General features: G+C 34.4%; 1 protein-coding gene across 1 annotated transcript; it reads left to right on the forward strand.

Annotated features, from left to right (window-relative positions):
* Positions 1-2,158: 2,158 nt before the first annotated feature.
* On the forward strand, positions 2,159-97,573 carry LOC143239445 (LIM/homeobox protein Lhx1-like). The gene is made up of 6 exons (XM_076480507.1): positions 2,159-2,815; positions 17,300-17,505; positions 34,846-35,300; positions 72,718-72,904; positions 91,137-91,307; positions 95,709-97,573. Exons 1-6 carry the CDS (start codon positions 2,640-2,642, stop codon positions 95,900-95,902), a joined length of 1,389 nt encoding a protein of 462 aa, XP_076336622.1. The 5' UTR covers positions 2,159-2,639; the 3' UTR covers positions 95,903-97,573.
* The last annotated feature ends 28,317 nt before the right edge of the window (positions 97,574-125,890 follow it).

Consider the following 125,890-nt stretch of genomic DNA (forward strand, 5'->3'; position numbering starts at 1 on the left):
AAGGACGGCTCAGGTTTCTCCTCCTTGTTGGGGGTTGTGCAGTAGGCTAACAATTTACTCACTTAAAAAATCAGCCTGTTAATGAATCCGCAAGCGATTCTATGCGGCCCTATGTTCCTTCATGGAATTGAGAGGCATAATAATATAAAAAAATAATTATTTTGATGTTCATTATTTTTTTTTCTGTTACCAGTAAACGTTTAATAAGGTAATTTTTGAAACAATCTCTTGGATTTTTATAGAATGAAAAAACAACAATGTGTGACTTGTCAGTATTCAGTTGAGTTCTAGTTTTATAATCAAAAACAAATTTGATAAAACTACATACGATTATGTCTTGAAAAATAATTAGGATTTTAGCGCTAAGTGCACGATGTCACAACTATTTATACATTAACATTTTAAACTTTTCCTACAGAATAAACATACCTTTGGTTTGAAAGTGGGTAATATAGAATGTATTTATACGCTCTGCATAAGCACGCGGCCCGACATGGCCTAGCGCGTAAGGCGTGCGACTCGCAATCCGAGGGTCGCGAGTTCGCGCCCGCGTCGTGCTAAACATGCTCGCCCTCCCAGCCGTGGGGATGTATAATGTGACGGTCAATCCCACTATTCGTTGGTAAAAGAGTAGCCCAAGAGTTGGCGGTGGGTGGTGATGACTAGCTGCCTTCCCTCTAGTCTTACACTGCTAAATTAGGGACGGCTAGCACAGATAGCCCTCGAGTAGCTTTGTGCGAAATTCCCAAACAAACAAACAAACAAAGCATAAGCACGCCTTATGACTAAATACTCTTATTATTGAAATGCAACGACAATCCACCTTAACGAAAAACCGAAGATATATATTCTACTATATTCCATTTGTATCATACACATTACATACACGAAGGACTTTCTAGTTCTTGTTCCTTAACTGTTATTGTCCGTGTAATACAGCGTGTTTCTCTTCAATAACTATCACCATAGAACGACGTGTTTCTCTTCTATAAGTATCAACAGAAAGCAGTGTATTCTCTCTAAATGAATAAAACCCAACCAAATGAGGGTATTATAACGTGACACTCAGACTCACTTTTCACTGGTAAAATAGTAGCCCAACAGTTGGCGATGGATACTATTAGTTAGTTGCCTTCCTTCTAGCTTGTTTATCATTACAAAAATGGGAATGACTAGCGCAGATGGCCGTTGCACATTGTAAGAAAGGAATAAATAATTTATCAATATAGCTTATGTTTATACGTTTTACTGAAAAAAGATTATGAGGCTGTCTAGCTTCCTAGTCGTATAATATAGAATACTTTACATAAGAGCAACCACTTAATAACATAATTCATACCACTTTAGTTAACACAGAAGATTGTATAACATGGAATATGGGGCAAAATAGCAGACATTGAATAATATAATCCACACCACTTTAAACACTGTGTGTTAGATATCTCTTTTACAGAATTAAAACATTATGTAATTATTATCATGGGCATTTTGCCCATTATCAAGTTTAATATGGTGATTTTAAAACTTGTTTTGAAGCTGAAAATGTTTCTTACATAACTCATCTGTAATGTTGGAAAAACCTATATTATAAATCCTGTGGTCCACCATTTTTTATTATTCATCAGTTACCTGATACTTCTCATTGTTGCCTAAAGTCAAGCATTTATCTGCACACCTGGTGGCAAAGCTCAAAAACTCTAATGGCAGGTGTACGCTACGATGGACCTTTCAGAATCTTGTTAAACCAGCTACTAGTGCCAATATCTACCTGTTTTTGTACTAATTTCAGAAAGTTATTCTCGTTTCCGCGTTCGCATTCAAACACACGTACATAAGATTAACGTAAACTGGCAATTTTAACCATGAAAGCTCGTACTGACTGGTTATCTAAACTGTATGAAAATAAAACCTGAAGCATATGAATAAATCAACATATTAATTTCGTACACGAGATAACTCTCTGTGGATTAAACAACCTTTTCTTTTAATATCCGCCTATTATTTCTCAGAATATGGTAAGTTTATTTAAGACCCCTCCCTTTAACGTTCGTGTGCATAAATGAATTGTCATAACAGCACGTGCTTGAAGGGCAGGTGGAAGCTCCGCCCTAGTGACACGAGTAACGTACTAATTTTGCAGAATGTTTCGCACCGCGTTCGAGTAAACAGACATTGTATAAGATTAGAAACAGTGGGAAATACGTTCATTCTATGACCTTTAAGCCTATTTGTAATATAGCTGACGTTCCGCTGTAACAGGCGATTTATTTTTCTTCAAGAGATTTTTACTAAAGCTGAATTAAGTTTCTCAGGCAATCAAAATATCGCCTTTCTGTGAAATGAATACCGTCCGCTAACATAATTATCGTCAGTAAAAATAAAAAATTACTGGGGACGCTCACAGGCAAGTAAATTAATCATAAAATAAAATGCCTAATTTTTGTGTTAATTCATTTGTTACGAAACAGGAGTGCGACCTGTCGTGATGTTAATTTTTTGCGGCCTACGACAATTATGGAACTACTATTTCAATGTAGTAGATTGCTTTGATAAAGATTTATTTTTAGATTACCTTAGGAAATAGGAGAATTGAACTGGTCACTACAGTCAACCAGGAGCCGGTATTTCAAGCACTCGCTATGAAAATAGTTAGCTGTGCGGGCTGTAGCCGTCCGATTCACGATCGCTTTCTCCTTAACGTGCTTGATCGTTCGTGGCACGCGAACTGCGTGCGTTGCTGTGAATGTGAATGTACTTTGAGTGAGAAGTGTTTTTCCAGGGAGAATAAATTATACTGTAGAAATGACTACTTCAGGTAAGTTAAAAGAGAAAAATCTAATAATTAGTTTTATAGATTTTAAAAATACATAATAGTAACTTCCATATTTTTATAAGAAAGACACCGTTTAGATGATTATAAATGGAAACTAAGTCACTGTAAAAAAGGATGAAAATATATGTAAATATATTCACTCGACATTTTTTAAAGTTTTTTTAAATCACTCACTGCATGAGCATGTAGTTCATATTTCTCTCGAAATGTGGTTTAGAATTATATTCCCGATTTATTTAGAGCTTAGATCTAAACATGGTATAAGGTTGAAAATTTTCAGGTTGTGGGTGTTTCTTAAATGGTACTTTAATATTAGACTAAAGATATGAATATATCTTGATGAACATTCATCATGTTGCTTTCTCTGTCACTTCTTTGTTCTTTTTTAAAGTTTTTATTGGTGGTTTGTGTTTTGTTATCTAGCAATATACAAGTCGCACACAATTATTAATCCAATTGAAACAGAACGAATGCATGCTTACCAACGCAAAAAAAAAAATTAAGATTAATTTTGGATAATTAACTTAATTAGTAACATAATGATGAATACTTTGACATGGTCATTTAGTTCAATAAAAAGACTTATGCTAATTTCCTGGATGAAAGTATGTTCTGATAAAGAAACATGTTTATTGTATGTTTCAACCAATAAGTAATTTAGAATATTTCTGCAACACGAAACTGTTTTATGTTGTGATGGGACAACAAATTCGAATGCCAATGAATTTTATGTAAAAAGGAATTAAGAAGCTAGCAAAATAAGTTAAGTATTAATTGAAACAGTAAACTTTTTTCTAATTTTCAAACACTTCTGATTTTCTTTTGCTGCCCATGTAAAAAATATTTCAATAAGAATGTAACAGTATAATATAAAATCACGTAATTTCATCCATCAGTTTTTAAATAATATTTAATCAACAGCTGAAGATACAAGTAACGACTTTCAATATAAATTTGCAACTGAGTGGCTCACCGGTAAGATTGCAGCCTGGCGACGCTAAAATTCGGGATTTGACATCCATGGTGGTCTGAGCAGAGATGGTCAATTGTGTACAGTTATGTTTAACAACAATAAAAAAACGTAATATTATTAAAGTATTAACACCTAAAGGTAAAAACAGTATCTTCCATTGCAACTATATGGAAGTATCAACTGCTGAAGATAAATATAGTGTCTTTTATTGTCACTTTATGGATGTATAAACAGCTAAAATTAAAAGTGGTGTCTTCCATTGTAACTACTAACTGAGTACATAACTCACCAAAAATATACTTAATACATCTTTTTATGAACTGAATGGACCTCTGTGAAAGAACTGATTATATCAAAATATTAATACGTTGTCTGAAGAACTGACTATATTTTTGTGCTAACAGTACCACTGTTTCAAATCCTTAATACCATTTCTTACGAACTTGCTCTGGTATTCTGTCAAAACCTTAATATCTTTTCTCAAAAACTGATTATACCTTTGTTCCCGAATTGGCTTAATACCTTTTCAGGCGAATTGACTCTAGCAGTTTGTCAAAACATTAATATATTTTCTCATAAACTAATTGTAGCACTCTATAAAACCTTCACTTTCTCACCGACTAACTGTAACTGACTAACACGAATTTCTTACTAATTGACTGTACCCCTGTGCACGAACTGACTATATTAGTGTGTCAAAACTTTAATATTTGTTCTCATGAACTGGCTGCAACACATTGAAAAACCTTGTTAAACTTTACATAAAAATACAACTACTGTACTACAAAATATCAACTACATATTCTTGAAAACTTAGGGCCAATTGAAAAGTAATATATTTGATTTCCACAGAAAGTCAGATCACAATAAATGACACTCTGCTTCTTGAATAAAAAAGATACAGTGAAGCTTAACCAAGTGTGAAAGGGCATGGTGGTCAGTTAGATCATATGTCCAACATAACTTTCAACAGTGCATTGAGAAAGAAAGACTGCGGAGTTGAGAATTTTACTTTCTAATTCTCTGTTCAAGCACACAAAATGTTTTATTAAACAAAATTAGCTGTAGATCTTGCTCGATTGTCACTTAGGATGTGTTACTAGTACTGAAAGGCTGTATGAAAAAGATTTGGTTAAATAGTAACTAGAACAACTAACTTAAAGATTCAATTCAATAATAACCCTAATATTTCTGTTATATCTGATTTTTTAGTGTCAATTAGTGCAAAAAAATGTTTAGATATGCTTAGAAATACATGCAAACATTGTACTGCACTGAAACGTTTTGGTCGAGTGGTACTAGTTTTTTTTTAGATTTATTTGCTCGCGTATAACTCTTTGGCCGACCGGATGTTCAAATCTAGCAAAATTGCTATATTAAAATATTCAGTTAAAAAAGAACTAGACATTTTATATTAAAAGATTCAGCTAAATCATAACTAGGACAGTTTTATTACAATGTTTTGTTTAATAATAACTAGAACATTTACAATAAAGTATTATGTTAAGTAATAAATAGACGATTGATGTTGAAATCTTTTGTTAAATAATAAATAGAATCCTGTATTAAAATACTCTTTTAAGTACAAAACAAAATGGTTATTTTAAAAGTTTAGTTAAATAATAAATATAACGTTTATATTAAGATATTATTTGAACTATTAAATAAAACATACTTTAAATTGTCCCCCTTCCCCCAGTGGCACAGCGGAATGTCTGCGGGACTTAAAACGCTAAAAACCGGGTTTCGTTGCTCGTGGCGGGCACAACACAAAGAGCCCATTGTGAGGCTTTGTGTTTAATTCAAAACGACAACAAATGCCTAATTAAATAATAACTAGAAAGTTTATGTTAAAATAGTCAGGTAATAACTAAAATGTTTATATTACAATATGTTGCAAAGTAATAAATAGAATAGTTATACTACAATATCCAGTTAAATAACAAATTGACCTGTTGTATTAAAGATTCAGTGAAATAATAATAGAACGTTTGTATAAAAATATTCAATTAAATAATAACTATAATGGTAGTATTAAAATATCCCATTACACAATAATTGGGATGTATTCTCAAGATGGATGTTATGGGTATTAAAACTTTAATTAAAATAAAATACAGAACAACTTTTGGACCTTCTCGGGTCTTCTTCAGATTAAATGTAAGGTTATTAATTAGTATAGGTATAAAGATATTCCTTTATATTGGTGTAATTTTTCATTTTAGTTGCTGTAAAAGTAGGGTTTCTTTGTCTTTGGATTTCTTTGTACTTATTTCCCTACTTAGTATGTCAGTGTTTTATGTTTATGTTGTACTTATTTGACTTGCAATATTAAAAAATGTACGAAAGTGTTTGCTTGTTTTCTTGAATCTGGTTTTCATTTTTCTACTCGTTTTTCCGATATAGAAGTCGTGGCAGTTGTTGCTTTGTATTTTATAAATAATGTTGGTGTGGTGTTTGTCAGTATAGTTTTCACACAGTATGGATTTTAGTTTTGTACCTGTTTTGTGAATAAATTTGACGTATATTGGGAGTGTCATGTTTTGTTGTAGGTTTTCACTACCACCAAAACTAACTTTATGTTCAATGTTCAAAACTACTTACAAATAAATAGCTCAAGTGTTGGCAATCTCGTGTCACCAGTTCTATCTAACATTTTCATGAAAAAAAATTGAATCTCAAGCGATCAGTTCAGCCTTACACCTAACACTATACTGGTACAGATATGCTGTATCGATACACAATTCAAAACAGAAACATGCAAAAAAATCACCCACACTGGACTATACATTCACTGTGACTCAAAACATGAAACAAAGCAAAAGCTCAACATATTAACAAACCGAATAAACACACCACAAAACTATGCTTACTTGATGAAATTAATGATGAAATCAACAAAATATATTTCATTAAGCATGGTAGCGTTCAGTATAAGCTAAACAAATCATAATTCTAATGTAAACAATGTTAATATTATAGCTTGAAATTAGTTTTTTTCTAGAAATCTGATGTTTGATTAGAAAGCTAAAGTACGGCGAAAACAGGAATTATTAGCCTATAGTAGATGAACATCAGAGGACTGTAACATGTAGGATAGTCAATGCTTGGTACACTATACAATCACTTTATTCAGGGAACTAACCCCGATATTATAAATGAAGTGAAGAAGTAAAACCAAAACATATAATATTAAAGTTTATCACACACATTCATAGAATACACTAACTTTCAGTTAAAGGGAAAACGCCACAAAACAAGTAATAGAAATATTTTGTAAAGTAATGCAGGAATGGCAACGCCTAAAAGAATACAAACATGAATATAGGGACGATAGATGGCTGTAAATATTTCTTATGTTCTTTCCTTACAATAGGTTCCTCAACATTAAATCCTAAGAAGTCAAGGTTATAAGCAGTGATGATTTATAATCTACTTGTGTAGAGCCTGTCAAAAATAACGACCCAAGTACAACACCTACCCCACCCCATAGTGTACCCTAACCTTACATTTCATAGCTAACTGAAATAAATACGTTTTCAGAAATCAAGCTTGACCAACAAAGAGGCAGAAATGTGCAGTTGAGACAGCCAAACGTCGGTAAATGTCTTTGTTAGCCAATCAAAATTAAGATCATTCGCGAAATTAATTTTTGGCGTATTCATAGAACAATTATTGGTAAACAGTAATTAAATGTAACAACTTCTAATATGTAGAAAAGCCATTGCGTTTTGGCAACTCTACATTCCAACAACAGTTTTATTTCATGTTGCTTAGCAACAAAAGTATTACCTAATAACTCTTGTGAATTACAATTATAATCTTCTGAAAGAGGTTCAGCAATCTTTTAAGACTTAATTAAGTTGGTTTAAATAAAACGTTAGTCTGCATTATAGTTAAAACCTCTAATGGTCTAATTTAGAAGATAATATTAATTATATTAAAATATTAAAGTGGTGTTTACCCTATGTTTTATTCAAAACACGTGAGTACATAAGTCGTTAGTGTGTTAGTTATATCCCTACAAAATGAAGATAACCTCATTTTCTAGCTATTTCATAGAGCCAAGTTATTTAATTTTTGTTGTTCCAAAAATTGAAAGTTAAAAATATCATTTAATCGCAAATCTTAGTTGTTATTTATCAAATTGTATCTGAAATAAGAGGAACACTGTTTTAACCCTCATTATTGGTCATTCAATATGTGACATATGTACGTGTGTGTCTCTCATTTGTTACTTTGACCTCAATCACATAGTTTCATACTGTTTATAAACGATTTCCATATCTCAAGAAAAGATATTAAAGTTCCCTGCAAAGATCGCAGTAGAAGATCTTTAGATGTTTTACTCATGTTGAGAGCCGTTAACCGAATGCAGAACTGCTTGTAAACCACTAGTACATTAAACAAAACAAAATATCATCTCAAATAAAACAGGCAACCATTATATGACCATTCTGTCTCGTTACAATCGTAAGGAAACTTCTTCGAGATTAAGTCATATGTACGTAGCTACAACCAGATGTCATCTCAGTGCACAAACAGTTAGAAACAGACTCCTCAAGTCCAGCTTATCCAAGACATCCAGTGAGACGCATCTAACACACAGCAAGGCACAAAATAACATACCTGTAACGGTGCGTAGTGAAGTCTAATGAACCAACATGTGGAGCAGTATTGTTTTTATGGATGAGTCGCTTTTCACCCTGAAGCCAGATAAAATACACATACACATATTTGTTATAAAACTTGAAACTAGAACCAATCTTATTTTTACGAATGAATCTAAGATGTGACGCATATTTCGGTGGTGGAATTATAGTGTGAGTTGGAATAAGCAAAGGTAGTCGCTCCAGAATGGTGGCATTAATACAACCTTTGTACTGCCTTACGCTGAATCAATTGACTGTAACTTCAGCCTAATGAATGGCAACTACTTTGAAAAAGTGATTGGTACATTTCTTAACAAACAGTTGATTGACTTAATGCAACAAGAGGCATGCATAACGAACTTTAATACCATCGAATATGCGTAGAATACAATTGGGAGAGATGTTGTATTCCGTCAAATGACTCCAGATGTTAAAGTTGATCTGGAAATGCTCTTTCAGACGAGTTGCGAAGAATACACTTTTATTTTAAGCATACCCTATCACTACCAGACTGTTCATGCTAATCTGGGGCCATCATACTTTATTATGAACTGTAAAGATCTTAGGCCACATGTACGAGTGTAGGCTGAACAGCAAACCATTCGTATCTAATTTCATATGATAGACCATCGGATGCTTGGTTTGTATAAGAATGATCTAAAACGGTGGTTGACATTATTATATAACATTTTAATCGTAGCTGTAATGTTATAAATATTAAACATCCTCTATTTTTGTTCTTCAAGATTCACACTGTAGATGTCACCATCAATGAATAGTATTTAATGTTTTGTGTTTAAGAGTTCTTTAAAGATACTTGTTCTTACTTTTAATTATACTGTTGTAAAGTATCATAACTCTCACGTAAAACCAATGAACGAGTCAAGAATAAAGAAAGTTGACGGGGACGCAGTCCATAAGATTTCGGTGACTCAGTGTACCTGTGTGTCCAAGGTATTACTCCAGTCTTTTTACCCACCTCAACTGGGCGCAAGAACAGCAGTTCCTTCGTAGACTGAGCTGAGTTCATTTACTGTTAACAACCGGAAACATTCATTGGTTACGTTATAAATGCCAATCTTCTTGATAATAAAAAAGAAAGGTATTTTATTTCTTATAATATTTAGCGTTCAAATTGTGGGTGGAAGGTCGACGTTTGGAGCCACAAAAACCGCTGAACATGCCTCAAATTTTCAGCAGGGTTCGGATTCCCGTCCGAGCAAACATGCTCGTCCTTTCAACAAATCCCACTATTCGTTGGTAAAAGAGTAGCCCAAGAGTTGGCGGTGGTTGGTGATGATTAACTGCCTTCCCTCTAGTCTTACACTGCTAAATTAGGGACGGCTAGAGCAGATAGCCCACGTGTAGCTTCGCGCGAAATTCGAAAACAAACAATACTGTGACTGTTATTCCCGCTATTAAGTTAAGGATAGCCGAAAGTTGCTGATTAGCGGACTGCTATCTAGTTGTCCAATCTCTGGTTACTAGTTCTAAATAAGGAAACGGCTCTCTATGCTTGAATCTTAGTGGTCTGTGACCTGGGCGTTTAGCCCATGTATTACATAAAGTGGCGTTCGGGTTAAAAATACCAATATCTACCGTATGTTTTTCAAAACGTTTTACTGGTTACTAATCCTTCAAGGATAAAAAATTTAATTTATTAATTTGTCACTGATTTAACTCACTCGAGGATGTACGACAAAGAGAATCGTTTATAGCGACAATTTTATATGTAAAGTCCGAAGTATTAAGTTGATAAAATTTGTAGATGTATATTTGAATGTACATTAATATTATTTACACACAGATGCAGCAAAATGAGCGCTTAACCTATCTATCTATCTATCTATCTATCTATATATATATATATATATATATATATATATATGAAGTATAGAGGCACTAACTACACTAAATCATTATTGTGTATGGAGGAAGGGCCAACAGGCCTGACACACACACCAACAGGATGAAAGTGACCTACAGTGATTTTCGTCATGTTACAGATCACAATATCTAGGGTTCGAAATTTCACCTCACTGAATACGCTCTGCATTTTAAATTGTGTACACGTTATGAAAGTCAGCCCCATCATTCGATTCAAAGAGGCGAACAAAATCCTTGTTGCATTGGGTGCTGATAGCTGGGTGCCTTTCATCTATCAATAAGTTCAAAATTAGGAAGCTTAGTCCACGTGCCTCATAGTCTTAGCCAAATATTTGCCTGTTTTCTATATTGATGTCATATTCTACATGCATGAAGTAGTTATTAAATAAATACCCGAATAATATCAGAGAAGTTAGCACATGATCCGAGTTGTTACTCTAGTTTGTAGAAGTTGTTTTGAGCATTTGTTCATCACACATACACATGTTTTGTAAAAAGGGTGATTCTTGATATGATTCTTTTCGAAACAGATCAACGTTTTGTTGAGATAGTTTTTTTTTGTACATGATGTAGAGTCTTGTTTTGTTGCGTGCTAGATGTTCTATGGCGCCAAACTATTCGAATGTCAAGAAACTGTACGAAGCAAACAGACTTTGTCAGAACAATAGGATACCTCCGGTGTACTGTATCCAAAATATTGAAACTTTACCGGACTACAGGAAATGTTGTTTAAGGAAACCAACTACTGTTGCTGAGTTGTTTCGTCTACTAGTGACAACTTGAATGCAATCACCATGGATTACATCGATAACTTCATCAACAGCATGCAAAGTCGCCTTACGGAGACTATTAGAGTACGAGAAAGACCAGCCAAGTACTAAGTGTTTAATATCAACTGATATAAGGTTTGCAGACGATATGTACAATACTTTGATGTTGTATTTTGTCATTACACATGTTTTGGTAGCATTTTGTCATGATATGTGAAATGCTGATTGCACATCTTTCCATAGGTGTCTTGTAAACTTGTGTGCTATTGTAATAAATCACTCGTTGTGACCATAGGACAGATCTCATTATACAAATTACATATGTAATGTTTAACATAACATACATTTCTTAATTTGACAGCACTAAATGTTTTTGTATTTCTTGTCAGTAATGATTATTTTATTTCTTACAAAATATACAAAACTGTTTGTGACGATTTATAAGATTTCATTCAGGTTAAAAGTTTTAACTCCAGTTCTCTTATCCGACCAGTTTAACTAAATAGATAAAATGGGTAGATATTCTGTTCATAACCGGCTGAAACGCTGGAAAAACTAATTCAATGTCACAAGTAGATTTTTTGTCTTGTAGTCTTTTAATGTTAAGAAAGATTTTATATTTTAATTTCTGTTTTTTTTCTTTTTTGCTACTCAAATGTGTCTTGTGGCCAACCTTTTCTTTCTACTTGTTTTGTCTGTTCATTTGCCAGCTTGTCTGCCGTTTTATCTCTCCCTACTTACATTATTAACTATTTACCAGTTTACCTATTCTGAAAACCTGGTTTGGCATTTTAGTTACAGCACTTAACTCTCATTCTGCAGGTCGTAAACTCAAATCCAATCGTTGAACGTGCTCGTGTTTTCAGCTGTGAGGGCGCTATAATGTCACAATTAGTCAATTCCACTTTTCGTTCACAAAATAGTATTCCAAGAGCTGGCGGTGGGTGGTGTGATTAGTTGGTTTTTTTGTAATCTATCATTGCTAAATAATGGACACAGAGTGCAGATTGCCTCCGAGTATCTGTGCGCGAAATTAAAAACAAACAAACAAACTTTTCCATCTGTGTGATTGGTATGTGGTATGTGTGCGTAACCTGTATATTTTTAATTTATCGTTATGGGTCCGCCATGGCCAGGTGGGTTAAGGCCTGCGACTCGTCATCTACATGTTCGACCTTTCAGACGTAGGGGCGTTATAATATTACGATCAATCCCACTATTCGTTGGCAAAAGAGTAGCCCAAGAGTTGGCGGTGGGTGGTGATGACTAGCTGCCTTCCCTCTAATCTTACACTACAAAATTAGGGACGGCTAGCGCAGATAGCCCTCGAGTAGCTTTGCGCGAAATTCAAAAAAAACAAACAAACATTTGTCGTTATTTTCTGATTTTCACGTAAATGACAAGAATAGCTACTCATATAACATGGGAAATTAAGTTAATGGATATTTGTCAAAGCAACGTTGTCATAAGAGTTCTTTGACATTCTACATGGGGTTCAACACATTCAAGCATGTAGTTATCTTTCACATTTTGTCTTAGTCACTACAATTATTTTTACATCTATGAAATTACTAGCCAGCCAGTTTCATTTTAATAAAATATTCTGGTTGTGCTATCTTTCTTAGGCTCTGTATAATAATTTAGGCAACTAATTTCAATTTAATAACATATGCATTGTTTGCACCTTTCTCGTTTTCTGTTCTCTTGTAATTATTTTTCTAGAAATGATTATACGTGTTATAGACATTTTTATTATATTCACCTATCAATGTTCCGGATCAACATAGTCTGTATTTTTATTCGATTTTTGTTAAAATATAAATTTTTATATTTGTAAGTAAAATTTTTAAGTCCTTTAAAGATGCAAAATTAAGATAATTTCAATCGAACTCTTTCTTGAATTTTGAACATGACGATAATACAAGCCTTATTTGTAAGTGAATAATATCACACTGAATCTCGAAGGATGTAGTTTACCGAACATAACCTAAAGTTAAAAGACCCATAGTTTGATAAGATCTATGTGTATGTATGTGGCCTTTTATAACTGTCGAACCGCTAGACCGATTGCCACCAAAACTGGCAAGTGCCCTTTGAACTCCTCGGGGAACAACACAAAGAGTCAAAGTTTAGGTTTGACCTCCTTAGATCATCACTTGAAGACCAGGAATCGCTGTCTTGCATTGAACTAGTATGTCAGCTATAGTATCTAACTTAAAATAATTTAAATAAGCGCTTATGACGACGGGAACACAGGGTCAAATCTTGCTATGTCTCACTTATTAGATAAATTTTAGTAATACTCCAATTGATATCAACGGCCTGTACTGGAACTGGAATGCTTTGATACAGGATGTTCCAATTTCAACGTCCATGAGTTTCAGTTTCTTTTATTTTCCAGATTAGCTACTAATGATAATAAGGTATGACACACTTTTTTAGAACTAGCTGGAGTACTTATCCAATGAACGGAAGTTATGAAAATTCATGATTAATGAAAGGTTGATTATCTTAGGACATAGAAATTTTCTTTTATTACCTGTAATTGTAAAAAAAAACTTAAAACGCCCATAAAAACTGCAGAACAAAATATGAAATTGGAAATTCTCATATATCTACGCACGAACCCAATGAGTCCCCATACCAATTATGATTAAGATGCACGAATAAGGCCGAAGTAGGGGTAAATCGCGCAGAAACGGTCATAAAAACTGTTAAACAAAAAATGCAAAACTGAATTTTTTTATATATCTCCGCATGGACCTGTTGAACCTGTATATCAATTTCGGTGAAGATCCATCCACACCATTCAAAGTAGGTACATCGACATACAACAGACAGTCTGTTGTATTTATATAGACTAGCTGGAGTACCCGTACTTTGGATGGCAAAACGTCTATAAAGATCACAAAGTGTACAACTAGAATTTGTATAAATGTCCTTATGTATCAAATGAGCTTTCATACCGAATTTGTTTAAGATCTAATAACACCCTGCGAAGTAGTTACACAACAAGGCAAGAGATAGTTCCATTACATTTGTACAGATACTGCATGAGGTGGTGTTACTGTGTGTGATAACAATTACTGTTTCTTTTTATGGGGAAACACATCTTTATAATCATTTGAGAGAATGCAATAGATGCAAGTACGATAACTATACTTTCTCTTTTAGTACCGACGATGATTATTACATAACGTCAGTCTAGGACAAAAACGAAACAAATTAACAAACAAACAGTCCTCTAAATGTACAAAAAGCTCAGCGTAGTTAAAATATCCATGTTACAAATACCTAAAGTGTCGAAGTTCTAATTACATTCGATCGTTTGAAGTAAAAATATTTAAAATTTCCTGAAGTTACTGTTGTTTATTTGTTACTTTAGACAAACAGTTGCAATGCCTTTGTTGTTTTTTCCTGCATCGGATAACTTATTCTGTGAAACCACAGCTGACTGAAAGAGACATATTTCCAGTAAACCACTTTTGTTCTCAGAACATTAAGAACCCTGCCACGAACCTCACGCAGTCCACGTGATGTTGATTCACGTACATCACGATCTGCCTTTGTTAGTTGCAAATCATGGCCTGGAGATTTTCTTTTTTACTGTGACAAGGCAAGTTGAAATTTGGAGCAAGGAAACTGACGCCATGGAAAACCTCTAGCAGAATTTACTATTAGGGTTGTACGATGTTCTGATTAACTTTTGCATGAAAAAACGAAATTTGACAACCAATCAGTGGGAATGTGGGTCGTTTTGGATAATTGTTACACATTTTAAAGTCAGTATTGTTGTTGACTTTAGAAATAAACTACACTCTTTTTTTATCTGCAAAATACTTTACATACGTACATTCTTAGCACTTATAAAACAGTAATTTCCTATGTAGCATCAATTATAGAAGTGATATTATTGTGTACCTTTAAAAATTAACAAAATTAGTTTATATCTGATGTGTAATGAAAGTACCGAACAACACTTATGTTAATCGTTTTGTACAACGGAAATAACAAACAACATTATTGTAAACATATAATACGGTATATTGAATTTTCATCAGTTGCCTAAACGGCCGGTTGTGAAACTTTAAAGTTCGGATGTAACTCTCCCTATAGTTGAAAGGACGTCAATTTAGTAGCACCCATCACCCTATGAACTTTGTTCGGCTTTGAAACAAATAACGAGATAAGTTTTTCTCTTATAGCGCACTCGCGGCCGAAAGCGCGAGAATTATAAATGTTATCGTTACCACAAACCTTGGACTCTCGAAACGCAGCCCAGCATGAACAACCAATTGTCTAATGAAAGTTTCTGAACAAAACTTAGTGTCTTATAAAGTGTTAAGAAAACCTTATGCGAATCAAGTTTCTGTTCATTTCATTAAAAGATGAAACTTGTGCACGGTACCTTAAAACACTTGAATTCCTGATACTAGAATCGAGTCTATCTTTTGATCACATAAACAGAATTCCTTGGGTTATTTATCAAAGTGAGCTGAGCTATTTCACACCGAAGTGTGAAAGGGTAACTGGAATTGCACAAAAAACTTTTAGAGTTTCAGACAATATAATTTATGTAATCTATTCATTTTGATTTTCAAAAGGTCGTAGGTTGGGACTTTCGTACAGCTGTGAATCTCAGAACTTGTGAACCGCATTCGAATCCGTGCGTTACTACACAATACTTCTCACACTTTAAACTGTGGGTGTGAGAGATAATCCCTTATTATGGATGGTGAGCAGTAACTGTCTATCTTTCCTCTGCTCAGTAGTTCAAATTTCAGGACGGCAACAATTAGCCTCAGTAGCTTTGTCATAAGTACACAAATACTAAATGTTTTTTAGAAATACAAAGAAATATTATAGAGCTGCTCAAAGGAATATGTCTGATGAAAAGTTTTATTTCGCAGGTGATTGTAATTATGTGAAATGATACGACATCATACTGAAGAAATACGCGATTATTCAGATCTTTCCGATTGTGACGTGAGTCAGATCTAGAACTGTATGCCCACAGTTGTGAAGAAAAATATATGTATAATTACTGGCAATCATCTGGTATGGTAAAAGCATATCAGTAATATTTGTATCTACTTTTATTGTTGGGAAAGAAAGGTTTAGCTGGTTTACAAAGATGTGTCCAAACTAACGGAAGGATTTTATACATAAACGAGAGGCCTTTGTCGTCTGGATATTTGCTTTTAATTTCAATACATATCTGTATATGAACAGCGATATTTAACACTACATTTCAGCACTGTCACTCTTAGTGTACTGTGTACCTATCCTCGTGTTCTTGCATCAGAAATATATGTGTTTATTAATTTATGAATTTAAATAAAACACAAAAAAATCTTAAATTATGTTTGTTTGCTTTTAAATCGTTACAACACAGTTTTATTTGTGATGTCACTGAGTTTCAGTAAGATTATACTTGAGTAAATTGTAAGAATTGAAAACAGTAGTGTGTGCTAAATAATCAAATTATTTTCATTTTAGTCAGTTATTAATGAATTTCAAAAGAAATATTGCGTAATGTCCATAATAATTAATGGTTATCAAAGTTATGCAAGTAATAATAATGAACTTTGCTAATTTAAATGAAATCTGTAGAGGTTTTTTGACTGGTATAAAAAAATACAAATATCAACGTATATATTATCGGATATATGTTTCAAGAGGTGTAGTTCACTTTCTCTTATTCTCTTAGATCCCAGTACATTTACGATATACATATTGCTGTTTGTAAAAGCTCCCAATGTACCAGTAATAATCATTGGGATTTATAACACTAAAAACAGGTTTTGATACTCATAGTGAGAACAGTACAGATAGTCTGTTGTGTAGCTTCTTGCTTAATAATAAATAAACTTTTAAAGGCTCCCTCTGACGGATCTTAGCGTTATAAACACTTACGCTTGTGGCAAAACCGTTGGGGAACAAGTTAAAGGTTTGGAATAAGTTCACTTTGCTCAATATGGAGAACATACAAATTAAATTTATCGCAAAGAAAATTTCAACTTTATTTATGTTTTAATACGTTTTGTTGACCTGTTTTTAGAGCAAACAAGTAATTTATATAAGCAGAAATTCTATTAATAATTGCAAAATTGTTCATTAGTCCTTCCGCGCCCTGAATAATGTCAATCTGAAGTCTGAAAGCTCGAACTTTGTTTTATTATAGGTGCTTTGGAACCAAATGCTCAAGGTGTGGTCAAGGAATATCACCCACGGATTTGGTGCGACGAGCTCGAACCAAAGTGTTTCACCTGTCGTGCTTCACGTGCTTGGTTTGTGAAAAACAGCCGTCAACAGGAGAAGAACTGTACATACTGGAAAATAACCGTTTTCTGTGTAAAGATGATTATCTCCACAACCGCTATAGACAATGTAAGACAGTCTTATTCTAACGATTACCTAATCACGAATAATTTAAATTTAATCACACTCCGACAGTGATATTTATTTCCTATACATCTCACGAGCGTGTTTATATGATCCTCTTCTTAGCGAGTTATGTTGTACGTGTTTCACCTTGAATGTCCTTGACATGTTTCTCGATATATCTTGTTTTCTGTATTTTACTGGCCTGAGAATTTCTTCTAAATATAAGTTGGGAATAAGTGTAAGTAAAAGGCTGGATTGGTTGTAGTATACTGCGTGTGGTGACTGCTTGATTATTTATGTTTTTCTCCGCTAAGAATTCGACTTACTGTGAACGTTCATCTGATAGTTGCTGTTGGAACAAATTTCATCATTTATGTGAAAGCAAACCAGGCGTTATTGGTTTTTATCTAAGCCAGCTACTCGCGTATATGACTATTTAAATGTATCGAATTTTTAGTTAGTAGGACCAATACTTTGGTCAGTTTTGGTTTTTTGTACTTCCTACAATAATCTAAACCTAAAAAGAAATCGTTAGTACTGACGTTAAAAAAACCGACAAAATGTGATTACATCTTCTAAATACATGTCATAATAATTGCGAAAGATAAAAATACACAAATTGATACTTTGATCAGTTGCCGACGTGCGTGACTAATGTCCTTGCTGGTAGATAAGAAGAGTTATGTTCTGTTTTTGTTTACTAGATCAACTACTTAATATTTATTCGGTGTTTTGAAAACTGCAGCATGCACAAAATGGATAAGTCGAAAACTGCAAAATATTATTACAAGTGTTAATATTCAAAAACAAATTTTAAGCTATAGAAGTGTATGCATCCCAACATTCAAAAATATTTGGAACTAAAAATAAACAGAAAATTACAAATGGCTAAAGTATAATATTATATAGAATCCAGAACTATAGTGGGTTAATAATTAAAAGGGTGTAAACCAGGACATTGGAAAATGCTAAAATTTAACGATGCACAAACCCTAGAAAGATATATAATCAAAACAAATCCAAACATTACAAATGGTATACAACTAACATTTTACATATGCTAACACTACAGAAGACTGAAAACTAACAATATATAGATCTAATTACACATGTCATAAGGCATTAGTATTAGGTCTGTGACATTATTATTACTACATTTTTTGTCTAGTTCTTTAGGGATTTTCAATAATTAAAAGAGTACTAGAACCACAGTATGTTTGTCATGTCCAATGCTGACGATACCTTTCACTCGATACTAAAGTATTATGATAAGCATAATCGTAATCGTGCTTCATCAGTTCGTTAAAGGCATACAAACCATAACAACTGGATGAGACAAATACAGCGAAGTTGAAACACTCTTTTCAATTCTTGAAAATACCCAAAGGATTAGATGAAAAATAGTACTCAGAAATGTAATAGGTTTCATCCTAATGTCTTCGGCAGCATGTAGAAGACGTAAACACCATAACAATACACAGATCATCAATAGTACAGAAGTTCTACTACTGTAAATTATTTATTTGTTTCTCATATTGGAGTAAAGCTACGCAAGGGCTGTCTGCGTTAGCCATCCTTCATCTTCAGTTGGTGGTATCACGGCATTTTACTGCCGGCAAGTAATTATGTTTTCAAAACAAAGTATTTCCTTGCACAGTAAAGTACAAAATTTACAAAATTTGAAACAATGACAAATAGCACGTGCATACTCGTATGCTGTTATTTCGCGATTGTTAGTTTTGCAAAATTAGCTTGAAACCGTGTTTAACTTCTGTGTAATTTTTTCGCTTCATTGGTAGCTCTCTTCCTGCCAGGGCTTGTCCAATGATACCTGCACTTAAAATCTTTTCTGTTTTTTTAGTATTTCGATCAATTTAAATACGTTTGGGTGTCTTCTTTCTACAAGATGGTTCATTTCATTATTTGTTCTAGCGTCATCTAATGACACCGCGCATGCATGTTTCACAGTTCTATAGGAAACACTGGATGGCGTCTATCAACCCGTCGTTCCAGTCCTCGTATTCTTGAAACAGTCCACAATCTTGGATGCTCGTTGTTTCACTATTCTATCAACATCCTCGTTTTGTATTAAAGCCTCAAACGCGTTCATCCCTGGCCTGGTGGAACGAAAGCTAGTGCTGGAATGCAGAACACCCAAAATGCAAACTGTTCTTTTTCCTTCCGATATAGCAGTGAAAACCCGTGCGATTCTATTTGCCTCCATACACTTTGTGATAAATGAACGAAGTAGCCCGAGACTTGGACATTTTGAATTTCTTTCTGGAATGCGTTTATTATAGCAAGTTCAAAATCGCATATGCATAATGGGTTATTTGTACTGTAGCCTCTGCAAGGAACAAACCTGAATTTTATCGTTACACACCCTCAAGCATAGTATTAAACCTCCGTTAGGGAACGCGAAGGGAGATTAGGAAGGTATATAATACGACTTAACTAATTCACAAGAAGGCCCGGCATGGCCAGGTGGGTTAATCTGAGAGTCGCGGATTCGCATCCCCGTCGCACCAAACATGCTCGCCTTTTCAGCCGTGGGGGCGTTATAATGTGACGGTGAATTTCACTATTTGTTGGTAAAAGAGTAGCCCAAGAGTTGACGGTGGGTGGCGATAACTAGCTGCCTTCCCTCGAGTCTTACACTGCTAAGTTAGGGACGGCTAACGCAGATAGCCCTCGAGTAACTTTGTGCGAAATTCAAAGACAAACAAACACAAGAACTCTTTAGATCGAAATATGAGTGAGTTTTGATAAAAATGTATTAGGAAGATAGATATTCTAAAGTTAAGAAATAACAACATCATAAAAACAGCCTCGCTATGAAAGTAGTTTTCGTAGTTACGAGACTAAGTATCCTGAAATAAAGAAAATGTTTGTATATTAGTTTGGATATTGGTTTAAGGGTTAAGATTCTACTGATACCCAAATTTCAAGGGTAACTGACTCATTTCGGAATCCCAACTGAAGTACGGTTTCTTTTTTTTGAAGCCGGTATCGAGTTTCGTCATTTTGTATATTTCTTGGTAATTCAGTTTCAGTGTTTTATAAAAGAGTTACGTTAACTTGATAGTCTATGAGTTGTGAGATTATGACCTGACAAAGACGGGCGTCCGTACTTCTTTAAGGACATTTTCACTACTGGTCCCCCAGTAGCACAGCGGTATGTCTGTAGACTCACACTGCTGACAACCATGTTTCGATACTCGTGGTGGGCAGAACACAGATAGCTCATTGTGTAGCTTTGTGCTTAATTCTAAATAAACAAATAATTTCACAACTAATTGGTTCGAATTCTTAAATTATCATCAAATAAGATATCTTTATAGCATTTTATGACGTTTCTTGTCTCAGTTTTTGTCATTTCTAGTGACAAAAGCATTAACTTCTAAGGTAAATAAAACCATTGAAATCTAAATTCCTCAGTAAGTAAACTATCGTATGACCATTTCTAATCTTATCTTAAAAGAAACCTTACTGAGTTCACACATAGCGCTGAAATCAGAAAAAATGTTACTTTTAAAAAGTGATCCTCTTTGAGATAGTGGAAATAAGATTTATAGTGCACGAAAAGCTGTATTGCTAATCATAAATATTATGTTTTCTAAAAGACTAGAAAGAAATATTGGGGAATTTTACGTGGTTATGTTTTTAAGTATTTAGAAACATTAAGCCCATGAAAAATCAAACCAAACCTTTTAATATTTGATTAGCTTATACAGAAGAGAGTATTCAAACTAGTGTTTACCATTTCATTTTCTTATCTAAAAATCACAATAACATAGTTGAAAGTATTGGTTAACTAATTTAAACTATCTTCTTTTTCTTTCCCCTTTGATTCTTTCAAATGGGTATTCGGGACGTCTTACTAAATCTATCGTTCACGAAGATGCCTCAGATATCACACTACACGCTGTTTGGATCATTCTAGTCACCCAGCAGTCTCCTATTTCCTCAAGTACCCTTAACATGTCTGGTTCAGCATTCACAACAATTTTCTCAATAGATACTTCTGGCTCGACAGTGACATTTGGGGTATTGTTAGGTAATTACACTTGAAACGAAGTTTCCTCGTTAAACAGTACCTCAACGTATTTTTCACATCTCTTATTTACTTCCTCTGCAGTTACTTGCATTTGCTTACCCGTCCTTGCTATTTGTAAATTGTAAACAGATTTCACCCTCTTTGACTCACTTCTGCATTTACCAGTTTTAAACATTGTCTTCCTAGCTGTGAATACATCATTATCCAACTCTTCATACGACTCATCTGATGCTCCTTTTCATGCATTCCTTGTTTCCGTTTTTGAATATTCCTCTTTACTTCTCTGTGATGGTTCTAATTCATGCTGCATTATTGCCTCTTTTATGTATTTCATAATTTCCTGTCCTACATTGCTCCATTATTCCCTATTATTTATCTTCGCGAACTTTATCCTTCCACACACCTCTCTGGTTATCAAATCTTCTTCTTGTAGGTAGTTCCATTCTTCTTTTGTTGTTTTCAAGGATTCAACTGGTTGTTTCCCTTACAAAAATTCTACAAATAATTATTTATGTGGTAACAACAATTGTGCTTGAAAAGTAAAAAAAAAGAGACCTGTGTTCACATGAAATTCATATTAAATGGTGAAAGCTGAAGGAATAACATAAATAATTATTTGTAGAATTTTTGTAGAAAAGCCAGATAGCCAAAGGTATAGTTATAACAGCAGTAACGTGAGATCACAGATAGATATGCTGCTAATGTGGAAAGCACAGTGGAAATGAATGATAATTTATAAAGTTATTTCGAGTAAATTGGTTGCTTTGGCTATCTGGCTTTTTAAGCCATGTATTAACCACCATCTATCCAATGCATATTTAATAGGTCCTGTCCTTCCACAACTGAACTTCCCTTATTTCTTGCATCCTGTCCAATCTTGCCAAACATGTGCATGCATAGCTCCCAGGTTTAATAAAAGCTCTTGATATCTTGCGATATCTGTCAGCTTCTGAAGTTCCACTCTAAAGATTTTGGCCAGCAGTATGTATAAAATTAGCACGTATGAGAAATTTTTGTATTAGAATATAACACTATGTAACAGTAATTTTGTTCCTGGATAGTATGTGTTATTTCTTAATTACTTATGTTGTAAAAGTACAGAAAATGGCCATTATTCCCTTCAAACTTTGCTTTTGTGACCTGGATAATGAAATTGAGAAATTAACCTATTTTCTATGTAAAAACGGGCAAATTTGCACATTTTCATTTACATAAGGTCTGAAAAAACAACATATTTACATTTATTTATACTAAAGTTATACAAAAATGTTTAGAAGTGAGTAGTTTCTCGAGATTTGCGACTGTAATGTAAATCACTTTCATGTATCAGCCTCCAAGTATAGTCTCCCATCATGTTTTCGTTATACACTCCTTGGTAGCGACGTTCATAGTCTAATATATCTTGCTGGAAGCGCTCGCCTTGCTTCTCTGAGTATGCTCCCATGTTTTCTTTGAATTTATCAAGATGAACGTCAAAGATATGGACTTTTAGAGATACCCTGCAGCCCATTTTGCCGTAGTTATTCACCAGAGCCTCAACCGTAAGTTTCGGCCTTGTGATTGCCTAAGAAGCCCTGAACCGTTGCGACAAAGCTGCCCCAAGCTTTTTCTCCTTCATACTGAGCTTCTTGGGGAATTCTGTGCACTCCAGAATTTTCTTTATTTGTGGTCCAACGAAGACACCAGCTTTGACCTTTGCCTCAGATAGCTTAGGGAAGAAGTCTCGAAGGTACTTGAAGGCTGCAGACTCTTTATCAAGAGCTATGACAAATTGTTTCATAAGACTCAATTTTATGTACAATGGTGGGAACAACACCTTCTGGAGGTCCACTAGTGGCTCACACTTGACATTGTGCCTCCCCACAGAGAACTGGGTCCATTGTGGCCAGGGATTCCTGTTGTAGTGCGCTTCGACATCCCTGCTGTCCCAAAGGCAAACATAACAGGAAAACTTCGTAAAAAAGCTTCCCTGTAGACCCATCAGGAATGCTACCATTTTGAAGTCTCCAATAACCTCCCAGCCATACTCATCATACTTCAAGGCTTCTAGCAAGATCTTGACGCTGTTGTATTCCTCTCTGAGGTGCACCGAAAAATATTTAAAATTTAAAAGTTAAAAGGTGTAAAATTTGTATAATATAAAATCTTACTATTAAAGCAAGCAAAAATTGTCCGTCATACCTTCTGGAGTTTTCTTGCAGTGCTCACAGGTAAAATGAGGTGCCCAGGGTTTGTCTTGATCCCCATTCTTCTTCTTCATGTGTCAAATCTGAGGCAGACATCGACGACCATGGCATGCCAGACTTCTCTGTTGTCAATCCTCCTTATCAACTCGATGTTGCTCATTGAGTTCTTGGTGACATAGTTATTGAGGCTGTCGATATATTTAGTTCTTTGACACCCTCTGTTTTTCCTCCCTTCTATTTTTTTTACATAGCATCTGTTTCTCTATCCCATTCTTCCTACAGATGTGTCCTAGAAATTCCATTTGTCTCTTTCTTATAGTTTTCATGAGGGACCTTTTGTATCCTGCCAGTTTTATGACTTCCACATTTGTTTTTCTTTCAGTCCATGATATTTTTAGCATCCTTCTAAGGAACCACATTTCAGCAGCTTCTAATGTCTTCTCTGTATGCTTGATCCCCCATAGGGATGCCGAAATATGCTTTGTAGGATTTACACATTTTATCAGATGCTGTCACAGAACACTTTTTCGCTCTTGTCTTGGAAAATTGGCCATATAGATGGCAGAATGCGTCTGGAGAATGTTTGCAGCTTCTTGATGCCATCTCTGATAAAATAAGATAGGTTTATGGGTTCACTAAGGCAGCTAGAACTAAACTGAAGTGGTGAGTGGTGAGCCCCGTATATATATAATATTACTATGGAAAGTTCTAGAAAATTCTAAAAGGTTCTTGAAAATGCTTGTAAGTTCGAGAAAATTTCTACTCAGCACTGAATCTACCTGGAATGTTCTGGAAAATGGTTAAATTTGAAAACTTCATTACCCACATCACAAAAGAAAAGTTTGCAGAGAAAAATATGTCTTTTCCATTTAATTTAGGGATAAGCGTTTGGGAAATAACACTTTCTACCCAGGAACATGGAAAAGTAAAAGTTTTGTTGCATAGTGTAATCAAAGTTAGGCCTATTGTTAGTCACATAAAACAATAGTGAGCGGAACTTGTAGAACAAAACTAAACAAAATGTGGACTAGAGTTAGCATTATCGTATATACCAAATACTCTGAAAGAACTACCAAAGCAATAGAAACCGTTAAAACACTGGTTTGAGAAATGGATTGTTTCATTGTTATTAAACACATTGCTACACACCGATTTTTAGTGTCGTAAGGCTGCAGACTTACCATTGAGCCACTGGGGCTTTAGGAGTAGGATTATTTTATAAAAGAAAACATAATATTGAATGTTAGTTAAGATATAATGTGTGCTAGAAATGAGATCGATAATTTGTGGATAATAATTAAACAACTAAAAGACAATAAAAGAGAAATAAATGTGATACTAACAGGATAATAAAATATCCTTAAACAGAAATAGATGTGATAATAACAGGATAATAAAATCTCCTTAAAGAGAAATAGATGTGATACTAAAAGGATAATAAAATCTCCTTAAAGAAAAATAGATATGATAATAAAAGGATAATAAAATCTCCTTGACAAAAAAGCAAGATGAACGAAGCCACACACAATATACAGAAGCATAATAACAACAACATTACAGAAATACAATAGGTCGTGTACAAAGTTGAAAGGAAAATAAAAATTACACCAAGGAAGTACAAAAGGACATGAATGGTAGGATAGACATCTCATAATTGAATTGGCAAATGCAAGGATCAAACCAGTTACTATCTTCAAATATGCTCATGAATTTCAACCTCAAGTACCACTAAGTATATCATGTGGAATAGGAGAAACCATCTGTCGTCTGATTTATATCTGCTACTGCTACTTTTAAGTCATCTCTACTACAGAACCTTCCTATATTACTCCAGCTACATCGTTATCTGAATATAATTATGAAATTTGTCTGGTCAGTTCAGAAACATTGCTCAATGTAAAAACCAAGAGACTATGGTAGAAAGACATTATGGGAGTAATACCATAAACAGTTTGAAATATTTAAAATAATCCAGTGAGAGGATGGAATTGTGAACAGCAAGCTATTCTTGACATATTCCAACTAGTCAAATTTTAACAACATTAATCAGCCTTCCAAATGTGAGCTGTATTAACTATCATACATTCGTGATACTTATCAAACAGATTTGGAATGTTACGAAAAAAGAAATTTCAAAAGTAAAGCTTAGGGAATAAAGACTAGATATTAACTGGAAAGACTTTTCCAGATGCTACATATAAAATAGTGGATTCGTTTTCACCTGGAAATGTCATGGATAACATAGTGAGTGAAGATATGAGAATCAGAATAAAGCAAAGTAGGCTTATATCTTTGCAGGAAATTATTTTATTTACACTGATAAAAAACGATACCATCAAGGAATTGTGAAGTTACAAGATCAAGAAGTACAGAAAATAGTGCTAGAAGCTACAGTCAAAAGCCTTTAGAAAAACAGAAACTGTTCCCAAAAGATTACAGGAAAATGAAACTTTCGTAAGTGTGGAAAAAGTGGATATTTCAGCTAAGATTGTGATGAATAATCTGTCGTCGATAATAAATCAATGATACACTATCTTGAAACTCAAAATACTCCAACTGAGATAAAGAAGACGTTATTTTAAAGAAAGCAGCTCTCAAGTCAAAGGATTCAACGATGGGAAGTCTTGCACTACGTTGATTAATACCACTACAACTACCATTGTTCGATAGGAACTCGTAATGAAAGATGTGAAATTGCTTCCAAAAATGAAGTAAGAAAATTGATTTGTACATATAGCAAATGGTTATAAAACGTCTTCACACAACATGACCTACACGCAATTGACATAGGGGAAGAATGCATACTGAAAATAGACTTAGTGTGGGAACTAGGATGTGTCTTCAAACCAACTTTGAACAGCTTCACAGACAAGGAATTCCCTGTAACCCTGTAACTAAACGTCAACTCACCACTAGAGGTTGAATTTCCAGTGACAACAAAGATGGAATCTGTTTGTTTGTTTGTTTTGGAATTTCGCGCAAAGCTACTCGAGGGCTATCTGTGCTAGCCGTCCCTAATTTAGCAGTGTAAGACTAGAGGGAAGGCAGCTAGTCATCACCACCCACCGCCAACTCTTGGGCTACTCTTTTACCAACGAATAGTGGAATTGACCGTCACATTATACACCCCCACGGGTGGGAGGGCGAGCATGTTTAGCGCGACGCGGGCGCGAACCCGCGACCCTCGGATTACGAGTCGCACGCCTTACGCGCTCGGCCATAAGATGGAATCAAAAAGACAAAAACTTCCAACCACGCGCAACAGCAGAATACAAAAACATAACCTACACGTCAAAAGTGTCATTCACGTTGAATAGCTTTGGAAGTATATTGGTGGGAATATGACCAGCTGGTTATTTTCAAAAACGTCTTCACTAATGTTAAGTCAGTCTGCTGCACAAGATTCTTATTAGATCATCAGCAGAGTTTTAGTGGGATAGAATCCCCAGTTATTAGTTCAACCAACTACCTGAAAGGACGAAATGTAAACTAATGATAAAGGACTAGACATAATCCCGCCTTCATGTGGTAAATCATAGGAAAAACAATCCCTTTAAAATTTAGTGAACCAAAGTTTGGGGACAGGAAATTAGTAAAGAAATATATTTGTTGTTAATCTAAATTTTGAATGTACTTTGTTTTCCACACATTTAATAAATTATTGTAGTGTCTATATTTATTAATATTAATGTTGTTACTTGTAAATAGTTTCTGTAGTGTTAATTATGGAAGCTTATGTTGAATGTACAATTGATTTAATGAGCTTCGCAATACAAATGAGAGCAATATTGAGGTTGAATTTTTTTTATTTAGTCGTTTTTCTTATTGTTTCATCAGAGCGAAGTTTGATGTTACGCAATGCACAGATACACTGCATGCCCAAAAGTATGTGGACATCCGACCATTACACCTATATATGTTTGTTGAACATCTCATTCCAAAAGAATGGGCATTAATATGAAGTTGGTTCCCCCTTTGCTGCTAAAACAGCCTCCACTCTTCTAGGAAGGCTTTTCACTAGATTTTGGAGCATGGCTGCGAGGATTCGCTCCTATTCAGCCACAAGAGCATTAGTGAGGTCGGGTACTATTGTCGGCCAGAAGGCCTGGCTTGAAGTCAGCGTTCCAATTCATTTCAAAGATGTTCGATGGGGTTGAGGTTAGGGCTCTGAGCAGGCCAGTCAAGTTCTTCCATACCAACCTCGACAAACCATGTCTTTATGGACCTCGCTTTGTGCACAAGGCATTGTCATGCTGAAACAAAAAGGGCCTTCCCCAAACTATTGCCATAAAGTTGGAAGCACTCAATTCTCTAGAATGTCATTCTGTACTGTAGCATTAATATTTTCCTCCACTGGAACTAAAGAGCCTAACCCAAACCATGAAAAACAGCCCCCGACCATTATTCCTCCTCCACAAAATTTTACAGTTGGCACTCTAGATTCGGTTAGGTAGCGTTATCCTGGCATCTGCCAAACCAAGAAACGTCCATCAAACTGCTAGATAGTGAGGCGTGATTTATCACTCCAGAGAATGCGTTTCCCCTGCCCCAGAGTCCAATGGTGGTGTGCTTTACACCACTCCACAGACGCTTGGCATTGCCCCTGGTAATCTTAGGCTTGTGTACAGCTGCTCGGCCAAGGTGACCCATTTCATGAAGCTCCCAGCGAACGCTTCTTGTGCTGACGTTGTTTCCAGAGGCATTTTGAAACTCGGTAATGAGTGTTCCAACTGTGGACAGACAAACTTTACGCGCTACGCACTTCAGCACTCGGCGGTACTGTTCTGTGAATTTGTGTGGCCTACCGCTTCGTGGCTGCGCTGTTGTTGTTCATAAACGTTTCCATTTCACAATAGCAGCACTTACAGTCAACGGAGGCACTATAGCAAGGCAGAAATTTGACGAACTGACTTGTTGGAAAAGTGGCATGCTATAACAGTGCCACGTTGAAAGTCACTGAGCTCTTCAGTACTACCCATTTTACTGCCAATGTTTGTCTATGATGATTGCATGGCTGTATGCTTAATTTTATGCACCCGTTAGCAATGGATGTGGCTGAAATAGCCGAACCCACTGATTAGAAGGGGTGTCCACATACATTTGGCCATGTAGTATAGATTAACATCTGGAATCTTCTCTTAAGTTATTCTACCAGTTCAACAAAGTATAGAGTAAGTTAAGCTGGAGTCAGCGAGTTATTTTATTTATCGAGTAATGAAAAACTAATTCATTTTTTAGTCAGTTTGCTTGTTGCTGTCAGTCATGTAGCTAGTTTTGTACTGCATATTTTGAGTTTGCGTATCGAATGAAGTACAAGAGATAAAAACATGTAGAATTAGTGTTAGAAGAAATAACATCATACTGATATTATTAAGTAGTCTGTAGACTGTTCTACAATAACAATAACTACTGATCTTCAACTCTACACTATATATTTCAGTAAAAAATTCTATATGTAGTTAAACACAGCTGTGAGAATTTCGAATACTTAATGTCGCCCCTGTGCTCGAGTCTTATACAGAAAACTAAAAACCATCTATTATCTTTGCTGTTATACAAGATTCAAATGCTAGCATCTTGCTACGATCTTTCCTGCCACATAACATTCAAATGCAAACACCTCACAACATTATTCTGTACCACATAGACCTTAAACGTCAATGTATTACATATGTGAACAATTTGCTAGAAACGTCCTTTCTACACGAGTTTCAATTTTCAAAACTTTGTTGGACTCTTCCTTAACACATGAACTTAAAAAAGGTTAATCCCACTATTTGCTGGTAAAAGAGTAGCCCAAAAGTTGGCGGTTGGTGGTGATGACTAGCTGCCTTTCCTCTAGGTTTATATTGCTAAATTAGGAACGGCTAACGCAGATAGTCTTCGAGTTGCTTTGCGCGAAATTCAAAACAAACAAACTATTTTCTTGATTGGATGTGGCTTAAGCCTTAATGGGTAATGTTTGGAACACCAATCAAAAGTTCTGAAAATCGAAATGTGATGTTCCGTTCTGTCAGCTGCTGGTGCATTATAAGTGTAACAAACACTTTTTTATTCAACTTAAACAACCTTTCAAAGCCTTGCGGATGCTGCTGACTTTTTAATTTCCATCTGACCAATAATTCAAAATTAGGAACGGGTGTCTGAACCCTAGAAATTTCTTACCTTGGTGTTTTTGTCAGGTACCGTTGAGGTTGAGAAATATAATTTCAATTACAATATATATACGTAATTCAGTTTAAGTTTGTTCGTTTTTTCGCTATGCCTCTCGCTGTTATCGAAACCAAATTTTAAGTTGAAATGCGGGCGCTGAAGAAACAATAGACATATATATATATAATTATACATTATTTGATCTTTATAAAATGCTGGTTTTTTAATTACTGCAATTAAAAAAACCAAAGAATAACATGTATAATGAAGATGAACGCCCTTCGTTTATTAAGTACATAAAATCTTGAAAACTGTTTTCGTCCACAAAATCGTGTATTAAAGTTTTTATTTCAGCAACTACATCTTCAGTTTGTTAATTCTTAATGTAAAATAAGGTTTGTTCATCTTTTAGATTTTTTTTTTTTTTTTTTGTAAAATGGTAGTTCAGGAATAATGTTAACATCAGACCCGTAAACAATGAATATATTGAAAAACTATTGAAAGGGAAAAGCGTGACCGGTGGCGAAACATCAAAATTATACTTATATGTTATTTGTTATATGTTGCAACAACGACATAAAAATTATAAATTTCAGCCCCTTTTAAATAAAATGATTAAAGAAGTGAAAATGTGAGTGCTTCACAAAAACGCAAAGACGTGGCAATGACCATATATCATGCATAGCAACACTAATTTTGGTGCGCGTGCACCGAAGCACGCGTCTTGAGCTGGAGTTAAATTCTCCCTGGTCAATTACCTCAGACGTGAAATTGACTTATCTATCGTCTCTGAAGTTTCACAGATCCTTTCCATACAGTTATCTCCTTTATAGTACAGTTAGTGTACTTACTGTATATTCTAGGTTCTATCACACACACACACAAATGCGGTCCACAGTGTACTTCATATACTTGAGCAATTTTTAATCATTTTCTCTACTACATTTGGCTCAATTACTCAATCTATCTTGAACTTCTTATATGTATATTTCATTACGAAAATAACAGCAAACTGAACCTTTGTTTCACATAATTCAATTTTAGGTCAATTGTAATACACGAACAGTGTAGCTTCTAAAAACCAATTACTTAAAACAACTCTTCTCTATTTGCAATTTTGGAGCTTTATAAATACACGGTGTCCTGTTATGTTGTCCGAAACAAGCTGAATTTGATGGAGTGTGTTTACTTTAGCTTTTACAATAGAACGAATCGTTTTATTGAATGTCTTTCATTTTACATCTAAATACATGATATAAAGTTGATCAGTAAAATTCGTTAATTTAGAGTATAAAAACAACTTTAAATTAATCTTAATTTAAAACAAGGTAAATGTATGACCCATTTTACTGCGAGGAAAGCACCAGTTTACTGTAATAACTAAAAAAAATAAATAAAGTAATCGTTCTCCAAGTGCTTGCTAATTAGTGGCTCTCTACCGCTTCTCTTTGGTATCTCATGTTAGTAATCTTCCATCTGTTCTCCAAGAGCTTGTAGATTAGTCATTTTCCATCAGTTCTCCATGGGCCTGCAGATTAATATTTTCACATTAGTTGTTCGTAGGCTTACAATTAAGTAATCTTACACAAATTCTCTAAATTATCACAGATAAGTAATCTTACACAAGTGCTCTAAATTGTTACAGATATGTAATCTTACACAAGTGCTCTAAATTATTACAGATAAGTAATCTTACACAAGTTCTTTACATTATTAGAGATAAGTAATCTTACACAAGTTTTCTAAATTATTACAGATAAGTAATCTTACACAAGTTTTCTAAATTATTACAGATAAGTAATCTTACACAAGTTTTCTAAATTATTACAGATAAGTAATCTTACACAAGTTTTCCGAGTCATTGCTAATTAGTATTTTCTCATTAATTTTCCAATAACTTGTAGACTAGTAATCTTCCACCAATCCTCCAGTTGTTTGCAGATTATTAATCGCCCATCAGTTTTCTAAGAATACTTTTCTATTAGTTATCTTCCACTTGTTGTCTAAGCGCTTAAGATTAGTAAACATCCATCGTTTTTCCAAGTGTCTATGGGTAAGTAATTTTTTATCAGTCACCCATAGACTTCAAAACTAATTTATCAACTCTCTCAGTTCTTCACGTGCTTGTAGATTAGTAATCCTTTACCTGTAGGTTATGCTTCTCTACCATTTCTTCAAACGCTTGTAGATTAGTAATCCTCCACCTGTAGGTTATGCTTCTCTACCATTTCTTCAAACGCTTGTAGATTAGTAGTCCTCTACCTGTAGGTTATGCTTCTCTACCATTTCTTCAAACGCTTGTAGATTAGTAATCCTTTATCTGTAGGTTATGCTTCTCTACCATTTCTTCAAACGCTTGTAGATTAGTAATCCTCTACCTGTAGGTTATGCTTAATTCGCTCGTTGTGAACCGTCGATAAAATATTCACTTCCAGACCAGAGAGAAAACACAATATTGTTTATAAGTTTGTAAAAAATTATATGTAAATTGTTATGTGTAATAACTATTAATAACAACCACTATTATATATTATATTGTTGTTTGTATATTAAAATATATTTGTGTCGAGAAAGAAAATTATGTGTCCCAAACTTGTTCGCAAATATCATAAACTTGATACATATCGACATTTAATCAACTTCTAAATTAAAATTAAAATTTTCGGCTATTGAAGTCGTAATACGTAACGTACGTAAAATAATAAATTGAAGACTCGTCCGGGATAAATTACATTACGTAACACAGTTTTGAATATGCATATCAGCAACTCACATGACAACCGCTGTAATGGAATGGAATGTATCAAAACTACATTTTGATAGTACTTAGCGTTTCGATAGGTAGTGTGATTCCACTAAAAATTGATCATTTTTAAAAAGGGTATGTAACATTCCTTTCCGGTGAAAGATATCCACACATTCAGATCAAAACGATGTGTTCTGATCGAATATTTAAAATTTCTAAGACGTAGATATCTCATGTAGTTAAGGACATTAATATATATATATAGATCAACTTAGGACACTAGGATAATTCAGAAATAAATCTACGACAAGATAAGCAAAGTGCGCTGTATTGCGTTGGACTGTGAAAGACCTACTGAGAGGAATGGTGTACTATCAACAGTCATGAAAGTTTTATAACGGAGACTTTTGCAATCGAAACTACGCTGCGAGGATATTGTGAAAATGCATACTCATCAGATAGAGATTTATTGGACGTGGCGACAAGAACTGTAACGACATGATGAGACTCTTAAATCACGTTTAAGTAAAACGTACTCAACCGTCTGTATTTCACTTCTTTACAAGCTAACGTTATGATGAGTCTTGTCAGAAGCAAGCCCTACAGATAATCAGTTTTTTTCCTCAGTATAAAGCAACAATGTTTTCTTTCAGTAGTATTGTTAGCTTACACTTAAAAGAGTATTACTTACATATTTCGATGATATGTTTTGTTATGTTATATTAATTTTTCTGTTTATGAACAGGTTACCTTCACCCCCCTCATATATATATATATATATATTTAACTTCAAGTTATTGTTTTGCGTTTTTAACTGTTAATCACAGTTCTTTGAGACCGCTAATATAAATGTTTGAAGGAAATCCACGAACGCAAATATATCATTAGCAGCTTGACAAGTTGTTCGTTAAGAAGTATCACGAAATCGTGATAAGAATTAAATCACATGGTAGAAGCTGACTAAAACAACCACAGAGGTCTCTGTACGTGTTTGGGTATTTTACTGTAGACTAAATCTGCATGTGTGTTTATAAACATCGTCAATGATTTGATAACATTACAATTACTTCTATTGATGATCACGAATTTATTTGTTTTTTTTTAATTCCGCACAAAACTACCCGAGGGCTATCTGTGCTAGCCGTCCCTAATTTAGCAGTGTAAGACTAGAGGGAAGGCAGCCTAGTCATCACCACCCACCGCCAACGCTTGGGCTACTCTTTTGCTAACGAATAGTGGGATTGACCGTCACAGTATAACGCCCCCACGGCTGAAAGGGCGAGTATGTTTGGTGCGACCGGGATGCGAACCCGCGACCCTCAGATTACGAGTCGCACGCCTTAACACACTTGGCCATGCTGGGCCATCACGAATTTATATAAAGATTGTTTGTAACGTTATCTACCCTTTTGTGTTAAAATCTGGTAATGCTCAAGTCATTGTAAGCGTAGTCTGCTGGACTGGGTTATATTTCGTCTTTGCAAAAAGAGAAAGAAATATATATATATATATATAAGTGCTCTAATCACCATCACAATGTTGTACTGTGATTTATGACAGTAAACATTAACCAATTGCGATCATTTCTATAGTTCAGATTATTTCAAGTAGCTCCATTTACAGCACAGGAACAAAAGGCTGCATTTTGGTTTTTACCTTCAGTTTCTAAACCAAAAATCAATTCAGAAAAGAGCCCTTTCAAAATAGCATAACTTTACGCTTGTTGGGTTACTGCCATCTATTCTTTAAATCATGTGTAACAGCTCGTAGTCTTGTCAACCATAACCAAACGTATAAGAAAAACGAAAACAGAAGAAACACTTATTGTTCATGATAAAAGAAGCAGTTTCCTTCATGACTAGCGACGTTTTTATAATATTAGAAGTAACGCTATACAAACACCTCTGACAGAAGTAGCTTATTATATCAATCTTTCACTTGAATAATTTTGGCTGTACAAATTTGTTTGCTAGAGTATCCGTGAACAAGTCTTTTTCAATCAAAATATTTAGAACTACAAACTTTCGCTTTTTTCTGGAAAAGAGAGAGAGATAAATTAGAAAGAGTTTTACTCATGATGTGTTTATCAATATTTATCCCTCTGTCTATTGTCCTGTGTATTTATGTATAGCTCTCAAGTATTTATCAATCATTATAAATTTGGGATATCAATCTTCTCTTTTTTAATTATATATTTATAGCTTTCGTCTCAAGATCTGCAGCTGTTCGAGCCGACCCAGAAGGTTTGCATTATCCTATCTCAAACAAGAAAAAGCTAAAAAGTGACCTGAATCGAGCAGTCATTGCTGAGACTCTAACTACTCATCCTGCTTCTGACTTTCATCACTCCCCCTCAAAAAGCGTCCATAGCACCAACAGTCACATCCAAATCTGCAAAACAGAAATTTCTAATACACACTATAACATCAAAAGCAGTGACGTTCATAACAGCAGTGAAAGTTCCACAAATAATTTGTCTGGGACTCATTCTAAAGGCGAGAGTGCATCAGGCTCCAAACAACGTGGTCCGAGGACTACCATTAAAGCCAAGCAGTTGGAAATGCTGAAAGCAGCTTTTGTTGCTACACCTAAACCAACTCGCCACACTAGAGAGCAACTTGCACAAGAAATTGGCCTAAATATGCGAGTTATACAGGTAAAGTTAAAACAATGAGTTGTAATGAAAGTTGTTGAATATGAATACTATACTAGATGCTGCATTTCACAATATTATTCAACTGATCAAACAATGGCAATAGGAATTCGTTTAAGTTTTTTTAAAACACATTTTATTAATGTATTTATACGCCAGTTCCTTGTAGGTTCGTAACTCTGTTGATTATAGAGTCCATAATAACATGAATTACACATAAAAATATCAATAATATAGTTATTCTCACTTTGTTTCCCTTGACATTCTAATTGTTTGGTCAGTTCTTTACTCTGAGTTTTGTAACAGGTAAAAGCGTCAAAAAACACTTAATATCATATGTAGACATCACCAGGAATTAACAGTATAAAAACACGAGGATAATTTAAAAATTGACTATTAACCATACATTTTCTCTATTTATCGTTCACATTTGATTGTGATTATTCGAAACACTGATTATTCATAGGACTTTATAAAGGTTTCGTAAATATACAAAAATGAATTGTAGGGGAATCACGACGGAGTTCAAAGGATAAAAGATGTTATATAAATGAAAGGTTTGTTTGTCAAAGTTATATTTAATTCATAGATCTCATCCTAACGTTAACATTTGTACAGTAGACCACATGCATTACAACAGTCTGACTGATCAAAATTGTAGGTAAATAAGGTACGTTGTACTTTATTTGCTTCAACAAATCAATGCATTGTATGCTAATATAATGATACAAAAGGTACAAAGATAGGATATACATAGGTATGGAAATACGCAATCAACTATATCATTTGGAAGCGGATTCTTTATGAGTTGTAAAATAACATGATAAAACAGGGTGGATTCCCGTGCGTTGCATTCAGACCTGTTTCGTGTTTCATGGGCTGTTTTAGAAATGGACAATAAATTACTACCACACAGTTATAATGTCGACAACTTAGCAAAAACTAAATAGCAAAACTATTAAAATCCCATTATGTTATAGCATCATTAATAACTTTTTATTTCCAAATACATCACGTTTTCAAAAGGGCATTCAGTTTGTTAAATCTTACAGGAATTCTTAAGCTAAATTTCAGAACTATATTTGATTATATCTGAAAAGAAAAGTTCGTTTTAAGAAGGTCTAAAGAGACAAGAATAATTATTATTGCTGCCAATATCACTTAACATTAAAAAATCAGTGTAGTTGTGTTAATGCTTATGATGAACACTTTAAACCAAAATGTAATATTCTTCAACTCATCATTGAGGAAATGTTGTATTTTTTGGACACAGTATTAGACGTGTACCACGAGATGTTGGAAACATCTCTAAATATAGCAACATGGTAAAAAAATAAAATAAATAAAGTAGTATATTCTTGACATCTTTATTTGACTATTATTTTAACTACGCCTCCAAGTGGTATGTCAGCGAACGTATTTGCTAGAAATAGTGTTTCGATACCCTTTGTGTAGCTTTGTGCATATTAACAAAACAAATAATTTTAACTACACATCCAAACTCGCTTCACTCATAAATTTGCCGTTACGTTTAATAACATAAAAAAGTCTGTTTCTAAATGATGCTTATCAATATTCCTTCAAAAACATCTCTGAATACATTTGTTTTGTTGAATGTTGTTTTATTTCGTTTCTAAGACATATGTTTCCATGCTGTAAGATAGCACCGTCTCCTTAGCACCTGATATTTCTGTTTCGTTTTCGCTTAACAGCTACTTCATTTACTTTTATGTGTATTCGAGGAAAATTTTACAAAGAAACAAAAGAAGCTACCATGAATAAAATAAGCAACTATTAACGGACACAAACAATGTCTGCTTTCTTCCACCAAACAATTACTTTTCGTTGCCACAGGTCTTACTAAACAGCTCTATGATTTCAGTTAATTGGAAAGTATATTTTATTATTTTAGGTTTAGGTCTGTTTCACATTCATATTCTAACCTATATAACCTATATAACGCTAATATGTGTCACGTCGCGGTTGATTTCTTGAAATAAGGAGTCATAAAAGGCAAAATGCATTTATCCAGATAGAAGAGCTTAATTACTTTCTGCCCATTACGATTTTAGTAGCAGGAATGCCGTGAAACCTTATAAATATAGTGAGTGTTGGTATAATAAGCCTAAAGTGAAGACGTAGTGTGAAATTACCTAGCTTAGAACCAAGCACATAAAATTTATCATGAAAAAATTCGATTATATTTTAAAGTTAAATCGTTTCTGGATTAAACTGTTTTATTTTATACCAGCAACGTGTTTACTAAAAAAACAAAAACAACAAACGTCTTTAATCAACGGAGATTCTAAATTAAAAAGTCAACAAATATTTTTCCAGTTTTGTTATATATAATTTTATTTTATACTTTAAGTAGATAAAATAACAACACCCATTCCCTGTACGGATGTTATGTAAATTCTTGATTGATGAAAAGTTATCTTAGGACATGAAAACTTGCTTCCCTTATATGTAATTGTAAATAATGCAAAGACATCCATATAAAGTGCATACCGCAAACTGAAAATTTGAATGTATTTCTCTATGAACCAATGAACCTATATGCCAAATTTGGTGAAGAACCTTCAGAAGGGGGCAAAGTAGTGATAAAAAAAATTAAAAAGTCATTAAAGAACGGAAAACAAAAAATGCAAACTTAAAATCAGTATGTATCCTCGTCTGGATTTAACGTACCTCCATACAATTTTGGTTAAGATCTATCAGAGGGTCGAAGTAGTGGTCAAAAGTGCAAAGACACTCATAAAACCCACAAAGCCCAAAATGCAAAAGTGGAAATGTGTATCTAACCCCTCACGGACCCAATGAATCTCTACACCAGTTTGAGTGAAGATTCATCTACACCCTGCGAAGTAGTTACATGGACATACAACAGACATTACTGTTATATTTATATAGGTTCTTCTGTTGTTAAGCATCGTAACACAAAAGCCATTGTCAGAACATAGTGTTACTAAAACGCACTGGCTTTTCTATATATTAGAAGTTGGTAATCTAACTGATTTTTATAAATATTTATGCTAAGAATACGCCACGAATTCTTTTCATGAATTACCTTAATTTTGGTTGGCTCACAAAGACATTTAGTGATGTTCAACTCCCTCGACTACACTTTTCTGCCTCTGTTGGTCAAGCTTTTTTTCGCAAAATTTATTCATTTCAGTTAGCTGTAAAATGTAAGGTTAGAGTATACTGTGGGAATGGTTGACAGGCAATACGCTATTTAGTTGTCCCCGCTAGTACAGCGGTAAGTCTACGGATCTACAACGCTAAAATCAGGGGTTCGATTTCCCTCGGTGGGCTCAGGAGATAGCCCGAACTGGTTTTGCTATAGAAAAAACACACACGCGCTATTTAGTTTAACGATGACGTCCCAATAGACCCAATGTTCAATATAAGGTAAATATAAACTCACTGTAGGCCTAAATTACACCTCTGCAGTAAATAATAATGCCATTTTGTAAGTAGGGTTGTAGGCCTACAATTATATTAAAATAAATACTATTTATTTAAAAATAATAATAAATAACGTTTAACACATATTGGGAAGGGGGAACAACGTTAACATGCAAGTACAACTTTCGCGGTAGTTTACTTTACCCAAAATGCATAGCGGAATTTGGCTTTCCTCGGTTGTGCGTAAGAGTCATTCAGGCTCGATTCGGCGTAGAGTCGATAAAATGTGTTAGAGACGTGATTTTAGTATATAGCAAAACGAACAATATGTTTTAAAATGTAAAATCACGCGCTAAAAGCTACTACTTGAATATTAATTTTAGCATTATGAGCACTAAGTATTTTACAAGACAGTACAGTTATAACGTGTAAATGTAACTAAAATCTACCGCTTGAACTGTATGGGATTACTTGTGAATGATTTACAGACAGCGATTTTCGTGTAGACTTACACAACATATAATAATATGTAATATAATAATAATGTAATAATATGTAATATAATAATAATGTAATAATATGTAATATAATAATAATGTAATAATATGCAATATAATAATAATGTAATAATATGCAATATAATAATAATGTTTTAATTTTTGCTAAAATTCTAATCCAGTACATGATAATTCTGGTCTAAGCGAAGTGGCAAATTAACCATACATGTATAGATGATCTGTCTACGTAATTTATGAACTAATCAATAATATTACTTTTTTCATTTGATAAATGTATTGTATAAAACATCACTGCAAGTAATAACTGTAAAGCCATCATACAGAGCGGATATTGTATTTGTATATTTATGGCAAAACCACAAAAGTTATCTATTGCATTTCCCAGTTTTAAACAACTGACCATAGGGAAAGCAGCCATTCAGTATCACCGAACCACTTACACTAAGGGATTGACTCTTATAATGTTTAAAGCGTGAAGAATATTTTGTGGTATTGCTCAACTTCTCCGAAATCCAGAGTTCTATTACAGGGTCATCCAGCGCCCTGGAGCAGATATACTTCCAGATTCTTGCAGTTAACTTTGTAATTATTAGTCAGCTACAAGGAACATGTGGGATAAGCTCTTGTGTTTTCAGACATATTATTTTCTACGTTCAAAGAGCCAAGACTTATCAGTGAAGTTTTGTCCATATTCTTTTATTTATCTTTTGCTAAATTAAACCGCCGTATGTACGTATGTAAATGTGTATGTATGTATGTATATGTGTATGTATGTATATGTTTGTGTATGTATGTATGTATGTATGTTTGTGTGTGTATCTATATATGTATGTTTGTGTGTGTGTGTGTATATATGTATGTGTGTGTGTATGTGTGTGTGTATGTATGTGTATATGTATGTATATGTGTCCACGTTATCGTTAATTCTCTGGTTAACAACTCACCTTCAGTTCAGGTTGTTTGTTTGTAATAAAACACAAAGCTATACAATGGGATATCTACAATGTGCCCACCACAGGTATCGAAACCTGGTTTCTAGGGTTATAAGTAGGCAGACTTAGAGCTATGCCACTGTGGCACTTTTGTTTCAGTATAAAAGCAAAAGTTCTAGTGCAGTTATGATAGTCCTTATTTTCATTAAATGCAGCATTCATTTCCACTAGTCATGTGTTTAAATTGGGTAAAGTATTTTCATTTAATCTATTAATCCTATTACTTATCATGGTCTGCTTCTGTCTTCATCTAAAGTGTGCCTGAATAAAATGGCTATTTTCCCTCAACCTGAGTAAATAATAGGTTGAGTTAGTAAATAATTGGTTTAGGAGGAAGTACTGTAGGCTAATCGGCTAACTGATAATATGCATAAGCATAATAATTGTTGGTGTTTTTATTGTTTGGAATTTCGTGGAAAGCTACACGAGGGCTATCTGCGCTAGCCGTCCCTAATATAACAGTGTAAGTTTGTTTGTTTGTTTGTCTTTGAATTTCCCACAAAGCTACTCGAGGGCTATCTGTGCTAGCCGTCCCTAATTTAGTAGTGTAAGACTAGAGGGAAGGCAGCTAGTCATCACCACCCACCGCCAACTTTTGGGCTACTCTTTTACTAACGAATAGTGGGATTGACCGTTACGTTACAACGCCCCCACGGCTGAAAGGGCGAGCATGTTTGGTGTGACTGGAATTCGAACCCGTGACCCCCGGATTATGAGTCTAGTATCTTAACCACCTGGCCATGCCGGGCCTATAAATTGGAGAATTGTCCGGAATAAATTACATTACGAATCAGCAAATCAGCGAATCACATGACAACCCCTGTAATGTAATGGAATGTATCAGAACTACATTTTAATATTATACAGCGTTTCGGTAGGAAGGTTTTGAGAAGGGTATCCTACAGCCCTTTCCGATGAAATATATCCACACATTCAGGTAAAAAAGATATGTCCAGATCAAATTTTTAAAATTTCTAAGATTTCTAGATAAATCAACCTGGTACACCAGGACCATTCAGAAATAAATATACGACAGGATAAGCAAAGTGCGCTGTATTGCGTGGGACTATGAAAGATTTATTGAGAGGAGTGGTGTGTTTTCGACAGTCATGAAAGTTTTATAACGGAGTCTTTTGCAATAGAAACTGCGCTGCGAGGATATTGTGAAAATGCATAATTATCAGATAGAGATTTATTGGACGTGGCGACATGAACTATTACGACATGATGAGACTCTTAAATCACGTTTAAGTAAAACGTACTCAACCGTCTGTATTTCACTTCTTTAAAATATAACCTTATGATACGTAACAGTATACTTAAAATAATTACATATTAATATAATATGCAGTTTATATGGATAAAATAATAATTTTGTACATTTTACTGAAGATGTTAGGAGTAACAGAAAATTCATCATTTGACCATAGGGTAGCGATACGTATGACATTTGCTATGGTTAATGTTTACAAAGAGGTGTTCATTGTATTTTTTTATTACAATTATGAAAAATGAATATTAACATACGATGTTTAATGATGAAAATTGTAGGTTGGCCTAAGTTAAGCCTAACTCAAACTCTACGATTTTTATTGAGTAAATTAGACTTGTTGTTCCCGAACTTTAAAATTGATTAGACGCGATTGAAAACACATTTTACCCTAAATGAAAATAAATAAAAGCTATTATACTACTTTAGAATAACAATTAGTAAAAGACAAGCATTTGACTTTACAGATTTACTTGTCTTGAATATTGGCGCCGCAAAGCTACACAAGTACAGTTTGCACATACCCCTCCCTAATTTTGAAAAAATAGATTTGGGGGTAGACAGCTAGTTAACAACACCCATCCCTAACACTTGGGTTACTCTAATCGATTTGACTGTCACTTTTCTAAAGCATCCATGGCCTCAAAGAGCAGAGCTATTTTTTTGCGGCAACCATGGACTCTCAGATTCTCAATGTAGGATGCTAACTACTAAGCCATGCCAGGCCAGGATTTTTATCTTTTAATAAAATCAAATATTGTTGACAATCCTAGCAACCATTTGTTTCAAAATACTTGCTTGAATAAGAGTTTCTGCAAATCATTTTCTCCATTTGTTTGGTTAATATTCACAAAAGAAACTTTGCCATAAAATTACCTAGTAATGAAAATTAAAAATGAAAAACTTTCAATCGTTTCCATTCTGAGAGTATATCCTATATTTATCAAAATAAAACATCTGATAAACTTCTGAAAGGCTTTAGTACTGAAAGGAAGACTTTATTTTACGGATGAATGAATAATGAAGAATCTTGAAATTGTTAAAAATTAGTTGATCTTATTTTAAATCTGTTTTTCTACATTTTGTCACATTCAAAGCATCTGTTCGGGATGATGACGGAATATCGTTGATCACAATTCGCACTTTACGTTGTGTTCGTGTTATAAAAGTGACTGTCAGTATTTAATTTAGATTACAAATGATCAAACAATCCATTCATATTTACTAGTTCTGGGACGTATTTTTATGACAAAGGAAACTAACAAATATTTAGCTACAATTTATTTTGTTTATAAACTCTTCAGATAAAATCGCAATTCATCAAGTTTGCCTGAGTTTTTTTTAACAAAATTTATGATCTGTCTAAGATTATCACAGATAAAAAACGAGTAAATGTTTTCGACATCAGTAATAGTGACAATAAATATAAGTATATTGGAACTTTGAACTAAGTTAAGAGTTATCAAGTTAATACTGCATTACTTGTTTTTGAATTTCGCACAAAGCTACTTGAGGGCTATCTGTGTTAGCCGTCCCTAATTTAGAAGTGTAAGACTAGAGGGAAGGCAGCTAGTCATAACCACCCACCGCCAACTCTTGAGATATTCTTTTACCGAACGAAGAGTGGGATTGAACGTAACATTATAGCGCTCCCACGGCTGGAAGGGCGAGCATGTTAGGCGCGACGGGGATGCGAACCCGCGACCCTCAGATTACGAGTCGCACGCCTTAATACGCTTGGCCATGCCGGGCCAAACAGTGTAAGACTACTGAGCTAGTCATTATCAACTATCGCCAACTTTTGGGCTACTCTTTTACCAACGAATTGCGGTATTGACCGTCACGTTAGAACGCCCCCCCCCGGCTGAATGAGCGAGCATGTTTGTGACGGGGATTCGAACCTGCAACCTTCGGATTACTAGTCGAGTGCCTTAACCACCTGGCCATGCCGGGCCTAATTGTTGGTTGTTAAGCACAAAGCTGCAGAAATGAACTACTTAGCTTGTGTCCCTGTAGGGGTCCTACCCCGAAGTTTGGCGTTTTACGCCATTAAGATTTCCGCTTAATCACTTAGGGTAAAATTCACTTTGAATTTTATGTAAAATATTTCGAAAATAGATATACGTAAATTAGGGATTTTATTTGGGAAAAGTATTTTTTTCTTCAAATAAAGTAAATAATTTTGGAATGCACCATAAATCTATTGAATGATATTTGTAATCCATCGCTAAAATCTATAAAAAAATTTCTCCATAGTACAAAAGTTCTCCTCTTATATTGATTTACTGCCCTAAGTATTTTTATAATTAATTTTTAATATATATTCGATTAATTGTAAGCTAAAAAATACCAAACAAGGTAAGTAATTATGTTACTGTACCTCCAAAACAGGCTTTTCGATAGAATGACGAATTTTAATATTCCTTCACAGAAACAATACTTGATAGTAACTCAGACCGCTTTAATGGCATCCAAGGACTGCCTTCTAGCTATGTTTTTGATTTCCTATTTTCAAATGTCCTAATATGATTATTTGTGTGTGTGTGTTAAAAACTAGTTATTACATTCATACTAGGTTAGAGACTGATACTAAAGCACTATATTGCTGATAGTAGAGTAATATATTGCTGGAAGATTAATTATCGATAGCGTAATAACACTCGCTGTTGTTTCCACGAATCTGGAAAAGCTGTTGGTACGGTAAACAATTAAAACTTACACTGACTACAATGGCACATAAATTGGGTTTCATCACGAAGCAATTGGGAAATCTGTGTTGAAAGATGAAAAAGTATTTGGGCTTATATTCTCTGTAAACATGTGTAACTCGATTAAAAGAAATGGGCTATTTCACAATTTAAATGTAATGTAACACAACACAATTGTTACTAGATTATCTTACTCTATAATATTACATACACACACTCATCGATGGATGGATGAACATACAACTATGTATGAATGAACATACAGAAAGACAGGAAGACAGACAACTGAAAATTAGGTAGGTAGGTAGAAAAATAAACGGCTAAACAACATATAAGTATATGGACAGAAAGACAGTTTAAAAAATAGGTAGGTTGGTAAACATAAAAATAAGTAAGTAGGTAGACAGGTGAATGAATAGACAAATAGCAGGTAGATAGTTGAATAAATATATAGGTGGGTAGGTAGACAAACAGATGACTGGACAGACAGATAGGCAGGTAGATAGACAGATGGATGAACAAACATGTTGACAGTTTTGTGTCTCTATGGAACAGTGGTAAATTGACAGACTTCCATCGCTAAAATCCAGATTTCAGTTCCCGTGGTAGACAGAACTCAAACAGACCATTTTGTGGCTTTGAATTAAAATAAATTTCACTCACTCACTCACTTACACACTTATAGGTTCTAGCACTAAACCAACTGTCCATTTATGTAGCATATTCTAATAGTATATTATAATGTTAGATACCTCAGTCCAAAATGAATGGACAGACTGATATGTATGTATGTAGATAGACGACATATCTATCTGTCTGTCTATTCATTTAGTTAGGTAGATAGAGATGAATGAACATATAGATAAATAACTAGTGTTTGCCCTATATGAAATATGTTCTAACACTAAACTACTGTACGATCTCTGTGCAGTACGTTGTAACACTACTTAATTTAACCCTAAATGAGTGTACAGACATATAGACAGGTAAGTAGATATAAATAGATAGACAGTACATATGTTTGTACAGTGATACAGGTATACTTCTGTCTAATTTTAGTTGTTGTTTATTTTTTAACTTACATAATATCATAGTAAGGTATCGAAGTTCTTGGTTTATGTACTTCATCAATTCAGTTTATTGGGAACACATGTGTGTTCTTGTTACTGTTTACCATTCTGTTGAATGACGAAAATCACGAGAGATTAAACTACGTAGATGTGCAATTTGACGAATTTTTGAGCCGACAATTCCGTACCCGACTGATAGTCTTACAGATTTGGTGAAAGTCTACAAGTAACAGTGAACTCTGAGACTACAATGAATCTCTTGTAATGCACTTGAAATGTATTATTTTAAAGGTTTTCTACTCCACTGTCTTTTTTCTCTTGAAAACGTACATGGAAAATACGCATAAACCGACTAAAAACTGTGAGGATTTTCAATAGCCTTCGTTTCCCAAGAAAATCGAGTCAAGAAGCTTTGCAGAAACAGCAAAGCAGTTGCATCACTTCTTGTTCAAAGTCGCTCGTTTAAAAGTAAATATGTGGTTGACGTTACTACTGTCTGAATTTGATTCTTTACTTTTACTGAAAACTCATTTTATATAAAGAAGTAAGAAATATCCGCATTATGGTTGAATATTTTATTACTATATATTTTGGTTATTATGGGAAACAAACCAAAATGCTTAAAATTATATTTACAATCTTTGACTTGTAGAATTTTGTTGTGGTCAGAGCTTTTCAAACACTATTTACAACAGCTACTGAAATAATGATATACAGGTTATCTTGTAAAATATTTTTATTTTTCAACATGTGAGAACGTTTAATAAGGATTTGCTTTGCTTTTGGACTACAAAGTTAGCATGGTTGGTTTGGTGTGGATCGGTCAACTCGTTTAGGAAGAGACGCGACCACAGATAGACAGTGGATACCTAACCGCACTGGCATAGCTTAAACATATGTAGCGCATTTGTGAAGAGTGGCTTTAGCCCGATGTTTATATTCAGTGTTTGTTAAAAGAAGCTTTACGATTGAAATTAAGCGATTGTGTTTGGATGTTTTGTTTAGAGAAAAATAAACTTGGTGTCTGCTTTCTACATAGTAGGTTTTGACAACAAACAAGAGGCCCGGCATGGCCAAATGGTTAAGCCACTCCACTCGTAATTTGAGAGTCGCGGGTTCGAATCCCCGTCACACCACACATACTCGCCCTTTCAGCCATGGGGGCGTTATAATGTCACGGTTGATCCCACTATTCATTGGTAAAATAGTAGTCCAAGGGTTGGTGGTGGGTGGTAATGACTAGCTGCCTTCCTTATAATTTTACATCGCTAAATCAGGGACTGCTAGCGTAGATAACCCTCGTGTAGCTTTGCGCGAAATTCAAAAGAACAAAACAACAAACAGATGTCTATCCTCTATGTAGCAGAACCTACCTCTAAGCTAACGTTTACCCTCTATATAACAGGTTCCACTAAAGTAGGATCTGTCTGTATGTAGCAGACTTTAACACTAAAATTGTGTCTGTCCTTTATAAAACAGGACCAAGCGGGAAACTTGTGTTTGTTCTCTATGTATTATATTCCACCACTAAACTAATAACTGGACTCATAAATTACGTTCTAACACTGAACTAGTGTCTGGTTTTATGAAACGGGTTCTTACACTAAACTACTATATGTCCTCTATACAGTATGCTGTAATACTATTTAACTTGATCCTAAATTAATAGACAGAAATATAGATAGGTAAGTTGAGATGGACGGATAGACACATAGGTAGGGAAATGTTTGAACAACCATTCAGAGAAATTTCTGCCGAGTTTTAGTTATTTTTAACCTACAAAATGTCATAGTAAGGTAACCAGGTTCTTGGTCTATATAGAGTACCGTCCACAATTCAGTCTGCCTACTTCACACAGTGTCTTGTATTCAATGTGGTGTATATTAACAATTAACTATGTGTGCCCTCCATGTAAGAAAGCTTCAATGTAACAGGTTTTAACACTAAATCAGGTTTTGTCTATGTATACCAGGTTTTAACAAGAAATTAATGTCTTCTCTCTGTGTACCACTGTATATCTTCCACGTAAAAGGTTCTAATGTATATATATATATATACAAACTCAGTAAATTCTGTAAATGTATTATACACTCTTGTGTCTAATATACATGTATATGCATTTACGTATAGTGATTATTTACATATATTCTTATATATATGTGTGTGTGTGTGTGTGTGAACATATACATCTGTTTAACGATCTATAAAGTCATACAATATCGTTAGCTGGTTCCATAATTTTTTAAAATAATTAACAAGGATTATTGATGCTTCTAATTTATTTTAAAAAACGTTTAGTTATTTTAGTGAATTTCCTATTCTTAAAAGAAATTGCGTTCACATGTTACGAAAGAATAATGTGCTGGCATCCACATGATTTAAATTAGTGTGTATATTTAAGTATAGACTAACTTTATATAGCATATATGCAGTAAAAACCTCAGTTACTGTTGATGTAACGACATAATGAACACATATCTGTGTCTGTCTATTACTCAGTCTAATTATCACATATATAAATATCATATATCTACCTATGTAAAATGTAAAAGAATGGCTTCAAAGTATGAGGTATCGTCAGGTCAAACACAGGAAATATGTGATGTTTCACAACGTTTTGCTAATAAATTTATTACTGTAACATTAAAGAACACTATAAGAATATAATGCTCAAAATAAAATAAAAACATATAGCTAAGTGCATCCAATCATAGAGCTAACACACAAGTCCTCGTGTTTATCGTAGAGCTATGTACTAGTTGTCCAAGGAAGCCATACGATTGTATTAATTTTCTGCTTGTGCAGGGACGAAGTCTCGCATGCTTGCTGTGTCATATTTTGAAAACAAGGAGAACACACAAAACTACAACTTTGAGGACAGATTATCTCACCTAGAATCTAAGAGCAAAAGGTAAACAAATGAACCGTCATTTTTCAAACTTGCTGGTCATCTTTTGCTACAGCAATTATACTTTATTTTCTTTTTTCAGGCCCGGCATGGCCAAGTGTGTTAAGGCATTCGACTCGTAATCCGAGGGTTGCGGGTTCGAATCCCGTTCGCACCAAACATGCTCACCCTTTCAGCCGTGGGGGCATTATAATGTTACGGTCAATCCCACTATTCGTTGATAAAAAGAGTAGCCCAAGAGTTGGCGGTGGGTGGTGATGACTAGCTGCCTTCCCTCTAGTCTTAAACTGCTAAATTAGGGACGGCGAGCGCAGATAGCCCTCCAGTAGCTTTGCGCGAAATTCAGAAAACAAACAATCTTTTCTTTATTTAAGTTCTTGCCAAAGCAACTTTTTTTCGTTCCTTCTCTTACTAGAATTTTTTATAATAATAATTGTGAGTCGTTCTCCCCAGTAGTTTATTGTACATCAACAATACCTATTTTGTTCTTCTTATTACTACCTGTATTATAACATCAATTTTCCGCCATTATCCATACCTTGATATCTGTATAGGTACTTTTTCTTAGAGCAACAACACCTTTTGCGCTTTCTGCTCTGTTAGTTTTTTCATAACAAAAATAATGCTTTTCTTCGTCGTTCGTAGTATTTTATTATTTTGTAACAATGTTGTACACTCGCATGTCTCTGTCATTTCGTTTTCTTTCTTTCTTAGTCATGCACGTTACTTACAACTAACAACTGTATTTTGGTGATGTCTTCTTTTACGTTGATGTACACTTTCAGATATTAATAAAAATACTACTACGGTTGGAGAACTAATAAGAATACAGAGAAATTTTTAATGCATACTGGAAGGATTTACACATTTTGATAACAAAGTTAGAAAAAATACATTTACACTTCAAATAGTCATAAGAAAACTTTTATTTTAACCGACGTTTCGCATTTGCTGCTTCATAAGGGCAAGTGTATAAAACACTTCCACAAAAGAAGTCGCTAGAGAATCATAAAACAGACTGGCGACTTACACCTACAGAATAATTACCTCAGACTTTATATGAACTCTAGTTTCAATACACACAGAAACAAACGTACATTATCATCCACCAACAATACCAAATTAATATCCAAAGTAAATTTTGTTTTACAATACATCATTGGCACAATAACCGCAAAGGTAAGAAAACAAACAAAACAAACTTTACATCTTGCCAAGTTAATACATACGCCAGAAAAGCCCTCAAAAACATCTTGTTTATTCTGCTTTCTTAAACCGAAAATCTGCGGAAAACAAAAGTTGTTCTACCATACACACGGAAATAGAGAAAACTGTACTTAAACAGCAAAAAACAACAACAACATGATTTATGAAATCATGAAGGGAAAACGTCCGGAAAGACGTACTTCGATGAAACGGAATGACTCATACATACATACTCGCGCCAATAATACATCTGAGTTTTAAACACGAAAAAACAAAAAATACTCGAGTTGAACATTTTGTAACCACGGTCCTTCACCAGCAAATAAACATTATTCTCTCAGCATCAAAATTCTAACAAAGACAAACAAATTCAAAGAAGGAAAATACACCGAGACAACTGTTATCAGGAAGAAACAATCTAGCATCAATAGTTACTCAAGGCTACGCAAAAGACTATCTGTGATCTGCCCACCACAGGTTTCGAAACCTTGTTTATAGTACTATAAGTCTATAGACATACATATCGTTGCACCACTGGAGAACAACATTAGTATGAATAATGACAAAAGATGACCATTCTTCCTCCACCAAAGATAACATTTCCAGCTAGCTTATATTAATTAATATATCAGTGTGTGTAAACTTTACATTTTGACACTAGCTTAATTTAATTTATTTATATAGTTTTCAAAAATCAGTAATATTTAACTTCTAACAATAACTTTATTTATAACGTAAAAAATGGGTTAATATTTTAAACAGTATGTAGTTCAAAATGCACTGAATAACAATTGACAACAAAGTCAAGTACTAAAATAAGACGAATAGCCAGTACCCAAGGAAAATTCAGCCTTTCCTCAACATTTCACCTCACGGCTTTTTCAAGAGGTAGACTGAACACTAGGCTAGTCTTAACATTGAAGTGTGTTTACATTTCAGTATACAATACGTTCTTGAAAAACCCACGTGATCAATATACCTTCACACAGTATATGGAACTGGAATGTTAATCATATAAATTCAAAAATCGTGTAAAGGTTTCTGCACTGTAGCCCCTTGATAAAGTGTAAAGTACAAACTGAAACGTTGGGAAGTAGATCGATTGCTTCTGAAGTCAAGATTCGTCCATTTACTCAAACAAAATTTCTACACAATCCTCTTTAAAAGTATCACGTGCTCATTGCAAATCAAAACATTTTATCGAACATAAAAAGTTGTTTGAAACAGCTATCGATGAGGTAGTAGCTCAGTCAAACCTACTATCCTACCCAAAACTGTTAAATAAAATTATATTTTCAATAATTAAGTGGGTATTTCTTATTCGTTTTTAGCACAAAATTGCATAATGAGTTATATACTGTTTTTCTACCAAGGGGAATCGAACATCAGATTTTAACGTTTTAATTCCATAAATTTATTGATGGCTCACGAGGGTGTGAGTACACTTTAACAACAAAACGCTTATTAACAATTGTCTTACCATTATCAAGTAACATTAGTTCTTTCTTTAAGACTATGTGAGAGAAACTGTCATTCGCTTCTGCGGATCGTGCTGAAACACTCCAAATCACTGTTGTTCTTGACGGCAGCTTTAAATCGATAAAAATACCCAAATCAAATTTAGTTGTAACAGCTTAAGGTTCAACAGGTAATTTATGCTATTACCATATTACGTGAGTTTAAACTTCGTTCATTGTCCTTTTTTAAAGGCGACTGAATTTTTCGGATAAAGACTATAATAAAGCTACTTTTCATATCAGTAGCATTTTCATTGTTTGAACGGATATCGATAACGAAATCATGTTGATGTTATTTCATAATATTAGATATCGATAACGAAATCATGTTGATGTTATTTCATAATATTATCTGTATAATTTTCGTAAGCTTATCATCACTGATAACCTTTTTGGTGATTGAATGTGGATTTGTAACTGGAGTTAGCGTGTCCATAATGTTCAGATAAAACTGACTCAACTAACAGCTGATTTTGCTTGACAATCAATCTTCTAGTTTGTAACTTGTAACTCGTTAAAAACACCTTATCGTAACTAGCATGAAGCATGAACTAGGCAGTTAGGTATAGTGTCATTCGAAAATAAGAGAAGGAACATGCCAAGCTTAGGAATCCCGATAAAATACTTGGTTTGCTAATGTAGAGAATTATATGCAGATTGAACTATTTGCTTGCGTTGCTAGTTAGTCTGCATTTTGAAGTTAGAAATTAAGGTTACAACTAAGCGGAACTAATTTTTAATTTTGTTTGATTCAACAGGATTAATTTCCCTGTCTAAGCTATATTTTCAGAGAGGACGTTTCAATGAGAAATTATCTAGCGTATTTAGACATTGGCTTCAAATAAGCTCATCTGTTACCTGTTTATCACCTGCTTACACTTCAAATGTTTTGGTGAAAAGCAGTATATTTATAGACGAAAATAGTGTAATATTTCTTTGTTTTTTTTTTTAATTTCGCGCAAAGTTACACGAGCGCTGTCTGCACTAGCCGTTTCTAATTTATCAGTGTAAGACTAGTGGGAAGGCAGTTAGTCATCACCACCCACCACCAGCTCTTGGGTTACTCTTTTACCAACGAATAGTGGGATCAACCATCAAATTATAACGCCCCCACGGCCTAAAGGGCGAGCATGTTTGGTGCGACGTGGATTCGAACTAGTATAATATTTACGCACAATCAGAAATTATTTGCACAATATGTAAAGTTTATGAATTTTTAGAAAAGAACTATTGCATGATGAACAAGAAAAGCGGCCTGACTAAATAATTAATGAATATTCGTTTTAAAATGCTTATCAATGATATAAATGTAGCTATCAGATTGGCCGCCAATTTTGATATTAATCCCTAAAATTACACGCTCAACCCTTTTTTGTTTGCACCTGTTTTCACACCTGAGGTGTATTTGATTATTTATACATTGCTAGCGCAGGCCCACAAAACATTTCCGGTCAAATTAGTATCGTTGTTGCAAAAGTAATTCTTTAAATGTAAGATTTTTAGAATAATATAATGTAATTCTAATAGCAGACACAGAAACCTATACGTCCACTTGTTTTAGGCCTAAAATTAGTTAAGTCTTTATTAAGTACAGCCTACATTTAATAAAAAGATAAACTTGTGTGCACGTTTTTTGCTTTAATTTACTTCATGCTAAACTTAACCTAACGTTAGGTCATATATTTTTACAACTTTGATAATATTTTAATGTGTTGTTGTACAATATATCTACTAAAGCATATTTACATCTGCCTTTTGTTTACAGCCATTAAAACGGACTTTTCTTGCATGTACATGTATACAGTAAGATGCGCGCGCATTAAAAAAAGGCCCTGTAGAATATACATTAGCAGTATTGAAGCGTTTGGAAATTTTATATTACAATCCATCAAAAGACAGCATTCGTTGTTTTGATTGCTATATGTTTATCTAATCAAAACACTTTAGGTGTGAAAAAAAGGTGTGCGCTATTGGCAGCAAAACTGGTAGTTACAGTTATAGCATTCATAATAAAGTTACAGCAAATCTTTATTCATTAGACAACCAAGCTTTGTTTTTATTCAACTTGGTGCATGATGGTAGGTAAAGTAAAATGCGCGACCTAGCTAACTAATGAATGGATGTTTGCTGTAAATATTTTATTAACGGTATAAGTGTAGCTACTTGTTTAGCCGCCAATTTTGATTTCATAATTTAAGACACATTCAGTCCTTGTTTAGCCGCATCTATTCTCACATCCAAGGTGCTTTCCTTTAGATATCGCGACTTTTTGTGAATGCATACTAAAAATTACAACAAGTAAGAAAGTGAGACTTGATGGTAACCAACATTAGCTTTAGGGTAGCAACCCTATTATTCATCGTGCGCGTTAAGGCGTGTACTTCGTAATCCGATGGTCGCGGGTTCGCGCCCGAGTCGCGCCAAACATGCTCGCCCTCCCAGCCGTGGGGGCGTTATATGTGATGGTCAATCCCACTATTCGTTGGTAAAAGAGTAGCCCAAGAGTTGGCGGTGGGTGGTGATGACTAGCTGCCTTCCCTCTAGTCTTACACTACTAAATTAGGGACGGCTAGCACAGATAGCCCTCGAGTAGCTTTGTGCGAAATTCAAAAACAAACAAACAAACAAACAAAATTATTCATCACGGACCTTCACTTTATGAAACAATCAAGGTTTTGCAAATATATGGTGGTAGCCTTCCCTCTCTAAAGCAATGTTAATAGATTCCCTTTCTAATAAAACCATGGAAGATAAAACAATTTTAATAGGTTTCCCTTTTAGAAACACCATGGAAGTTGAAGCAATGTTAATATGTTCCCTTTTTAGTAACACCACAGAAGTTAAAGCAATGTTAATATCTTTCCTTTTTAGTAACACCATGGAAGTCAAAGCAATGCTAATAGCTTCCTTTTTAGTAACACCATGAAAGTTAGATTAACACTTTTCGCTACTCCCTCATACAATCAGTACAGTCGTATCAAGCATTATTATTATGTATGCTAATTGTTTTAGCTAATACCATGTGATGCTAAACTCTCTTTGATTAGAATTATTTCATAAAATTTAGTGTACTTGTGCTTAAAAGTTAGCAACAAATGTCCAATAATAACCGTCTACCCGTATGATTCTTTTGAAAACTTGAGCTAGAAACTGCTAGTCTAGTTTGTTTGGCCTGATCAATGTCTATGTATCTGCACGCCCTTTCACCGTATAGTTTTGTTGATCTAAATCTGCCATATTTAATACGAATGACAAAAACTAAAAATGATCCACTTTTTCTCTTAACTGAAGTTGTAGTAAAAATGTTAGATTGATAACTCACGTGACTTTTTATATAGGCGCGCGCAAAAATTTCTTCAAATTTTAGAGGTTTTTATTAAATAACTTTGTATATCCTCAACTTAGATTTAACCCAAGTCATGAATTGCCTTCAACGTAAAAACCAATAACAAGTAAAAAATTATGTTCCCTCTGACTTGCAAACACATACACATTTCACAGACATCAAGACTCTTTAAATAACGAAACTCGTAAGTGCCCTTGAACTATGAGAATGTGAATAACCCTATAATAAAAAAAAGTTCAATAAATTAGCCCTTTAAGAAGGAACAAAAGCAAAAATATATTCCCTTTAACACAAAGGTAAATGTATATGTGCGTATAGAAAATACTCTTTAACTATGCGTACATATAGGAAATATTCTTTAACAAAGAAAACCACAGCTCAAATATTTCACCAACAATCACATACCCTCTTCAGGCGGAAATAGTCTGACACACTATGTAATAAAACAGTGTTAACACTTAATTCAGTGTTACAATCCAAACTCTTTAACAATGATAATCAACATATCTAATTCTTTAACACCAATTACAACAACAACAAAAAATATTTAAAAGTGATGATTAAACAAATTTAAAACTGAATCAGAAATCTTTTCTTCAAAGTATCTACCTATACAAAACATCATGGTAAAGGAAATACCATAAAAACCATAAAATAAACAATTTAAAGAAATACGATAATTGGTCAAATATTAGCCCTGTAACAATGATATACATTGTCACATTGAATATAAAATAACCCTTTAACCAAATCACAACGTAATAAACCATAAGAAAAATGAACGTAAAGACAAAAACACGTACATAAAGAAAATCTTTACATTAGAGCAATGTACATAAGCATTGTCACTATATCTTAGAGAAGGATATAAAACCTGTCTTCATGGTACTCTGACTAGCAATACCAAATGATACCCTAGAAAGTAGTTATTTTTGTAAAATGACACATAAATGTAACATCTAATTTCAAACAGAATATAAAACAAAGCAGGCCACCTATAATGACAATAAATGTGGAAAACCTCACATCATTACAATGAAACAAATTAATGAAACCCTCATTACAGATACAAAAACCATAATAAAACTTTGGCATGAAAAATTAATACATAATAAGACACACACTTTAACAAATAAATTTAGTGCGTAATTAGGACAAACTAATTTAACAAAGAAACTTAAACTAAATATATAGTTAAGACAAATTATTTTAACAACGAAGATCAGTGCATAATTATAGCCAAATCCCTTAGAAAAGAAAATTAATATATAATTAAAATAGCATCCTTTACCATAAAGTTGTATATGTAATTAAGACAAAACTCTTTAGCAAAATATAATTAAAATTAAATTACATTGCAGAGGAAATGTATCACTAATCTTATTAGCTTATGCCAATTAAACCACAGTTTAACACCAGATCTTATGTGCCATTTTGAGAGAGTTCTGACCTTGATAGCAAACATTATCACAAAAATGAAGACTTAAGACAGAAAATATATAAAATATTATATGTATATTTACCTATGGCAGACGGGCCCGGCATGGCCAAGCGTGTTAAGGCGTGCGACTCGTAATCCGAGGGTCGCGGGTTCGCATCCCAATCGCGCCAAAACATGCTCGCCCTTTCAGACGTGCGGGCGTTATAAAGCGACGGTCAATCCCACTATTCGTTGGTAAAAGAGTAGCCCAAACGTTGGCGGTGGGTGGTGATGACTAACTGCCTTCCCTCTAGTCTTACACTGCTAAATTAGGGACGGCTAGCACAGATAGCCCTCGAGTAGCTTTGTGCGAAATTCCAAAAAACAAACAAACAAACCTATGACAGACAGGATTCATGCAGTTCCGCTAACAGATTCGCAAAAAAGATCACACTCCTGTCCATTGGTCTACCATACATACCATATGTAGAAAATGGTGCTTGAGCACTGGGATCTGTAGGAGGATGAATTGTTCTGTGATGGTCATTGGTTGGAGGGCAGTTTCACCCTGGATTTCTTCTGGCTAGTTTCTCTTGCCAATTATACAGGTGAAACACTGCCAGTACTCATTAATATTGTTTGCTTTTCTGAAATCGGTAAAACTCTCAGAATATTTCTTTATCTGTCCTGATAGTTTGAGCTACTGCAGGCGGAAATGCTAGAGCTGATTATGTGATCATTTTCATTTTTTTTTTCTCTCTGGCGGCATGTCAACCTACCCTGTCTAAGAAATGAATACTACTATCGTCTTAGGCTCGGCGATGAAATTAATATATGCAAACATATCTGGTGTTGATGATATCTCGTTCTAAGACGCACTTCAATGGAGCACCGAAGTTGCTGTTTTCCTATTAACGACTACTGTCTTGTCGTAGATACAACCGCTGGAGGTCCTCAGCCTCAACGGAAGAGGCTGAGGACTGAAATTTGGGCTTTTTATTCTTACTCTCAGACAAGGACTATTCTGCTGAAACACCAATCTCACCCACATCCTTACACAAGATAGTTCAGTCTCAGAGAACTTCAAGGTGATAGTAAACACCAACTCAAGATATCTCTAATGTTGTTGGATACGTCTGCTAGTAATGCTTTACCATTTATGCTTTCTGCGGAATAAAAGATCAGGCAGTTCCTCGTGCTCGTGAGTTAACGGGAAAGTTCCACTTCTCACTAAACAATAAATCTTCATTATAACTGGCTTCCATGTGAATTGGACTAGTTAAGTGAAATAATCAAGATAACTACAATTATTTAGAACTTTGTCTTAAACACTTTTACAGCATGCATTTTCATGCATTTGTGCTGCTCCTTGCACTGAGACAACACTGAGAAAATATTCGGATAAAAATATGTAATTTCCAAATATTTCAGTCTGCATTACCGAAAATACTGTTGTGGGCTATATTTTCAATGTTTTAATTCAGATTTTAACTAGAAGGTGAATAATGTTAAGATAAAGTAAGCGTCTTGGAGTAGGCCTAGAACATTCTAGACGATGTCACGAAAATCTAGTTAATTTGAGAATTATATGGAAAAAACACTAAGTTATAAATACAAAAGTTAGTGTTTACTTTCAGCAAACAGTGAAGAGCAGTGAGTGTTAAGTTGGTAGAGTGTTAGTCAGTCAGTTTTCGTCCAGTATTAGTTATAACATATATTCCGTTATTGAATGAGTTATACAAAGATGAAATAGTGCAAGTAAATTTTCTTTAAATTAGTCCTACTTTTTCTTTATGCATGTTATTTGTGAAATTTATGAGGCCTACAAGTCAGAGCAGTGTAGAAGTGGAGTTAACTCCGAATTATTTTTATCATATTTAAAAGAACTCTTCAAATAAAGAATAATGTTATAACAATATTTCTACCAAAACCATATAAAACACAGGGTACTAATAATAAGTTCTTCCACTCAAATATTTTGGTTCTAAGTAACCAGAACATTCTACACTATTTGAATTAAAAATCACAGGTAAAATTGCATTTTCTCTTAGACATTGGTTGTACTGCTAATAAGCACAACTAACTTGAGTTTTGCAATAATTTTATCTTTCACTGAACATTCACTCCCTACGAAAGACTTCAATTTCAAAGTTGTGCCATATTCACTGTTCCAGGTGTTAGTGAACATGTTATTGAAAATGCCTTATCCACACAAGAGTTTCAAGTTAAGGATAGTACAAACCCCAGTAATTAAATCACAAATTATTCAATAAATTAGTATATTGGGTCAAAATACCAAAGTCTCACTTTTCTTACCCACTGATTGATACTGTAGTGTTTCACCAGATAAGTCTATTTAATAAGAGATTCGATGAGATATGGTCATCACAGAACAATTATAAATTAGTACTTGCTGAATAAGACGCTTGAGAATAAGAAAGAGACTCATCACAAAGTTTAATACAAAAATTTTTATTAACCTTAAAATAAAAACACTATAAGAGTCACTTTCTTTCAAATGTTTCTCAGCTTGATGTCAGAATCAGAATAGCATCAGAATTATCCTTCAAGCTGATCAAGTGTCAATAATTTTACCAAGTGTGACTTCACTACCATGTGGCAGGTTATAATCCTTCTCATTGGTCGGATCTTGACTTTTATGCTTTACATATGCAATCAGGAAAGAACATCTCCCTTAAGTAGCTATTTAAATAAAACCACCCAGTTATCCATAGACCATACGAATATCCCTTTCATGAACTTTGATATATAAACCAAAATAACGTGAAACTAGATCGATTTAAGGGTTCCATTTTCAACGGTTTGTGTGCTTAAATTGTGCATATTCATGACTATGAATGAAATTAGAATAAATAATAATAGTACCTCAGAAGGAAAGATTTTGTTTGTTTGTTTGTTTTTTGAATTTCACACAACGTCACTCGAGGGCTATCTGTACTAGCCGTCCCTAATTTAGCAGTGTAAGACTAGAAGGAAGGCAGCTAGTCATCACCACCCACCGCCGACTCTTGGGCTACTCTTTTACCAACGAATAGTGGGATTGACCGTCACATTATAACGTCCGCACGTCTGAAAGGGCGAGCATGTTTGGCGCGACGGGGATGCGAACCTACGACTCTCGGATTACGAGTTGCACGCATTAACACGCTTGGCCATGCCGGGCCCAGAAGGAAAGAACTCAATGATATATCCCTTTACTGTGCTGGCTAAAGATTAAAATCAGAACTAATTAAAAACAAGAAAAAATCCCAACAAGTAAATTTGTAACCTTCTGTAGCGTAATCAGTCATACTCAAAAGAAATGGTTATTTAGCTATTTTTCCAACCAACTTGTGACAGATTCATAGCACGCGAGCCTCCCTCAACATCTGAACTGCAATAATAGTGGTATTTTTTGCAGTTAATGCATAAGCATATGTTTAGCAAGCACATAGAAAGCAAGGGATGTTCATAAAGTAACAGGTTTTTTGCTGGATATGAATTAATACATTTTTGCTTATGGTTAAGTGTTAAGGAACTAATGTCCCTCCGTTGTTAGAAGATACATTTCTGCAACATGATAATTTGTGGATTTCAAATAAACAGTCTTTCCTCATTTAACATATAGTCCTTACTTAAGTACCTTAATTCGACTTCCACCTTTTTTTTCTGAACAACACAAATAAATTGTGTAAAAATTTGTAATCATATCAGCATTTTATCAGACTAGTTTGACGTAGCTCAAAGAACAATAGATGAAATGCATCGTTCATTATGATACTATGTTCAGAAATGAAATCCGATTGTTCAAGTCCTAAATACCATTAGTGTGTGTTTTGACAGCAATCTTTCGATGGCCAACGGAAAATAAATTCTGTATTTTTCCAAGCGAACGTTGTATAAATAAAACATGTAGAAGGTTGAATATCACTTTTTTTTAATAATTGGTTTGTTTTGAATTTCGCGCAAAGCTACTCGAGGGCTATCTGCGTTAACCGTCCCTAATTTAGCAGTGTAAGACTAGAGGGAAGGCAGCTAGTCATCATCACCCACCGCCAACTCTTGGGCTACTCTTTTACCAACAAATAGTGGGATTGACCGTGACATTATAAAGCCTCCAAGGCTGAAAGGGTAAGCGTGTTTTGTGTGACGGGAATTCGAACCTGCAACCCTCGGATTACGGGTCGAGTGCCTTAACCACCTGGCCATGCCGGTCATTTTTATAATAAAGAAAGGAAATATTGTATATGATACTTGTAAAGTCCTTTGCTTTCTACAACTAAGCTGTATTAATACAAGTGTTAGAGGAACAGTCAACGTTGATGGTACCAACTACTTCTTCTACATTATTTAGCAGTCATGCTGCTTGAAATGATGTAATTTGCTTTTATTACAAAACAATTTGATTTTGTAATGAAATAAATGAATTGCGAGGTGGCTTCTATGACACGATACTGATTAAAAATGAGCTAACCTATATAAAATACATTGTGGCCACTCACATTTGATTTTTCAATATCGGAAGAATCATAAAAGCCAAAATTTATTTAGCCAGATATAATGGTTTGATTAGTGCCTGTCCATTACGATTTTAATGATGGGGGGTTACAAGGGGGCCGTGAATCTTTATACGTGTTGTTAGTGCAGGTATAATAAGCCTAACATAAAAACGTAGTGTGAGATCATTTAGCCTAGTACGAAGTACATAAATGTTATCATAAAATAGTGAATGATCTTAACTTTTATTGGTTCACAAAGAAACTTATCGACGTTTGATTCCCTCGACTGTACTTTACTGCCTCCGTTGGTCAATCTTGATTACCCACAAATTTGTTTATTTCCCTTCGCTGTGAAATGTGAAGTTAGGGTATACTATGGGGTGGGGGTGATAGTACTTACCCCTTCATTTTCGACGGGTTATAACGTTAGTAAAATATATTCAGTAGTTTAATTTAGCGTCTATGCACCAGTCAGCAATGTTAATATATTGTAATACAAATTATAATACATTCATATATTTGAGCAAAAGAAAAACTGAAAGTTTACTCATGATAACCAAAATGTGAAATAAACGTCTTTTTCAATGAGTTTTGCACCTCAGCGGCCCAGCGCTAAGTCTGAAGTTTATAGCGTTAAGAACTGGGTTTCGATACCCACGGTGAGCAAAACATAGTTCATTATATGGCTTCCGCTTAACAACAAACGGACCTTATGTTTCTACAATCTTTTTAAAATAGGGAAATGTCATTTTACAGTGGTTCACATACACAAGCATAACATAACAAGCTGGCTTCACCCTATACATTAAGTTTCTTGCATACGTAACACTACATTCATTCTGTGTTTAAGTTTTTATATTGTTTTTTAACTGCAACACATTTTTGTTCATAGCCCGCGCGTTTGTTTATAGAATATCTTTTGGTTTTTACAAGTAGTTTTTCTGTAGTCTGACCTAAACTGAACATTTTGTTTCTTTTTCAGCAGACTTGGTTAATAATATAACGATTGTAGTTTGTTTTATTCATACAACGTGCTTGATATTAATTTCTCAAACTTCCTATTTTTAAATACGTCAAAGGCCCCGGCATGGCCAGCTGGGTTAAGGCACGCGACTCGTAATCTGAGGGTCGCGGATTCGAATCCCGGTCGCACCAAACATGCTCGCCCTTTCAGCCGTGGAGGCGTTATAATGTTACGAGTTGGCGGTGGGTGGCGATGACTAGCTGCCTTCCCTCTAGTCTTACACTGCTAAATTATGGACGGTTAGCGCAGATAGCCCTCGAGTAGCTTTGTGCGAAATTCAAAAACAAACAAACAATATGTCAGAACTGTCAACTCACGCGGAATTGTTCGTAAATGGCACTCTTTCTCTTCGGTGCAGTCTTGTGTTACACGAATAAATGTGCCCCGCCCAACGTTAGATATTTAGTGTTCCTGTGTATTGAACATAACTAATTTATATTCATTGGGCCCCCCACTGGCACAGCGGTATGCTTGCGGACTCCCATCGCTATAAACCGGTTTTCGATATCCGTGGTGGGCAGAACACCGATAACCCTTCGTGTAGCTTTGTACTTAATTTCAAACAAACAATTATATTCGTTAGGACTGATGTGTTTCTTCTTTTGTTGTTGTTTGTCTTTTCAGCGCAAAGTTGTTCAATAGTTCTGTCTGAATCTAACCCCGGATTTTATCGCTGTTAGTCTATGAGCCTACCAGTTACACATCTGGAGACATTAGAATTTAACCAATACTTATTATTGTTGTTACTTGAATTTCATTTTATTTAATAGATACGTTTTTTAAATTAAGGTTTTTAAAAACGTATACTTGTACTTTAAGAAACTTATTTAAGAAGTTAGTAATAACAAATTTGTAGGAACTAGCGAATAATATAGTAAAAAATTGGTTAGTAACAACAGTTCCTGTGTTAATGGTACAAATAATAAAAATAGTTGGCATACGAAAAATATATAACAAAATTTTATGAATTTTATTTAAAATTGCTTTTCACATTTTGTATTATTAATGGAACTATAAATATAATAAACTTTATCAGCGGTACTATCTCTTCCGTTAACATTATCAGCGGACACGCACACACACGGCAATGAGTTAGGTCATGTTAAGTAATGGTAGCTGTTAATTACTCGACCTGTTTGTGTTAACAAGATATTTACTAATGGCTGCTGGTTCATGACGTTCTCTAGTGAACGTTTTCGTCGTTATGTCTCACTCCAAAAGATTAACATTAACTATAACAGATTTCGTATTTCCCATGTTTTTCTTTCTTTCTTGAACTTGGAGAGTTATATATTGGTCCTATATGCCCTATTACCTCTTGTTTATTTCCAATTTAGTCCCCATTTTGATTTTAGGGTCTCGAAGGTCGTATATTACAATAAATACATATTTGGGCCTACACTTTCTTTATATCAATCCAAATGCAACTTGACGTAAATATAACCTTGCGGAAGCTCTCACATATTGGAACAGATATATTGGGATGTGCTCCTTTATTTGAAAATTAGAGGTGTCAAAGATCAAATTATTTCACAGAATTGGGGCGTGACCGTTACTACTTATGTTTTTGATCCATCTAGCTGAAATCTTCTACAAATATACCTTGCGATAACCCCCACAGGCTTAAACTGACATGTATCAGAATTGTTCCTTTCTTAAAATTTGACTGGGGGTTAGAGGTAAAAGGAAAATTCGTTATATATGCTATAGAGATTTACGAACCTCAGCACAAACACTGGCTGCTTAAGTAAACAGTAAGGTGTTAATAGTGTTTTGATCCACATGTTTTGTTTGTTTGCTTTAGAGTAAAGCCGTATTGGACTATCTGCTGTGTCCACCGCTGGAAATCAAATCATAGATTTAAATGTAAGTTCTCAGACTTACCACTTTCCAACCAAGAAACTTGTCGAAGATTAAGTAATACTTACCTAAACATCATCTGTAAAGAGTTGATCATTATGAATAACTCTACTTACGCAGAAACGGAATATCCCTTGTATTTCAAGATCACAAAACACCTTTCTCACAACAGTTTCAAGTTGGTTGAGTGTTGTTTAATCCTATGGATAATTTATGTTATAGATTAGGCTACATTCTCTGCCTTGATTACAAATATCTCAGAACCTTATGCCTTAAAATTGCTAGTTTCATCCCTACTGTACAGGACTCAAAACCTTATGCCTTAAAACTACTAGTTTCATGCCTACTCTACAGGACTCAGAACCTTATGCCTTAACACTGCTAGTTTCATCCCTACTGTACAGGACTCAGAAATTTATGCCTTAAAACTGCTAGTTTCATCCCTACTGTACAGGACTCAAAACCTTATGCCTTAAAACTGCTAGTTTCATGCCTACTCTACAGGACTCAGAACCTTATGCCTTAACACTGCTAGTTTTATCCCTACCGTACAGGGCTCAGAACGTTATGCCTTAAAACTGCTAGTTTCAACCCTACCGTACAGGACTCAGAACTTTATGCCTTAACACTGCTAGTTTCATCCCTACCGTACAGGACTCAAAACCTTATGCCTTAAAACTTCTAGTTTCATCCCTACTATACAAGACTCAGATCCTAATGCCTTAACACTGCTAGTTTCATCCCTACCGTACAGGACTCAAAACCTTATGCCTTAAAACTGCTAGTTTCATCCCTACAGTACAGGACTCAGAACCTTATGTCTTAAAACTGCTAGTTTCATCCCTACTGTACAGGACTCAGAACCTTATGCCTTAACACTGCTAGTTTCATCCTTACCGTACAGGGCTCAGAACGTTATGCCTTACAACTGCTAGTTTCAACCCTACTGTACAAGACTCAGAACCTTATGCCTTAAAACTTCTAGTTTCATTCCTACTGTACAGGACTCAAAACCTTATGCCTTAAAACTGCTAGTTTCATCGCTACTGTACAGGGCTCAGAACCTTATGCCTTAAAACTGCTAGTTTCAACCCTACCGTACAGGACTCAGAACTTTATGCCTTAAAACTGCTAGTTTCATCCCTACCGTACAGGACTCAAAACCTTATGCCTTAAGACTTCTAGTTTTATCCCTACTGTACAAGACTCAGAACCTAATGCCTTAACACTGCTAGTTTCATCCCTACCGTACAGGACTCAAAACCTTATGCCTTAACACTGCTAGTTTCATCCCTACTGTACAGGACTCAGAACCTTATGCCTTAAAACTGCTAGTTTCATCCCTACTGTACAGGACTCAGAACCTTATGCCTTAACACTGCTAGTTTCATCCATACCGTACAGGCCTCAGAACGTTATGCCTTACAACTGCTAGTTTTAACCCTACTGTACAAGACTCAGAACCTTATGCCTTAAAACTGCTAGTTTCATTCCTACTGTACAGGACTCAAAACCTTATGCCTTAAAACTGCTAGTTTCATCGCTACCGTACAGGACTCAGAACGTTATGCCTTAAAACTGCTAGTTTCAACCCCACCGTAAGGACTCAGAACTTTATGCCTTAAAATTGCTAGTTTCATCCCTACTGTACAGGACTCAGAACCTCATGCCTTAACACTGCTAGTTTCATCCCTACCATACAGGACTCAAAACCTTATGCCTTAAAACTTCTAGTTTCATCCCTACTGTACAAGACTCAGAACCTAATGCCTTAACACTGCTAGTTTCATCCCTACCGTACAGGACTCAAAACCTTATGCCTTAAAACTGCTAGTTTCATCCCTACCGTACAGGACTCAGAACCTTATGCCTTAAAACTGCTAGTTTCATCGCTACTGTACAGGGCTCAGAACCTTATGCTTTAAAACTGCTAGTTTCAACCCTACCGTACAGGACTCAGAACCTTATGCCTTAAAACTACTAGTTTCATGCCTACTCTACAGGACTCAGAACCTTATGCCTTAACACTGCTAGTTTCTTCCCTACTGTACAGGACTCAAAACCTTATGCCTTAAAACTGCTAGTTTCATGCCTACTTTACAGGACTCAGAGCCTTATGCCTTAACACTGCTAGTTTTATCCCTACCGTACAGGGCTCAGAACGTTATGCCTTAAAACTGCTAGTTTCAACCCTACCGTACAGGACTCAGAACTTTATGCCTTAAAACTGCTAGTTTCATCCCTACTGTACAGGACTCAGAACCTTATGCCTTAACACTGCTAGTTTCATCCCTACCGTACAGGACTCAAAACCTTATGCCTTAACACTGCTAGTTTCATCCCTACCGTACAGGACTCAAAACCTTATGCCTTAAAACTTCTAGTTTCAACCCTACTGTACAAGACTCAGAACCTAATGCCTTAACACTGCTAGTTTCATCCCTACCGTACAGGACTCAAAACCTTATGCCTTAAAACTGCTAGTTTCATCCCTACTGTACAGGACTCAGAACCTTATGCCTTAAAACTGCTAGTATCATCGCTACTGTACAGGGCTCAGAACCTTATGCTTTAAAACTGCTAGTTTCAACCCTACCGTACAGGACTCAGAACCTTATGCCTTAAAACTACTAGTTTCATGCCTACTCTACAGGACTCAGAACCTTATGCCTTAAAACTGCTAGTTTCATCCTTACTGTACAGGACTCAAAACCTTATGCCTTAAAACTGCTAGTTTCATCCCTACTGTACAGGACTCAGAACCTTATGCCTTAACACTGCTAGTTTCATCCCTACCGTACAGGACTCAAAACCTTATGCCTTAAAACTTCTAGTTTCATCCCTACTGTACAAGACTCAGAACCTAATGCCTTAACATTGCTAGTTTCATCCCTACCGTACAGGACTCAAAACCTTATGCCTCAAAACTGCTAGTTTCATCCCTACTGTACAGGACTCAGAACCTTATGCCTTAAAACTGCTCTTTCAGTTGATAAGTCCATGCACTTTTAAAGCAACAAAATGTTTTACAATATTCCACCCACCACGAGTATTACGTTATAGGCTTTATAGCTCACCGTTAATCCACCATGGGGTCAAAAATAAAAGTATTTTCCACACATAATTTTAAGCAGCAGTGTTATGTATATGTTATTAACTAAATTAAAACTTTTTCTCCATTAGGACTGTATAATATGATACAATGTTTTTATATCTATTTGAAACAAACTTTAGCCAAAATACAATGTTTTAATACTTTAGAAATCATACTTGTAAGATTATTATTCCAATGTTTAAGTAAAAACAAAATATTTCATATGATTACAATACTGTGAAGAAAATATTTGAACAGTTAACTTATTAGTGAACTAGTAGGACACGTCGATATTCGACAATACAAGTTTGGTATTTTATTCAGTTCTCATTCTTATTTAAGCGCACCAAATCGAACATTTAGAGACTAAAGTATGCTTTTTTTAAAAAAGTTATTTGAAAACTAAAAACCATCTCTGATAATTGTGAGGGCTTACCAAACCTTCAAAACTTCAAAGATTTTAATTGGTCATTCCTATTTATGCACCTGTTAACAGAAGGAAATCACTAAAATACTTTATATCACTTATCGTTTCAAAAGTTTGGGTTAATTATTCATGTTTATGCACTTGTTAACAAAAGTCAACAAAACATCGAATTTAGAAACAAAATTTTAAAAGTACGCTGCAAATCTATTTGAAGCGCAAATAAAAACATATTCAAACACATTTATCGCGCGTGTTTTTTCTTTAAAATATAAAAAATGTAACATTTTTATTTGCATAAAACAAGGTAAACAATACTCTGAAACTTTGCTTTTTAAAAATTAGTTTAAGCTACAGCATTGCATGAAAATTATGATATTAAAATTTTACGGAAGAAAGGACTTTTTGTTATATTTTAATAATGCGTGCATACATACATTTATAACCGTCGCTCTTGTAAGGCCTAGCAGCTAAACATGTAATTATTTTTTTGCGTATTTTGTGTTCTCTTCTTCTTCTTACCAAATGAAGAGAGAAATATTTGAACCTTTGGAGTCATAAATTGTTTACCAACAGAATGACTGTATCCTGAATAGAGTTACACTGATCTGATCGTGACAGTGTGTGCTTATGTGTTTTCTAATAGCAATGCCACATCAGGATATCTGCTGAGTCCACCGAGGGGAATCGAACCCCCTGATTTTAGCGTTGTAAATTCGTAGACTTACCTCTGTACGAACAAGGGACTGAGTGTGATAGAAAATAAATCTCAGCTAAGTGTAAACCAGACAAACAGACAATCGTTTCCTCAAATTATGCACACCAAACATGCTCGCCCTTTCAGCCGTGATAGCGTTATAATGTGACGGTCAATCCCATTATTCGTTGGTAAAAGCGTAACCCAATAGTTGGCGGTGGGTGGTGATGACTAGCTGCTTTCCCTCTAGTCTTACACTGCTAAATTAGGGACGGTTAGCGCAGATAGCCTTCGAGTAGCTCTGCGCGAAATTCAATCCAAACCACACAATTTTCTTTCTTAACAGAAATATATTTTAATATATAACAAACAATACAATTTATAATAACGGTTATTACAAACAGTTATTACAAATAATGATTTATTTACAAAAGTTTTACAAACTTACAAACAATAGTGGGTCTTCTTTTGGTCTGGAACTGAATATTTTTATTGCCGTCTCGCAATGAGCGAATTACTTCATGTTCACACGCAGGTACACTTTACTTGACGGGAAAGCTAACTATGCCTTCACACGTGAGTTTTTCCGCTGAAGTTATGCAGTGTACAAGTAGAAATACTAACGTTCAAAGTCAATTCACTGAAGTTAAACGGTTTGTAATGTTCGAACTCTATAAACGTTTCTGATCTGGAACTGAATTTTTTTATCAACGTTTCACGATGAGCGAATTAATTCTGTGTTGATACACGGAAAACCAGCTAGCTTCTTCACACGTGACTTTTTTACCTACGAAAGTATCTAATGTCTTCGTAGAAATATTAATGTTCGAAGTTAATTCCTTGAAGTTAAACGGTTTGTAACGTGCGAACTTTAGTTATAGCTTCTGAGGTTTTGTTGTGTACTAGTTGTAGCAAACCAACAATATTAAACTTTTTGCTTGCTGCAAGGGCTACTTTTTATAATCATTGGGCAAGGTTTTCGACATTTAAGTTGGCAATAACATTCGGTATCACTAGTATTTTACATATTCACACTGTACATTGTTGGTTCTTACACTTGAGAATCTTCTAAGGGTGTAGGTGGGACTTTCGCAAGATACATTTAACACTATTTGTTACGTTCACTTATAAGTATATATTTAACTAAAACACACACTGATATTAAAATAACTTCATAATAGTAAATCTGTCACTCCTCCCTCCTTAACGAATTAAAAATTGGCATTAGAAAAATTTTGAACTAAGATATTATGTATCCATTACATATATACAAATATACATATCCATTGAGAACAATATCTAAATATAATACATTGTCAAAGAATTATACAACGTCGATAATCACGGTAGTTTATAAAAAAAAAAATACAAATAACGTTTTGGCCAAAAGAAATGCCTCAATTGTTGACATATATCTGTTGACACCTCAATGACCTCCCATGGGAAGTTCATTGGCAATTTCCAATATTTCAGGCAATCCTCAGAAGTTGGCATATCTGGTGGACTCCATTTCCTCATAAGCAACCATTTATGAAAAATAACCGTTTAAAACTTTCTCCACTTCATCTTTTGAGAGTGCGTATTTAAATAGTGAAGCGATCTGTGAATCCTTTTCTTGCTCGACGATCAGATTACTTCTAGCAAACAGAACTTCATCAAGTGAACTTTCCCTATCAGTTCCAAAAAATGTCCAAGGCAAATGTTGTCCTCTGAACACATCTCTGTAATTTGTTTTTGGCTTAATTTTTTAGCCTGAACTTGAGTCATAGCACACGAAGGAAACACGTCTGGATTTTCCTCAACAACAACATCATCCGTATATGAAACAATCGGCTCACTAACCATTTTGTGTTTGGCAACAACTTCTCCCCAATACAAATCGTTTCCCAACAATTACAATACACATTAATTGGTGGAGTAGATCTTATTTCAACCACAACTGGTTCCGAAACTGATGCTAAATAAATGTCATGAAGAGAAACATTAACAAAGCCATCCTCAATACCCTGAGTAATAACAGACTCACCAGTGATAGAACTCGAATCTATAGGCAATATAACTTACTGTAACAATTACTGGGTCGCCCCAGCATCGCGTATGGGATTAGTAATGCCATTTATTAAAGACACAGAACCAACAGGCACAAAGGGTCAAAATTCCGCCCTAAGTATATCAGCCTTCATATCACAGGCTAAATCAACAACATCGAGCGATCTGTTGTAACTATGCCAATACGTGGACACGAACACATTGGATGTTGCCTTCTTTTTGTTTTTCTTTTTCAAACTCCAACAGTCGGACATAACATAACCAGACTTTTTTATAAAAATGGCAGACAGGCCTTGATGATTTTTATCCCATTCGTAATAATATTTTAAACAAGATAATATGGATTTAAAACAAAAAGAATCATTAACTTTAGTATGTTGAACAGATACAGGTGTTAACTCTCCACTTCGCAGGAATAATTTCTTTTTATGAAACTGGGTTTTTTATAATAATTGTGAAGGTTAATGGACTGAACAGATATACGTTTTGTCAAAATTTATTTTTTGAGTTAAAGTGTAATTATCAGAAAGGGCAGCTGCTTCCCGTAGTTTTTCAACTTTCTTTTCATCCAAGTAAGTCTTGAGGTCGTTACTTATACAAAGTTTTAGTCCTCAATTCGACATAATTATCTTAGTTTCTCGAAACTGTTGCCAAAATGTATAAAACTACACCATACATCAAAATAAACTTATTTTTCATCGGCGAAGTGGCCCGGCATGGCCAAGCGCGTAAGGCGTGCGACTCGTAATCTGAGGGTCGCGGGTTCGAGCCCACGTCGCGCTAAACATGCTCGCCCTCCCAGCCGTGGGGGTGTATAATGTGACGGTCAATCCCACTATTCGTTGGTAAAAGAGTAGCCCAAGAGTTGGCGGTGGGTGGTGATGACTAGCTGCCTTCCTCTAGTCTTACACTGCTAAATTAGGGACGGCTAGCACAGATAGACCTCAAGTAGCTTTGTGCGAAATTCCAAAACAAACAAACAATGATCGGCGAATTCCATATAAGCTTGAATTTCTTGCTTGTGGTAACCTCGAAACTTTGGGTGATAATCGTCTGGTACTAACTCGTAAATAGCTACTTTAACCTCATCATAATTTGTACAGTTTTCAAGAAAGAAAGAGTTGTATAAGCTTTCCGTGCTTTACCAGTTTAAACGCTTCGTAATAATAACGACAATTGTTTGGTGAACCATTTCATGGTCTGGACAACCCTCTCAAAATGTTGAGAGCATTTATCAACTTCACTTTAATTAAATTTTGGTATTTTAATATATTGATTGAGTTTAAATTGTCATTTTGCCTTCGACGATCAGAGTTAAGTCTAATTTCCATTTCTTTCAGCCTAATTTCTTTGTGGGCTTCGACATTAGTTAGTTCTTTCTCTTTTTTTTGCTTCAATATGTTTGTTTTTGAATTTCGCGCAAAGCTTCACAAGAACTACTTGCGCTAGCCGTCTCTAATTTAGTAGTATAAGACTAGAGAGAAGGCTAGTCATCACTACCTACCACCAATTTTTGAGCTACTCGAATAACGCCCTCACGGCTAATAGGGCAAGCATGTTTGGTGTGATGGGGAGTTGAACCCGCTACCTTCGGATTACGAGGCGAGCACCTTAACCACCTGGTCGTGCCAGACCTGCTTCAGTATGACCTCATTCATTTTACTTTGTTACGAGCTTGCTCAAGCTCGATTTGTTCGAGTGAGTTTGAACTTGATTTCTGACAATCTTTATCACTCAACTTTAAGAGGCTAGTGAAGACACTAGAGTATTCCCCTAATGTTTCCTTAGACTACAAATCATCATCGGCTGGTATTTCAATAATACACTTTTACAGTTCATTATTCTCATTGATTTCTTAATCTCTAATTTTAAAATTTTGGAAATTTTGAGCAATTAACTTTTGTTATATCTTTTTAGTTCTTCGAGGGAGGGTGATTCAAGAAAACCTTGGCAATCAAATATTGTTGGCACTGATAATTGTAAATCGAATTAAGATTTAAATTTGAATTTAGATCGAATTTTGTTTGTGATTCAGATCTCGGACACAAGCCCTCAATTTATTATGTTACGTAATATAATTAATCTCGGACGAGTCTCCGATTTATTATGTTACATGTTAAGATTTCAAATAATCGGAAATTTTAGCGTGAATTTAGAAATTAATAGAATGTTGATATCTATCAATTTTTGATATTTGCCAAGAAGATTTATAGATACAGTTTTCTTTTTTAACACTAATATATTTTAATACAAAGAGAACAATACAATTTATAATAACGGTTGTTACAAATAATGATTTGTATACACGCTTTAAAAACTTGCAAACAATACTGAGATTTTATTTGCTCTGAAATTGAATGATTTATCGACGGTTCACGATAAACGCATTCTGTATTGAAGGCATTCTGCCTTCCCTCTAGTCTTACACTGCTAAATTAGGGACGGCTAGCACAGATAGCCTTCGAGTAGCTTTGTGCGAAATTAAAAAAAAATAACAACAAACAATTCTCCAATTTATTAAGCTACGAACGTTACGCAGTACGATTTCAAGTAGTCGGAAATTGAATTTAGAAATTGATTGAATGTTGATATTTATCAGAATTGTGATATTTTCCAACAAGATTGATACATGCAGTTTTCTTTCTTTACACAAATATGTTTTAATATACAAACAACAATACAATTCATAACAACGGTTATTACGAAAAATTATTAGAAGTAATAATTTATTTACAAATGTTTTACAAACCCACAAACATTACTGAGTTTTCTATCTAGTCTGGAAGTGAATGCTTTATCGACGGTTCATGAGGAACAAACTACTTTTATGCTGATACACAGATACACTTCACATGACAGGAATATGAGCTTGCTCTATTCTTCACACATGTTTTTCCACGCGAAGATATTTAATGTCCGAGTGAAAATACGAATGTCCGAAGTTAATTCACTGAAGTTTGTAATGTTCGAAATCTATAAATATTCCTGGTCAAATATCTGTAGATTTTCTGTTAAAAAGCGTTTGTTACAATCATAGCTTCCGAGGCTTATAGTGTACCAACTCTAAGAAACCACAATATTATTACAACTGTCTCTTGGCGCGTCGATTTATAAAACTTAAGGCGAGGTTCTAGAAAGTTCAATTGGCAACAATACTGGTAATAACTATTATTTTACATACATCGTGCACTGTTGATTCTTACATTGGAGAATCTTCTACAAATTTACAGAAGAGATGGAACTTTCACAATACACATATGTATTTCTAAATATATATTAAAGTGAAGCACACATAGACAATAAAACAAATGTATAACAGTATATCTGTTACAGTACAAACAAACATTGACAAAATTAGTAACAGCTGATGACCTAAATATAGTATTTACATTTTACATTTTTTTCAGGTTTGGTTTCAAAACCGACGTTCGAAAGAAAGGAGGATGAGACAACTGAACAATGCAGGGGCTCGCCGACATTGTTTTCGCGGGGCAAGGCGCGCTATGAGATCTCTACGTTCAGGACTTAACTCCGACAGAGATGGTAACTTCGAGATGATGGCGTGCCCTAACTCTAGCCAAGGATCTTTCTCTGGTAAGTGGTGACATTTTTCAAATTTCGTAGATTCACATACCTACTTCCACAAGTTTGCTTTATCTGTATATTTCAGGTTCACTATTCATGTGGTAAAAAACAAAATTAAATTATGAACAGTAATAAAGGAGCAAGGGGAATGTGGGTGTAAAATGCTGTTGACATTTGCTATGTATTGACCGATAAATCAATTAGTAGTTTGTTTAACACAAATATGACAGGAAATAATAATATTGAATAAGTAGAACGAAAGTATCATCAAAGAATATAAATACAGAAATAATGATGTATGGTATCACGACCCAACTTATTTTAATACTGTTCTATTTTAATAAGACAAATGTATAATCTGGAGAGATATAAGACTGGGTTGCTGCTTAGAATCTCTTTCTGGACTTCTTTCAAGTTCTTGACTGACCCACACCACCAAATCTCCTCTATAAACTAAGTCAGTCGCTATCAAACAAATTCGAATAACAAAGCTTTATTCTTCTTGTGGCTATCAGTCTTTCGAGGTCAAATTACTGGTCAGTGAGGTCCAATTGACCAATCAGAAAATAGAAACACCTTGAATATGCAGCAACAAGAGGTGTGGCACAATAAAGATCATGGTTTCTTCTGGATAACAGTGGACTTTAATTTAAAAAGTTTGCTCTTATTAATAGTATTATCTATGATATCTCTAGATATTCTCTGAACTTGTAAATCAGCTATTACATACATATTGTTATAAAAAGAAATTCACTGCGATCCATCCCTACATTTCTAGTGCTCTTAAGTTCCTGGTAGTATTTTTAAAAAGATACTATTATTAATAGAATTTCTGCTTATATAAATTACTTGTTTGCTCTCTCATTCGTTTAAAACACAGGTCAACAAAACGTATTAAAACATAAATAAAGTTGAAATTTTCTTTGCGATAAATTTAATTTGTATGTTTACCATATTGAGCAAAGTGAACTTATTCCAAACCTTTAACTTGTTCCCCAACGGTTCTGTCACAAGCGTAAGTGTTTATAACGCTAGAATCCGTCAGGCTATCTGTACTGTGCTTACTATGAGTATCAAAGCCCAGTTTTTGGTGTTATAAATCCCAATGATTAATACTGGTACATTGGGAGCTTTTAAAAACAGCAATATGTATATCGTGAATGTACTGGGATCTAAGAGAATAAGAGAAAGTGAACTACACCTCTTGAAACATGCATCCGATAATATATACGTTGATATTTGTATTCTCTTATACCAGTCAAAAAACCTCTACAGATTTGATAATAATCAGTGATGTCGAGAAAATCCACTCGTAGAGAAAAAATATAAATGTAAAAACGGCTTGTTTGGGTTGAGAAAATTTTTTACGTAGAGAAGCGAGCAACGTTTCGACCTTCTTCGGTCATCGTCAGGTTCACGAAGAAAGGAAGTGGTAACTGACTGGAAGCTGACCACATGTTTGAAAGGGGTTGTGTAAGTGAGTATAGGAATGTAGAGGGCGTGCTTAGATGTTTGACTGTATTTATTAATATAGGTATAAAGGTGTTCCTTTGTATTGGTTTATATTGGGCTTGATTTGTTGTATAAGTAAGGCTTCTTTAATTTTGTGTTTGTTTATGTTTGTTTCTTTATTTAGTATTTGAGTGTTATTAGATTCAAAGCACATAAAAAGTCATCTTCACACGTTTTCGAACACTGCAAGTCAAATAAACACAACATAACCGTAGATAACACTCAAATACTAAATAAAGAAACAAACATAAACAAACGCAAAATGAAAGAAGCCTTACTTATACAACAACTCAAGCCCAAAATAAACTAATACAAAGGAACACCTTTATACCTATATTAAAAATAATATAATAAATAATAATAATAAAATAAATAATATAAAATTATATTACCTTTATACCTATATTAAAAATAATATAATAAATAATAATAATAAAATAAATAATATAAAATTATATTACCTTTATACCTATATTAAAAATAATATAATAAATAATAATAATAAAATAAATAATATAAAATTGTATATTCAACATCTAAGCCCGCCCTCTACATTCCGACACTCATTACACAACCCCTTTCAAACATGTGGTCAGCTTCCGATCATTCACCTCTTCCTTTCTTCGTGAACCTGACGATGACCGAAGAAGATTGTTCGCTTCTCTACGTAAACAATTTTCTCAACCCAAACGAGCCGTTTTTACATATATATATTTTCTCTACAGATTTGATTTAAATTAGCAAAGTTTATTATTATTAATTGTATAACTTTGATAACCATTGATTATTAAGGATATTTCGCAATATTTCCTGTTGGATTTCATTAATATCTGACTAAAATAAAAATAATTTGATTATCTGACCCATGCTACCGTTTTTCAATTCTTACCATTTACTCAAGCTCCTATTCTCCAAGTATAATCTTACTGAAACTCAGTGACATCACAAATAAAATTGTGTTGTAACGATTTAAAAACAAACAAACATAATTTAAGATACTTTTTTTGTAATTCATAAATTAATAAACATATATTTCTGATGCAAGAACAAGAGGATAGGTACACAGTACACTAAGAGTGACAGTGCTGAAATGTAGTGTTAAATATCGCTGTTCATATACAGATATGTATTGAAATTAAAAGCAAATATCCAGACGACAAAGGCCTCTCGTTTATGTATAAAATCCTTCCGTTAGTTTGGACACATCTTTGTAAACCAGCTAAACCTTTCTTTCCCAACAATAAAAGTAGATACAAATATTACTGATATGCTTTTACCATACCAGATGATTGCCAGTAATTATACATATATTTTTCTTCACAACTGTGGGCATACAGTTCTAGATCTGACTCACGTCACAATCGGAAAGATCTGAATTTAACGCGTATTTCTTCAGTATGATGTCGTATCATTTCACATAATTACAATCACCTGCGAAATAAAACTTTTCATCAGACATATTCCTTTGAGCAGCTCTATAATATTTCATTGTATTTCTAAAAACATTTAGTATTTGTGTACTTATGACAAAGCTACTGAGGCTAATTGTTGCCGTCCTGAATTTGGAACTACTGAGCAGAGGAAAGATAGACAGTTACTGCTCACCATCCATAATAAGGGATTATCTCTCACACCCACAGTTTAAAGTGTGAGAAGTATTGTGTAGTAACGCACGGATTCGAATGCGGTTCACAAGTTCTGAGATTCACAGCTGTACGAAAGTCCCAACCTACGACCTTTTGAAAATCAAAATGAATGGATTACATAAATTATATTGTCTGAAACTCTAAAAGTTTTTTGTGCAATTCCAGTTACCCTTTCTCACTTTGATGTGAAATAGCTCAGCTCACTTTGATAAATAACCCAAGGAATTCTGTTTATGTGATCAAAAGATAGACTCGATTCTAGTATAAGGAATTCAAGTGTTTTAAGGTACCGTGCACAAGTTTCATCTTTTAATGAAATGAACAGAAACTTGATTCGCATAAGGTTTTCTTAACACTTTATAAGACACTAAGTTTTGTTCAGAAACTTTCATTAGACAATTGGTTGTCCATGCTGGGCTGCGTTTCGAGAGTCCAAGGTTTGTGGTAACGATAACATTTATAATTCTCGCGCTTTCGGCCGCGAGTGCGCTATAAGAAAAAAACTTATCTCGATATTTGTTTCAAAGCCGAACAAAGTTCATAGGGTGATGGGTGCTACTAAATTGACGTCCTTTCAACTATAGGGAGAGTTACATCCGAACTTTAAAGTTTCACAACCGGCCGTTTAGGCAACTGATGAAAATTCCAATATACCGTATTATATGTTTACAATAATGTTGTTTGTTATTTCCGTTGTACAGAACGATTAACAGAAGTGTCGTTCGGTACTTTATTACACATCAGATATAAACTAATTTTGTTAATTTTTAAAGGTACACAATAATATCACTTCTATAATTGATGCTACATAGGAAATTACTGTTTTATAAGTGCTAAGAATGTACGTATGTAAAGTATTTTGCAGATAAAAAAGAGTGTAGTTTATTTCTAAAGTCAACAACAATACTGACTTTAAAATGTGTAACAATTATCCAAAACGACCCACATTCCCACTGATTGGTTGTCAAATTTTGCTTTCTCATGCAAAAGTTAATCAGAACATCGTACAACCCTAATAGTAAATTTTGCTAGAGGTTTTCCATGGCGTCAGTTTCCTTGCTCCAAATTTCAACTTGCCTTGTCACAGTAAAAAAGAAAATCTCCAGGCCAAGATGTGCAACTAACAAAAGCAGATCGTGATGTACGTGAATCAACATCACGTGGACTGCGTGAGGTTCGTGGCAGGGTTCTTAATGTTCTGAGAACAAAAGTGGTTTACTGGAAACAGTAATTGTTATCACACACAGTAACACCGCCTCATGCAGTATCTGTACAAATATAATAGAACTATCTGTTGTATAACTACTTCACAGGGTGTTGTTCACTAAATTCGGTATGGAGGTTCACTGGATCGATGAGGACATTTATACAAATTTTCAGTTTTGCATTTTGTGATCTTTATAGACGTTTTGCCGTCCAAGGTACAGGTAGTCTATATAAATACAATAGTCCTGTCTGTTGTATGTCCATGTAATTACTTTGAATGGTGTGGATGGATCTTAGCCCAAATTGATATAGAGTTTCATTAGGTCCATGCGGAAATACATTAAAAAATGCAGTTTTGCGTCTTTGGTTTAACAGTTTTTATGACCGTTTCTGCGCGATTTATCCCTACTTCGACCTTATTCGTGCATCTCTGAATCATAATTGGTATGGGGACTCATTGGGTTCGTGCGAAGATATATGAGAATTTCCAATTTCATATTTTGTTCTGCAGATTTTATGGGCATTTTACGTTTTTTTTAGAATTACAGGTAATAAAAGTAACTTTCCATGTCCTAAGATAATCAACCTTTCATTAATCATGAATTTTCATAACTTCCGTTCATTGGATAAGTACTCCAGCTAGTTTAGAAAAAGTGTGTTATACCTTATTATCATTAGTAGCTAATCTGGAAAATAAAAGAAACTGAAACTCATGGACGTTGAAATTGAAACATCCTGTATCAAAGCATTCCAATTCCAGTACAGGCCGTTGGTATCAATTGGAGTAATATTAAAATTTATCTAATAAGTGAGACATAGCAAGATTTGACCCTGTGTTCCCGTCGTCATAAGCGCTTATTTAAATTATTTTAAGTTATATACTATAGCTGACATATTAGTTCAATGGAAGAGAGTGATGTATGGTCTTCAAGTGATGATTTAAGGGGTACAGACCTAAACTTCGACTCTTTGTATCATTCCTTGTGGAGCTCAAAGGGCACTTGCCAGTTTTGGTGGCAATCGGTCTAGCGGTTCGACAGTTATAAAAGGCCACATACATACACATAGATCTTATCAAAGTATGGGTCTTTTAACTTTAGGTTATGTTCGGTAAACTACGTCCTTCGAGATTCAGTGTAATATTATTCACTTACAAATAAGGCTTGTATTATCGTCATGTTCAAAATTCAAGTAAGAGTTCGATTGAAATTCTCTTAATTTTGCATCTTTAAAGGACTTAAAAATTTTACTTACTAATATAAAAATTTATATTGTAACAAAAATCGAATAAAAATACAGACTATGTTGATTCGGAACATTGATAGGTGAATATAATAAAAATGTCTATAACACGTATAATCATTTCTAGAAAAATAATCACAAGAGAACAGAAAACGAAAAAGGTGCAAACAATGCATATGTTATTAAATTGAAATTAGTTGCCTGAATTATTATACAGAGCCTAAGAAAGATAGCACAACCAGATTATTTTATTAAAATGAAACTGGCTGACTAGTAATTTCATAGATGTAAAAATAATTGCAGTGACTTAAACAAAATGTGAAAGATAACTACATACTTGAATGTGTTGAACCTCATGTAAAATGTCAAAGAACTCTTATGACAACGTTGCTGAGACAAATATCCATTAACTTAATTTCCCGTGTTATATGAGTAGCTATTCATGTCATTTACGTGATAAGCAGAAAATAACGACAAATTAAAATTATACAGGTTACGCACACATACCGCTCACACAGAAAGGAAGGTTTTGTTTGTTTGTTTGTTTTTAATTTCGCGCACAGATACTCTTGGACAATCTGCATTATTTGTCCATTATTTAGCAATGATAGATTAGAAAAAAAAACCAACTAATCACACCACCCACCGCCAGCTCTTGGAATACTATTTTATCAACGAAAAGTGGGATTGACTAATTGTGACATTATAGCGCCCTCACAGCTGAAAAAACGAGCACGTTCAGCGATGGGATTTGAGTTTACGACCTACAGAATGAGAGTTAAGTGCTATGTGGTTGATATCAAAGTAACAAACGAGAGACACACACGTACATATGTCAGATATTGAATGACCAATGAGGGTTAAAACAGTATTCCTCTTATTTCAGAGACAATATGATAAATAACAACTAAGATTTGAGGTTAAATGATATTTTTAACTTTCAGTTTTTGGAACAACAAAAATGAAATAACTTGGCTCTATGAAATAGATAGAAAATGAGGTTATTTTCATTTTGTAGGGATATAACTGACACACTAACAAATTATGTACTCACGTGTTTTGAATAAAAACTAGGGTAAACACCACTTTAATATTTTAATATAATTAATATTATCTTTTTAATTAGATCATTAGAGGTTTTAACTATAATGCAGACTAACGTTTTATTTAAACCAACTTAATTAAATCTTAAAAGATTGCTGAACCTCTTTCAGAAGGTTATAATTGTAATTCACAAGAGTTATTAGGTAATACTTTTGTTGCTAAACAACATGAAATAAAAGCTGTTGTTGGAACGTAGAGTTGCCAAAACGCATTGGCTTTTCTACATATTAGAAGTTGTTACATCTAATTACTGTTTACCAATAATTGTTCTATGAATACGCCAAGAATTAATTTCGCGAATGATCTTAATTTTGATTGGCTAACAAAAACATTTACCGACGTTTGGCTGTCTCAACTGCACATTTCTGCCTCTTTGTTGGTCAAGCTTGATTTCTGAAAATGTATTTATTTCAGTTAGCTATGAAATGTAAGGTTAGGGTACACTATGGGGTGGGGTAGGTGTTGTACTTGGGTCGTTATTTTTGACAGGCTCTACACAAGTAGATTATAAATCATCACTGCTTATAACCTTGACTTCTTATGATTTAATGTTGAGGAACCTTTCCTTACAATAGGTAAGGAAATATTTACAGCCATCTATCGGCCCTATATTCATGTTTGTATTCTTTTAGGCGTTGCCATTCCTGCATTACTTTACAAAATATTTCTATTACTTGTTTTGTGGCGTTTTCCCCTTAATTGAAAGTTAGTGTATTCTATGAATGTGTGTGATAAACTTTAATATTATATGTTTTGGTTTTACTTCTTCACTTCATTTATAATATCGGGGTTAGTTCCCTGAATAAACTGATTGTATAGTGTACCAAGCATTGACTATCCTACATGTTACAGTCCTCTGATGTTCATCTACTATAGGCTAATAATTCCTGTTTTCGCCGTACTTTAGCTTTCTAATCAAACATCAGATTTCTAGAAAAAAAACTAATTTCAAGCTATAATATTAACATTGTTTACATTAGAATTATGATTTGTTTAGCTTATACTGAACGCTACCATGCTTAATTAAATATATTTTGTTGATTTCATCATTAATTTCATCAAGTAAGCATAGTTTTGTGGTGTGTTTATTCGGTTTGTTAATATGTTGAGCTTTTGCTTTGTTTCATGTTTTGAGTCACAGTGAATGTATAGTCCAGTGTGGGTGATTTTTTTGCATGTTTCTGTTTTGAATTGTGTATCGATACAGCATATCTGTACCAGTATAGTGTTAGGTGTAAGGCTGAACTGATCGCTTGAGATTCAATTTTTTTTCATGAAAATGTTAGATAGAACTGGTGACACGAGATTGCCAACACTTGAGCTATTTATTTGTAAGTAGTTTTGAACATTGAACATAAAGTTAGTTTGGTGGTAGTGAAAACCTACAACAAAACATAACATTCCAATAAACATCAAGTTTATTCACAAAACAAGTACAAATCTAAAATCCATACTGTGTAAAAAACTACACTGACAAACACCACACCAACATTATTTATAAAATACAATGTGCTAACTACCATGACTTCTACATCAGAGAAACAAGTAGAAAAATAGAATCCAGATTCAAGAACACAAGCAAACACTTTGGTACATTTTTTAACATTGTAAATCAAATAAACACAACATAACCACTGAAAACACCGACATACTAAGTCAGGAAATAAATACAAAGAAATGCAAAATCAAAGAAACCCTACTTATACAACAACTAAACTCAAAACTAAACCAATATAAAGGAGCATCTTTATACCTATACTAATTAATAACCTAACATCCACCTGGAACGTTCCCTACAATCCCATACACGTTTACGCTCTAGTCCCTAAGACGCGCCCGGCAACGATCAGTTTGAAACTCTCTCTGTTAACCTGAAGATAACCTAAGAAGGTCAAAACGTTGTTCTCTGCTTTATTAGTATAAGTGTTAACACCTATACCAGCCGTCCTGAGATACACAGTGTTGAGAGTTCAAGTACAATTCGTTAAGAGTAAACACGGAACCCGAGAAACAATGCTGAGAGTTTCTAGCTATAGCAGATATATTATGGTTGACGGATTATAACATATCCTGTGAATTAATATTGTAGTTCTCTCGCTCAATATAGAGAAAATAATACTATTGTTTTGTTAATCCTTACCTTAAAATTCTGATTAGTTCATGGCTTACATACACTTTATGATAATTGCAGTTAACATACGTGGTCTATTCCACACCTTAATAATTATTATTCGTGAACTTTGGTAATAATAATAATGCATAAGCCAACGAATATGTCTCGTTTACAGTCGGTTGACTGATTTGTTGTTAAGGTTTATGGGCGTAAAGCAATATTGCCATATTCACCAAACAACCCATTTTAAACCAAAACAAAACGTAAAACACTATATGAAGTAAAAAGAAATCAAGTTAATAGTTAAAAAACGCTCAAAATCAGGTAAAAAACTCAAATATCTTTAAAAATTCCAATGGCCTGCAAAAAACAAAAACAATCAACCTGAACGGTGTCACCATCGCCAATGACACTATCCAACATGAGGAGCAAACCCTCAAAAAAGACATGTTTAAAATGGTGTTGCCACTCACGTTTTTTACGGTGGCACGAAAGTAAAATGTGGGTAATTAGGTCTTGAATATCATAAACATCACACATTGGTAGATTACTTCTACATAAAAGAAAATAATGAGTAAAAAAACTGTGACTAATATGTAGCCTATGCAACACAACTTTCTCTCATCGATCTTAACGGCCAACAAAACAACAATAGGTTTGACGTGGAAGAGCTTGTTATAAAGTTGCCAACTGGCACGAAGCTAGATAGGTCTTCATCACAGGAGCATAGTAAATATACGGGGGTCAAACATTGCTGTGACAGCACCAGAGCAGACAAACTTAGCTCTGGTGTGAGCAAGCTTATTCCCAGAAATACCTACATGACTAGGAATCCAGAAAAACTGGATAATTACAGAAGGCAGTGAAAAGTGGGCTAGTCGTTTCTGAATAGCGTCAAGAACTAGGTAAAGACTTGCATGAAGCAATTCCATGACCAATGGAGAGCTAAGAGAGGTGATAAAAATTGTACCTTTAGTGTACTTATTAGCTTCTACGTGATTTAGGGCAAGTGAAATAACATTCAACTTGGCAGTGAACACAGAAATTGTAGAAGGGAATCCTGTGAACAACTATCGACCCATAAAAACTGTGTCAGGGCCCAAATGATCACCTTATTTCGAACCATTTAAAAATCTGGAACATATGTTCAGCAAAGAGAAGACGTTACTTCCAATTAGGAGTATCTGCTATCCCCAGATGACTCAAAGAAAGGTTATAGATGGGGTGGTAACGAGCCAAGGAGGAAAAGTCTGGTCATCAGATTTAGCAACACCATCAAACAATAGAGTCAATTAAGCCAAGTGAGCCTGGAGATGAAGGCCAAAGCCCGAGACTTGATAGTCAAGAAGGTGGGAGAAAAGACAGATGTGCTGGAAAGAGAAACAACGTTATCCTCAAGAGTATTGGCGATACTATCTGGATCAGCAACTTTCTGGCCATTGGAGAACAAAATGAAAAACACACTTTTCATTGACCTTCCTAATCTTATTCCAGATGCCCTTAGAACTTGAGATAGAAGAGGTGCTGGTGTTGAACTTCATTCAAGATTTCTTATGACTTTGATGTCTGACTTTCCGAACATAGGCACGAGTCTACTAGAAAGCATTGCAGTTGGAAAATGTGGGATACTTGTGATAAGAATCTCAGACCCATTTCTGAGTATTTCGTGACTGCTGGTAGACAGGAGACCACTATGGATGAGGATACTATGGGAAACATGCCAAAGTTTTGAGGATAGAATGAACAGCTACTTGAATCAAACAATCAGTTACTGCCTCCATGCAGTCATTAATAGATGGAAGACTCACAACAGCAGGATATAGTTCTGAGAGAGCAGTGAAGGAGAATCAGTCAGCCTGTTCCAACTTCCAACGTGGCATTCAGGTTAGGTGACATCGACTAGGACTAACCTTTCTTAAAATTATGGGAAAAATTATTACTGCCGTGTGGGTCACTGCCAACCCTTCAAGAAAACGTGAAGAGGAACAGATAGATGGATCAATAGCTGTAAGAGACTGACTAGATGCATGGAAATAGATAAAAAAATCAGCACGGAAACGAGAAAGGTTGTGATTTTAGAACATACTCTTTACATAATGACCCCTCACAACAATATCAGCACTACCCTAAAATGGATTGTATCCATTAAAGTCTCTCAAGATGGAAAAGGGAGACAACAACTGTTCTATGACAGCATCAATATATGACTGATCGTAAGTATTTCCTAGAGAAAGTGATGGTAGGATCCATGGAAGCTACAGCTTCCAAGGACGTCCTGAGTGGTACAGACGATGTGAGTACATGCTGGTAAACCAGCAGTGACACACCTCCATCAATTCAAATATCACAAATCCTGTCGTTCCAGTACAAAGAAAACTGTTAAACGTTACAGCGGAAATTTACAGAATAGGCTATCTAGGTTGTGCTCATCGTGACAATCGATCATGGAATTTTAGCAGTAAAAACCTTGAACGTTTTTACTGAACCACTTGGTAAAACTTGAAATGAAGCTCAGCTAGCCTAAATATTATTTAAGTACTTGTAATTAACTTCAGAACTTTTGCGTTCTTGCCAATTTTCTTTTGTAAATCTTATAAAGTTAGATTGCATAATAAGATTCACAATATCGTCAAACATAACACAAGCATGTTTTTAATGCAAAATAACTTACGGTGCTTAACTACATCTCACATAGATTGTATTAGTTTTTAATTAAACGATGCAAGGTTGTTATTCATCATATCTATATAAATAAAGGTCAATAGGTGTGTGCATCTGTTCCTTATACGTTTTCACATGGAATTCCATCTAATTTATCGTACTTATAGAATTCTTGAAGGCAGAGTGTGTTTTTGGATCATGAATACTTTTAACAGTTGAAAAAGATTCAATTTAGTTCTCCTCTTCATCTCTCGTATTTAATAATTTCAATTATATGTGTGAAAAAGAAAGACAAATAAATTGTAGATGAGAATAATTTGAGTGTAATAAAACGATAAGGGGGGGGGGGAATTGTTGAAATTACATTTTCAGTCATGGTTAATGGGAATGAGATATGATCACGACAAAATAATTTACTGAGTTTTAATAACTGTCTTTTAAAACAGTAGCGAGAGTAACGGGCACTTAATATCTAATATCTGAGATTCAAGTTTTTCTTGTATTTTATTTTTCAATAAAGACGATAAAGATTAATTTCCCATCGAAACTCGATGCGGGTTCTCATGTCGTGTGTAGGTACAACAATAGTTTTATTTTTCCAAGTTTAAAAATATAGCTGACCCTCAACAGTTTAAAACATTTGAAAATTTTAGCAGCAGTTTTATGTACTTGTAAAAGTGACCTCTATACGAAATTATTTGGTTTGTTTTGAGAGCTATCTACGCTATCAGTCCCTAATTTAGCAGTTTACGACTAGAGAGAGAGCAACTAGTCGTCACCACCCACCGCCAACTCTTGGGCTACTCTTTTACCAACGAATAGTGGGATTGCCCGAGATATTATAACGCTCCAACGGCCGAAAGGACAAGTATGTTTGGTGTGACGGGGATTCGAGCCTCAGATTACAAGTCAAGTGCCTTAACCACCTGGCCATGCCGGGCTCTATACATGAGTAAACAAGCATATTAACTCTACTCGTTAGAATAGTAATAGATCAATAACGCTATAGCTAACTATGTGTTCACCCCTACAAGATTGTGCTACAATGCTATTATAATCAATATAATGGTTGTTCTACCGATTTATCAATGGTAACCACAGCATATATATTATTGAAGTAACTGAAATCTGATTATAATTCTTAGAGCTATTGTAGATCCAATGAAATTTCCAAAGTAATCAGTGAGAAACATCTTAAAAAGCAAAGCAAAAGCAAACTCTATGGACATTTAAAGAAATACCAGCTCAAAGTAATCAGTAAGAAACACGTTGTAAAAACACTCCCCATAAGGATTCCACTAATTTTGGAGAAACACAAATGTTAGTTAGTTGAGTAACTAATGTCTGCTTATATATATATACATCTTACAGAAACCTTACATAAAGTGATACTTGGTGAACATAGTATATATATTTTCAAACACTATATATTTTTTCTTGCACTCTGTATTTTCACGTATTTCTAACATACGACAGAAAAAATCTAAAAATATCTAGTCCTCTACTGACAACAATATTCACATAACAAGAACATTTAGAAGCTTCGAGTAAAATGACGTCAACAAATTTAAGAAAGCCTAGTGCAATAATTAAACTGCGTATGGAACGTAAGACTCGGACAGAGCTACGTAATAAAGTTGTCGTAGCTATTAATTTTAAAATAATCTGCTTTTAACACTTGTTATGAAAACTAAATAATCATTAAATACTAAATCACTACACTACGGTTATCGAAACCCCGTTTTTAGCACTATACGTTCGCAGACATACTGCTGTGCCACTGGGGACGTGGTGTTATGTGTGATGATTTGTGCTTCAATTGGAAACGAAAAATAGCACTCGAGCACTGCTTTATGTTTGCTGATATTTACATTAACTGTAGACTAATAATGGCACCTTTACATTGTTTTATGTTTCATGATATTTGCTTTAACTGTATAGTACTGGTTTATGTGTGATAATAGATACTTTAACTTCAGAGTAAAGGCGGCCGTCTTGCACCGTTTTATAAACCGTCAATTTCTGTTCAAAAAACAGATGTATTCTAGAGTTATGGTTTAACATACTAAGACATTTTATGCATATAATATCAGATTCTGATTTTCTAATATTTGTTTATCCTGTTTGCTAGTACGCTTTTTGTCAGTCGGACTGATTTGCATTTGTTTATAATACTGACCCTTAACCAACTACTCAGAATAATGATACATTCTAGGCCGGCCCGGCATAGCCAGGTGGGTTAAGGCATTCGACTCGTAATCTGAGGGTTGCGGGTTCGAATCCCCGTCGCACCAAACATGCTCGCCCTTTCAGCCGTGGAGCGTTATAATGTGACGGTCAGTCCCACTATTCGTTGATAAAAAAAGTAGCCCAAGAGTTGGCGGTGGGTGGTGAAGACTAGCTGCCTTCACTCTAGTCTTACACTGCTAAATTAAGGACGGCTAGCGCAGATAGCCCTCGAGTAGCTTTGCGCGAAATTAAAAAACAAACAAACAAACTGTAGGCACCTACTGGAAGATAGGAGGGATGAATTTCTCACCTGACCAGTTCTTGATCTTTACCACCTTTCACCCCACTTTTGAAGAAAGTTAGGTGTCCATGGACTGTACTGAATTTTTTTTCTAACTGATCAAATGTAATGTATAAAAGAGATAATTAAATTACTATTATTTTTTATGCTGATTTTACTTTTTGAACAAGGTTAGAAATATAATGTTCATGCACTGCGGATTTTTTCGGGTAGCTTGAGAACTTACAAAGATAAAATTTGAGGTTCGATCCGTGTGAAGTGCACAAAGAAGATAGATACCCTGTTACGTATTTTTACACTAAAACATAAGTTACAATCATCATTAGAAACCATTCTTTATTATTTAGCTGGTGTAAAGATATATTGTTGTCACAGAAATCAGTTTAAACTTTACTTGAGTTATAAACGTAATATATTGAAAACTAGTAGTTTTTAGTTTTGTGTTCGGTTTTAGATATACTGTTGTCATGATGACCAACGTTCTTTATTTTCAGTTGATTTGTACTTAATGTCATCTTATCAGTTATAACTACACACTGAATGATATAATGTCTTGTATAATCATCTTAGCTCAGTGTAGTTTTTACACTGTTTACGGATGTGCCTCGAGGCAGCCAATTTACGTGGAGCGATAGTGCTGATTACTGTAAACAGGGCATTAGACAATTCTAGAGCGACTTCCTTCTCGACTAGCTGATGGTCTGACGAAGATAGATGAATCGATGTGGTGCCCTCAACTTGTTCAACGCCAGTATCGCTGTTTTTACCAAAGTTATGTCAGCCGAGCGTGCACGGTGGGAAAGTCGACCGTTGCTTATTTGCTGATCGATCAAACAGTCATTTTTATTCCAGTAATGACTTTTTAAAAAAGTAAAGGAATAAGAACCGGTTCAGTAGCCAACTTAATAATCTGAAACAGCCATGCAAGAAAAGAGGTGCTTCAATCAACGAGATGACCGCCCTATGTGTTAACAAAGCATTGTCAAGCAAACACGAAGAGCTAGTCAACCTTCTTAAGGATCAAACATGTAGAGGCATTTTTGAGGTGGCCCTCAGATCTCTCGAGTTGTGGATCATTGGTCTCTTACTTTCTGATGGTTTAATTTAAAGAAAAAATTCTTCACTTACTGCTAAAACTGAACTCATAATTCAACATTTCGGTAACGATAAGTTATAGATAAAAAAACAAACCCATTATTGTGCATATACTTTCAAAAAATGAAACAAGCATACAGTAAGTTGCAAGTTGTAAAAGTGGATTACAATTGTAATAATATTGTATATCGTGAAATGTTAACTACTCTGTTTTTTTTACATTAAAAATACGTAAAAAGTAGCAAGTACGATAAGATTCACAATTTAAGATTCCTCTCTTTACGAACAAAAACTTTAAAACGCTGTTACTTTATTTGACCTTTGGTTGGAAAACATTGTTTTAGAAAGTGGTTTAATTCAAAATCTGTAGAACGATAACAAAAGTGTTCGAACTTATGGATAATTGTTTCAATACCAATTTTCCAGGAAGTTAACAATTAAGTGCTTTATTAAACCAAACCTTTCTTCTCTATTGTAAGTAACAAAGCTAATTTAAAGTCGACATTTTTTGTAACTTAATATCTCTTCTTATTAAAACTTCTAAAGGGTCAAAGTGTTTAAACTAATATGTTAAGAAACTGTCGGAGTTTTCTATATTTAACTCTAACAAATTACATAATGTTAGTCCAATATCTGAGCTTAGTTTTATGTAAAATACAAATTACATAATGTTAGTCCAATATCTGAGCTTAGTTTTATGTAAAATAAATGTCAGGTGAACGGTTTACTCCTCAAGTATATGTCCACAAATATCAATTTTTACAGATTGGAGATCAGTATAGACGATTAAAAATGTTTATTATTAACAAACATTGTACACTAATGCAAGTCGCAGAACGATGTGACAAGTTAGAATCAATGAACTAGCTACTTGAGTAACTTGGCCTACTCCATCATTGAAACTGTATCCAGTTCATCAACTTTGCTTTAAGATAAATCACTTGTTGCTAAATGTCATTACAAAATATCCTATACATATTTAATTTGCTGGATGCATTTTCCTTCCAGGAATTTGTTACATAGTGTTATCGTCCATCAAAAGAAAGTTCTGACCAACTGCACCTGCAAATTAATGTTTGCAATACAGCATCCTTATATGGTATGGCATTGATTGTATCATAAGTTCGAATACAGATCCGAACACAGGCTACATAAGTGGCTATGATATTGGATATGGGTCAGATTTCGAATATTCTAAATGCATGCGCATTTTATATCAGACTAAACAGTGAAGTGTCATTTGTCTGTAAACAAGAATTTGGTTTACATGTCACTTTGATATTCATATGCTTTCGATACCTCTGAAAACAGGTCAGTTTTTGGTGATTGGTTAAAGGAGTGTACATAGTTTGATCCTGGCATAAAAGCCAACTTTATTAAGCTTCTTTCTGACGTTTGCCTGATGACATTTTGTCCATTTCCTTGTGTTAAATTGACAATGTTTAAAGGCATTTAGCCGATTGTACTGGTGGTAATATTCGACTTGCGGGTTATTTAGCAATGGTTACAGGGTCTTTGGCCGATTGTGCTAGTGGTATCAAACAAGTTTACATCCTGTTAACTACACTCTAAGATTTCTAGCCACTTCGCAGTGATTATGTTTCACCCGTGTCTACCCTAAACAATTGTTTTGAACAAAATGAAAAAGAGTAGGTGTTCTTGTTAGGTCTTGGCATATTTCAGCATTAAACTGGATCGATTTGCACACACTGCTGTTGTTCAAACTGCTACGTTAATTATTTTTTTTTCATTTTAACATATCATTGAAATGTTCTTGTCAGATAACATTATTGGTCATCTAATAAACGAACTCAGTAATGCCACTGATTTAATTTAATAATAGTAGTTGTGCATTGTAAATTGCTAAATTATATAAATCTCTTAATTTCTTTGAGTAAGTTGGTATTGAGCATTTCAAGCTAATGCTTTTTTTTTACAAGCAAGCAATTAGAAACAAAAACAACAAAACTATGACTGTTGCGTACACGTTTAGAAAAGGCCTAAAACAACTGAAAGATGATCACATTTATTTATCTTTATCATTTGAAAGATTTAGTAAGACACAGATAAATTCGTACTTCTTGACGAAGCGTTCCGTAAAAACGTCATAAGATAGTAATCACAAAAAATAGATGATTCGGCAAACATGGACACATGAAAACATCGACATAACGATGAAAACTGGTTATGTTTTCAATATTTTTTACATTAATGATCTATTTCAAATTCATGTTATTCATAGCCTTAAAATAAACCAAAATACGTTTAACGTTTATATGAATCAAGAGGATAGATTTGAACCTCCCCCTTCCTGGGTTATGTCTGTAACTTCGTATTGGAAGAGACTACATCAATTTGTGGTTTCATGTATCGTTCACAAGATATGTCAATACTGGAAAATTTACGATAATCAAACATAAATTTTAAGAGCTGTATAAATCCCTTTTGACGGCGGGTCTGCCGGATTCCTCTCTACTCTTCATCCAGTCAGTACGTATGGATGAACTGAAGTTTAGAGGTTTGTAACTTGGTCAGTTATTTCAGGGGTACATAAAGTAGGGTCCAGGCTAAAATTCTGATTTCAATTAATAACATACGTTGTTTCTTATTCTTATAGCTTCAGAGTTATTAACTGAGCATTAAGTTATCGTGATTCAAATATATAGAAAATTAAAAATAAATGTGTTAAGTACAAAAGAAACTGCGATATATTATATAAACCATACAAGTATAAAAAGTATAACAGAGGGAGGAATGTGTTGTAATGTTGCCACACATAAAGAGTGCATCATCCATTTGCTTAGAAATACTATTGTACGTCCAACACCTTCACGTTTAATATTAATTTCGTGGCAAATGTCGTGAAAATCAGTCATTTTGCTATAAAGAGCGGTGCATGTAATACACTCATTGTATCTGGTAACACTAGTCTTAAACACACAAAAACAGAGATTAACTTTTGGTACATCTCTAAATATTAAGTATGTTTATGGAGATCGTTCTTTGCTAGAGCGTGGTAGCTTGGTGTTGTTGCTTCACATACAGTAAAATATAGTTGTACCTAAATATTATGGATGACAACAATTTATTTTGTTCTTCCTTCATCACGCTTAAATCCATTATTTGTTACAGATACAGTGAATCCTTATCATTTTCCCTGTGGAGGTCAACAACTTTACGATTATTATCCTCGTCACCAGTCATCAGAGGGCCTAACGTTCTCACCAGGAGCCTTTACAACTCTTTCAGGGTCAAGAGAAAATCTTGAACACTTGTCAAGGGTGATTACTGCCACAGACCCAGGTATTTAGATAGATATAGTATCAGATATAATTTCAGATGCCGTAAATGAAAATTTGCTAGAAAAATAAATAAATAAATTCTTGATGACGAGAAACCTTCTTGAAATAAAAATATATTTCAGAACGATTGGTATAGGTATTGACACTTTTATTGATAAGGGAAGATCGAAACGATGTTCTCCCCTTATCAATAAAAATGTTAATACCCATACCAGCCGTTCTGGGATACAAGTAAATAAACTATAATAAAATCTACGTTTTAAGCAATTTATTCATATCCGCACTATTTCTAGCAGAATTTCACTGTTATACTTATTTTCTGACAACGCTGTTCAGACAGAGAGAGAAAAATATATAAAATAACAAATCAGACATTTTTAACTGTTACTTAGAGCGCGCTTCAACAATAAGTAAATTATATTAGTGATAAAACTAAGAGGAAAGAGATACAGTGTGGTAACCAATAGTTCTTAAAGTAGAAAGCAACTTTGGTTCACCATTAACATTTAAAATAGATTTAAATGTTTAGGCAAGTTTAGGAAAACTCGAATTTTAACGGAATGAGTGCGTTTTCTTAATTTGTTTTTCCACAGGAGTGCAGATTTGAGATTCTAAAGAGGCATTAGAGACATCAGTTATATTTTAAGTATTATAAGAGTAACATTTCTTCACACAATCAAATAAAGTATATTAATGAAAATAACAGGGATGAGTCGAGAGAAAACTAACTGCCACACTCAATCTATTATACTTACAAATAACCTCTAAAATTAAGTTATTGCCTTAGTTGAGCAACTAATTGCCGTTATCAGGTGGTTCACAGCTTGTAAGACTCCAAATGTTATTAAAGAGTGCTGTTAAAGTGAAGAACTAAGCTAGCTAAAGAGCTAAAGTGTTCATCTTTTCATTTCTTACGCTAGCTAAAAAAGTGTAAGGTTTTCGCAAAGGCTTTAGTATGACAGAAAAACCCTTTAAGAGCACTTGGAAACATGTTATAACTATGCACGGTATTCCTCAATATGAGCTAAAATCATAATTCTAGTGTAAACTATGTTATTATTACCCCTTGAAGCTAACTTAAGTACAGGGTGAAACAGGAATTACCAACCAATAATAGACGATTATTAGATTACTATAATGTATAGGATACTCAATGATTTGTACACTGTACAATCGGTGCATTTAGAGAGCTAATCCCTATATTATGTAGGAAGTGAAAGAGTGGCAAGAAAATCAATACACATTATATTAAATTTTGTTATAAACATTCAGAATGCACAAACTTTCAGTCAGGGAAAAAAAGTCACAAAAATAAGTAATAAAAGTATTTTATGAATAATGATAAAATGATGTAGGTATGGAAATGCCAAAGAAAATGCAAATATAAATTTAGGGATGGTACAACTATACATTTCTCATATGTCTTCTCTCGCTACAAGTTCATCAACATTAAGTCCCATTAAGTCAAGATTATGACCAGTAATGTTTAATAACACTGGCCTGCGAATTTAAATTTCATAAAACTTCTTTTGATTTTAATAACGGATATTCAATAATTCATTTTTTTCTATTACGTAAGAATTTTTTATAAATTGGGAAGACAAAAATATCACTTATTTACAACCAATTTACCACAAATATAACAGAATATTTTTAGGTCATTTACACAACTTCTTTTTGCCATAGCGAATAATAATTAATATTGAAAAGAAAAAGTAATAATAATACCAAAGTGTACGCATAAACAAATACTATTCAGAAATGACATGTCATGCGGCTTGTTAACTGTTTATATACGAGCGGTGTATTTCTCGTGGGTTCTAGATAAGGATCTCAAGAAGCTATTGCTCTATAGTCATTGGTTGTCAGCATTTTAAGCATAACAAAATGTAATTCGATTTCAATGAAAATGATTCACTTATGTAAACGTACAAATAATGTTTTGTGAAACATCTGTAGCGATGGAGAAAAATGGATATCATTTTCGGATTCAGCGTACAGAAATTACTGTATAACATATAAACATTTCAAGACAATAAAACCATCGCAGGCCTGTGTAATAAATTGTAGCCGATTGTATGGTATAATATTAGTATTCAAAGTCACTTTGAAGCGTAATGAAGAAACTAACAAAAATGATATGATATTGACAACGTATATCACCAATGACTTCTAAAATAAAAAAAAACACTTTGTCAATCTACTTCAATGACGCTTTTACAGAAAAGAAGGGAAACGTAATAAATTTTTGTACACAATTTACGAATAAGGTAGAGATTAATACATATAACTATACAAAAATCACTATATAAGTATCCATATCTTTCCAAGAATTACTTTTATTTACAACCAAATGTTGAATTATTGTCAGTTGCATGAATTCAGGTTTGAATAGAAGCATTTAAACTGAATAGTGCTATACAGTCTTACCTTGGCTAAAACCACAAGCTTGTAAGGTTGGCTTAGTTCTTATTAGCTACTTTTGTAGGGATTTTTGTATCCATTCCTGTGTTGTTTCTGTTCTTTTTGGTATAGACTCCCCATGTCATACTTTTTTTTGGCAATATTTTATTACTTGTTTACTATGTAGTAAATAAAAAGATAATTCCATTCAATTAATAAAAAGTGCAAATTTAAATGGTAATGGACGTCATCCACCTGATTATAGCTTCCTTGGAGATGAAGCTTTGTTCTTCATTAAGACCTGATAAAGACAGTTACCAACAGAAAATTGGCCTTAAACAACATAAACGATTATTCTCCACTTCAACCTTCTTTAAAACAACAAATAACAGAATGAAATATGTTATAGTTTAGAGCAAAATCACAAATAAGTGGTGTTTTTTATCTTGTTATGACGTTGTATGTGAAGATGGGATTAAAATCTTCACTGACACAAGTTTGTCGCCGTTTTAGCTTGTGACTTCTCATCTTCAGAGGATTCAAATCAAAATAAAGATAACCTGAAAACTTCAGGACCTTGGGATAAACTTATTTCTCGTAGATAATCAAATTTTCCTAACATCAGAACGTAAAGAATACGTTTACTTGTTAAATAATTCTGTTTACCCTGTCTTTGATATAAAAAATCGCTAGGTGTCGTTTTCATCGAATAGACTCTTGTTACTATGTAATGAAATTGAAAATAACTGTTATGGTAGTAGAGAAAACTTCCACTGTGCTTACAGTTTAATAGAAGTGATTGTAAAGTAGCATGATGGTTTTCTTACCTCTAGCAGAGTTACACGTCGATTATAGGAAGTAAATCAAGCGTTATTTTTACTACACTGTCATAAGTCGTGCTTCGTAAAGTCTAAACACTGCTCTTAAAAAGTAACAGTTAACTTTCTTAATACATTGTTTTTACTTGTGCGAGAAATGGGAAAATTATTTTTCTTGGGTTCATGAAATAAATGTTATTATTGAATAGGTTCACTTTGTTACTATTAATACTTTAATGATCTAGTTGAGCCCGTCACACCAAACATGTTGTAATGTAACGGTCAATCCCACTATTCGTTGGTAAAAGAGTAGCCTAAGAATTGACGGTGGGTGAAGATGACTACCTGTCTTCATTCTAGTATTGAACCCCTAAGTTAGGGACGGCTATCGCAGATATCCCTTGTGTAGCTTGGCGTTAAATTCAAAAACAAACAATCAAACATGATCTAGTTGTGTATTTAAGTTTGTTACTTTAGAGTACAATCTGCACAGATTTGAAAACAGGCACTAACATGATGTACAGAGACAGATATAAAACAATACTGTTGAGAAACTATAGGAACAGATATTGGAAAAATGTAGAAGTATTTAAACAATAATAAAAGTGTAATATAAAGCATACAAAAATATAGGAAAGTAGACTCTCAAACAAACAGTAACTGTAGGGAAAGTTTGATAATAACCAAAGAGTATCTCCAAGGATGGTGTAGACAACAGCTGTAACAAAAGTGTTATAATAATGAAAGAACAGCAGTTAGGGGATATAACAACCAAACACTAACTGTAAAGAAAATGTAAAAACAACCAAACGATAACTGTAGTCATGGTGTAAGAATATCCAAACCATCATCGGAAATATGCGAGATCAAGTAAACAAGAGTTGCATGTAAAGAAACAAAGAAAAAAAAACTGATAAAGCTAGAACAACCAAGTAACAACTTGTTAGTGTAAGACAAAGAAATAAAAGTGCTTCTATGAAGGAGTAACAACTAAATAACAACTAACAGGTAGATCTGTTGAAGAAGAAAGTGAGGTCTGAGAGAGCATTGGAACACCGGGAAAAGTAAATGCGGGCGTAGAGACATGGTTTAAAGAATCAAGCAAGCTAACAAGTCGCTACACCATTTTTTTGTAATAGTCGGTCAAAGAAAGTTTATACGTTTAATATTTTTCTTCACAGGTCATGCCAGTCTTCTTGCTGACGCTCCACATCTTCATTTAGACAACGATCCAATGAGTTATAGATCAAATTCAGAACTTTGTCTTTCAGCAGGGGTCGTACCAGCTGGCTACTGTCTGCCTGGGTCTTCTGTTGAGAGTATACGTCATAGAGGACTATCTCATACTGCCTTCAGTGAAACGCCTGTTTTGTGACGTCAAGTGTGGAGACAATTCGCCTGTTTTATCTTATTTCATAAGACAAGAGATTTTGTTAAAAAATAATATATGACGAACATTTTCTATATGTTGATGCCATTTTGGCCAAGAATAAAATATTCTGAGGAGAAAACTATTCAGGAAATTATTGCCTTATGTATAAATATCTGTCTGATGAGTGTTTTTGTTTTTTTTGTATAGAAACAAACATTTAAGACAATGAGCACATTTTCATAAATATGTGGTTTAGTTAAATAACATGGCTATTCCATACAAAAACATAATAACCTTGTTTCACTTTTTTATGTTTAGAAAAGTCGTTTATAATTCATTATTTCATGCTCAAAAGTGACCAGTCGAATTTAGAACATTAAATATATTTTTAATAAGATGTAATGTTGTTTAACTTTTCATACTTTGAAAGATTTACAGTTAACTAATCAGCGACGATAAACAATGGAATTGTTACGTTAGGTCAAGTTCACTGTTATAGGTATAGTGTTTAATTTCTGACTTTCTAAAAACAAACTTCTGATTTTTTGTTTAATTTAAATAACCTTGATGTAATTTAAAACCAAATAAGAAACGTGTAGAAGGAAACAAACTTTCACAAAACTCCGAAACTCTATGTAATTATTTTACAAAGAAGGCTAACCAGCTTTTCACCTGAAGTAACCAAACAACACAACATTCCGTTCCAGCTGAAGTAAAGACCTCTTATGTAACTGTGAATAAGATAATTCAGTTTGATTTACAAAAGTGACACGAGGGCTGTGTTCATGTTTCTCCTGAAATACATAATCGAACAGAAAAACAATTGCCGAAAGCTGTACGAGCTTGTCTGGTATGTGATAAATAGAAATATGTCGCCTTCTTAGATTAATTAACTACAAAATAAAACGTCCTGATATTTTATTAAATCCTTCTTGTGATATGCCATTCCAAAGATGCTACAGAACACCCCACCAAAACTGTTTTAGAAGATTTTAAAAAATGTCAATGTAAAAACCGCAAACTATTATACTAACGTGCACATCACAGTATCATAAAGGAATACCATATATGTATGAACTAAGAGGTAATAAGGTTTAGCTCAATCCAACCATACGTCCACACCAATAAGCCAATTACTCCGTCCAAAGGATCAAATACGAACATATTTCTCATAAACGCCTGTTTTGGTCAACTCATCCACTTATGGTTAATAGGCTCTGAAATATAATCCAATTATTTTCTTCAGATAAGTTTCCTGGTTTGTACACAATTTTAAAAACTATGCCTACCAGTAATGTAATAATTTCAAACTAACCAACTTTTTATTTATATGTAGTTTGTTCTTTAATTTCAGGCGCTAGTAGGACTAATTTTGTTTACAGTAATCTACGTAAACTAAATGCACTTTTATTGTTTCTCTGCGGAACCGGTTCTTAGACTTATAGACAGATATTTATATTACATTATTGTTTGTAAAATTTGTTTTAGTTTTATTAGTTGTTTACTTGAAGTAATTGGTTATTTTGTAAAAAAAACAAAAATCTTATATGACCGTAAAAACATCACTATATGCTGTATCCTCTCTATTGTAATGAATAATATACAAATAAAACTACTTTGGATAATAAATCACCCTAAAAGCGAGTTATTTTGTGACGTCATAACCTTTATGGTAGTTTTTTAATGTGTTTTGGCCTTATTATACAATTAGGGCTTACAACGGTAAAGTTGTTGGTAGGATACAATGAGGGCTTGTAACACTAGAGTTATACAATGAGGGATGGCAGTGGTAAAGTTGTTGGTAGGATACAAAGAGGGCTTGTAACAATAAAGTTTTAGTATGATAAAATTAGGGCTTGCAAAGGTAAAGTTTTTAGTAGGATAGAATGAAGTCTTGTAATGGTAAAGTTGTTGGTAGGATAAATGAGAGCTTGCGACGGTAAAGTTGTTGGTAGGGTACAATGAGAGCTTGTAACACTAGAGTTATACAATGAGGGATGGCAGTGGTAAAGTTGTTGGTAGGATACAAAGAGGGCTTGTAACACTAGAGTTATACAATGAGGATAGTGGTAAGTTGTTGGTAGGATACAAAGAGGGCTTGTAACACTAGAGTTATACAATGAGGGATGGCAGTGGTAAAGTTGTTGGTAGGATACAAAGAGGGCTTGTAACACTAGAGTTATACAATGAGGGATGGCAGTGGTAAAGTTGTTGGTAGGATACAAAGAGGGCTTGTAACAATAAAGTTTTAGTATGATAAAATTAGGGCTTGCAAAGGTAAAGTTTTTAGTAGGATAGAATGAAGTCTTGTAATGGTAAAGTTGTTGGTAGGATAAATGAGAGCTTGCGACGGTAAAGTTGTTGGTAGGGTACAATGAGAGCTTGCAACGGTAAAGTTGTTGGTGGAATACAATGAGAGTTTGTAACCCCAAAGTTGTTAGTAAGATATTGATACAACTGTTTGCTAATTTCGCATTAGCTGGAAATAAAAAGAAAGCAAACTAATATTTTATAATTTCGCAACGTAAGTGTTTTTCAGCTTATTTACTATAACATTACTCAAATTTACATAAAATCATATTGGTCCATATAGAAGCAATGTTTTATGATTTCGTCATATTCCTCTGTATTCAAAGTTGTTATGGATACTAAATGCTACCAGTAACAAATCGTTTGATCTTGCAAATAAATGTAACATTATTATGGTTATAATAATGCTAAAACTATTATAATTTTCTTTTCTAATTACACAACAGACAATAATCTCGATTTTACGTTTTACAGGACATTAGTTTTTTTTTCATATTAAAAAATATGTGTTTATTTTCTCATTTTTTCCATACCCTTGAATATCAAAATTACGTAGTTATTCAAACACGTTAAAAACTTTGTTAAGTCAGACGATACTCTCATTTCATTTTATCATATAAGCTTGGAAAGAGAAGGAGTTATGCAAATATAGATGTAATATTATTATGATTTGGCAAAATTTGGAAAAATATGTATTTCATATCTAAAATACAATAATAATAAGTATTAAACATTACGGATATCAAAATTAAACAATGCACACTAATTATACACATTTTCTCATTAAAATAATAAAATAATACATAAGATTAAATATATGTGTGTACATTATTGTTGTATTTAATACAGTAGATCACAAAACGTTATTAGAAATTGTATAATTATGAAATATACGACATTCACAAAATATTATTAAATCTGTTTTACAATAATGGTGTAAGATGACCTATATATTATATTAGAATAAAGTTTATTAAGGAAAATGCACACATATTTAAGCATTTTTTTATGTATATAGTGAGTAAAAATTATATGAATAGCATTCTTCACGGATCTTTACTTGGATCACCATATTTAATACTAGATATAAAGCATTTAGTCGTATTAGCTCAATAACATTCAATATACATTTTTGAAATGACACAAACATTTTTAATACTGATTACTATCTGAAAAAAATGTTCCAGATATTCTTTAAAATAACTGTAAACAAACGGTTTCGCAAAAATATAATTTACTTGAGTAAAAAAGGGAAAAAATGTTTTCTTACTTATAATACTAAGTGTAATGAGATTCCAAAGATTTTGTTATTATTATTATTATATCATTAATTACTTAGGAAATGCTCCCCTCTGGCTCAGCGGAGAGTCTGAGGGTTTCGATAGAAATTGGACATCACACTGTGTAACTCCTCGCTTAACAACAAGCAAACAATGCTTATAAAATAATTATACTTGAGGTTTTTTGAGTATTTGTCTTCGTGTTTGTACTGAAAGAGTTAAGTGGTTGAAATAGTAGGCGTTTTACTGGATGAGACATTCAGTTGGAAATATAATACATTACATATTTGTAATAAATTAGTTTTATATAATCAGTTTGTTGTTTCCAGCGTGCCTGTTTATAATGGTGTATGAAGAATAAATATAACAGATTATTAGATAGGGTTTACCTGTTTCATTCACCCATACATATTTTTTCATATGCAATAAATATTCATAGGATTTATATCAGCTAGCTTGGATAATAAATGACAATATAAATAAATTTATTTGTAAAAAAAATATAAGTATTGCCTATTACAGATTTTATATATACTTATATACTTAAAGTTGTATTTCCAAATGAGGTGTATAGTATATTTAAACCAAAAAAAATGAATCTCAACTAACTGACCAGATGGAAATTGATGGTGGAAATACAATTTATGTAATTTTCAGAGCAGCAATGAAAGGTACACATTACCTTTCATTTCAATTCGATGTCTCAGGAAGTACTGAATTGTTGTTATTGAAAAATGTAATTTCCACATAACTGTTTAACTATATAAAATAATAAAACTTAAAAAAGTTCATTTGTATATTACATTTTTATCTAGCGTGTACAACTATTTTTTCCATGTAATTTCATAAAATATTTTTACATGTGAATTTGATTTGGCATTATATACGTACAGGTTAATTCTTATTTTTCAATAATGAATTTGACGTTTTTTGTACATTTATATGTATGTAGGTATTTTTCTTTCCTACATCTACTTAACAATGTTTATTTTTTGTGTTTAATCACAAAGCTAAAAATATGTCATCTGCACTGTTCCCTTTTACAGGTATCGAACATCTATTTTAACGTTATAATTTATCAAGGTTATATTTGAGCCTATCTATAAAATACTATGCATGTGATAAATATTAGGTAGCTTATATATCTCTAAAAGATAACACATATTAGTAGTTTTGTGGAATTTGGAATTATATTTTGAAATGAAAATAAAGGCAAGAACTATTTGACTTTATTTTAGTGAAATAGCTATCTCACAATTTCACCTGAATTGTAAAACCAAAACAAATAGAATCTTATTAACTGTATAACTTACAAAAGGTTCCACATTTTCTTGCTTGTTTGTTTGTTGTTAGAACAAAACCACATTGGGCTGTCTGCTATGTTCACCGCGGGGGAATCAAATCCTGGATTTTAACACTGTAATCTGTAAAATCGTAGCTGTCTCACCGAGTAACCCATATTTTCATAACGATTAGAAAAAAGAAAAAAGACTACTAAAGATAAGAGTGATATTTAATTTATTTTCACGATTAAGATTTTTTTTTCAAACGTAAAGGAGGAAAATGCAAAGTAAGAACTATTTACATACACACAAAGACGAGCATAGACTGATGAAAGTAATAGGAATACGAAGTCAGCTAATGTGTACATAAGTACAAAAGACAGTTTAAGAAATCTGTAGGGATTGATGAACGTATATGAAGTAATTAGTTAATAAGTAAATTAATATATGTGTGTGTAGATGTAAGTGTAAAGGCACGTTAGAAAAAGTATGTGATTATATTACAGACTTACTTTATTTTTAAGAAATATAAAAATGTAATTTGTGAAGTACAGGTTGACTTAATATACGGACTGTAGTTTCGTTTAATTAAGACTTATCATCACAGCTTGGATCAGCAAACCAAAGAAACACAATGAAGCCTCTTATAAAGACGACGTAAGTATAAATATTAAGTACATGATTTAAGGAAATTAAAGGTGACTCAATATTTTCAAATTATATGATTTTAAAAAAGTTAAATATACGTATGTTTTATACAAATGTCGACTATTGTGTGTTCTATGCTGAATTAATGGTTAAGGATTTTTTTATTATTATTATTTGGTTAATGAAGTTGTTGAATTTATGTAAACTTTATAATTAGGGACATTTTCTTATATTTTCACAATTCATTTTAAAATGATTATATTTGTATTTTACACGTTGTACTGAATAAAATTTATAACATCTGATGTTACCTAGGCTTAAATTTACCATTTTATCAACCTTAGTGACAAATAGAGCAAGACGTGGCCTTGTGGTTAGCTTACTATGAATCTCAAGGCCCATTGTCACAACAATTGGCTCCACACTTCAGTTCAATGGGTATATTATTAGAGTTCTGTTTAAATACCCTATTTATTTAGAGTAGTCAAAGTTTGGACAGTAGGTGTTGTTGATTAGCTAGCTGCCTTTACTCTAGCTCATATGTTAAAATTTCAATCGACACTGCAGATAACGCTTGTGTATTTTTGCGTAAATTTTCAAAATAAACAGTTACAATTAAATTTCCGATTTGAATTCAATTTAAATTAAACACAGCCTAAAGACTCAGTGATGTCGAGAAAATACTTTACGTAGAAGAGCGAACAACGTTTCGACCTTCTTCGGTCATTGTAAAGACTGTTCAGTTGTTCCACAAAAATGAATTATCTCTGCCCGCCATAAGTAGTAAAATCCGATTTTTAGCATTATAGACCCTCAACATTACCACTGAACTACCTGAAGGGAGCAGTATGAAGATAAAATGAGGGAAAATGTGGTTTGTAGGTATCATAACTAATCATTTTCATACTTTAACCATATGCTTACGGGTAGGGTCAAAATGTGAATGTCATGACATTTCAAAGAATTACATTAAAAACTTAACTAAAAAAATATTATTATCTATGACTGTCAGTAAATTTGGCATGAAAACGTAGGGTGTAATTCAAATATTAATATTATATTAGTTTTAATTTATTAATTCAAAAGAAAATATTTAAGTAAATTTCAAACTTCACTTAGCTGTACCACGTAATATTTTTTTTCTTTGAATTGCCCACTTTAGGTGAATGTGTAGCCTTCAGTTATTTCGCCTTAGTGAGATACGTGCAATGAAATGAAACTCACTGCCCCACCCCTCATAGAACACACTATTTAAAAAAAAATGTCAATAATTATCTCCAACATTTTATATTGGATTATTTATAACATTAGAAAGTCGTTTTAAGTTACAAAATTATGGGTAAAGCTTTCTCTCACTGAAAACAGACAGTGTTTCAGCATACAGATTTATTATTGTTATCATTGATAACACATCAACCAAGTAAAGGAATTATCTTAACCAACTTGTAACTTTACTATTAAGTCAATTAAATTGAAAGTAAATTAAAAGTAAAGAAAGTAAAGTAAATTAAATTATGGTTGATATTAAATTGTGTGGAAAATGTTATTGGGTAGATCCAATTTTATAAACTTTGGAGGTTTGGGTACATTACCAAACCACCATTCAGTTAGAACGAACGAAAAATACTTATTAAAGGTCTCTCTCCCTACAGTTCTTCACCACAAATAAAGCACTTGCCAGTGTTTAAGTGTAATTTTGACTGTGTCTTGTGTACAAATATTCTGTATTTGTGTCCAGTCTCTTTCCTTGTTTCACTCAGTCAGATATTCTTTATAGAATCTCCTGTTTCTGCGAATCCTACCATTTACTCTGAGGTAAATCAATGTACCAGAAAATACCACGCCTTTTATAATCATATAGGAAGCATCCCATCAAATAATGAGTTAATCTATAAAACTGACCCACGTGGATAATTAGCGCTCATCATAAAAGCTACTATTATTATTCTTAATTTTTCATAAATTTAATTATCCTCAATCAAGTGTAAAAACACACAAATTTTTGTTGTCTACAGGGAGTTTGAAAGATAGTAACTATTTTATTATGTAACATAATCTACTTCTTAGGTTTGTCTTAACGCAAATTAATTCTAACATCCACTTTAAAATCAAAATATTAAACTTATGTATGTCGTATGTTTCAAATATATATGTATATATTTGTAAACCTTCAGTCCAAGGTCAGATACGATACAAATACGTAGCAACCTCACCACGCTTCATGTATCGTCATCACAATTGGTGAGGAAGAGTTCCTGGTTGATACAGAATTGACTAGAACAATGTTTCTCACATAGTGAGTCGCGACCCACTTTGAAATCTTGAACAAGTTTTTTAGTGGATCACTGAGTCAACATTTTATTTTAATCCTCGAGATGTTTGAGAGGTACACATATCATCTTTGCTACGAACTGTGACGAACTACACCAAGAAACATCAAAATGTTTTAATGCTTGTAGGGATACTGCGGTTTGCAAATCTGGCTGAGGAACATCGGGCTATAGCAGTTGTTAATCTCTTAGGTAATATTCGAAACAGTTGATAATTACTTCATTCTAGTAAATGGTGATAAGATTAAATGTGAATGGAGAGTCATGTCGCTGATTATGTCTAGATAATATGTTTTGTTATTAATTCTTACCTTAAAAATCTGATTTGTAAAGGGCTTAGATGAAATTGCTTTATGTGATTTCTACCATAACAGTCGTTCATGAAGCAAAACTAGCATGACTCCCAACTACCACACATTAAGTTAACTCGTAGAGTCAACTGTAACTCAAATTGAAGACTTTACCAGAGTCAACCGAAGAAACATAATGCCAAGTTGTTTAAAAGCTAAACAAAATTATCGAAGGCTTCTAGTAAAGTTTCTTAGTTTTTATTTCTTTATATCTATTTAATACATATTTATATTTATCACAAAATATTTTAATAATTTTATTTAATGTTTTATTGAACTTTCTAAACAATAATTTCTGCATCTATATTTGAATGAATATTAATGATGAAATATTATAATTTATTACAAATTTTACAAAATTTGAGTAACTATCAAATTATAATGCTTATAACAGAAGAGTAAGGTACCTTTATATTAAAAAAGGGTAAACCACATCATTATCAATTAGTTTAATTTCTATATATATAAAGCATGTCTCTGAATCCGAAACTCAATTATTTTTAGTTCCTAATTCTACCAGATAAATGGTGTTAGTATAATTGTTTATCTCAGTACTATTTATACTAGTTAAATGTGGCCCGGCATGGCCAAACGTGTTAAGGTATGCGACTAAACAACTAAATTTTACAACTAAAATTAACTTCATCTATAGTATGATTGTTTGAATTAAATTCAAAGGTGGCCAACGACCTATCGGTGTCCTTTATACTACGACTATAGAAACACGATTTCTAATAGTGTGAAGATGCAGACATACCGCTGTGCCACTCATCTATAGGAACAAGTAACACTATTTTTTCTTGTAGTTCTTGGACTTTTATTTCTACAAGATGAAACATTAAATCTATAGGGTGTTTTTAATAAGTCTTATTTTTAAATACATAAAACTTCCATTTCATAAACCATCTGTTTGTAAATGACCTAAACAAAATTAAAAACAATTAAATTCTTTAGCCTGGTTTACTCCATAACATTGTTCATGAAAAATGAAATATATATATAGCACCTAGACCACTATTATGTCTTTGGTATTCCAACTGGCCTAATGAACCCTGGTACTGGCTGAAAAAACTTGTCAGCACTCGATGTGGCAGATGTAGTGTTGTCAATTTATAACATATCCTTCTTCGCTTTCACTCATCCTTTCTAAGAATCACTTGGAAATGTAAAGTGGTTGTTTGTAGCATTGGCTTCTGAGGAATAAAAGAACTGTAGAAACTGTCAGTAAGTTTTTGCCAATGCATAAGGTGAACTGTTGTGTTTCTGTAGAAAACCACCCAGTGCTGACAAATTAAGTCCAGATAAAATGTATTAAACAAGCGCACTTTGAGGAGAAAGCATGGGAAAAGAAATCACAAGTTTGTTCCATTGGTTTACTATGGACTAAATACAGTGCATTATTGCTGTCTAACATAATAATTGAACTGATACATTAAATCTGCTTCCTGTCTGAAAGCAGTTTGAACTAATTTGAAGAATTAGCTAATCAAAAGATTATTTGGTCCTATGGTATCAAAGATGCACAATGGAGAAAGCGAAAACACCGGAAATTACATAAACATAATGCTTTAGAGGTTCAGACACGTATTGGCTGTTTGTATATTACAACCACGACTCTGGTGTGAACATCTGAGAAAATAGAAAATACTACTCCGAAATACTGTACTTACAACTCAGCACGTACAGCCAATTACAAAAATATAAATATATAAAACAACAAATCTTCAATATCAGAAACAACACACACATCGCACAAACACTACCAACAGATAAACAAAATAAACCTCCTCTAACAATAGATACACAAATAAACCTCCTTGCTCCTTGCGATTTTTCTTGTTCCCCAAACTCAAAAGACCCTTGAACAATAGATAAACAAAATAAACCTCCTCTAACAATAGATAAACAAAATAAACCTCCTCTAACAATAGATACACAAATAAACCTCCTCTAACAATAGATAAACAAAATAAACCTCCTCTAACAATAGATACACAAATAAACCTCCTCTAACAATAGATACACAAATAAACCTCCTCTAACAATAGATACACAAATAAACCTCCTCTAACAATAGATACACAAATAAACTTCTTTCGTCACCACAAACTTCCAAATAAAGTACGTAAAAAACATATGCCGCAATAGTCATGACAGACACAGGGCACAAAGAAACCTAAACTATCACAACGAAAGATAAAACAAATACAAATACAGAACACATAAAACAACAATCAACAAACATTTCAAATAAACAAGAATCAACACCTATTATGACAGTCATCACAAACATGATGATATATTTTATGAACGAAATACAAAAAACTAATAGAAACTACATAACCATACTGATAACACTGGCAACAAAACACTTACTACCAATTTTACCACAAATAATTTAGACGTTAATGACCAACACTAGAACGTAAATTTATTGTTTTTCATGTGAATATCTAAGGTGGTCTTGCTTCCAAGACAGACGAACTCGAAGAACAACTTAGATTGGTAGATGCTGATACTATATGTATAAACGAGACCCTTTTCACAAATGTATCATCTTTAGACTTATGTTTTGTCTGTTTTTAAATTTCACGCAAAGCTACACGAGGGCTATCTGCGCTAGTCGTCCCTAATTTAGCAGTGTAGAACTAGAAAGAAGGCAGCTAGTCATCATCACCCACCGCCAACTCTTGGGCTACTCTTTTATCAACGAATAGTAAAATTGACTGTCACTGTATAACGCTCCCATGGCTGAAAGGGCGAGCATGTTTGGTGGGACGAGGATTCGAACCCGCGACCGTCGGATTACGAGTCAATTGCCTTAATCACTTGGCCATGCCGGCCTCTTTAAAATTTAGCAACTACATAATCGTTAGGCAGATAGAAAGCATAACAGAGTACATAACCAAGGTTTAGCCCTAACCTATAAATCAAAATTTGCCATCACAAGTATAACCAACCATAGATGTGACTATTACAAATAACTTTGTCCACGCTGTGACAGCGGTAAGAATTCAGATTTACAAAGCTAAAATCAGGGGTTCGATTCCCCTCGATGGACACAGAAGATAGCCTGATGTGGCTTTATCATAAGAAAAGGCACACACAAGTAACTTCAAAATTACAATTGCAGGAATCTACCGCCCACCCAGTAGAATCTTAGATACAAAATTGTTAAACAATATAGTAAATTATAAAAACTACAGTGTGATAGGGGATTTGATTTCTAAACACAATTCCTAAATAACACAAACTCAGTACGTTTAAATGACTTAACGCCAACTCACTAGTGCACACGAATAAATTCTGGAGAAATATTAGATGTAGGTATATTCTCTTCAGATTTCAATTTAAAATGTTGAGAATTTTATGTTGGACAAGATTTAAATAATGGCCATTTTTCTATATAGTGCAAATTCGATCTCACCCTCCACCAAAACAAATCAATACTAAATTTAAAAAAAACAATAACATAGCAGATTGACAATAATGCAAAACAAAGTTAGACGAATTATTTATTACCAGATTCAACAATAACAAGTGCCTCATGTTCACGAGACACGAATGATTATAAATAATAAATAAATGAATCACTAAAGTACCAGAAATAACTATTCCAAAACAACAAAATCACACAACAATAGGCACATGGAAACCACACGAAAACATAAGAAAGACGCAGATTACGAAGAATATACATAAACACAAGAGATATAACTTTGAAACCACAGATAGATACACTATGTAACAAAATTAGAAATGAAATACAATCACTAAAACAAAAAACTGGATACTTATTGTAATACGATAAACAAAGAACATAACTCACAAAAATTCTGGAACCAGCTAAAAAACTCACAAAAAACATGGGAACAAAACAACATACAACTGAACTATTTAAAGAACATCACAGAGTTTTTCAAATACAAAACGAACCAGATATGAATAATTATTACCGAAACCAAGTAAACAACAAAATTCAACAAAACAAAGATATCTTTACACCACTCTTCCAAGCTAAACAGCCATCACAAACAACAACAAAAGTAACCACTGAAACTCTGGACGAATGCGTAACAAGTGAAATAACAATGACACAAATCTATACAGCTGTAAAACACTGAAACCAAAACCCCAGGTGCAGACAACATGAAAACAATACTACTCGGTTATTTCTTGAATATCTCGAGGCATTTTTCAATCTCTCTTCCAAAACAGGGTAAATTTCTGTTTCACTTCACAATTTTCTGATGATGTCGCTGTCTGAAGAGTTCCGAAACGCGGCCACAAATTTACAGTCCTCATTAAATAACATCTCTGAATACTGTTCTAAGAAATGGATAAAAATTAATATAACAAAAATAAAAATATTAGTACTGATAAAACAAAGTAAACTAATTAAAATATTCCCCAAACTATATTTTGACGGAACACTTCTCAAAATAGCTGCATCAGCTTTTTCTTGGTCTTACTTACAACATAAAACTAACTTCGAAAGAACATACAAATGAAATATCAAACAATATCTGGCAAAAAATAAATCAAATTAGAAGTCTGTCATGAAATTATAAAAAAACAACACCAACTAACATGTTAAAAATATATAAACAATACATACGACCAATTATAGAATACGCTGGTCAAGTCTGGATCATTGTCGCACCTAAGAAAATTAAAATTAAACTAAAAAGAAAATGCAATATTTACTGGAGTATATAAAGTTCCCCGGTCAACAAATTCTAGATCCCTACATAAATACGCAAACACACAATTACTCCATGAAAGACTTCTAAGTAGATCATTCACGTACTTTAAGAAAAAATAAATAAATAAAAATAAAATGTACGCGCATTAGATCACTATATCATACATGATTAAAATTACATTAAGTGTACTATAAAGTTGATAACATACCACCTATTGGTAGACCTACATAAATCATTATTTTATTGTTTATTACATGCTGTATTAAAAAAGATATTTATGTAAATACACTCAGAATAAGCCAATAATATGAAAAACACTGGAACACATGGTCTATTTATACAGCGAGTGTATCCCAATCAGGGGCATAGATTTATTACACCCGATAGGGAGGGATGATTTTTAAAACCACTTATGTAGACTGCTCAATTTGCAAATTGGTAATCTCTGTTTACGTGAACCTGAAAGCTGTAAACATGCAGTCACAGAGTAATCTTGTTGCCACGATACTTCAAGGTTTCTATGTAGGTTTGTATAAGTGAGGTGTTGTGAACAGTTTTCAAAATGTTAATAGAATAAAGACAAATGTGTTACAAATTAACTGCTACATGAATTTATTCCTCCACACTGCACAGTCTAAAAGATGGCCATTATACTTGACAAGGTTACTAATAACTTTCATTGCATGAATTACGTTTTCAAATATTAATGAAATTAGTAATTACCCTTGGTAAGTTTATATCTACTGAAAAACTGTTCATGTTGCTTGATAAAAATAATTAAAATGTCTTTGCGAACTCTTGAAAAATTACACATCAATACAATGTAGCACGTAATTATTCATACTTTTCATTGAAGTAAGATTCATTTAGTCATCTAGTCTACATGTTCCCAAACGTAGAACTCCTTTGTGATGATCTGTTTATGAATTCTTTCATAAGCTCTTCTATATTTATCTTGTCGACCTCATCTTTGTGAATGTGACAAACTGCCACATGGTTGAGGCGGCATGAGACACAGTTGACCTTAACTACGTCTTCAACCGTCTTAATGCAGAAAAGCTGCGTTCACATTCGCAGCTGCATACTGGACATACAAGCAAAATTTTCATGAGAAGAAACACTTCATTAAACATCTGCTGGCTTGTTTCATGCATTTTACAGTAAGCATCCTTCTCACCTTTCAGAGATACTGCTTTTGTTGTTCCTTTGAACATAAGCAACTGAAACTCGAACCGTTGGGCAGAGATTTCTGGATAGAAGTTTATAACCGAGTTGTCAATCTTGCCAGATGTGATCATGTTCTGAAGTGCCAGATACTGCCTCAAGCCATTGTTGTCTGCATTGAATCTAGTGTTCAGATGTTCTATGACTGTGTCCACAAATTCAAAATATTGGCTTCTGTAGTAATCTCTAGCTGTTGCAGAATGGTGTGCTGAGCCATTACCTGTGATCCTTCTGGGGGGTCTGCGAATGCGTGGTAGTTCAATAGGCACCAGATCTAGGGAACTTACCTTTTTCTCAGCTTCATCTAATATCTTGTTGTAATTTCCTCTGTTCGCAATACCCGCAATTGCTCAACTGTCATTGCAAATGCTTCAATCATGCTAGATACTGTCGCTGATTTTGCTTGGAATGCACTGTTTAGTTCCTATAATGCAGCTAATGGATGCTGAACCATCAACAATCCTAAAACTGTCTTTCTTTTGTCATATCTGTCCAGCAGAACTCGTGCTTTCACTGCTATATCTGATTTTTCATTTGCTAATTCAGACAAAGAATCAACAATGTCACTGTAGTGATCATTAGCACATGTAAATGCATATAGGCGGCACAACCAGCGTGTTGGACACAGTGGACGGATGTATTTAACTGGACCGTTGTGGCTGTCTGACAACACAATATTTTCAAATATTGTCTTGTATTTGCCTGACCTGTGAAGCAAGACACCAAGTTCATGTACCCACTGGATAGAATCTCAAACACATTCACAAGCTTCAACTGCATGTTGCATTATTAAATTAGCCTTGTGTGCTCCGCACTGGAAAACAAAGCTGACGGTTGGTTCTCTTTTATTTTTGCCCGGCATCCACTGTACGCACCACTCATGTTAGCGGCGACATCATAAGTTTGTGCTCTTAATCCTGACAGTGGTAAATTGAGTCTAGTCAGTACATCAAGTATAGTCGAAGATATTGTTTCACCAGTTGTATTGGAAACACTGTACAAACCAAGAAATGTCTCATGGACGTCAAGGTTCTCATCTACGTATCGTACAAATATTGATTCCTGTTCGGCACCTGTAACATTTTGAGTGCCATCAACCATTAATGCAAAGATTTTACTTTGCTGCACTTCGTGCGTTATGTTCCTCAGTATTTGATGGCCGAAGATCTCCATTATTTCATTCTGAGCTTGGGGTGATGTGTATGTGGTTTTCTTTGACAAGTCGGCCGTCAACTCAGGATCTTTCTCTTCCAGGAGCTTCATTAAATGCAGGAAGTTCCCCTCCGTATCAGTATGTCCACGTAATGCTAAACCTTCACGCAGTAAGAAAGGTAAACTTCTGAATATTTTGGCTAGACTTCTTTTGCATTCTTCCTGCTACTTCTTTTTTCCATCATGTAGTTGGACAGTCACTGGAGTTTACATCAAGTAAACCTTCTGGAGATTGGATTGGTGTTGGTTGAATTTCTGTTTTGCCTTTTTCTAGTTGCAAAAATCGGTGGATATGAAGGTATACTCCACTAGCCTCTCCAATTTCTCTGTAAAAAGGCCTCTATTTTGCTGCCTTGGCACAATGAAAGCATAAGACTTTTTTGAGTTTGATTGTCGAAGTGCAGCCATGGGAACTCATCAAACCACTTGCCCTGGAAGTTGATATTTTGAGATTTTGGTTTCTGTCATGGTATTAGTTGTGTGTCTGGATGATATGGCTTTCCACACTGTACCTGTGGTTAGTTATCACCATTAGATTCCATCTAGGAACATAGGGCCGCAATCGCTTGCGGATTCTTCAACAAGTATTTAAGTGAGTAGGTTGTTAGCCCACTGCACCGAGCCGTCCCTAATTTAGCAGTGTAAGACTAGAGGGAAGGCAGCTAATCATCACCACCCACCGCCAACTCTTGGGCTACTCTTTTACCAACGAATAGTGGGATTGACCGTCACTTTATAACGCCCCCACGGCTGGGAGGGCGAGCATGTTTGGCGCGACGCGGGCGCGAACCCGCGACCCTCGGATTACGAGTCGCACGCCTTACGCGCTTGGCCATGCCAGGCCCTGAATCTGTGGAATGTCAGATTTTTCATTACTGCACAAACTTGTTTCACAACTATCTGGTGGTTTATGATGTGCAATAGTTTCACAAGCAATTTCAAACTCGTCTTCTGATGAACATAGTATTTCCTCTGTTTGGCAAGTTTCTATTCCTTTGCTTGAGGTTGTTGGATTATCTGCATCTGGATTGTCACTTGTAGTACTAGTAACTGGCTTGCAGAACTGTCTTATATCGGAAAGTTTCAGACGCTTGCTTGTCGTAATTGGAAACTGTTTCCCAGATGACTCAACAGGCTAAAATACAGTCTTTATTGAAAAACTCTAACGTACAACGAAAGAAGATAGAACAGAATGGAAGTAGGACTGAACTGTACAATGTATTTAAGTCGAACGCGCGAACCTCACAGTGACTAACGAGCCGACTGACCGCCTGGGCATCGCTGGGACAATAATATGTGCTAATTACAACACAAGTAATTAATTGCAAGTTTCTCGAAAAATACTTAAACAATCACAAATATATTATATTCCTGTTAAAGCTCATCAAAAGGTAAACACGTCGTGATATAATGTCTATAAGCACGTCTATTAAATAAAAACACCTAAACAAAAACTATCAATACAATTCAAGTAGAGACTTCAGGCCTTTGAAATGAGGGCCACAAATACAGGTCTAATGAGCCCTGTTGTAAAATCGAGGCTCAGACTAAAGGAAGCGGAGGGGGGTGATGTAGGGCGCGTCTGGATCCGAGCGGCCCGAACCTGTCGTTAACTGTACATTAAACGTACACTACGGTTAGCGAATTCGGCAGCTAAAGAGAGTAAGGCGTTCGACAATAAAACCAGCTAGATAAGCATAACAAGTGGCGTAGGAAAACCTACAAATATACACATAAGATTGATGCAGCTACAAGCTACAAATGGCCTGCCAGATCTAGATCACAGGAGTTTACGCTTGGGGGTAATATTTTTCAATTTCATGCTCTGTTCAATCTGTTGTGATGAAAATTTTACTTAATCTTACACTACGTACAGGACGTAGATTCTGTGATAGTGCTTGCAAGCCTTGCATGTATACTTAATCCTACTGACTGATACTTACGAACTATCGCTTAGATCGAAAAGCTTAGAAGCACGCCTATATTAAAGATGTACATTTTGGATACTGAAAAAGCCTACATCTGGGCCTAATTCTGTAATTCGATTGATAAGAACATGAGAATCACAAGAACAAACACACAGTTTGTAGGCCTGTGATGCAATAAAACAATTCAACAGACCAAACTGTATGGGGGATGATTGTATGCACCATGCCCCCCTCCTAAAATGAAGGGGGAATGTATCCCACCCATCTCCCCAAGGATCTACGCCCCTGATCCCAGTGTAAATGACTAACGTTATAACATAAATGGACATGGCCTGATAGGGGTTTTTAATTTATAACAATGAACATTTGTGAAAGCAATGTTCTGTTTTATGGTTCAACATTTAACAACTCTCTGAACATAAAATTATTAATAACTCCATAAAGCGGGAGAAAGAGGTCAAAACTGTACCTGACCTTCTCAGGTCCACATAAAGGACCTAAATACCGATAAGTAGAAACAGCAATCAAAATAGTGCTGAAGTCTCCCATTTGGGCAAGTTGCTATGCGTCCCATAGTGAATTGTTGGCCGAAGAAGTTTACAGAAATCAACAGTGCTGAACGCAAAACATTCCCTAGCAAAAGATAAATATATTACTTTTCTGTGTTATGCATTATATGGCACATATAATATCTCAGACATGCACAATCTGTAATACTTTCAACAGGTTTTTTTAAAATAAAAAGCAAAATACTAGAAGCTAATTATTATCATTCATAAATGTTGTTACGAATCTCTCCTTATCTCATACAACCGGTGCATTGAGTAAATGTAAATTTGAAAATAATTCTCCAACAACTGCCTCTAAACGCAATTGCTTCCTTTTCTATTGAAGATGAAACGTGTGGACGAAAAGAGGCAGACAGACAGACAGACAGCTAAAAAATGAACAGACAAACATATTAGGAAGCATGCAAATAAAAATTGAGATAAACAGGCAGATATTTCGAGAGGCATTAACCTACCGTACAATAGCCCGGAGATCTTCACATGTAGTACGTTCACACAACTGAGTTTATTCAAAGTTATACTTAAAAGCTATGTTACATTGTAATCTCTCACTTGATTAAATTTGACATGAGAAGAAAAATGACACCATGTTAACAGTGTTGACATTGTAATAAAAATTATTCCAAATATTTTCCACTCATAAATTTCTGAGAGCTCTTCATGTTGTGTAGACGTTAAAAGAAAGTTCAAAACATGTGGACCAAAACAAGAACCCTTTTAATATCAACCATTAATGAATATCTTTTTTTCTGAGAGAACTACTACTTTCTATGATAAAATATTAATGCAATATTCAGTGTTTATTAACGGAAAAGTGACAGGATTTACAGGAGGATGGACAAAAAATAATGCCTTCTTTGAAAATGTAGTTAATTTGTTATATTTTATTAGATATCAGAAAAATATGTTAAACTATATGTTTTTAAAATGCACTCGACGAGATCTGTTCAAATACGATCTCAAATCCTAATTTTAACACTACCGTCCCTCATTTAGCACTGTAAGACTAGAGTGAAGGCAGCTAGTCATCACCACCCATCGCAAACTCTTGGGCTACTCTTTTATCAACAAATAGTGGGATTGACCGTCACATTATAACGCCACCACGGCTGAATGGATAAAAATGTTTGGTGCGACGGGCATTCGAACCCGCGACCCTCAGATTACGAGTGGCACGCCTTGACCCACTTTGCCATGCCGGGCCTTCTCTAGAGGAATGTGTGAAGTTTAATCGATATTTTTCATACAATTGATAATGACCATGTGTGTATTACGAATCGATTTGTTCAGGTTAACATTGTTTTTATCGATAAAATGAGGGGTTGGCAATGATAGCTCCACCTTCACCGTTGTTATTTAATATAGATATTTGAATGCACTTGAACTAGAAGCCATAAAAGGTGATAAATCTAAACTAGATATGTGGATGAGATATGTAGATGATACGTTCTTGGTATGGAAATATGATATTGAGGCATCAACAGAACTTGTATACTAATTAAATAGTATAAAACCTTCTGTACCATTTACTCACAAAATTGAGAAATATAATAGTTTTTTTTTTCCGATGTATTGGTAAAAAGAAACAAACAGGAGTTTTTACAAGCATATATTTGTAGGAAACCTTTTTCTCTTTTTTAATGCACCACACCAGGAATCATGTCATACAAGGACACAAAAAGAGTCTGCATTTTACACTTATATTCTGAAAAGTTTGAGAATATGCTTGTTTGTTTGTTTTTAGATTTCGCACAAAGCTACTCGAGGGCTATCTGTGCTAGCCGTCCCTAATTTAGCAGTGTAAGACCAGAGGGAAGGCAGCTAGTCATCACCACCCACCGCCAACTCTTGGGCTACTCTTTTACCAACGAATAGTGGGATTAACCGTCACATTATGACGCCCCCACGGCTGGGAGGGCGAGCATGTTTGGCGCGACGCGGGCGCGAACCCGCAACCCTCCGATTACGATTCGCACGCCTTACGCGCTTGCCCATGCCAAGCCTTTGTGGTTCTGTATTATCATGCTTATTGTTAGACCGGAACAAGTAAACTTTACCCTTTTTCATGGATAGTTTAATAAAATTAGAAGTATCGATAATTTATCAGCTTTTAACTCTGATTTCAAGCCTAAGCCTACAACTGCGAATGCGATGTCGCCGTCATCGAACATATTCACCCTGTCAGCCCTTATGGTATTATAACGTGACAGCCAATCCTACTATTCGTTGGTAAGAAGAGTTCAATATGGGTGGTGCTTACTAATTGCCTTACCTCTAGTCTATCACTGCTAAATTAGGGACAACAAGCACAAGTAGCCCCTCGTGTAACTTTGAGCAAAATTCAAAACAAACCAGCAAACAATACCACTGTGTATATTCTGTTGTTCATCATTGGCTCTTGCTACGATCTTAAACCAGATATATTTGGCAACAATATCATATTCTCGTAAGGCATCATGTTTACTAGACAATGTGGAATTTTAGCTAGCACAGTATTTCACTTAGCGTTACCAAACTTCTGTTAGTAGAACTGATGTAGTGTTACTGACAATGAGTGGTGAATATATCAAATACAAATGGTGATTGTAAAGTTTGAATTCATCCCTTAAATCTAAAAAAAACAAAAAAAAACAACACTGTTGGCAACGCTTATGTTTAAATAGACATCTGATAATTGCAGGATATTTCCTATATACGTGGTACGATAACATTTCGTTTAAATATTTACAACGTATCCTATCAATGACAAAATGTTGAGCCATTTTTACATACAAACTATTCATGTTAATTTCTTCATGTGACGCTTTATATGGTGCTAGATATTTTATAACCACAGTGAAACAATATTCTAAACAGGTTTTTCTTTAAACAAGTTAAGAATAAAGTTCGCAAAATGCAAATACAAACCTTAAATGCTTTTTACACTTCAAGTTTGAGTAACAATTATTTTATTACTGAATAGAATGTTAAAATATAGTTTTTATGATCTTCTTGATATTCTATTGTAGCTTTTATACTTTGGTGTCTATATAAATGTGACACACATAGAAGTGTTTCGACATGTATACAGAATTGATAATATGATTTTATTCTAAAACATCGCAAATTTCTGTTGGTTTAGATATTCATTATTTTACATCATTCCTCTTTTAGATATTCATTATTTTACATCATTCCTCTTTTAGATAGTCGTTATTTTACATCATACCTCTTTTAGATAGTCGTTATTTTACACCATTCCTCTTTTAGATATTCATTATTTTTACATCATACCTCTTTTAGATAGTCGTTATTTTACACCATTCCTCTTTTAGATATTCATTATTTTACACCATTCCTCTTTTAGATAGTCGTCATTTTACATCATACCTCTTTTAGATAGTCGTCATTTTACATCATACCGCTTTTAGATAGTCGTCATTTTACATCATACCTCTTTTAGATAGACATTATTTTACACCATTCCTCTTTGGTGTTTAAAAATTCTAAATAGATGCATTTTTGAGCAAACTGTTATAGTCTTAGTCATTTCATGTCGCTTCAAATACAAAATGGACGCACAATTAGTGCATCAAGCACGAAACAATAAGAAAGTACAAGAAGTAATAATACCTTATACAAATTTGTTTAAAAACACATTTTCGTGTTTCTTTTAATCCATTACGTTATACCCGAGATTCATTCTACTTTGGATCTGTTGTACAAATCTCAGAGATGTAAATAGTTGATAAAACTGGTTTTCATGCTTCTTGCCAAAAACTTCAAACTAGCATAATCATAATAGTACATATTACAACACATACACACGTATAGCTTAAGTACAATTATGAACCTGTTGGTTCACCTAGGTTATCCCATCTACTATACTAAAATCTAGAATTAAAGTAAAACATTCAAGTCAGCCTTTACCATTTACATATTTATAAAGTATTCTCTTAAACACCCTTAAACTGACTGCATCTAGCACATCTTAAGACAACCCACTCCAAAGTCCAACCACCGTGTTAGGAAAATAAAGATGCCTTAGCTGAAGAAGACTCCTACCCAGCCAAAATTTACACATGTCCTCTAGACTTACCATTCTTATAATCAAATACGAAGAAAAGATGATGCAACAACAATATTAATTCCCTTTACAACATTAAACACCTTAATCAGATCTCTTCTGCATATTCATTTTTCAAGAAAAAATTGCAGCCTTTAACCGATCGTCGTAAGACAACCTTTCTATCCCAAGTATCATCTCAGTAACTTTATTCTAAGCCTTTTCCAACAATTCAATGTTCTTTCTAAGGTGAGGAGCTCAAGTTTGAACACTGTACTCTAAATGTGGCCTAACTAATGATCTATACAATGACATTGTAACCACTTTATACATGCATATTCACTATTTCTGTAGATAACCTACAATCCTATTTGCTCTATTACTACCAACAGTATATTACATAAATGGCTTAAAACTAATCAATCACAACACCAATACCTCTTCCTTCGTAAAATGGAACGAAGTTATTTAAATAAGTTTCAACTTTAATTCTATATATTTAGTTAAAATGAATAGTGAGGGCTGTTTTCTTTCACCAAAATACAAAGAGAATGCCCCTAATTTAAACTGATACTAAAATCTTTAATAAAACATCGATGTTTTTTAGTTTAATTGCACAAACATGATTATTTTTTGTACTTCAAATTAGTGGCAAGAAAGGGATAAATTTAGCTAGTTATGGTTTTTTGATACGAACAATAATTATGATGCCTTTAAACGTGTCATAGAAAATACCAGTCCTATCGCTTCTTAGGCGCATATATTCATACTCTTAAAAACAGGTTTAATGTACTTATAATCAAATATTCTCAAATTTCAAGTATCTAAAACCCAAAAGGAGTTTTTGAAATTACGAAGCGCATTTTATAAAAACAACGAACATGTGCTAATGCTAAACTTGAAAAACGCATAGACGTAATCTCCTGTTATGTCTGTTGTGAAACGTTAGTTATTATTGGAATAAATACTTGTCGCTTTCATCCCTTCTTCTATTTTTATGGAATATCTCTGAAGTAATTTTTAATATAATAAATATCCCCTTATAATTATTATCGCAAACGATGATAAAAAGGGTTTAATAATTTTTAAAAACAAAACATTCTATTTTAAATAAATGGTTTGTTTGTTCGTTTGAGAGCAAATTTATATTTAACTTTTTGCTATGTCTACTGCGGTAAATCAAGCCCACTATTTCACCGTTGTAAGTCCACAAAATTACCGCTGACTTGACAATGGTAATATTTTCGCCTGCACTTAACACTTAAACAATTTAATTTTGTTTTTCAGCTTTATTCTAATGGATCCTTTAATTACAATTTGAAGAAATTTAAAGAATTTCCGTAATCGTTAGTTTTCGTCTTTTTTAAAGAACAGTTTAATACTCAAAACCAGTAAGCTTGACTATTCTATAATAAAAATAATGCTAATTTTGTAATTCTTTAAATTCAAAGTCTTGAGAAAAAAAGGGCCGAGGCTCAGGCACATATTTCCATATAGTACCAGAATGTAACTGGCACGTCCCCTTACGGAAAAAGGCGGCTGCCATCTTATTGTTGCCTCAAAGCTAAGTACTTGTTATTAAACCTTACGAAAATTGTTCATTTGTTCTCCTATTAAGTTTAAATGTTCCACAAGAGTGCAGTCTTAAATCATCGAAACAGAAAATGAAGCATAGAACATTTTTCCATCGATAATTGCGTTGTTTTAGTAATATAAGCTCAAAAATCAGATTTAAAACCGGAAATATCTAATTATTTGGCCTGGCATGACCAAGCGCGTAAGGCATGCGACTCGTAACCCGAGGGTCGCGGGTTCGCGCCCGCGTCGCGCTAAACATGCTCGCCCTCCCAGCCGTGGGGGTGTATAATGTGACGGTCAATCCCACTATTCGTTGGTAAAAGAGTAGCCCAAGAGTTGGCGGTGGGTGGTGATGACTAGCTGCCTTCCCTCTAGTCTTACACTGCTAAATTAGGGACAGCTAGCACAGATAGCCCTCGAGTAGCTTTGTGCGAAATTCCCAAAAACAAACAAACAATCTAATTACTTACCTGCGCAATACAAATGTTTTTAAATGTATCGAGAACAAAAAATGTAACTACAGATTATAAGTCATATCCGTTAATACTAACTATATTGTTTGTTTGTTTTTTTGAATTTCACGCAAAGCTACTCGAGGGTTATCTGCGATAGCTGTCCCTAATTTAGCAGTGTAAGACAAGAAGGAAGACAGCTAGTCATCACCATCCACCGCCAACTCTTTTACCAACGAATAGTGAGATTGACCGTTACATTATAACGCCTCCATGGCTGAAAAGGCGAGCATGTTTGGTGCGATGGGTATTCGAACCCGCGACCCTCGGATTACGAGTCGAACAAAAATACCGTCACAATACATGTAATTCATAAGCATTTTGGAAGTAATCGCTGAATATTACTTTATTTAAACAGCTTTAGAATTATAATTCAGTGAAAGTACATAGTATTAAAACTTAAAATTTTGCAGCTACTATATTTGTTATGGATATTACACCACCTTCGAACATGGTACCAGACCTGCTCAAAAACTAAACGAGAGCCTAAACAAGAGAGCAACAAATATTTGCAAACGCCAAAAGATCATAGTGTTTACACAGAATGGTTTCACCTCTACCATCATCAAAAACACCATGAAGAAGATTACAACAGAAAATAAAGGCATGAAGAACACAACTACCGCCATTTACCTTCCATACCTGCAAAATTTCAGTGGAAACCTCAAAATGCATAGCCATGAAGTTCAACACAGGTGTCAGAGGATATGTTCCAAGATAATAAGATCAATTCTATTGATAAACAAATAGAAACATGATTAACAAGAAACAGAAACCCAAAACATCACCTACGAAATTCCATGTTTATTCAACGAAACATACATTGGAGAAACAAGACGATGACCACAAAAAGAGTAAAAGAAGATAAAATAGCCCAACATTCAAGAAAATACAAAATTCACCAATTGTAAAACACACCATGTCAACTGGGCTTAAAATAAAATGGGATAAAATTAGAATCAGCGACGAATAAACATTTTGGAAATCAATAAAGATTAAAGAATCTTTCCACATTAAGACAATAAAATATTCACCAAACAAAGATTCGAGATTAGAGATGAGTAATCTATGGCTCCCACTGGTTGAAACCTCATGCACTCCACCAATCAGAGTCAGTAATAAACAAATGAATTGCAACAAGTCCTCCACAATCCACTAGAATATTATAACGACCTGCAACATCTTACATACTTCAGATCCAGAGCTAGTCACTGAGCAAGTCAGACGTGCTAATATCTCTACCAAGATGCTATTTAGAACGAAACGTTCATCCTCGCCAGTCAGGCCGTTAGTACCGCCGGTAATCGTCGACGGCCTAACGTCGAACCTCACGCCGTTTCAAGTCGCCACGTTGGTCACCCGAGCCAAGCCAGGGGCAACCATTGAACCGTCCAGGACCCGAATTTTACGCCGGGGCGGAATCCTTATCCAACCAGCCACTACTGCAGACCAAATTTATCTTTGCCAACCATGGAACACCGAATTTAATGTAAGTTGTTCCCCTACTAAAAGTCCAATCAGTCTTTACTCAATATTCCTCAGGGGCGTCGACCCATCAATAGAACCAGAAGAAATCACACAAGCCATAGAACCTCAAATTCAAGCCAATGTGTATGCTGTTCACCGAATTTTCTCTAAAAAGACTAACCTGCCTACGTACTTTATGAAGATAGTAACAACGTCGAAGTACAGTGCTGACTGTATTTTACGTGACGGCTGTTATTATCACATATTCCACTTTAGAGCCGAACGCCCACAATGACGACCTTTCAACACTTGGTCAAACAAAGCATCAAGAAACAACCAACGGACAACTACCAACGAGAAACTACAAAAATACCGTCGAGTCCAGAACTAACCAGAAGATACACGAAGACAGATACAGATAACTCGACCCAGAAGACGTCAATTCCCTGTGCCACCAACACGCCAAGTATCAGCAACCTAAGAAAGAAAGAGGACAGATCATGCCAGACTTCAATCCAAGTTCCACAGAATTTAACAACCAGCCAGACTCAAACCACTACAAAGATATCCATCGACGCGACAGTTGAAACTGAAAAACAAACTACCTCCACGCAGAAAACTCAAACTAAAATCACAAGAAAAACAAAGCATCACAGACCAGCGAAGAACAACTCACCGAAGAAGAGCCAGTAGTTCCACCACCGAGACCACGTTTTTCACTTGCACCAATGGGCTTCAAGTGTGAAAACAAGTTCATGACGAAGATACCACCCGATCTAGAAGACCGCAGCTAACAGTTTCCAAGTATACCACCGTCACAGTTCATCAGTTTTTTATTATTTTGTGTGTTTTCTTCTATTTTATTTCTTTTCCTTTTTCTTCCTAGCTACTTCAGGGCATGGTCTGGGTAGATTTTTCGGCGCCCAGACCGTGAAAGTGGGTTTTCTCGGGGTACTCCCGTTTCCCCCCACAGCAAAATCTCTGGCATCGGATCTGTTGGTCCCAGCCACTTTCTGAAAAGTGCCGTTTACCCAGTCATAGGTTATCCAGCCATAGTTAACAGTAAACAGTAAAGTTTAAAAGAATTCGCCAGCCGACAGTGTACTCCATTCTTGGGCCAAGGTCTGGCTCACTTCACTTATGCTGCTCTCGTCCAGTTCACCCGTCTTTCCTCTCACTCATAAATACCCCACTCCACCTTAAAAACATTAAAAAGAAGTAAAAGAAAAAACCCCATGGACATTTTAACAATTTCTCACGTAAGGGGACGAAGAGGAACCACAACGTTCCTGAACACCCCAGTTGGAGAGAGAACTCTTCTGATTTCTCTCTCTCTAAACAAAACCCCTGCCACGTTAGTTTGCGTTTGCATACTTCAAATTTCTGAGTACCCATGATTTTAATCCAAAATACCTACCTCGATAATTTTTAGACTTTGGATTTATTGATCCATACCGCCCTATGTCACACAGTGGCCGTTTAGTTTGTGACGTCAGGATCTCCCTTATCCATGGCTCCATAGATCCTTCATGGCATCTTCAAATCTGCCATATCAACACAATCTTTTTTATATACGCTAAAACCACAAAACTTCAAGTACAGCTCACGTCACCATCATGAGAAGGATGAAAAGAAGCTAAAGCTTCTGAGTACTTCCGGTAATCCTGAGAGGATCTCATACTGACATTTCTGCCAGGGTTATTACACCCAAACATTCTTCCAAACACTGAATTGTTAAATAGAAACTGAAAATCAACGACTTCCGTATATTCCTTCACTCATCATTCAGACAGTCCCAATAACCCTATGAATACATAACAAGAAGCCGAGTTCGATCAAAATTTCCTGTTCCCGTACTCCCTGGAATACAACACAATAGATGAAGAAAGACTTGACTTTCCCAACTTTACCTTCAGCTTCTCACCAGCCTAGCAAATTTTTGAGACCTGAAAGATTCTAAATAAAAATTACTATCTAGAAAATAATAAGATCACCCTAACGCTATTATTTAAAGCTTGAAAGATTTTTAAACCCAAATTTCTACCACGAATTTTGATTTGATTTGATAAGGAGACATGACCTATTTTTGATCACTCTTGACTTTCAGGTGACACTGAAGAATAAACTGAGACTAGTCGAATAAATACAAATGAGAGAGTACATTATTTACACGACTAAATTGTTCTTACAACTGTGCACTTGTAAAACAATCAGCCCTATTCAGGATTAGTAAAATGATATTTCCAGGATAATGCAAATAAGAGTACGTGTTCTCGATTCCAGCTATAGCTGAAGAAATATCTGACTCAGATGTTACAGTGTTGCCAGTGTATATGGACACGAGTAAATAATCAACTGGCAACCAGCACTCACCAACTAAGACGACAGAACAGTCCACACACGAGAACAAGCCCATAAATGAGCCTTTAGGTGATGATACCACCACCACAAAATGAGCAGTAATAAGCAAGTCACTCTTGAGCCATTAACAAAGAAAAAGGCAGCACTACCTACAGTTATCATAGTGCAAACCATTTGTGGCCTTTTCACCCACCCCTCTTCTCCTCTAAAAGTCTGCATTAAATATTTCTTCTTGGTGACACTTGGAGGAAAACAGACCTTGTTTAGATCTGTTCTGTGCACCTTCTTTACCCTCATTTTGCACCTCTAGGGGATGCCAACAGTCCTGGTTGGGAAACCCTGCCATAATGAAAGGGATTTCACCAATCTACCAACAGCTGGAGAGTGCCAATCAACTGAAACCCTTGATCCCAGAAAAAACTTTTACATAAGTCTGATGACTACTCCATGAAAGACTTGTGATTAAGTGCTAACATCCCAGGGATTATGCCACACTTTTAAAGCCTTGGCCTGCCAAACCATTCACAGAAGTTAAACTCAACAACTATTTCCAAGGAGGACCAGTTCATACCAAGTTTATCGTAATCAGAGGGTTAAACAAAGATATGAACCCAGAGGGCATTCAAAATGAACTACATAGCCAGGGTATCAAAACGATTCTACTTGACAGTATCTAGTCCTTCAAGACCAGCCAACTTGCACCTCTTGTCCAAGCCACGATCAAGGATGTCTCCCAGGTGGACACTGCACCCATCAAAGTACTGCAGTGCTACAACTGCCAGCAGTACAAATTGTACAGCGTATTAGAGGTGTGTCAGATGGTGAACTTCACCAGTTAGCAGACTGCCCAAAGAAGAGAGAAGAAATGTGCTGTGCCAATTGTGGTGGATCACACGTTGGGTTGTACAGAGAATTTTCCAAATGATAACAGTCAAGAGAAACAAGCTGATCCTAAAAAAAAACGTCTTCCAGCACAGCCACAGTTCAGGAATAACAAGAACCAAGTAGCAATCAGTAGATATGCTAGCCAATACAGCCTGAAGCACAAATAGCGTTGACAACATTTCACCTAGCCACAACAAATGCGGTGCCGCACAAATGCTATGTCAAGGTTGCCAGCAATACACAACCTTCAACGCAATCATCAATAACACGTCATATACTAATCCATAGAATTATAGCCTTTGTGAATGATATAATTCTTAGAGCAATGTTCAAATATATTATCAACAATGACCAGATGATGCATAACATCATTCAGTCAGCTCCTTACTAGTTCTGATTTAAGACTATAAATTCTAATTGCTCAGAAATTACATCTTTGCTAGGATACACTAGAAGGATTATCAGATATGTTGTTAAAAATTTTATCAGTTAATATTCAGGGTGATGTATACCATAAGAAAAGTGAGTTGTTTGATCTTTGTAAAAAAAAAAATAGACACACTAACAATAAGTGCAACTATGCCTGGATACCATTTTGTGTCTTAGTCTAAAGGACCTAACAGTAGAGGTATTACCATGTTATGTACTCCTAATCTAAACATATCGTTTCCCACCTTAAAAATAAACTCACACAATGAATACATACGATGCAAATTACATCCTTCAAACAATCCTAAAAGAGCTATTTTACCCATTATATGTATCTTCAACAATGACTTCTGACAATAATTTACTACAAACCTAATCATTATTGATGAATTAAACTCCAAACGTAAAAAAATAACTGCTGAACAACTAAGCATAGTGGTAGGATAGTAAACAACTTCAAAATGTAGCATAACCTGACAAAACGTAAATACAACATGCCTACTTATACTCAATATAATAGAAGCCAAGACGTACTAAATTTAGCAATAATAACAATTATTTTAACCATACTGGTAAATAACTTTAAAGTACATGAACACACAGGCAAAGACCACGACCTGGTACCTACAAATCTGTCAAACAGCTATACCCAAAATACCCATTCACGACCTAAAGTATTTAATTTCACCATAACCGACTGGGCTTTCACTCTCAATTATCAAGAATCTGAATGACAGCAGAAAACTAAAAAATAATATATAATTATGCTACTTCTATCTCTATGGTATTTAAAAATTGTACACAAAACAAAATGGTTGTAAAGGTACTTAAGTAACACCAACCATAATTATTTCTAATGTGAGCAAATCTTTGA

Source organism: Tachypleus tridentatus, chromosome 13, assembly GCF_004210375.1.
Source record: "Tachypleus tridentatus isolate NWPU-2018 chromosome 13, ASM421037v1, whole genome shotgun sequence".
Lineage (NCBI taxonomy): Eukaryota > Metazoa > Arthropoda > Merostomata > Xiphosura > Limulidae > Tachypleus > Tachypleus tridentatus.

Coding starts and splice junctions, on each gene's coding strand:
- LOC143239445 (XM_076480507.1), top strand. CDS start 2,640: ATGAAAATAGTTAGCTGTGCGGGCTGTAGCCGTCCGATTCACGATCGC. Junction 2,816..17,299: donor TGTAGAAATGACTACTTCAG/GTAAGTTAAAAG, acceptor GTTTTATTATAG/GTGCTTTGGAACCAAATGCT. Junction 91,308..95,708: donor GATTACTGCCACAGACCCAG/GTATTTAGATAG, acceptor TTTTCTTCACAG/GTCATGCCAGTCTTCTTGCT.